The following is a 130,000-nucleotide window of genomic DNA, read 5'->3' on the forward strand; positions in this document are numbered from 1 at the left end:
TGATCAGGTACACACACACACACACACACACACAGGACAACTATGATCAGGTACACACACACACACACACACAAACAGGACAACTACGATCAGGTACACACACACACACAGGACAACTACGATCAGGTACACACACACAAACAGGACAACTACGATCAGGTACACACACACAAACAGGACAACTACGATCAGGTACACACACACAAACAGGACAACTACGATCAGGTACACACACACACACACGACAACTACGATCAGGTACACACACACAAACAGGACAACTACGATCAGGTACACACACAGGACAACTACGATCAGGTACACAAACAGGACAACTAACACCACGTACACACACACACACCGCTCCACACTACACTAGTCCATGATACTATGCTTGTATGTAATACCACAGTGTGAAATGGCATCATTGGGACCAGCCACTAGTGAGGTCATCACTTCTTCTATTGTCAAACATCCCTGTTTTTTATTTATATATAATTACAACTAAATGACCACATGAATACACACTATGAACACGGTTCATCTTTGACGTAGAAGGTGTGGCTGTATGCTAGATGTGTGTCTCAACGTTCCTCTGACTGTCCCCATGTTGTGTCCAGCTGGTCCGCATCGCTAAGGTTCTTGGGACAGATGAGCTGTTCGGCTACCTACACAAGTACCACATTGAGCTGGACACGCGTTTCAAAGACCTCCTGGGACAGTAAGTACCACTAGGGGGCGTAGCACAGGGCTAGCCTGGCCCCTTCCTCTGTTCGTCCTCTCGTCAAGTCTATTGCTCATTTGAAAAGCCAAACAATTTGACAGAGCACTGATATGCCAGAAACAGACTGTTACTCGGGTGGGTCTGCTGTTGAGGACTCCTGGGGTGGTATTCAGTGGCTCTATTGGGATTTGTTTTAGTACAGTGGGTGGGCACTGTTTGTTTACACGGAGCACATACCACTGTGCTAGCCTACCGTGTGGAATGTTTCAGATAGAAATAGATTGTGTAGAAATCCACATCCCAGTGTTCTGTTGTTTCCGTGTTACCCTGAAGGACATGGAATACAAAGTATAGATCCAATCACCTTCACATTTTAGCCTCCCAGTCTCTCCTTTTATTGGATGTTTGTTCCCTTGGGGACGGCGATACTTGTGAAGCGATGTGTCAACATACCCCCCTCGGAACGCAACCGTAGCGTTACATTTTCAAATGTTAAACTAAATAGTGTTTCTTATTGGACCAGATCAAGCAGTACCTCCCTGTTTCTTATTGGATCAGATTAAGCAGTACCTTCCTGTTTCTTATTGGATCAGATCAAGCAGTACCTCCCTGTTTCTTATTGGATCAGATCAAGCAGTACCTTCCTGTTTCTTATTGGACCAGATCAAGCAGTACCTCCCTGTTTCTTATTGGACCAGATCCAGCAGTACCTCCCTGTTTCTTATTGGACCAGTTTAAGCAGTACCTTCCTGTTTCTTATTGGATCAGATTAAGCAGTACCTCCCTGTTTCTTATTGGACCAGATCAAGCAGTACCTCCCTGTTTCTTATTGGACCAGATTAAGCAGTACCTCCCTGTTTCTTATTGGACCAGATCAAGCAGTACCTCCCTGTTTCTTATTGGACCAGATCAAGCAGTACCTCCCTGTTTCTTATTGGACCAGATTAAGCAGTACCTCCCTGTTTCTTATTGGACCAGATTAAGCAGTACCCTCCTGTTTCTTATTGGACCAGATCAAGCAGTACCTCCCTGTTTCTTATTGGACCAGATTAAGCAGTACCTCCCTGTTTCTTATTGGACCAGATTAAGCAGTACCCTCCTGTTTCTTATTGGACCAGATTAAGCAGTACCTTCCTGTTTCTTATTGGACCAGATTAAGCAGTACCTCCCTGTTTCTTATTGGACCAGATTAAGCAGTACCCTCCTGTTTCTTATTGGACCAGATCAAGCAGTACCTCCCTGTTTCTTATTGGACCAGATCAAGCAGTACCTCCCTGTTTCTTATTGGACCAGATCAAGCAGTACCTCCCTGTTTCTTATTGGACCAGATCAAGCAGTACCTCCCTGTTTCTTATTGGACCAGATCAAGCAGTACCTCCCTGTTTTTATTAGACCAGATTAAGCAGTACCTCCCTGTTATTGGACCAGATCAAGCAGTACCTCCCTGTTATTGGACCAGATCAAGCAGTACCTCCCTGTTATTGGACCAGATCAAGCAGTACCTCCCAGTTTCTTATTAGACCTGATTAAGCAGTACCTCCCTGTTTCTTATTGGACCAGATTAAGCAGTACCTCCCTGTTTCTTATTGGACCAGATTAAGCAGTACCTCCCTGTTTCTTATTGGACCAGTTTAAGCAGTACCTCCCTGTTTCTTATTGGATCAGATCAAGCAGTACCTCCCTGTTTCTTATTGGACCAGATCAAGCAGTACCTCCCTGTTTCTTATTGGACCAGATCCAGCAGTACCTCCCTGTTTCTTATTGGACCAGATCAAGCAGTACCTCCCTGTTTCTTATTGGACCAGATCAAGCAGTACCTCCCTGTTTCTTATTGGACCAGATCCAGCAGTACCTCCCTGTTTCTTATTGGACCAGTTTAAGCAGTACCTCCCCCTCTCCTCCCCGCAGGCAGACAAGGAAGCGCTGGGAGCAGTTTGTTCAGACAGAGAACCAGCACCTGGTGACCCCTGAGGCCCTGGACCTGCTGGACAAGCTGCTACGTTACGACCACCAGCAGAGACTGACCGCTGCTGAGGCCATGCAGCATCCATACTTCTGTAAGATACACACCTGTCTGTCTGTCTACCTGAGGCCATGCAGCATCCATACTTCTGTAAGATACACACCTGTCTGTCTACCTGAGGCCATGCAGCATCCATACTTCTGTAGGATACACACCTGTCTGTCTGTCTACCTGAGGCCATGCAGCATCCATACTTCTGTAAGATACACACCTGTCTGTCTGTCTACCTGAGGCCATGCAGCATCCATACTTCTGTAAGATACACACCTGTCTGTCTACCTGAGGCCATGCAGCATCCATACTTCTGTAAGATACACACCTGTCTGTCTGTCTACCTGAGGCCATGCAGCATCCATACTTCTATAAGATACACACCTGTCTGTCTGTCTACCTGAGGCCATGCAGCATCCATACTTCTATAAGATACACACCTGTCTGTCTGTCTACCTGAGGCCATGCAGCATCCATACTTCTATAAGATACACACCTGTCTGTCTAAGTCCAGCAGCATCCATACTTCTGTAAGATACACACCTGTCTGTCTGTCTACCTGAGGCCATGCAGCATCCATACTTCTGTAAGATACACACCTGTCTGTCTGTCTACCTGAGGCCATGCAGCATCCATACTTCTGTAAGATACACACCTGTCTGTCTGTCTACCTGAGGCCATGCAGCATCCATACTTCTGTAAGATACACACCTGTCTGTCTGTCTACCTGAGGCCATGCAGCATCCATACTTCTGTAAGATACACACCTGTCTGTCTACCTGAGGCCATGCAGCATCCATACTTCTATAAGATACACACCTGTCTGTCTGTCTACCTGAGGCCATGCAGCATCCATACTTCTATAAGATACACACCTGTCTGTCTAAGTCCAGCAGCATCCATACTTCTGTAAAGGGGTCTACACAGTCTACTCTAACATTTAAGGCAGAATTTTTGGAACTCGACACAAACAGACCTCTGTCGGCTCGGTTTGAGTAGACTGTGTAGAACCCTTAAGATCAACACACACTGCAGAAGATATGAGCGAGGAGAGGATCTTATTTAAACATTGGCCTTGTCTCTTCCTCATATTTAACTGTGGTACTGCATTTTAAAAGTCCCTTCATCACCGTTCTCTTAATACGGCCTGTTCTGTGGTCTTCATTTAGCCTCCACACCTCTAATAAACAGAGACGTAGATATCAGTCCACCAGGTAATAGGACACTGTCATTGATTTATATAAAGGCTTTTATTAAATAATAAGAGTAAGTTTGTAACAGTGCTGAAGCACAACAGAGCCAGTTACGACTGAAGTATCTGGGATTCAATAGATTGAAGAAAAGGCTAATAGTTTAACACATCAGCCACATGTCATCATCTAAAAGCTACTAGTTTAACATATCAGCCACATCATCAGCTAAAAGCTACTAGTTTAACATATCAGCCACATATCATCAGCTAAAAGCTACTAGTTTAACATATCAGCCACATATCATCAGCTAAAAGCTACTAGTTTAACATATCAGCCATATCATCAGCTAAAAGCTACTAGTTTAACATATCAGCTACTAGTTTAACACATCAGCCACATCAGCTAAAAGCTACTAGTTTAACATATCAGCCACATGTCATCATCTAAAAGCTACTAGTTTAACACACCGGCCACATATCATCGGCTAAAGGCTACTAGTTTAACACACCGGCCACATATCATCGGCTAAAGGCTACTAGTTTAACACACCGGCCACATATCATCGGCTAAAGGCTACTAGTTTAACACACCGGCCACATATCATCGGCTAAAGGCTACTAGTTTAACACACCGGCCACATATCATCGGCTAAAGGCTACTAGTTTAACACACCGGCCACATATCATCGGCTAAAGGCTACTAGTTTAACACACCGGCCACATATCATCGGCTAAAGGCTACTAGTTTAACACACCGGCCACATATCATCAGCTACTAGTTTAACATATCAGCCACATAAAAGCTAAAAGCTACTAGTTTAACACATCGGCCACATATCATCGGCTAAAAGCTACTAGTTTAACACATCGGCCACATATCATCAGCTAAAAGCTACTAGTTTAACACATCAGCCACATATCATCAGCTAAAAGCTACTAGTTTAACACATCAGCCACATATCATCAGCTAAAAGCTACTAGTTTAACACATCAGCCACATATCATCATCTAAAAGCTACTAGTTTAACATATCAGCCACATCATCAGCTAAAAGCTACTAGTTTAACATATCAGCCACATATCATCAGCTAAAAGCTACTAGTTTAACACATCAGCCACATATCATCAGCTAAAAGCTACTAGTTTAACACATCAGCCACATATCATCAGCTAAAAGCTACTAGTTTAACACATCAGCCACATATCATCAGCTAAAAGCTACTAGTTTAACATATCAGCCACATATCATCAGCTAAAAGCTACTAGTTTAACATATCAGCCACATATCATCAGCTAAAAGCTACTAGTTTAACACATCGGCCACATATCATCGGCTAAAAGCTACTAGTTTAACACATCGGCCACATATCATCGGCTAAAAGCTACTAGTTTAACACATCGGCCACATATCATCGGCTAAAGGCTACTAGTTTAACACATCGGCCACATATCATCGGCTAAAGGCTACTAGTTTAACACATCGGCCACATATCATCGGCTAAAGGCTACTAGTTTAACACATCGGCCACATATCATCGGCTAAAGGCTACTAGTTTAACACATCGGCCACATATCATCGGCTAAAGGCTACTAGTTTAACACATCGGCCACATATCATCGGCTAAAGGCTACTAGTTTAACACATCGGCCACATATCATCGGCTAAAGGCTACTAGTTTAACACATCGGCCACATATCATCAGCTAGTTTAAAAGCTACTAGTTTAACACATCAGCCACATATCATCAGCTAAAAGCTACTAGTTTAACACATCGGCCACATATCATCGGCTAAAAGCTACTAGTTTAACACATCGGCCACATATCATCGGCTAAAAGCTACTAGTTTAACACATCGGCCACATATCATCGGCTAAAAGCTACTAGTTTAACACATCGGCCACATATCATCGGCTAAAAGCTACTAGTTTAACACATCGGCCACATATCATCGGCTAAAAGCTACTAGTTTAACACATCGGCCACATATCATCGGCTAAAAGCTACTAGTTTAACACATCGGCCACATATCATCGGCTAAAAGCTACTAGTTTAACACATCGGCCACATATCATCAGCTAAAAGCTAGTTTAAAAGCCACATATCATCAGCTAAAAGCTAGTTTAACACATCAGCCACATATCAAGCTAAAAGCTACTAGTTTAACACATCGGCCACATATCATCGGCTAAAAGCTACTAGTTTAACACATCGGCCACATATCATCGGCTAAAAGCTACTAGTTTAACACATCGGCCACATATCATCGGCTAAAAGCTACTAGTTTAACACATCGGCCACATATCATCGGCTAAAAGCTACTAGTTTAACACATCGGCCACATATCATCGGCTAAAAGCTACTAGTTTAACACATCGGCCACATATCATCGGCTAAAAGCTACTAGTTTAACACATCGGCCACATATCATCGGCTAAAAGCTACTAGTTTAACACATCGGCCACATATCATCGGCTAAAGGCTACTAGTTTAACACATCGGCCACATATCATCGGCTAAAGGCTACTAGTTTAACACATCGGCCACATATCATCGGCTAAAGGCTACTAGTTTAACACATCGGCCACATATCATCGGCTAAAGGCTACTAGTTTAACACATCAGCCACATATCATCAGCTAAAAGCTACTAGTTTAACACATCAGCCACATATCATCAGCTAAAAGCTACTAGTTTAACACATCAGCCACATATCATCAGCTAAAAGCTACTAGTTTAACACATCAGCCAGGCATATCATCAGCTAAAAGCTACTAGTTTAACACATCGGCCACATATCATCGGCTAAAAGCTACTAGTTTAACACATCGGCCACATATCATCGGCTAAAAGCTACTAGTTTAACACATCGGCCACATATCATCGGCTAAAAGCTACTAGTTTAACACATCGGCCACATATCATCGGCTAAAAGCTACTAGTTTAACACATCGGCCACATATCATCGGCTAAAAGCTACTAGTTTAACACATCGGCCACATATCATCGGCTAAAAGCTACTAGTTTAACACATCGGCCACATATCATCGGCTAAAGGCTACTAGTTTAACACATCAGCCACATATCATCAGCTCAAAAGCTACTAGTTTAACACATCAGCCACATATCATCAGCTAAAAGCTACTAGTTTAACACATCAGCCACATATCATCAGCTAAAAGCTACTAGTTTAACACATCAGCCACATATCATCAGCTAAAAGCTACTAGCATCAGCTAAAAGCTACAGTTTATCATCAGCTAAAAGCTACTAGTTTAACACATCAGCCACATATCATCAGCTAAAAGCTACTAGTTTAACATATCAGCCACATGTCATCAGCTAAAAGCTACTAGTTTAACATATCAGCCACATATCATCAGCTAAAAGCTACTAGTTTAACATATCAGCCACATATCATCAGCTAAAAGCTACTAGTTTAACACATCAGCCACATATCATCAGCTAAAAGCTACTAGTTTAACACATCAGCCACATGTCATCAGCTAAAAGCTACTAGTTTAACACATCAGCCACATGTCATCAGCTAAAAGCTACTAGTTTAACACATCAGCCACATGTCATCAGCTAAAAGCTACTAGTTTAACATATCAGCCACATGTCATCAGCTAAAAGCTACTAGTTTAACATATCAGCCACATGTCATCAGCTAAAAGCTACTAGTTTAACATATCAGCCACATGTCATCAGCTAAAAGCTACTAGTTTAACATATCAGCCACATGTCATCAGCTAAAAGCTACTAGTTTAACATATCTGCCACATATCATCAGCTAAAAGCTAAGTCTTTCGCTGTCTCTCTCCATCCCTGTCCATGGACTCAATGCTTGGCAGTGAAGTTCCAGATTTTGCCAATTAAAGGGATACTTTGGGATTTTGTCAGAGGCCATTTATGTACTTCCCCATAGTCAGTTGAACTTGTAGATAATATTTTGATGTTTCTGTGTCCAGTATGAAGGAAGTTAGAGGCAGTTTCGTGAGCCAATGCTAATTAGCGTTAGCACAATGGCTTGATGTCTATGGGTATCTGCTAGCATGCCTGTAGTAGTTAAAGGACATCATTGTAAAAATCCCGAAGTATCCCTTTAAGCCCTTATTCATCTGACTGTAACAGAACTTTATTGTAGAAATCTCACTGTCCCTTTAAACTTTGATCTGTACTGATGAAGAGTGAATCTATCACAATCCCTTTAAACTTTGACCTGTACTGATGAAGAGTGAATTGGAAAGAGATGGTCTCCTGACTACCATGTTCTGTGTCCCTCAGATCCAGTGCTGAATGAACAGACCATCTCCAACACAGACACCAAGGCAATAAGTGGATCCAATGCAACATGATGGACAGAGAGGAGGTAACATACAGACACAGAGTTCTCCCCCAAAGAATGTTGGAGCGGCGCCACCTGGTGGACTGGCAGCGCCACTATGTAATATAAAATACTTCAATATTTATGCGTAGATTGCAAGCAATGTCAGTTACAGGTGTTGAAAACACCTGCTCAGCTGCACCACCTTGATAAATAATCCTGGGGAGAACCCTGACATGTACACATTCTCACACCTGTCCACACACACATACCTGCACTCGCACAGAAACACCCAGATTGTAACAAGCCCAGACTTCCATTCTTTTGATCGTGTCTCTATTCCTTCTTGCCGTCCAGGACAACCTTTGTTACCTCAACTTGTGACCCTTTCGTGGCAGAAACGATCTGCCTCCCAAGTCTACAGCCATACTGGAGCAAGAAGTCAACTTGCAACACACACAACACTCTTGGATTAAACCTAAATCTTTCACAACGTGGGTTCTAGCGTTGCTTGGCCCCAGTCACACACAACGTATCGGATCCAAGCTATGAGGTGTGATATTGCCTCCTAGAACTGCCCCCAAGAAATCCCTGCCCGCTCCTCACCCCACCCAGCTCAACTCCCCTGTTTTCAAATAAGCTGATGTCAGATGTGATACAGAGACTGACTCCAGGTCAGTTTGGCACTGGTGTTGTGCTGTGAGATGTGTGTTGGTCAGTATGGAGCTGCACTGGCCTGGGGTCAGAGCTATAATAGCACTGAGTGGCATGGAGGCTCTTTTCTGCTATGGATAGAACAAATACTATATTAAAGAGAATAAACCATTTTTATTTAAATGTTTTTGTGCCTGTTTTTATTATTTTTATTATATCGATTTCTGATTGATCAGTAGAAACCTAAATACTTACAGAGCAATCGGAGACTTTTCCCACATTTTGTTACGTTAAAGCCTTATTCTAAAATTGATTTCCCTCAATCCTCAAAATCAACAATACCCAAAAGTAAAGACTTAAGATTTTTTTTTAAATGTATTACAAAAGAAAAACTGCCATATTACATTTTCCGTAAGTTTACAGACCTTTTTACTCTACGTTGTTGAAGCACCTTTGGCAGCGATTACAGCCTTGGGTCTTGGGTATGACGCTACAAGCTTGGCACACCTGTATCTCTGCAGATCCTCTCGAGCTCTGTCAGGTTGGATATGGGGAGTATCACTGCACAGCTACTTTCAGGTCTCTCCAGAGATGTTCGACCGGGTTCAAGTCCAGGCTCTGGCAGGGCCACTCAAGGACATTCAGAGACTTGTCCCGAAGCCACTCTTGTGTTGTCTTGGCTGTGTACCTAGGGTTGTTGTCCTGTTGGATGGTGAACCTTTACACCAGTCTGAGGTCCTGAGCGCTCTGCTGCAGGTTTTCATCAAGGATCTCTCTGTACATTGCTCTTTTTATCTTTGCCTCGATCCTGACTAGTCTCCCAGTCCCTGCCGCTGAAAAACATCCCACAGCATGATGCTGCCACCACCATGCTTCACCGTATGCATGGTGCCTGGTTTTTCCCCAATGTGACGCTTGGCATTCTGGCAAAAGAGTTCAATATTGGTTTCATCAGACCAGAGAACCTTGTATCTCGTGGTCAGTCTTTAGGTTCCTTTTGGCAAACTCCAAGCGCACTGTCGTGTGCCTTTTACTGAAGTCTGGCCACTCTATCATAAAGGCCTGATTGGTGAAGTGCTGCAGAGATGGGAGAACCTTCCAGAAGGACAACCATCTCCACAGATGAAATCTAGAGCTCTGTCAGAGTGACCATCGGGTTCTTGGTCACCTCCCTGACCAAGGCCCTTCTCCCCTGATTGCTCAGTTTGGCCGGGCGGCCAGCTCTAGAAAGAGTCTTGATGGTTCCAAACTTCTTCCATTTAAGAATGATTGAGACCACGGTGTTCTTGGGACCTTCAATGCTGCAGACATCTTTTGGTACCTTTCCCCAGATCGTTGCCTCGACACCATCCTGTCTTTGGAGCTCTATGGACAATTGCCTTGACCTCATGTCTTGGTTTTTGCTCTGACATGCACTGCCAACTGTGGGACCTTATATAGACAGGTGTGTCCTTTCATGTCCAATCAAATGAATTTACCTCAGATGGTCTCCAAGTTGTAGAAACATCTCAAGGATGATCATGAGCTCAATTTTGAGTCTCATTGCAAAGGGTCTAAATACTTAAGTAAATAATGTAATTATATTTTTTTATTTTTAATATAAATTAGCAAAAATGTAACTTTTGCTTTGTCATTATGGGTTATTGTCTGTAGTTTGAGGATTTTTTTGAATTGTATTTGATCCATTTTAGAATAAGGCTAACGTAATAGAATGTGGGGGAAATCAAGGGGTCTGTATTCGGAACGAATGATCCAAGTCAAAATATGAACACTTCTCAGATCAGTGTCTAATACATTTCAAAATGTAAATTATAGAAAGTTATAGACGACGTCAGTTTGAATGTGTTGTTTTTAATAAATAATCTGTGAATCCCAGATTATTTCCAGAACATAAAATGTGCAACATTCATGCAATACAAATGATAAAAAGAGTAATGATTAAAATGCAGTCTACAGAAGTCTAACTTAAGCAGGGATGCGTTCAGCAGGTTGTAATACACTGAACACTGCAGATAGAAATGCTATGAATAGAGCTGACACAATTCCACAACGTCGTGCCCTGCTGAACGCAGCCCAGGTAAGTTCTATTCGAAAACCCATCTAAGGCACGCCCACAACACCACCTTTTCTCCTCTACAGCCAATCACACACATTCCTTGTCAAACATAGGAAAGGAGGAAGCTGCTGTGATTAGTCAGCTTTGGCTGCCTGACAGTATGAATTAAGGTTGCCATGGTAGCGTATCTCAGAGGCCTGTCGTTTTATATATATGGGTGTGTTCCTCTGGCCAGATGTTGCTGATGCATTCCAGATCTCACAACGCCTGGATAGGTGTTTAACCGGTCAGATAACCACATGTTATATCGGTCTGGTGCCCGACAGCACAGTCAATGAAGTGGCACTCAACCATTGGTTGAGTCCAGCAATGTCTGAGCAGGGAAAGGCGGCCGATAACGTCCATGGACCTGGCATAGAAGACAAAGGATCCCACGTGAGGCGGAGGCAAGGGAAGCTCAGGCCTTCAGCTCAGTCACATCACATTAATACAGCGCTGATATCAAGGGAGCTTGAAGCCCACCAAGGGAGCTCTCGCTCAACACAAAATAACAATCAGAACTGGGTCTGATTTAACCACACAATAAGATACATGTGTTGTTAAATAGTGGTGGAAACCAATACCAGGGAAGATTTATTTTAAGTGAACATTCAGACCAGTCAGAATAGTTTGTCTTTAGCTGGTTTCTGGAAAATAATTCCTTGGTGTTCTTTACGTGTGTTCTGGAATAGAACTGAGTGCTCCTTGGTGCTCTTTACCTGGGGTCTGGAATAGAACTGAGTGCTCCTTGGTGTTCTTTACCTGTGTTCTGGAATAGAACTGAGTGCTCCTTGGTGTTCTTTACCTGTGTTCTGGAATAGAACTGAGTGCTCCTTGGTGTTCTTTACCTGTGTTCTGGAATAGAACTGAGTGCTCCTTGGTGTTCTTTACGTGTGTTCTGGAATAGAACTGAGTGCTCCTTGGTGTTCTTTACGTGTGTTCTGGAATAGAACTGAGTGCTCCTTGGTGTTCTTTACCTGTGTTCTGGAATAGAACTGAGTGCTCCTTGGTGTTCTTTACGTGTGTTCTGGAATAGAACTGAGTGCTCCTTGGTGTTCTTTACCTGTGTTCTGGAATAGAACTGAGTGCTCCTTGCTGTTCTTTTTATCAAAGCCAAACGCTTAAAACAATCAGCTCCATGAAAAGGAGATACAAAACTAATACCATAGACATTCATTGTTTTTTGTCCTGAAAATAAAAACAGACAAATTAAATAACTTACAAATTCCATGACATGACCCTGTGGTTGTTTCCAGAAGTATAAGAAGCAGAAGCTCAGTTTTACAGACATGGGCTGCAGTGGTATAATGTAGGCTATGTCCCCACTGGGCACAGACGTCAGTTCAACATTAGTTTTCATTTATACTTGGTTGAGTTGTCAACATGAATCCAATGTTAAATTAACTAAAAATGTCACCATGACATTGGATTTAGGTTAAAAGATGGGTGTAAAATAGACTAAATTCCCATTGGTTGATAACTTTCTCATCCAATCAGTTTTCCACATTGATTGAATTTCATCACGTCATTTTTTTTGGTTGAAATGCTGTAATAACGTTGATTCAACCAGTTTTTGCCCAGTGGGTATTTTATATGATACAGACAGACAGGGTTGGGCTCAATTCCATTTCAATTCCTGGTCCTTCTGTAGCTCAGTTGGTAGAGCATGGCGCTTGTAACGCCAGGGTAGTGGGTTCGATCCCCGGGACCACCCATACGTAGAATGTATGCACACATGACTAAGTCGCTTTGGATAAAAGCGTCTGCTAAATGGCATATTATATTATTATAATTCCAGTCAATAGAGAAAGTAAACCCAATTCCAAATGTTCTTTATGGAAGAGAATTGGAATTTGAGTGTACTTCCTGAACTGAGCTCAACCTTGTAGCCAGGTTAGCTGGTGGTTACAGCAGGGGAACATCAACTAGATTCAGCCTCAGGAACATTTTTACATTCTTCAGCAGATGTTCAGAGGTTTGGAAAACATCATTAGAGATTATTTATAGACTGCAAATTGACCACAAGAAGCCACAACACATATTTGACAAAAAAAAAAAACCTTTTTCCATTTGTATACGATCACATGTATCTCTGTTATGTGTTAGGGAATACTATGGAACACGTTTCTAAAATGTCAAATCTCTTGCAGCTGATTTGCTGGTGTTTTTACAGTATTTTTAAATTGGGGGTGTGGCCAAATAAAATCACTGCGGGCCCCTGGGTTCCAATATTGAGGTAACTTGAATGTGAGTAAAGGCAAGGGGATGGGAAATGCAGCAGCAGTAACCTAATGGGCAGGTGAACATGCCTCAAAGACACGCATTGGATATATGTGTCGTTCACTGGAGATGTAGTTATGTGACGTACAGTATCTGGTCCATACAGACGGACATATGATCCAGGGGGTTGAATATGAACCCCAAGGGAGATATCATCCAGGGGGTTGAATATGAACCCCAAGGGAGATATCATCCAGGGGGTGGAATATGAACCCCCAAGGGAGATATCATCCAGGGGGTTGAATATGAACCCCAAGGGAGATATCATCCAGAGGGTTGAATATGAACCCCCAAGGGAGATATCATCCAGAGGGTTGAATATGAACCCCAAGGGAGATATCATCCAGGGGGTTGAATATGAACCCCAAGGGAGATATCATCCAGAGGGTTGAATATGAACCCCCAAGGGAGATATCATCCAGGGGGTGGAATATGAACCCCAAGGGAGATATCATCCAGGGGGTTGAATATGAACCCCAAGGGAGATATCATCCAGGGGGTTGAATATGAACCCCAAGGGAGATATCATCCAGGGGGTGGAATATGAACCCCAAGGGAGATATCATCCAGAGGGTTGAATATGAACCCCAAGGGAGATATCATCCAGGGGTTGAATATGAACCCCAAGGGAGATATCATCCAGGGGTTGAATATGAACCCCAAGGGAGATATCATCCAGGGGTTGAATATGAACCCCAAGGGAGATATCATCCAGGGGTTGAATATGAACCCCCAAGGGAGATATCATCCAGGGGGTTGAATATGAACCCCAAGGGAGATATCATCCAGGGGGTTGAATATGAACCCCAAGGGAGATATCATCCAGGGGGTTGAATATGAACCCCAAGGGAGATATCAAGGGAGATATCCAGGGGTTGAATATGAACCCCAAGGGAGATATCATCCAGGGGTTGAATATGAACCCCAAGGGAGATATCATCCAGGGGTTGAATATGAACCCCCAAGGGAGATATCATCCAGGGGTTGAATATGAACCCCAAGGGAGATATCATCCAGGGGGTGGAATATGAACCCCAAGGGAGATATCATCCAGGGGGTTGAATATGAACCCCAAGGGAGATATCATCCAGGGGGTTGAATATGAACCCCAAGGGAGATATCATCCAGGGGGTGGAATATGAACCCCAAGGGAGATATCATCCAGAGGGTTGAATATGAACCCCAAGGGAGATATCATCCAGGGGGTTGGTAGACATCATCCAGAGGGTTGAATATGAACCCCAAGGGAGATATCATCCAGGGGGTTGGTAGACATCATCCAGGGGGTTGAATATGAACCCCCAAGGGAGATATCATCCAGGGGGTTGAATATGAACCCCCAAGGGAGATATCATCCAGGGGGTGGAATATGAACCCAAGGTAGACATCATCCAGAGGTTGGTAGACATCATCCAGAGGGTTGAATATGAACCCCAAGGGAGATATCATCCAGGGGGTTGGTAGACATCATCCAGGGGGTTGAATATGAACCCCAAGGGAGATATCATCCAGGGGGTTGAATATGAACCCCAAGGGAGATATCATCCAGAGGGTTGAATATGAACCCAAGGTAGACATCATCCAGAGGTTGGTAGACATCATCCAGGGGGTTGGTAGACATCATCCAGGGGGTTGAATATGAACCCCAAGGTAGACATCATCCAGGGGGTTGAATATGAACCCCAGGTAGACATCATCCAGGGGTTGAATATGAGTCCCAAGGTAGACATCATCCAGGGTGTTGAATATGAACCCCAAGGTAGACATCATCCAGAGTTTGAATATGAACCCAAGGTAGACATCATCCAGAGTTTGAATATGAACCCAAGGTAGACATCATCCAGAGTTTGAATATGAACCCCAGGTAGATATCATCCAGGGGGTTGGTAGACATCATCCAGAGGGTTGAATATGAACCCAAGGTAGACATCATCCAGAGTTTGAATATGAACCCCAGGTAGACATCATCCAGGGGGTTGAATATGAACCACAAGATAAACATCATCCAGGGGGTTGGTAGACATCATCCAGGGGGTTGAATATGAACCCCAAGGGAGACATCATCCAGGTATCAGAAGAACCATTCTGTTTCCCTGCAGGACTGCTGTCATCACAACAATCCACTGATCTGTTGGACTGTATGACCATGATATAGGATGCATCCCACATGGCAGCCTGTTCCCTTCATAGTGCACTACTTTGGACCAGGGTCCAATAGGGTAGTGCACTACTGTTGACCAGGGTCCAATAGGGTAGTGCACTACTGTTGACCAGGGTCCATAGGGTAGTGCACTACTGTTGACCAGGGTCCATAGGGTAGTGCACTACTGTTGACCAGGGTCCATAGGGTAGTGCACTACTGTTGACCAGGGCCTATAGGGTAGTGCACTACTGTTGACCAGGGTTCATAGGGTAGTGCACTACTGTTGACCAGGGCCCATAGGGTAGTGCACTACTGTTGACCAGGGTCCATAGGGTAGTGTACTACTGTTGACCTGGGTCCATAGGGTAGTGCACTACTGTTGACCTGGGTCCATAGGGTAGTTTACTACTGTTGACCAGGGTTCAAAAGGGTAGTGCACTACAGTTGACCAGGGTCCATAGGGCTCTATACAGAGAGTAGGGTGCTGTTTAGGCTCCAGCCATAGTGAATATGATCCAAGCGTAGTAGATATGATCTGAGTGTTGATTTGTTCGTTCCACAAACTCTGTCTGTCGGACACTGGCCTTCATTTTCCAGGGCTTTCCAACAGCAGAGTGATGAATGACACTTGGGAGGATTAGGGTCAGTCTACACCAGAGGGGCTCAGTCAAGGATGGGATGGCCAGGCTACACCAGAGGGGGTCAGTCAAGGATGGGATGGCCAGTATAGACCAGAGGGAGTCAGTCAAGGATGGGATGGCCAGTCTAGACCAGAGGGAGTCAGTCAAGGATGGGATGGCCAGTCTAGACCAGAGGGAGTCAGTCAAGGATGGGATGGCCAGTCTAGACCAGAGGGAGTCAGTCAAGGATGGGATGGCCAGTCTAGACCAGAGGGAGTCAGTCAAGGATGGGATGGCCAGTCTAGACCAGAGGAGTTCAGTCAAGGATGGGATGGCCCTAGACCAGAGGAGTCAAGGATGGGATGGCCAGTCTAGACCAGAGGGAGTCAGTCAAGGATGGGATGGCCAGTCTAGACCAGAGGGAGTCAGTCAAGGATGGGATGGCCAGTCTAGACCAGAGGAGTTCAGTCAAGGATGGGATGGCCAGTCTAGACCAGAGGGAGTCAGTCAAGGATGGGATGGCCAGTCTAGACCAGAGGGAGTCAGTCAAGGATGGGATGGCCAGTCTAGACCAGAGGGAGTCAGTCAAGGATGGATGGCCAGTCTAGACCAGAGGGAGTCAGTCAAGGGGAAAACAGACCACGCTGACCAGAGGTAATTAGCAGCAGGTGACCATTCTTAACGCCTCTGACCACCGAACATCATCCGCCATTTTCTATTAATTTTCCGACCATTCTACATGTTGAATCGCCACCTTTGTTGACGCCCAGAAGGTGATCTACCGCGCTCAGCTGAAGGTCGGTCGGTCGGTCGGTCAGGGAAGGAGTTCTCTAAGCTGAGCGTCGCTCAGTTCGTTGACCGTGACGATGTTGTCCAGATTCTGAAGGTATTTCTCCTGGTCCTGCATGAAGTGAGGGATTCTGGTCCGGCGCAGGACAGCGATGTGCCGTAGCCTTTCTACGTCCTCAAACGACACCTGGAGGACCAGAAGAAGAAGGTTAATGTCATCATCATCACATCGGTGGCAAATTTACAGACTCAACCTCTTTCCAACCCCATCTGATATTACAACAGCTTTGTCTGTGCTCTATTATGAGGTATGTATAAACTACAATTTAGCTTTTTTTTTGCTGCAAATGTGTCAACCAAACTATATACCATCGCCGTGGGGGGGAAATAAACATGAACCGATCCTGTACGGGAGGATGACGACTGACCTTGCCTAGCGAGGTCAGCATCTTGAAGTCGATGTTCCTCCGATGTCGTAGAATCCTGAGGATTCCGTCCAGGTACACCTGATCTTTACTGAAACAGCCTGATTCACAACCACACAAACAATCAAGTCAACACAGAGACTACCAATCCTTAAAAAAAATAATTACAAAATAAGTCAAGATTCTTTTGGGTGCATAGATCTACTACTGGTACATGTGCAATGGTTAGTGTAGTCACACACACACACAGACACACACAGACACACACACGCACGCACACACACGCACGCACACACACGACACACACACACACACCCACACACGACACACACACACACACGACACACACACACACACACACCCACACTCTCTCACCAGGCTCCGAGGTGTCCGTCTGTCCCCTCTTGGCTCTGAGGCAGTACTCCCAGCGCACCGCGGGATCCTGGACGAACTGAGCAATGTGGCTGAAGAGCTGGCTGAAGCCCATCCTGGTGGCGTGATACACCGTATAGTAGAGCAGAGCGGCGCGCCACAGGTAGGGCTGTTTCCGTAGCAACACACTGTGCAGGCTGGCCAGGCCTTCTTCCGTGGGATTGGCCGGTTTGAGGCCATACTGCTTCCTGCCTGCGGAAGTAGACCAGGGCTGGAGGTTGTTGTTCACACCCCGAAGGTAGTGGGTTCCTAGGAGGGACAGAGATGGAATAACATGAGGATGTAATAGAGGCGCTGTGTATCTGGTAGGACACGCAAATTATAACTCAGAACTCATTTATAATGCTGTGTGGATGATAAACACACCCCCCATCACACATTTGGGGCGGCAGGGTAGCCTAGTGGTTAGAGTGTTGGACTAATAACAGAAAGGTTGCAAGTTCAAATCCCAGAGCTGACAAGGTACAAATCTGTCGTTCTGCCCCCTGAACAGGCAGTTAACCCACTGTTCCTCGGCCGTCATTGAAAATAAGAATTTGTTAACTTAACTGACTTGCCTAGTTAAATAAAGGTAAAAAAATATATTAAAAAATCCCATCTCCCATCCCAGACCCCCATCTCCCATCCCAGACCCCCCATCTCCCATCCCAGACCCCCCATCTCCCATCCCATACCCCCATCCCATCCCCCATCCCATCCCCCATCTCCCATCCCAGATCTCCCCCCATCTTCCATCCCAGACCCCCATCTCCCATCCCAGACCCCCATCCCATATCCCCCATCTCCCATCCCAGACCCCCATCTCCCATCCCATACCCCCATCTCCCATCCCAGACCCCCATCTCCCATCCCATACCCCCATCATCTTCCATCCCAGACCCCCATCTCCCATCATACCCCCCATCTCCCATCCCAGACCCCCATCTCCCATCCCATACCCCCCATCTCCATCCCAGACCCCCATCTCCCATCCCATACCCCCATCTCCCATCCCATCTCCCATCCCAGACCCCCATCTCCCATCCCATACCCCCCCATCTCCCATCCCCATCTCCCATCCCAGACCCCCATCTCCCATCCCAGACCCCCCATCTCCCATCCCAGACCCCCATCTCCCATCCCATACCCCTCATCTTCCATCCCATACCCCCATCTCCCATCCCAGACCCCCATACCCCCATCTCCCATCCCAGACCCCCATCTCCCATCCCATACCCCCATCTTCCATCCCATACCCCCATCTCCCATCCCATACCCCCCATCTCCCATCCCAAACCCCCATCTCCCAGACCCCCCCCATCCCAGACCCCCCATCTCCCATCCCAGACCCCCCATCTCCCATCCCAGACCCCCCATCTCCCATCCCATACCCCCATCTCCCATCCCAGACCCCCCATCTCCCATCCCAGACCCCCCATCTCCCATCCCAGACCCCCATCTCCCATCCCATACCCCCCATCTCCCATCCCAGACCCCCATCTCCCATCCCATACCCCCATCTCCCATCCCATACCCCCATCTCCCATCCCATACCCCCCATCTCCCATCCCATACCCCCCATCTCCCATCCCAGACCCCCCATCTCCCATCCCAGACCCCCATCTCCCATCCCATACCCCCCATCTCCCATCCCAGACCCCCCATCTCCCATCCCAGACCCCCCATCTCCCATCCCAGACCCCCATCTCCCATCCCAGACCCCCCATCTCCCATCCCATACCCCCCATCTCCCATCCCATACCCACCATCTCCCATCCCAGACCCCCCATCTCCCATCCCAGACCCCCATCTCCCATCCCAGACCCCCATCTCCCATCCCAGACCCCCATCTCCCATCCCAGACCCCCATCTCCCCCATCCCATACCCCCATCTCCCATCCCATCCCATACCCCCATCTCCCATCCCAGACCCCCATCTCCCATCCCAGACCCCCATCTCCCATCCCAGACCCCCATCTCCCATCCCATACCCCCATCTCCCATCCCAGACCCCCATCTCCCATCCCAGACCCCCATCTCCCATCCATACCCCCATCTCCCATCCCAGACCCCCCATCTCCCCATCCCCCATCCCAGACCCCCCCATCTCCCATCCCAGACCCCCATCTCCCATCCCATACCCCCCCCATCTCCCATCCCATCCCCCATCTCCCATCCCAGACCCCCATCTCCCATCCCAGACCCCCATCTCCCATCCCAGACCCCCATCTCCCATCCCATACCCCCATCTCCCATCCCATACCCCCATCTCCCATCCCAGACCCCCATCTCCCATCCCAGACCCCCATCTCCCATCCCTACCCCCATCTCCCATCCCAGACCCCCCCATCTCCCATCCCAGACCCCCATCTCCCATCCCAGACCCCCATCTCCCATCCCAGACCCCCATCTCCCATCCCAGACCCCCATCTCCCATCCCAGACCCCCATCTCCCATCCCAGACCCCCATCTCCCATCCCAGACCCCCATCTCCCATCCCATACCCCCATCTCCCATCCCAGACCCCCATCTCCCATCCCAGACCCCCCCCAGACCCTTCTCCCATCCCAGACCCCCATCTCCCATCCCAGACCCCCATCCCCATCCCATACCCCCATCTCCCATCCCATACCCCCATCTCCCATCCCAGACCCCCTCCCATCCCACCCCCATCTCCCATCCCAGACCCCCATCTCCCATCCCAGACCCCCTATATCCCCCCCATCTCCCATCCCATACCCCCATCTCCCATCCCAGACCCCCCCTCCCATCCCACCCCCATCTCCCATCCCATACCCCCATCTCCCATCCCAGACCCCCCATACCCCCATCTCCCATCCCATACCCCCATCTCCCATCCCAGACCCCCTATACCCCCATCTCCCATCCCATACCCCCATCTCCCATCCCAGACCCCCCCCATACCCCCATCTCCCATCCCAGACCCCCATCTCCCATCCCAGACCCCCATCTCCCATCTCCCATCCCAGACCCCCCATCTCCCATCCCAGACCCCCATCTCCCATCCCAGACCCCCATCTCCCATCCCATCCCCCCCATCTCCCATCCCAGACCCCCCATCTCCCATCCCAGACCCCCATCTCCCATCCCAGACCCCCATCTCCCATCCCAGACCCCCATCTCCCATCCCATACCCCCCATCTCCCATCCCAGACCCCCCATCTCCCATCCCAGACCCCCATCTCCCATCCCAGACCCCCCCCCATCTCCCATCCCAGACCCCCCATCTCCCATCCCAGACCCCCCATCTCCCATCCCAGACCCCCCATCTCTCATCCCAGACCCCCCACAGTAAACACATGCTGTATGGTGCAGTCAGCGTACTGTACCTATCTCATGCCTGAGCATGCCCTCCAGCCAGTGTTGTCGTGCTCCAGACAGGTTGATAGTCAGAGTGGGACGACAGCTCTCCACCATCATCACCGCCTGGGACAGCAGCTCATCAGACAGACACACCACCACCTAGACAAAGTTAACACCATATCATCTTCATCATCATCATCATCATCATCATCATCATCACCGCCTGGGACAGCAGCTCATCAGACAGACACACCACCACCTAGACAAAGTTAACACCATACTCTTTATCATCATCATCATCATCATCATCATCATCATCATCACCACCACCTAGACATTACCACCACCACCTTCATCACTCTTCACACAGACCACCACCACCTAGACAAAGTTACCACCATACTCTTCATCATCACACAGACCACCACCACCTAGACAAAGTTACCACCATACTCTTCATCATCACACAGACACACCACCACCTAGACAAAGTTACCACCATACTCTTCATCATCACACAGACACACCACCACCTAGACAAAGTTACCACCATACTCTTCATCATCACACAGACCACCACCACCTAGACAAAGTTACCACCATACTCTTCATCATCACACAGACACACCACCACCTAGACAAAGTTACCACCATACTCTTCATCATCACACAGACACACCACCACCTAGACAAAGTTACCACCATACTCTTCATCATCAGACACACCACCACCCCCTAGTAGAGGTCGACCGATTAATCGGAATGGCCGATTAATTAGGGCCGATTTCAAGTTTTCATAACAATCGGTAATCTGCATTTTTGGAGCACCGATCGTGGCAGATTACATTGCACCCCACGAGGAGACTGCGTGGCAGGCTGACTACCTGTTATGCGAGTGCAGCAAGGAGCCACGGTAAGGTGCTAGCTAGCATTAAACTTATAAAATACAATCAATCTTAACATAATCACTATTTAACTACACATGGTTGATGATATTACTAGTTTATCTAGCTTGTCCTGCGTTGCATATAATCAACTCGGTGCCTGTTTATTTATCATTGAATCACAGCCAAATGGGTGATTTAAAAAGCGCATTCGCGACCTAAGGACTGTCGTTGCACCAATGTGTACCTAACCATAAACATCAATGCCTTTCTTAAAATCAATACACAAGTATATATTTTTAAACCTGCATATTTAGTTAATATTGCCTGCTAACATGAATTTCTTTAACTAGAGAAATTGTGCCACTTCTCTTGCGTTCAGTGCAAGCAGAGTCGGGGTATATGCAGCAGTTTGGGCCGCCTGGCTCGTTGTGAACTGTGTGAAGACCTTTTCTTCCTAACAAAGACCGTAATTAATTTGCCAGAATTGTACATAATTATGACATAACATTGAAGGTTGTACAATGTAACAGCAATATTTAGACTTCGGGATGCCACCCGTTAGATTAAATACGGAACGGTTCCGTATTTCACTGAAAGAATAAACGTTGTTTTCGAAATGATAGTTTCCGGATTTGACCATATTAATGACTCCTATTTCTGTGTGTTATTATGTTATAATTAAGTAAATGATTTGATATTTGTTAGAGCAGTCTGACTGAGCGGTGGTAGGCAGCAGCAGGCTCGTAAGCATTCATTCAAACAGCACTTTCCTGCATTTGCCAGCAGCTCTTCGCTGTGCTTCAAGCTTTGCGCTGTTTATGACTTCAAGCCTATCAACTCCCGAGATTAGGCTGGCATTACTATAGTACCAATCAGAACATCCAATAGTCAAAGGTTAATGAAATACAAATGGTATATAGAGAAATAGTCCTATAATAACTACAACCTAAAACTTCTTACCTGGGAATATTGAAGACTCATGTTAAAAGGAACCACCAGCTTTCATATGTTCTGAGCAAGGAACTGAAATGTTTTTTACATGACACATATTGCACTTTTAATTTCTTCTCCAACACTTTGTTTTTGTATTATTTAAACCAAATTGAACATGTTTCATTATTTATTTGAGACTAAAATGATTTTATTGATGTACTATATTAACTTAAAATAAGTGTTCATTGTTCCTCTACTCCCTAGACAAGGTTTATCATCATCATCATTACCTTCATCATCATTACATCATCAGACACACCACCACCTAGACAAGGTTATCATCATTACCTTCATCATCACCTTCATCATCATTACCTTCATCATCATCATCAGACACACCACCACCACCTAGACAAGGTTATCATCATCACCTTCATCATCATCATCATCAGACACACCACCACCACCTAGACAAGGTTATCATCATTACCTTCATCATCACCTTCATCATCATTACCTTCATCATCATCATCAGACACACCACCACCACCTAGACAAGGTTTATCATTACCTTCATCATCACTTTCATCATCATCATCAGACACACCACCACCACCTAGACAAGGTTATCATCATTACCTTCATCATCATTACCTTCATCATCATCATCATCATCATCAGACACACCACCACCTAGACAAGGTTATCATCATTACCTTCATCATCACCTTCATCATCATTACCTTCATCATCATCATCAGACACACCACCACCACCTAGACAAGGTTATCATCATTACATTCATCATCATCATCATCATCATCATCATCATCAGACACACCATCACCTAGACAAGGTTATCATCATCATCATCATCATCATCAGACATCATCCACACACCATCCCCTAGACAAGGTTATCATCATTACCTTCATCATCATCATCAGACACACCACCACCACCTAGACAAGGTTTATCATCATTACCTTCATCATCATCATTACCTTCATCATCATCATCATCAGACACACCATCACTAGACAAGGTTATCATCACCTTCATCATCACCTTCATCATCATTACATCATCAGACACACCATCCCCTCAAGGTTATCATCATTCTTCATCATCATCATCAGACACACCACCACCACCTAGACAAGGTTTATCATCATTACCTTCATCATCATCATTACCTTCATCATCATCATCATCATCAGACACACCACCACCACCTAGACAAGGTTTATCATCATTACCTTCATCATCATCATCAGACACACCACCACCACCTAGACAAGGTTCATCATCATCATCATCATCATCATCATCATCAGACACACCACCACCACCTAGACAATCATCATTACCTTCATCATCATTATCATCATTACCTCATCATCATCATCATCATCATCATCATCATCAGACACACCACCACCACCTAGACAAGGTTATCATCATCATCATCATCATCATCATCATCATCATCATCATCATCATCATCATCAGACACACCACCACCACCTAGACAAGGTTTATCATCATCATCATCATCATCATCATCATCATCAGACACACCACCACCACCTAGACAAGGTTTATCATCATCATCATCATCATCATCATCATCATCATCATCATCATCAGACACACCACCACCACATAGACAAGGTTTATCATCATCATCATTACCTTCATCATCATCATCAGACACACCACCACCACCTAGACAAGGTTCATCATCATCATCATCATCATCATCATCATCATCATCATCAGACACACCACCACCACCTAGACAAGGTTTATCATCATCATTACCTTCATCATCATCATCATCATCATCAGACACACCACCACCACATAGACAAGGTTTATCATCATCATCATCATCATCAGACACACCACCACCACCTAGACAAGGTTCATCATCATCATCATCATCATCATCATCATCAGACACACCACCACCACCTAGACAAGGTTTATCATCATCATCATTACCTTCATCATCATCATCATCAGACACACCACCACCACCTAGACAAGGTTTATCATCATCATCATCATCATCAGACACACCACCACCACCTAGACAAGGTTTATCATCATCACCAGAATCATCATCAGACACACCACCACCACCTAGACAAGGTTTATCATCATCACCAGAATCATCATCAGACACACCACCACCACCTAGACAAGGTTTATCATCATCATCATTACCTTCATCATCATTATCATCATCAGACACACCACCACCACCTAGACAAGGTTTATCATCATCACCTTCATCATCATCATTTACCTTCATCATTACATCATCAGACACATCACCACCACCTAGACAAGGTCATCACCTTCATCATCATCATCATCAGACACACCACCACCACCTAGACAAGGTTATCATCATCACCTTCATCATCATCATCAGACACACCACCACCACCTAGACAAGGTTATCATCATTACCTTCATCATCATTACCTCATCAGACACACCACCACCTAGACAAGGTTATCATCATTACCTTCATCATCATTATTACCTTCATCATCAACATCATCATCAGACACACCACCACCTAGACAAGGTTATCATCATTACCTTCATCATCATTACCTTCATCATCATCATCAGACACACCATCACCACCTAGACAAGGTTATCATCATTACCTTCATCATCATTACCTTCATCATCATCATCAGACACACCATCACCACCTAGACAAGGTTATCATCATTACCTTCATCATCATCATCATTGCACAAAGACATCTTGTTAACACACCAACTGTCAACCCTCCAACACACCAACCCTCCAACACACTACACGTAACACACCAACCCTCCAACACACCAACCCTCCAACACACTACCCGTAACACACCAACCCTCCAACACACTACCCGTAACACACCAACCCTCCAACACACCAACCCTCCAACACACCAACCCTCCAACACACTACCCGTAACACACCAACCCTCCAACACCCCCCAACACACAACCCCCAACACACCAACCCTCCAACACACCAACCCTCCAACACACTACCCGTAACACACCAACCCTCCAACACACCAACCCTCCAACACACTACCCATAACACACCAACCCTCCAACACACCAACCCTCCAACACACCAACCCTCCAACACACACCCGTAACACACCAACCCTCCAACACACCAACCCTCCAACACACCAACCCTCCAACACACTACCCATAACACACCAACCCTCCAACACACCAACCCTCCAACACACTACACGTAACATGTGAAACCTCACTCACCTCTCCTACACAGTTCTCCTTCTGCAGGTACTTGCGTGCAGCAGCCCAGACTCGACTCTTTGGTAAAATACTTCCTCCCGTCACTTCCTCAAAGTTCTCATAGTTACCAAACTTCCTCAGAATACACTCCATAATCCCAACAGCCTGTAGAGAGAGAGGAGAGAGGAGAGAGAAACACCCAGAGATAGAGAGAAACAGAGAGAGAGAGAGAGAGAGAGAGAGAGAGAGAGTTTTGTTCACAAACAGACCCCACAGAGCCACAGGACAGCAACACAATTAGACCCAATCAAAACATGAGAGAACAAAAAGATAATTACTTGACACGTTGGAAAGAATTTACCGAAAAAACAGCAAACACACAGGCCCTACACAGAGAGTACACAGTGGCAGAATATCTGACCACTGTGACTGACCCAAACTTAAGGAAAGCTTTGACTATTTACAGACTCAGTGAGCATAGCCTTGCTATTGAGAAAGGCCGCCGTAGGCAGACCTGGCTCTCAAGAGAAGACAGGCTATGTGCTCACTGCCCACAAAATTAGGTGGAAACTGAGCTGCACTTCCTAACCTCCTGCCCAATGTATGACCCATATTAGAGACACATATTTCCCTCAGATTACACAGATTCACAAAGAATTCGAAAACAAATCCAATTTTGATAAACTCCCATATCTATTGGGTGACATACCAGTGTGCATCACAGCAGCAAGATTTGTGACCTGTTGCCACAAGAAATGGTCAACCAGTGAAGAACAAACACCATTGTAAATACAACCCATATTCATGTTGATTTATTTCCCCTTTTGTACTTTAACTATTTGCACATCATTACAACACTGTATAAAGACATAATATGACATTTGAATTGTCTTTATTCTTTTGGAACTTTTGTGATGTAATGTTTACTGTTCATTACTGTTCGTTTGCTTTGGTAATGTAAACATATGTTTGCCATGCCAATAAAGCCCCTTAAATTGAAATTGAGAGACAGACAGAGAGAGAGAGAGAGAGAAACACCCAGAGAGAGAGAGACAGAGAGAGAGAGGAGAGAGAGCGACAGAGACAGAGACAGAGAGAGAGAGAGGAGAGCGAGACAGAGAGACAGAGAGAGAAACACCAGAGAGAGAGACAGAGACAGAGAGACAGAGACAGAGACAGAGACAGAGACAGAGACAGAGACAGAGAGAGAGAGAGAGAGAGAGACAGAGAGACAGAGAGAGAAACACCCAGAGAGAGAGAGAGAGAGAGAGACAGAGACAGAGAGAGAGAGAGAGACAGAGACAGAGACAGAGAGAGAGAGAGAGAGAGAGAGAGAGACAGACAGAGAGAGAGCGAAACATCCAGCGAAAGAGAGTTTATTAAGATACAATATGTCAGGAGGAAGACATTTCAAGTTAATTTGCCACAAAACACACATAATAACTAAAAATGCAGAAATCCCCAGAGTGGGTTATCTTCCTACCATCTAATATCTTTGCCAGACAGAGAGGCCTACCTGTGCGAGGAAGAGGTCAGATAATATCTTTGCCAGACAGAGAGGCCTACCTGTGCGAGGAAGAGGTCAGATAATATCTTTGCCAGACAGAGAGGCCTACCTGTGCGAGGAAGAGGTCAGATAACATCTTTGCCAGACAGAGAGGCCTACCTGTGCGAGGAAGAGGTCAGATAATATCTTTGCCAGACAGAGAGGCCTACCTGTGAGAGGAAGAGGTCAGATAATATCTTTGCCAGACAGAGAGGCCTACCTGTGCGAGGAAGAGGTCAGATAATATCTTTGCCAGACAGAGAGGCCTACCTGTGCGAGGAAGAGGTCAGATAATATCTTTGCCAGACAGAGAGGCCTACCTGTGCGAGGAAGAGGTCAGATCCATCTTTGTATTTCTCCAGCACAGCGCTGGGCTCCAGGGTCGAGTACTCAAACTGGGGGTCGTATTTATAGTCGGACTGGAAGAAGGCCTGCCTCTCCTGGTCTAGGTTAATGGGTCTTAGGGCCACAAGGAGACAGGGGCCTCGCGGTGTGGAGGGCAAGGGCAGCGGGGAGGCCCCTCCAAACCCCCGGGCAATGTGGGGAAGGGAGGTGGCTGGACGCATACGCCCCCTGGTGGCCCGGAGGCCCATTGAGGAGTTGTTGACGGTACAGGTGCTCTCGCTGCGGCGCATCCAGCCTCCGGGGCCCAGGCTGGGGCTGGTGAGGGAGCGTGCTGGGGGCGAGGGGGCAGTGGAGGGACCACCAGCGCTGCGCCAGGGGGGTTGTAGGACCCCACGGTCCAGAGCGGGCTCGGAGCCACGGAGGCGCAAGGGCGTCACGTCCAGGCTGAGAGGCCGGCGGAGAGCGGGTCTGGTCGCCACCTTATTCCGAGACGAGGCCGTTGCCACGGTGACGTCCCGCCGCAGAGAGCCAACCGGTCCATCGTATGGCAAGACTGAGCGAGAGGAGTTGGTAGAGGAGCCAACACTGGCCCTAGGGCTGGGCGTAAGGCTGACATCTGCCACCAACGACTGAGGTTGAGGCTGGGGTCCATTGTGGGAGTTGGATACCCGCTCCCTCTTAGTGACACGGCTTGTCCTGGCGTGGAGCCTAGTGTTGGTGGTGGTGGGAGGATCCGCTGTTCGTTCCTCTGTTCTTTTGGCGGTTTTGGTAGTGTCAGGCCTGGTCTCTTCTGTTCTAGTGGGGGTGCTGTTGGTGGTGGTTTTGGTAGTGTCAGGCCTGGTCTCTTCTGTTCTAGTGGGGGTGCTGTTGGTGGTGGTTTTGGTAGTGTCAGGCCTGGTCTCTTCTGTTCTAGTGGGGGTGCTGTTGGTGGTGGTTTTGGTAGTGTCAGGCCTGGTCTCTTCTGTTCTAGTGGGGGTGCTGTTGGTGGTGGTTTTGGTAGTGTCAGGCCTGGTCTCTTCTGTTCTAGTGGGGGTGCTATTGGTGGTGGTTTTGGGGGCATCCGGTTTGGTGTTTTCTAGTCCGGTACTGTTGGTTATGGGAGGCTCTGGGCTGGTGTTTTCTAGTCTGGTGCTGTTGGTTATGGGAGGCTCTGGGCTGGTGTTTTCTAGTCCGGTGCTGTTGGTTATGGGAGGCTCTGGGCTGGTGTTTTCTAGTCTGGTGCTGTTGGTTATGGGAGGCTCTGGGCTGGTGTTTTCTAGTCCGGTGTTGGTGGTGGTTATGGGAGGCTCTGGGCTGGTGTTTTCTAGTCCGGTGTTGGTGGTGGTTATGGGAGGCTCTGGGCTGGTGTTTTCTAGTCCGGTGTTGGTGGTGGTTATGGGAGGCTCTGGGCTGGTGTTTTCTAGTCCGGTGCTGTCGGTTGTGGTGGTTTTGCGAGGGTCCGGTCTTGGTTCTGGACCCGTCAGGTCTGTGGTGCTGCTGCTCCCTCCGACCCCGTCGACGTCTGTCCGATCCATACAGTCCTCACCCGGGTCCAAAACCATCTCCACTGCAACAGCTCTGCTGCCGCGGGTCCAACCACACCACACTGCAAACACAAGACGGTCAGCTTTAGGGTCTGTCACAAATTACCCATTGATTGGTATGACCTTTTTAATGCAGTCAGTGCTTGTGTCAGGAACAGATGACAACAAGTTGAAAAACATTTGTGCCATTTGCTTTAACTGGATTACATGAATCCATTACTGGCCGAGGAGCCATCTGGACAGGGACACTCACATGTCCAACGGTCTGATTGCTGCAAGTATACCTCCCGATTTGAATCGGCCTGCCCTGCAACATAGACAGGGCTCGGTCAGGGGCGGGGTTTCTGTGCTGCTGAATACGAAACTAGGTGGTCGGGACGGCGGGACGGGCTCCAGTTATCCCATATATGGGACTAGGAATGACTTCAAAACAAAAAAAACTAAAGATCTGAATCATATAGATGTTTTAGCCTACTACATATGTAGCCTGTATTTACACAAGGCGATCGCGAATTCTGCTGTGTATTGTATTGAGGTTTAATTATCCATTCGGACCAGTGTATTGCATACACATTTGCAGGATAGCTCTCCGTTATTGTGACATTGTCGTAATGTAATGGAACAAAGAGTATTTTGTAGAGTACAGCAAAACGTTTTTATGACACCGTGTTATTAGTATAGTCATGCCAATAGCCATAATTGTCAATATTTTGTATTCAATGACAGTAAAGGATGAATCGACAACAAAAAAAATAACGGTTTTCTATCAACATGTGTAGTTTTCTTCTGATCTGATCTTCTGAATCAGATAATAAATCGAGGATGAATGAAACAAGACAATAACCGAAACTCTAATAATCGTATTCATAAATGTTTTTACCTTGCAGCGGGGTTTGGTGATCAGATTTGTAAATGCAGGCTTTTCTTTAATTCATGACGCCCAGCTCTGCCTGTGCTCTCCACAATGAGCCGCGGGAAGGTTTCCGGTGGCGCCCGGTGAAAAATGCTCATTGGATATGAGCAGCTATAGTGGATGGGCCGCCCGGAGAGGCATGCGATGAAGTTCGGACTGTGTTGGAAGATATGACGCGATGGCACAGCTGAGGAACTCGAAAGTGCCATGCGCAGTGCGTGCCGCTATTCTGCGTCCTTACGCACGTGGCATCTCTCGGAGGCAACCGAGCAACGAGGAGCACGTAGGCTACGTTCCCCGAGGTTCACATAAACCCCACATAAATATAACGGTTAGAGTCTTCATAGTGAAATCAATATATTGAGATACACAGAGCCTTCGGAAAGTATTCAGACCCCATGACTTTTTACAGATTTTTTTAACGTATTATAAAATGGATTAAATGACAACAACAACAACAACAACAACAACAACAACATCTCAGCAATCTACATACACACAATAACCACATGACAAACCATACATACACACAATACCGCATGACAAACCATACATACACACAATACCGCATGACAAACCATACATACACACAATACCGCATGACAAACCATACATACACACAATACCGCATGACAAACCATACATACACACAATACCGCATGACAAACCATACATACACACAATACCGCATGACAAACCATACATACACACAATACCGCATGACAAACCATACATACACACAATACCGCATGACAAACCATACATACACACAATACCGCATGACAAACCATACATACACACAATACCGCATGACAAACCATACATACACACAATACCGCATGACAAAACCATACATACACACAATACCGCATGACAAACCATACATACACACAATACCGCATGACAAACCATACATACACACAATACCGCATGACAAACCATACATACACACAATACCGCATGACAAACCATACATACACACAATACCGCATGACAAACCATACATACACACAATACCGCATGACAAACCATACATACACACAATACCGCATGACAAACCATACATACACACAATACCGCATGACAAACCATACATACACACAATACCGCATGACAAACCATACATACACACAATACCGCATGACAAACCATACATACACACAATACCGCATGACAAACCATACATACACACAATACCGCATGACAAACCATACATACACACAATACCGCATGACAAACCATACATACACACAATACCGCATGACAAACCATACATACACACAATACCGCATGACAAACCATACATACACACAATACCGCATGACAAACCAAGAACCGTTAAAAACACATCTTTGCAAATTTATCAAAAAACACAAATACCTTATTTACATAAGTATTCAGACCCTTTGTTATGAGACTTGAAATTGAGCTCAGGTGCATCCTGTTTCCATTGATCATCCATTGGAGTCCAACTGTGGTAAATTCAATTGTTTGGACATGATTTGGAAAGGCACACACCTGTCTATATAAGGTCCCACAGTTGACAGTGCATGTCAGAGCAAAAACCAAGCCATGAGGATGAAGGAATTGTCTGTAGAGCTCCGAGACAGGATTGTGTTGAGGCACAGATCTGGGGAAGGGTACCAAAAAAGGTCTGCAACATTGAAGGTCCCCAAGAACACAGTGGCCTCCAGCATTGTTAAATGGAAGAGGTTTGGAACCACCAAGACTCTTCCTAGAGCTGACCGCCTGGCCAAACTGAGCAATCGGGGGAGAAGGTTGTAGCGTCATACCCAGAGACTCAACTCTGTAATCGCAGCAAAAGTTTCTTCAACAAAGTACTGAGTAAAGGGTCTGAATACTTATGTAAATTTGATATTTCAGTGTTTCTTTTTTTTATAAATGAGAAATTCTAAACCTGTTTCTGCTTTGTCATTATGAGGTATTGTGTGTATATTGATGAGGGGGAAAAAACAAAACAATTTTAATCAATTTTACAATATGGCTGTAACGTAACAAAATGTGGAAAAAGTCAAGGGGTCTGAATACTTTCTGAAATCACTGTAAGGCTCTGGGTATTTCTATGTATCAGTCAATAGACCTTTGGTTAAACGGTCCCCAGAAGCCTTCTAAAGGTCATCAATTAAGCCCCCATGCAGTCTTTTTAATTCAATGTTTAAATAACTTTGTCTAATATATCATTGTGTGTTTATTTCATATATTTTATTTATTTATAATTTATTTTCCAGAGATTTCTTTTGCCATTGAAAAGCTCAATGTGATTGTGTGGCTCCGCCGATACACATGTTAATATGCTGGAGAGTAGGATCCTCCAGGCTCTGGTCAAGAGCCGACCCCTTCAAGGTAGGAGGAGACATATGCAAATAAAAGATGACAGGTCATAATAATCTGATTGTGATGTCATGCTGTGAGCCAATAATTCCATCCCACCTGAACAGAATGAAATTCCAGGCGATTTGTTTTCTTCTCTCTCTCCAAAAAGTTTACACTAAAAAGACATTATCGGAATGTTCACAATTTCAGTGTTATTTCGACCTCATAGAGTGGAAATATAATTTAAAAAATAAATAGGACAATCACATTTTCCACTGTACTGCCCCTTTTAACAGCATAATAATTTAATCAACAAAATGTAAGCTATGTTACTTACTACAATCACTCTGCATAGGATAGAAAGATCCTCAAAATGAGTTTTATTTCAGAGTTATTAAGTTTATAAAATAACATTGGTTCGTGTATGATTTCACATTTTGGTTAATTTAATTTAATGTAACGATTAATCAATATAAGTAGGCTAGTATAGATTAGTAGAATATTTTATACTGTTGATCACTCACTTCTAATTTCCTCAGTTGGCCTAGACCAGGCTGCATGTAACTGGTTTAAACAATTACTTGACAGATAGAGCTCAATGTGTATCTACTGATGATGCTAAATCGGGTTTCCTTGATATTAAGAAAGGTGTCCCACAGGGGTCGATTCTGGGTCCTGTACACTTTACTGTTTGTATCAAAAATATCAACTTGTCTGTAAAACAAACTGTAACCTACAGTTGTATGCCGTTGATACTGTTGTGTATGCTATTGACCCCAACGTTGACCAGGCTCTATCTGAACTACAGTCTGCCTTCATTGTATTAGAGAACAACTCAATTGACCTGAAATTAGTATTGAATGCAGGTAAAAAACAAAGTACATGTTGTTCTCTAGAGCACATAAAAACAACTACGATGATTTCAGCATATGTACTTTGGATGGTTCTTCATATTGATCATGTACCTGCTCACAAATACCTGGGCATCTGGATAGATGGAAAGCTGTCTTTTAAAAAGCACATTGATGAGTTAGCTGAGAAGCTGAGAATTAAAATGGGCTTTTCTTCTATAGAAACAGGTCCTGCCTCTCGCTAAATGGTAGAAAGCAGATCATTCAGTCGACGTTCCTATATCGGTCCGAAACTATGGCGACATCATCTATACTAACGCAGCTGCCACTTCATTAATAGAGCCTTTAGATTCAGTTCATCATAGCACACCGCTCTTCATTACGGGTGGTAATATCAGCACTCGGCACAGCATTCTCTACCGTGAAGTTGGGTTGGCCGTCTCTGATATCACCTAGGTTGATACATTGCTGTGTTTTCATCTAATTTAATTTTCTTCTACAAAAACGGCCACTGTACCTAACATCATTACTAACCTCTAGACACGAGTCACCACACCCAGTCTCAGGGATGGCCAACTCTGGAAATTCCTTTGGTCTCTACGGAGTTTGGTAAATCAGCTTTTGGTTTTCCTGCAACTTATTTGTGGAACAAAGTGTTCTATAAATGTGATGTTTTGGTGTCTCTAGGTCAATTCAGAAAGCAGCCCATCTTGTTGTGTTGGGTATATAGTCCATGTACATTGTATGCTACTTACAGCAGAGCTTTACGAGGGCAGCTGCTGGGGGTCGTTATGACAGAAACTACCAGAGAGACAGGCTTCCTGGTGGTGTAGGACTTTAAACAGCAGAAACTACCAGAGAGACAGGCTTCCTGGTGGTGTAGGACTTTAAACATCAGAAACTACCAGAGAGACAGGCTTCCTGGTGGTGTAGGACTTTAAACATCAGAAACTACCAGAGAGACAGGCTTCCTGGTGGTGTAGGACTTTAAACATCAGAAACTACCAGAGAGACAGGCTTCCTGGTGGTGTAGGACTTTAAACATCAGAAACCACCAGAGAGACAGGCTTCCTGGTGGTGTAGGACTTTAAACATCAGAAACCACCAGAGAGACAGGCTTCCTGGTGGTGTAGGACTTTAAACATCAGAAACCACCAGAGAGACAGGCTTCCTGGTGGTGTAGGACTTTAAGACAGGCTTCCAGGAAACCAGAAACCAGAGAGACAGGCTTCCTGGTGGTGTAGGACTTTAAACATCAGAAACCACCAGAGAGACAGGCTTCCTGGTGGTGTAGTCAGAAACCACCAGAGAGACAGGCTTCCTGGTGGTGTAGGACTTTAAACAGCAGAAACCACCAGAGAGACAGGCTTCCTGGTGGTGTAGGACTTTTACCAGAAACAGGCTTCCAGAAACCACCAGAGAGACAGGCTTCCTGGTGGTGTAGGACTTTAAACATCAGAAACCACCAGAGAGACAGGCTTCCTGGTGGTGTAGGACTTTAAACATCAGAAACTACCAGAGAGACAGGCTTCCTGGTGGTGTAGGACTTTAAACAGCAGAAACCACCAGAGAGACAGGCTTCCTGGTGGTGTAGGACTTTAAACATCAGAAACCACCAGAGAGACAGGCTTCCTGGTGGTGTAGGACTTTAAACAGCAGAAACCACCAGAGAGACAGGCTTCCTGGTGGTGTAGGACTTTAAACATCAGAAACCACCAGAGAGACAGGCTTCCTGGTGGTGTAGGACTTTAAACATCAGAAACCACCAGAGAGACAGGCTTCCTGGTGGTGTAGGACTTTAAACAGCAGAAACCACCAGAGAGACAGGCTTCCTGGTGGTGTAGGACTTTAATCACACACACACACACACACACACACACACACACACACACACACACACACACACACACACACACACACACACACACACACACACACACACACACACACACACACACACACACACACACACACGTCATATGGAGGGAGTAGAGCAGTCAGGGTCTTCATGGTTCAGAGATGGTTGAGATGCTGAAGATTGTATTGTCTGATCTGGTATCTGATGTTCTAGTCTCGTTCTATGTCTGAGTTCTGTTCTCTCATTATATATAAACAGCTATTACATAACAACTCAACCATGAAAAGCCCATCCCTCAATTTCTGTTCCTCTTCTCTGGTCAAAAGTAGGACTCACTTCAGCACTGCTCTTGAAAGTTCAAAATAGTAACAATAGACATGTTAGGTTGTTGGTTAATGTTCAGAGTTATAGACATGTTAGGTTGTTGGTTAATGCTCAGTTATAGCATAGGTTGTTGGTTAACAGAGTTATAGCTGTTAGGTTCTGGTTAACATTCAGAGTTATAGAAGGTTGTTGGTTATCAAAATAGGTTGTTTTGTCAAAATAGGTTGTTGGTTAATGTTCAGAGTTATAGACCTGTTAGGTTGTTGGTTAATGTTCAGAGTTATAGACCTGTTAGGTTGTTGGTTAATGTTCAGAGTTATAGACATGTTAGGTTGTTGGTTAATGTTCAGAGTTATAGACCTGTTAGGTTGTGATTTAAAGTTCACAACTTGGAAATGAGGAAGGGAAAGTGAAAGACAGCACATTTCACCAATCTGGAGTATCTGACAGTTAAATATATATCTACGAGTTTTGTTGGAGTTGAGTTGAACCGTTTATTCTGTTTCTGTGTTCCTGACTGTTGACCTCTGTTGTCTTGGAAACAGAGTTCTCTGTAGTTCCATGAGTTCTAACACATGAACTGTTTCCTGAAAGAAGAAACAACCAACATGCTGAATCTGCTGGTCTCTAGTCTATGGAAATAGTTTATATCTGTCCATGTAACTGGCAGCACGGCTGAAGTACTTGTGAAGAACTCGCACTCACAAAATGTGAAGCTTTTGTAATCAAAGTATGAATACCACAATAAGAATACAATTAACTTCGTTATTAAAATGTTTAAATTATTTAGCTTTATTGCTGAATTATTTTATTTTTTTAATTGACAAAACAATTTCAAAATACACAGTAACTTCGCAGTTTTGTAAATAAATAAGAATGAAATAATATTACTGTATATACAACAAAAATATATATATTTTTTTCTTGACAGATCTGACAGTTATGGCAGTGAGTTTGTGGTGGCGGTGGTTGATGACATCATCGTTGTCCTGGCAGAGACAACGATCTGCTCTTAATCTTGGTCACATGACTCTGGACCCAGGCCTGAGATGGGTCGACACAAAATCGATTCCCTTTCTTTGTTGTAAACCTGCAACCCATAAACAACAGACATATATTTAGGGGTAACTAAACAAAGCAGACACGAAACTCACATGTGGAAGACGACTGTATGGATGTTCCAACATGACTCTGTGTGTATTGTGCCTGAACCTACAGTCCTACTGGCTGAGGAGGAAGACAAGTATCAGACCATTCAATTACATTCAGAATCACTATGTCATTATTAGGGCTGTCAAACCATTACAACATTCTATCCAGAATATTTCAAATGTTTTACCATTCATTTATATATATTAATATAGAACCTCTATGAGGTTGCAACCATGCATCCCTAGCAACAGAGGTTGTAACCATGCAGCCCTAGCAACAGAGGTTGTAACCATGCATCCCTAGCAACAGAGGTTGTAACCATGCAGCCCTAGCAACAGAGGTTGTAACCATGCATCCCTAGCAACAGAGGTTGTAACCATGCAGCCCTAGCAACAGAGGTTGTAACCATGCAGCCCTAGCAACACAGAGGTTGTAACCATGCAGCCCTAGCAACAGAGGTTGTAACCATGCAGCCCTAGCAACAGAGGTTGTAACCATGCAGCCCTAGCAACAGAGGTTGTAACCATGCAGCCCTAGCAACAGAGGTTGTAACCATGCAGCCCTAGCAACAGAGTTTGTAACCATGCAGCCCTAGCAACACAGAGGTTGTAACCATGCAGCCCTAGCAACAGCGGTTGTAACCATGCAGCCCTAGCAACAGAGGTTGTAACCATGCAGCCCTAGCAACACATTTGGACCCGCCCACCAAGGATATAGAACATGTCCCGTAGAAATCTAAATCTCTGTGTGTGCATGGTGGTTAACATACACCAGTGCTTGGCGAGGGCAGCTACTAGAGGTTCTAGAAACTGAAACCACTGCACCAAGAGGGATCCTCCTCTGGGAGAACATCACACAGCAGTCTCTGGCAGTCATTGCTGAAATCCCCATGACAGCTGGAAACAAAGAACGATCACACTCACTGGTCAACACAGGCATCTCATGTGGTGCTTCTTCCTATACACTCATATGTATACTGTACACACAGACTGTAGACACACTGTACACAAACACACACGTACGCTGTGCAGATGTCGTATGCAGGGAGCAGAGCAGTCCCAGGAGGAGTAGAGCAGTCAGGGTCTTCATGGTTCAGAGATGGTTGAGATGCTGAAGATTGTATTGTCTGAGATGTTCTCTGATGTTCTGGTCTCTGATGCTCTGGTCTCTGATGCTCTGGTCTCTGATGCTCTGGTCTCTGATGCTCTGGTCTCTGATGCTCTGGTCTCTGATGCTCTGGTCTCTGATGGTCTGGTCTCTGATGCTCCGGTCTCTGATGCTCCGGTCTCTGATGCTCTGGTCTCTGATGCTCTGGTCTCTGATGCTCTGGTCTCTGATGCCCTGGTCTCTGATGCTCCGGTCTCTGATGCTCCGGTCTCTGATGCTCCGGTCTCTGATGCTCTGGTCTCTGATGTTCTGGTCTCTGATGTTCTGGTCTCTGATGTTCTGATGTTCTGGTCTCTTATGCTCTGGTCTCTGATGCTCTAGTCTGGTTCTGTGTCAGAAGTCTAGCTGATGCTCTGGCTATATGTCTGAGGTCTGATCTGACCTGTCTTTTATACAGAGAGCTGGTCCATCAGACCCATTGACACTTGACGGGGGAATCTCCCCTCTACTCCTTCATTCACTCTGAATATCTTTCTAAGAACCAACATTCTGCCCTTCAGGTTCCTCTTCCTCAATTCTCTGTAACTCTGTTTCCTCCAGGATGTTCAGCAGCGCTGCTATTTTCTGAAATACTCAGAATACATTTACTGGAGAATTGCATATCAAAGGAAGGATATTAAAGTGGACTATATGCTATATGATACATTACATCAAGTAAAAGAACAATTAAGATTAAATTATGTTCTCTACATCATAACCAACTAGTTTGTAAGTAATTCTTGAAATCAACTACGTGTCTTTCAACGTTTAAATGCAGATTTTAGGATGTGTGTATTTTGATTTAAAACCTGTAGCATACTGTTAATCTTTACATCATAGTGAAATTAAATCACAGAATCTTAATTAATCTCAGATTAGTGGGGTGTGGTTTGTGTCTTCCCTCCTTTTGGAAGGTTGGTGGTTCGTTCCCAGGAAGGTTGGTGGTTCGTTCCCAGGAAGGTTGGTGGTTCGTTCCCAGGAAGGTTGGTGGTTCATTCCCAGGAAGGTTGGTGGAAGGAAGGTTGGTGGTTCGTTCCCAGGAAGGTTGGTGGAAGGAAGGTTGGTGGTTCGTTCCCAGGAAGGTTGGTGGTTCGTTCCCAGGAAGGTTGGTGGAAGGAAGGTTGGTGGTTCGTTCCCAGGAAGGTTGGTGGTTCATTCCCAGGAAGGTTGGTGGAAGGAAGGTTGGTGGTTCGTTCCCAGGAAGGTTGGTGGAAGGAAGGTTGGTGGTTCGTTCCCAGGAAGGTTGGTGGTTTGTTTCCAGGAAGGTTGGTGGTTCGTTCCCAGGAAGGTTGGTGGAAGGAAGGTTGGTGGTTCGTTCCCAGGAAGGTTGGTTGGGTTTCCAGGAAGGTTGGTGGTTCGTTCCCAGGAAGGTTGGTGGAAGGAAGGTTGGTGGTTCGTTCCAAGGAAGGTTGGTGGAAGGAAGGTTGGTGGTTCGTTCCCAGGAAGGTTGGTGGTTCGTTCCCAGGAAGGTTGGTGGAAGGAAGGTTGGTGGATTCCTAGGAAGGTTGGTTAAGGAAGGTTGGTGGTTCGTTCCCAGGAAGGTTGGAAGGAAGGTCCCAGGAAGGTTGGTGGAAGGAAGGTTGGTGGTTCGTTCCCAGGAAGGTTGGTGGTTGGTGGTTCATTCCCAGGAAGGTTGGTGGAAGGAAGGTTGGTGGTTCATTCCCAGGAAGGTTGGTGGAAGGAAGTTTGGTGGTTCCTTCCCAGGAAGGTTGGTGGAAGGAAGGCTGGTGTTTCGTTCCAAGGAAGGTTGGTGGAAGGAAGGTTGGTGGTTCGTTCCAAGGAAGGTTGGTGGAAGGACTGGATAAGAGCGTCTGCTAAATGACTTAAATGTAAATGTAAATGTAAGGTTGGTGGTTCGTTCCCAGGAAGGTTGGTGGTTCGTTCCCAGGAAGGTTGGTGGAAGGAAGGTTGGTGGTTCATTCCCAGGAAGGTTGGTGGAAGGAAGGTTGGTGGTTCGTTCCCAGGAAGGTTGGTGGTTCGTTCCCAGGAAGGTTGGTGGAAGGAAGGTTGGTGGTTCTTTCCCAGGAAGGTTGGTGGAAGGAAGGTTGGTGGTTCGTTCCCAGGAAGGTTGGTGGGTCGTTCCCAGGAAGGTTGGTGGAAGGAAGGTTGGTGGTTCATTCCCAGGAAGGTTGGTGGAAGGAAGGTTGGTGGAAGGAAGGTTGGTGGTTCGTTCCCAGGAAGGTTGGTGGAAGGAAGGTTGGTGGTTCGTTCCCAGGAAGGTTGGTGGAAGGAAGGTTGGTGGTTCGTTCCCAGGAAGGTTGGTGGAAGGAAGGTTGGTGGTTCGTTCCCAGGAAGGTTGGTGGAAGGAAGGTTGATGGTTCGTTCCCAGGAAGGTTGGTGGTTCGTTCCCAGGAAGGTTGGTGGTTCGTTCCCAGGAAGGTTGGTGGTTCGTTCCCAGGAAGGTTGGTGGAAGGAAGGTTGGTGGTTCGTTCCCAGGAAGGTTGGTGGTTCGTTCCCAGGAAGGTTGGTGGAAGGAAGGTTGGTGGTTCGTTCCCAGGAAGGTTGGTGGAAGGAAGGTTGGTGGTTCGTTCCCAGGTCGAGTCATAACAAAAGCCCAAAGCCTCTTTGCCCCTTTAATGCTGAGTGCCAAGCAATCTGTGAATTCCATTTTTTGGATGAATGAAATAGTTATAAACACCCATTGATACTTGAGGAATATAACTTATACAGTTGATGTCGGAAGATTACGTACACCGTAGCTAAATAAATGTAAACTCAGTTTTTCACAATTCCTGACATGTAATCCTAGTAAAATTCCCTGTTTTAGGTCAGTTAGGATCACCACTTTTATTTTAAGAATGTGAAATGTCAGAATAATAGTAGAGAATTATATATTTAAGCTTTTATTTCTTTCCTCACATTCCCAGTGGGTCAAAAGTTTACATACACTCAGTTGGTATTTGGTAGCATTGCCTTTAAATTGTTTAATTCGGGTCAAACGTTTAGTATAGCCTTCCACAAGCTTCCCACAATAAGTTGGGTGAATTTTGGGCCATTCCTCCAGACAGAGCTGGTGTAACTGAGTCAGGTTGGTAGGGATCCTTGCTCGCACATGCTCTTTCAGTTCTGTTAACACATTTTCTATCGGACTGAGGTCAGCTTTGTGATGGCCACTCCAATACCTTGCCTTTGTTGTCCTTAAGCCATTGTGCCACAACTTTGGAAGTATGCTTGGGGTCATTGTACATTTGGAAGACCAATTTGTGACCAAGCTTTAACTTCCTGACTGATGTCTTGAGATGTTGCTTCAGTTTATCCACATAATTTTCCTGCCTCATGATGCCATCTATTTTGTGAACAGCACCAGTCCCTCCTGCAGCAAAGCACCCCCACAACATGATGCTGCCACCCCCGTGCTTCATGATTGGGAAGGTGATCTTCGGCTTGCAAGCCTCCCCCTTTTTCCTCCAAACATAATGATGGTCATTATGGCCAAACAGTTTCATCAAACCAGAGGACATTTCTCCAAAAAGTATGATCTTTGTCCCCATGTGCAGTTGCAAAGCGTAGTCTGGCTTTTTTATGGCGGTTTTGGAGCAGTACCTTCTTCCTTGCTGAGTGGCCTTTCAGATTATGTTGATATAGGACTTGTTTTACTCTATATATAGATAGTTATGTACCTGTTTCCTCCAGCATCTTAACAAGGTCCTTTGCTGTTGTTCTGGGATTGATTTGCACTATTCGCACCAAAGTATGTTCATCTCTAGGAGACAGAACGCGTCTCCTTCCTGAGCGGTATGATGGATGCATTGTCCCATGGTGTTTATACTTGCGTACTATTGTTTGTACAGATGAACGTGGTACCTTCAGACGTTTGGAAATTGCTCCCAAGGATGAACCAGACTTGTGGAGGTCTACAATGTTTTTTTCTGAGATCTTGGCTGTTTTATTTTGATTTTCCCATGATGTCAAGCAAAAGAGGCACTGAGTTTGAAGGTAGGCCATGAAACACATCCACAGGTACACCTCCAATTGACTCAAATGATGTCAATTAGCCTATCAGAAGCTTCTAAAGCCATGACATAATATTCTGGAATACTCTAAGCTTTTTAAAGGCACAGTCAACTTAGTGTATGTAAACTTCTGACCCACTAGAATTGTGATACAGTGAATTATAAGTGAAATAATCTGTAAACAATTGTTGAAAAAATTATTTGTGTTATGCACAAAGTAGATGTCCTAACCGACTTGCCAAAACTATAGATTGTTAACAAGAAATTTGTGGAGTGGTTGAAAAACGAGTTTAAATGACTCCAACCTAAGTGTATATAAACTTCTGACTTCAACTGTAAATGCTTCATGAGCTTAGTTGAACTGTGATAGCCCACCAGAACCCAGAATATTTATTTTTATTTGACTCAAATGCTTGTAAACAAAGTAAATTGAACCTTTATTTAACTAGGCAGGTCAGTAAAAGGGATATTCTACAATGACGGACTACACCGGCCCGAACCCGGATGACGCTGGGCCGAACCCGGACGACGCTGGACCGAACCCGGACGACGCTGGACCGAACCCGGACGACGCTGGACCGAACCCGGACGACGCTGGACCGAACCCGGACGACGCTGGGCCGAACCCGGACGACGCTGGACCGAACCCGGACGAACGCTGGACGGCGAACCCGGACGAACGCTGGCCGAACCCGGACGACGCTGGACCGAACCCGGACGACGCTGGACCGAACCCGGACGACGCTGGGCCGAACCCGGACGACGCTGGACCGAACCCGGACGACGCTGGGCCGAACCCGGACGACGCTGGGCCGAACCCGGACGACGCTGGACCGAACCCGGACGACGCTGGACCGAACCCGGACGACGCTGGGCCGAACCCGGACGACGCTGGGCCGAACCCGGACGACGCTGGGCCGAACCCGGACGACGCTGGGCCGAACCCGGACGACGCTGGGCCGAACCCGGACGACGCTGGACCGAACCCGGACGACGCTGGACCAATTGTTTGCTCATTCTATAGAAACAAGTTAACAAACGATACGGGCAGTTTTGGACTGGACTAGACTACTGTAGACTACTGTATCTCTCCCCACACTCACACCAACTTCACTAGACTACTGTAGACTCTGTATCTCTCCCCACACTCACACCAACTTCACTAGACTACTGTAGACTACTGTATCTCTCCCCACACTCACACCAACTTCACTAGACTACTGTAGACTCTGTATCTCTCCCTACACTCACACCAACTTCACTAGACTACTGTATCTCTCCCCACACTCACACCAACTTCACTAGACTACTGTATCTCTCCCCACACTCACACCAACTTCACTAGACTACTGTATCTCTCCCCACACTCACACCAACTTCACTAGACTACTGTATCTCTCCCCACACTCACACCAACTTCACTAGACTACTGTAGACTCTGACTACTGTAGACTCTGTCTCTCCCTACACTCACTAGACTACTGTAGACTCTGTATCTCTCCCTTCACTTCACTAGACTACTGTAGACTCTGTATCTCTCCCTACACTCACACCAACTTCACTAGACTACTGTAGACTCTGTATCTCTCCCTACACTCACACCAACTTCACTAGACTACTGTAGACTCTGTATCTCTCCCCACACTCACACCAACTTCACTAGACTACTGTAGACTCTGTATCTCTCCCCACACTCACACCAACTTCACTAGACTACTGTAGACTCTGTATCTCTCCCCACACTCACACCAACTTCACTAGACTACTGTAGACTACTGTATCTCTCCCTACACTCACACCAACTTCACTAGACTACTGTAGACTCTGTATCTCTCCCCACACTCACACCAACTTCACTAGACTACTGTAGACTCTGTATCTCTCCCTACACTCACACCAACTTCACTAGACTACTGTAGACTCTGTATCTCTCCCCACATTCACACCAACTTCACTAGACTACTGTATCTCTCCCCACATTCACACCAACTTCACTAGACTACTGTAGACTCTGTATCTCTCCCCACACTCACACCAACTTCACTAGACTACTGTATCTCTCCCCACATTCACACCAACTTCACTAGACTACTGTAGACTCTGTAACAATCCCTACACTCACACCAACTTCACTAGACTCTGTATCTCTCCCTACACTCACACCAACTTCACTAGACTACTGTATCTCTCCCCACACTCACACCAACTTCACTAGACTACTGTAGACTCTGTATCTCTCCCCACACTCACACCAACTTCACTAGACTACTGTATCTCTCCCCACACTCACACCAACTTCACTAGACTACTGTATCTCTCCCCACACTCACACCAACTTCTAGACTATAGACTACTGTATCTCTCCCCACACTCACACCAACTTCACTAGACTACTGTATCTCTCCCCACACTCACACCAACTTCACTAGACTACTGTATCTCTCCCCACACTCACACCAACTTCACTAGACTACTGTAGACTCTGTATCTCTCCCTACACTCACACCAACTTCACTAGACTACTGTAGACTCTGTATCTCTCCCCACACTCACACCAACTTCACTAGACTACTGTAGACTACTGTATCTCTCCCTACACTCACACCAACTTCACTAGACTACTGTAGACTCTGTATCTCTCCCCACACTCACACCAACTTCACTAGACTACTGTAGACTCTGTATCTCTCCCTACACTCACACCAACTTCACTAGACTACTGTAGACTCTGTATCTCTCCCCACACTCACACCAACTTCACTAGACTACAGTAGACTACTGTATCTCTCCCCACACTCACACCAACTTCACTAGACTACTGTAGACTCAGTATCTCTCCCCACACTCACACCAACTTCACTAGACTACTGTAGACTCTGTATCTCTCCCCACACTCACACCAACTTCACTAGACTACTGTAGACTCAGTATCTCTCCCCACACTCACACCAACTTCACTAGACTACTGTAGACTCTGTATCTCTCCCCACACTCACACCAACTTCACTAGACTACTGTAGACTCTGTATCTCTCCCCACACTCACACCAACTTCACTAGACTACTGTATCTCTCCCCACACTCACACCAACTTCACTAGACTACTGTAGACTCTGTATCTCTCCCCACACTCACACCAACTTCACTAGACTACTAGAGACTAGACTACTGTAGACTCTGTATCTCTCCCCACATTCACACCAACTTCACTAGACTAGACTGTATCTCTCCCCACATTCACACCAACTTCACTAGACTACTGTAGACTCTGTATCTCTCCCACACTCACACCAACTTCACTAGACTACTGTATCTCTCCCTACACTCACACCAACTTCACTAGACTAGACTCTGTATCTCTCCCTACACTCACACCAACTTCACTAGACTAGACTGTATCTCTCCCTACACTCACACCAACTTCACTAGACTACTGTAGACTCTGTATCTCTCCCTACACTCACACCAACTTCACTAGACTACTGTATCTCTCCCTACACTCACACCAACTTCACTAGACTACTGTAGACTCTGTATCTCTCCCTACACTCACACCAACTTCACTAGACTACTGTAGACTACTGTATCTCTCCCCACACTCACACCAACTTCACTAGACTACTGTACTCTCTCCACACTGACACCAACCAAGAACTGAACTGTGTAATTGATTTTCAAGAAATTCAAAAAAATATATTTTCGTAATTCCATTATGTTCTGTATTCAAAATGACAGAAGACTTCCTGTAGGCCTGATATGTAATCACACTGACTGACCCATCTGTTATGCAATCATACTGACTGACCCATCTGGCTCTACAATCATACTGACTGACCCATCTGGCTCTACAATCATACTGACTGACCCATCTGTTATACAATCATACTGACTGACCCATCTGTCTATACAATCATACTGACTGACCCATCTGTTATACAATCATACTGACTGACCCATCTGTCTCTACAATCATACTGACTGACCCATCTGTCTATACAATCATACTGACTGACCCATCTGTTATACAATCATACTGACTGACCCATCTGTTATACAATCATACTGACTGACCCATCTGGCTATACAATCATACTGACTGACCCATCTGGCTCTACAATCATACTGACTGACCCATCTGTTATACAATCATACTGACTGACCCATCTGGCTCTACAATCATACTGACTGACCCATCTTGCTCTACAATCATACTGACTGACCCATCTGTTATACAATCATATTGACTGACCCATCTGGCTCTACAATCATACTGACTGACCCATCTGTCTATACAATCATACTGACTGACCCATCTGTTATACAATCATATTGACTGACCCATCTGGCTCTACAATCATACTGACTGACCCATCTGTCTATACAATCATACTGACTGACCCATCTGTTATACAATCATACTGACTGACCCATCTGTCTATACAATCATACTGACTGACCCATCTGGCTCTACAATCATACTGACTGACCCATCTGTTATACAATCATACTGACTGACCCATCTTGCTCTACAATCATACTGACTGACCCATCTGTTATACAATCATACTGACTGACCCATCTGGCTCTACAATCATACTGACTGACCCATCTGTTATACAATCATACTGACTGACCCATCTGTTATACAATCATACTGACTGACCCATCTGGCTCTACAATCATACTGACTGACCCATCAGGATATACAATCATACTGACTGACCCATCTGTTATACAATCATACTGACTGACCCATCTGTTATACAATCATACTGACTGACCCATCTGTTATACAATCATACTGACTGACCCATCTGTCTATACAATCATACTGACTAACCCGTCTGTCTATACAATCATACAGACTTACCCATCTGTTATACAATCATACTGACTGACCCATCTGGCTCTACAATCATACTGACTGACCCATCTGGCTATACAATCATACTGACTAACCCGTCTGTCTATACAATCATACAGACTTACCCATCTGTTATACAATCATACTGACTGACCCATCTGTCTATACAATCATACTGACTGACCCATCTGTTATACAATCATACTGACTGACCCATCTGTCTATTTAATTGTACTGACTGACCCATGTCTCTCTATCTATATAATTAATTAGGGTTCAGTAGAAGATAGATATTTAGCTGACACACGCACTGAACCAAGTATCCTGTTTCAGTTCAGATCAGAAAGATTCAAGTAAAGAGAGACGTCTCGTTTTAAAATAACTCTCACTTCCCTGTTCTGTCACCAGAACTTCGTATGATGCAAATGACTGCAGCTTTTCTAAGAAAAAACATTGCAGCGCCCTTCTCTCATTGTCATTCTCAAAATGTTTGTAATAACTTGAAGCCAGAGTTCACAGTACTGCACAGAGTTACTGGTGGAAACAGGGAGGGACTGACAGTAACTGAACTGGCACGCAAATAACAAACATGTTCATTAAGAAACAGAGTATTTTATAATGTGCTTTGACCATTTCTTTGTGTACAACCGTTTCTGAGAGTGTCGTTCCAGTTGTAGTGTTCTGTTGTGTGATGTCATAATAGTGTTCTGTTGTGTGATGTCATAATAGTGTTCTGTTGTGTGATGTCATAATAGTGTTCTGTTGTGTGATGTCATAATAGTGTTCTGTTGTGTGATGTCATAATAGTGTTCTGTTGTGTGATGTCATAATAGTGTTCTGTTGTGTGATGTCATAATAGTGTTCTGTTGTGTGATGTCATAATAGTGTTCTGTTGTGTGATGTCATAATAGTGTTATCTTGTACGCTGCCAGTATGAAGTCTTTAAATGATCTGCAGCATCTGACATGGGAGAAACATAACTATTTCTCTTGTTAAAAAATATATTTATGATAGTAACAACTTGGTTGACTTTCTGTTACAATGTAACATGTTTGCTGAATAACTTTGAGGCTTGATTGTAACGGCTGTCGTGGGAAGAAGGTGAGGACCAATGTGCAGCGTGGTACCTGTTCATCTTTTTAATAAAGTAAACTGAACACTGAATAACAAAACAACAAAGAAACAACCGGAACAGTTCTGTCTGGTTCAGAAACACAAAGACTGAAAACAGAAAATAAACACCCACGAAACACAGGGGGAAACAGGCTACCTAAGTATGATTCTCAATCAGAGACAACTAATGACACCTGCCTCTGATTGAGAACCATACCAGGGCAAAACTCAAAAACCAACAGTGAAACCCAGGTGGAAACAGGCTACCTAAGTATGATTCTCATTCAGAGACAACTAATGACACCTGCCTCTGATTGAGAACCATACCAGGACAAAACTCAAAAACCAACAGTGAAACCCAGGTGGAAACAGGCTACCTAAGTATGATTCTCAATCAGAGACAACTAATGACACCTGCCTCTCATTGAGAACCATACCAGGACAAAACTCAAAAACCAACATAGAAAAACAAACATAGACTGCCCACCCCAACTCAAGCCCTGACCAACTAAAACAAAACAAAGGAACTAAGGTCAGAACGTGACATTTAAAATGATACAATGTATCTGTCTCTCTGTAATGGGTGTCGTGGGGAGAAGGTGAAGACCAAGGTGCAGCGTGGTGGTACGTGTTCATATGATTTATTCTGACTGAACACTGAATACAAAATAACAAAAGAATAGCCGAAACAGTTCTGACAGGTACAACACACTCAACAGAAAATAACCACCCACAACTAACAGTGAGGAAACAGGCTGCCTAAGTATGGTTCTCAATCAGAGACAACGATAGACAGCTCGTTGCCTCTGATTGAGAACCACACCCGGCCAAACACACAGAAATCCCAAACATAGAAAATGAACATAAAATGCCCACCTTAGTCACACCCTGGCCTATCTCTCTCTCCCTCTCTCTCTCTCTCTCTCTCTCTCTCTCTCTCTCTCTCTCTCTCTCTCTCTCTCTCTCTCTCTCTCTCTCTCTCTCTCTCTCTCTCTCTCTCTCTCTCTCTCTCTCCTCTCTCTCATTAATAGCTATATCAGTATAGTAGAATAGACCTAGTTGCAACCCATTAATATCTATATCAGTAGAATAGACCTAGTTACAACCCATTAATATCTATATCAGTATAGTAGAATAGACCTAGTTGCAACCCATTAATATCTATATCAGTAGAATAGACCTAGTTACAACCCATTAATATCTATATCAGTAGAATAGACCTAGTTACAACCCATCAATATCTATATCAGTAGAATAGACCTAGTTACAACCCATTAATATCTATATCAGTAGGATAGACCTAGTTACAACCCATTAATATCTATATCAGTATAGTAGAATAGACCTAGTTACAACCCATCAATATCTATATCAGTAGAATAGACCTAGTTACAACCCATTAATATCTATATCAGTAGAATAGACCTAGTTGCACCCCATTAATATATATATCAGTAGAATAGACCCAGTTACAACCCATTAATATCTATATCAGTAGAATAGACCTAGTTACAACCCATTAATATCTATATCAGTAGAATAGACCTAGTTACAACCCATATATATCCATTAATACATTAATTGGATAATATGAACCACTCTTTCACAGGATGTTTGAAATTTTCACAGGCTTTATAAAATATTAAATAGGTTACATGTCAAATATGTTTACAGTTTTAGAAAAATAAACAATTAGTTTATCCTAGACCTAGTACATTACATTGAGCCTCCTCTATACCAGTCTCAGATAGGATATTAACCTAGTACATTACATTGAGCCTCCTCTATACCAATCTCAGATAGGATATTAACCTAGTACATTACATTGAACCTAATCTATACCAATCTCAGATAGGATATTAACCTAGTACATTACATTGAACCTAATCTATACCAATCTCAGATAGGATATTAACCTAGTACATTACATTGAGCCTCCTCTATACCAATCTCAGATAGGATATTAACCTAGTACATTACACTGAACCTAATCCATACCAATCTCAGATAGGGTATTGACATGCATGACAAGGTTTGTGTCACTAATGGCAACCTATTCCCTTTAAAGTGCACCAACAAGGGTTGGGGTGTTAGAGGGTGATGGTAGTTGATGACATCATCGTCGTCTTGGCAGTAGTCGATCTGCTCTGAATCTTGGTCACATGACTCTGGACCCAGGCTTTAGAAGGGTCAACACAAAATGTCTTCCCTTTCTTTGTGGTGAAACTGCAACAGATACACAACACATTGTCTCCCAGAACATCCAGTCTGTAATATGAACGGCTCCGTCTTGTCTTGTACAGTGTAGCCTGGATGTAGCCTGGTTCCAGGTGTGTTTGTGCTATCATACCAACTCCTTGTCACTCCTGGTCGTGTTTGGCATGACAAGGAGTTGACGTGAAGTCACAAACAGATCTGGGACCAGGCTATAGCCCAGATGTTTACAGTTTACAGTAGACTATGCTTTACTTACATCAGTGCTTTGCGAGGGCAGCTACTGGAGGTTGTTCTGAGAGAAACTACTTGTTGAAGAGGGATCCTCGCGCTGAATTTCATACAGCAGTCAGGTGCTATTTCCAACGCGATGACACCTGTAAACAAACCACAGTTAACATAACGATCTCCAGGTATGTCTCCAACAGCGTGTTACACAGCATTGCTACACACACACACACACACACACACACACACACACACACACACACACACACACACACACACACACACACACACACACACACACACACACACACACACACACACACACACACACAAACACACACCTGCAGACGTCGTGTGGAGGGAGCAGAGCAGTCCCAGGAGGAGTAGAGCAGTCAGGGTCTTCATGGTTCAGAGATGGTTGAGATGCTGAAGATTGTATTGTTTGAGATGTTCTCTGATGTTCTGGTCTCTGATGCTCTGGTCTCTGATGCTCTGGTCTCTGATGCTCTGGTCTCTGATGCTCTGGTCTCTGATGTTCTGGTCTCTGATGCTCTGGTCTCTGATGCTCTGGTCTCTGATGCTCTGGTCTCTGATGCTCTGGTCTCTGATGCTCTGGTCTCTGATGCTCTAGTCTCTGATGCTCTGGTCTCTGATGCTCTGGTCTCTGATGTTCTGGTCTCTGATGCTCTGGTCTCTGATGTTCTGGTCTCTGATGTTCTGGTCTCTGATGCTCTGGTCTCTGATGCTCTGGTCTCTGATGCTCTGGTCTCTTATGCTCTGGTCTCTGATGCTCTGGTCTCTGATGTTCTGGTCTCTTATGCTCTGGTCTCTGATGCTCTAGTCTGGTTCTGTGTCAGAAGTCTAGCTGATGCTCTGGCTATATGTCTGAGGTCTGATCTGACCTGTCTTTTATACAGAGAGCTGGTCCATCAGACCCATTGACACTTGATGGGGAATCTCCCTCTACTCCTTCATTCACTCTGAATATCTTTCTAAGAACGAACATTCTGCCCTTCAGGTTCCTCTTCTTCAATTCTCTGTAACTCTGTTTCCTCCAGGATGTTCAGCAGCGCTGCTATTTTCTGAAATACTCAGAATACATTTACTGGAGAATTGCATATCAAAGGAAGGGTATTAAAGTGGACTATATACTATATGATACATTACATCAAATACAACAACTGTTCAGATTAAATTCAATTCTCTACATCATAACCAACTCGTTTCTAAGTTACACTTAAATTCAACTATGTCTCTTTCGACTTTTAAATGCAGATATAAGGATGTGTCCATGTTGATAAGAACAATACCTGTATTGCTGTTCTCACTCAGGATTCTTTCTAAGATCCTGTCTCCTCAGATCTCTCCTCCTCATCTTTCTTTTCAATGCCTCACTGTTGCAGCAGAATCCCTCAGACATATTACTGCTTATTAAATCCATACACAGACTGTGGGTATTATTTCCAATTCATTCAGATATATAAAAAAGTCATTTTTATTTAGAAGAATTATAAATAACAAAGGCTACAATATTGGTCCCTGTAGGCTGCCCACATTCGGCAAACAAGCAATTTGCTCATCGGCTCCACGATGGTCCTCAAGGCAGGTGGCCCCAAGGTAGGTCGCCCCAAGGCAGGTGAGGAGAAGAACTGTGTGCAAACCATGCCCCAAAATATTCTAATGAGCCCCCGCCTCAACACTATGAAGTAGCTGGCACTGGATGTGGACTAACCCATTGGGTTGGTGTGGGCTTGGTGTGGATTAGCCCGTTGGGTTGGTGTGGATTAGCCCGTTGGGTTGGTGTGGGCTTGGTGTGGATTAGCCCGTTGGGTTGGTGTGGGCTTGGTGTGGATTAGCCCGTTGGGTTGGTGTGGGCTTGGTGTGGATTAGCCCGTTGGGTTGGTGTGGATTAGCCCGTTGGGTTGGTGTGGGCTTGGTGTGAATTAGCCCGTTGGGTTGGTGTGGGCTTGGTGTGGATTAGCCCGTTGGGTTGGTGTGGGCTTGGTGTGGATTAGCCCGTTGGGTTGGTGTGGGCTTGGTGTGGATTAGCCCGTTGGGTTGGTGTGGATTAGCCCGTTGGGTTGGTGTGGGCTTGGTGTGGACGAGCCCGTTGGGTTGGTGTGGGCTTGGTGTGGACTAACCCGTTGGGTTGGTGTGGGCTTGGTGTGGATTAGCCCGTTGGGTTGGTGTGGGTTTGGTGTGGATTAGCCCGTTGGGTTGGTGTGGGCTTGGTGTGGATTAGCCCGTTGGGTTGGTGTGGGCTTGGTGTGGACTAACCCGTTGGGTTGGTGTGGGCTTGGTGTGGATTTGCCCGTTGGGTTGGTGTGGGCTTGGTGTGGGCTTGGTGTGGACGAGCCCGTTGGGCTGGTGTGGGCCTGGTATGGACGAACCCGTAGGGATGGTGTGCTCTTTATGTGGTCTTGGTGTGGACTAACCCATTGGGATGGTGTGGGCTTGGTGTGGACTAGCCCGTTGGGATGGTGTGCTCTTTATGTGGTCTTGGTGTGGACTAACCCGTTGGGATGGTGTGGGCTTGGTGTGGACTAGCCCGTTGGGATGGTGTGCTCTTTATGTGGTCTTGGTGTGGACCAGCCCATTGGGCTGGTGTGGGCTTGGTGTGGACAAGCCCGTGCCCACATGGGGCAAATGGGGTCATGTTTGCTGGGTGGTAACTGTAGTTTGTTTCAATTCATTTATTCATAAATACATTCATTTGTTAATTTATTTATTCCTTCATTCACTTCTCTGAGCAGACATTTAAAAATTATTCTGTATTTTAATGAAAATGTTTGTTATTTGCATGCCAGTTCAGTTACTGTCAGTCCCTACCTGTTTCCACCAGTAACTCTGTGCAGTACTGTGAACTCTGGCTTCAAATTATTACAAACATTTTGAGAATGACAATGAGAGAAGAGAGCTGCAGTGTTTGTTCTTAGAAAAGCCACAGTCATTTGCATCATACGAGGTTCTGGTGACAGAACAGGGAAGTGAGAGTTGTTTTAAAAAGACGTCTCTCTTTACTTGAGTCTTTCTGAACTGAACAAAAACAGGATACTTGGTTCAGTGCACGTGTCAGCTAAATATGCATCTTCACTTGAAACTTATTTACGTCACACCCTGATCTGTTTCACCTGTCCTTGTGATTGTCTCCACCCCCCTCCAGGTGTCGCCCATCTTCCCAATTATCCCCTGGGTATTTATACCTGTGTTCTCTGTTTGTCTGTTGCCAGTTTGTCTTGTTTTGTCAAGCCAACCAGCGGTTTTGTGTCAGCTCAGCTCTTCCCTCGTCCTCCTGGTTTTTAACCCCTGCCTGTCCTGACGCTGTACCCACCTGTCAGACCACTCTGCCTGCCCCTGAGCCTGACCCTGACCCTGACCCTGACCCTGAGCCTGACCCTGACCCTGAGCCTGACCCTGACCCTGACCCTGACCCTGACCCTGACCCTGACCCTGACCCTGAGCCTGACCCTGAGCCTGCCCCTGACCCTGAGCCTGACCCTGACCCTGACCCTGACCCTGACCCTGACCCTGACCCTGAGCCTGACCCTGCCCCTGAGCCTGCCTGCCGTCCTGTACCTTTGCCCCTTTTGCTGCTATAAACATTGTTACTGCGACACAGTCTGCATCTGGGTCTTACCTCGACCCCTGATAATTTAATCATATAGAAAGAGAGCCATCAGTCAGTATGATTGTAGAGCCAGAAGGTTCAGTCAGTATGATTGAAGAGCAAGATGGGTCAGTCAGTATGATTGAAGAGCAAGATGGGTCAGTCAGTATGATTGAAGAACAAGATGGGTCAGTCAGTATGATTTTATAGACAGATGGGTCAGTCAGTATGATTGTATAGACAGATGGGTCAGTCAGTATGATTGTAGAGACAGATGGGTCAGTCAGTATGATTGTAGAGCCAGATGGGTCAGTCAGTATGATTGTAGAGCCAGATGGGTCAGTCAATATGATTGTAGAGCCAGATGGGTCAGTCAATATGATTGTATAACAGATGGGTCAGTCAGTATGATTGTAGAGCAAGATGGGTCAGTCAGTATGATTGTATAGACAGATGGGTCAGTCAGTATGATTATATAGCCAGATGGGTCAGTCAGTATGATTGTATATCCTGATGGGTCAGTCAGTATGATTGTAGAGACAGATGGGTCAGTCAGTATGATTGTATATCCTGATGGGTCAGTCAGTATGATTGTATAGACAGATGGGTCAGTCAGTATGATTGTATAGACAGATGGGTCAGTCAGTATGATTGTATAACAGATGGGTCAGTCAGTATGATTGTAGAGCCAGATGGGTCAGTCAGTATGACTGTATAGACAGATGGGTCAGTCAGTATGATTGTATAACAGATGGGTCAGTCAGTATGATTGTATAGCCAGATGGGTCAGTCAGTATGATTGCATAACAGATGGGTCAGTCAGTGTGATTACATATCAGGCCTACAGGAAGTCTTCTGTCATTTTGAATACAGAACATAATGGAATTACGGAAAGATTTTTCTAGAATTTCTTGAAAATCAATTATACAGTTCAATTCTTGGTTGGTGTCAGTGTGGAGAGAGTACTGTAGTCTAGTGAAGTTGGTGTGAGTGTAGGGAGAGATACAGAGTCTACAGTAGTCTAGTGAAGTTGGTGTGAGTGTGGGGAGAGATACAGGAGTCTACAGTAGTCTAGTGAAGTTGGTGTGAGTGTAGGGAGAGATACAGAGTCTACAGTAGTCTAGTGAAGTTGGTGTGAGTGTAGGGAGAGATACAGAGTCTACAGTAGTCTAGTGAAGTTGGTGTGAGTGTAGGGAGAGATACAGAGTCTACAGTAGTCTAGTGAAGTTGGTGTGAGTGTAGGGAGAGATACTGAGTCTACAGTAGTCTAGTGAAGTTGGTGTGAGTGTGGGGAGAGATACAGTAGTCTAGTGAAGTTGGTGTGAGTGTGGGGAGAGATACAGAGTCTACAGTAGTCTAGTGAAGTTGGTGTGAGTGTGGGGAGAGATACAGAGTCTACAGTAGTCTAGTGAAGTTGGTGTGAGTGTGGGGAGAGATACTGGGGAGAGATACAGTAGTCTAGTGAAGTTGGTGTGAGTGTGGGGAGAGATACAGTAGTCTAGTGAAGTTGGTGTGAGTGTGGGGAGAGATACAGAGTCTACAGTAGTCTAGTGAAGTTGGTGTGAGTGTGGGGAGAGATACTGAGTCTACAGTAGTCTAGTGAAGTTGGTGTGAGTGTGGGGAGAGATACAGTAGTCTAGTGAAGTTGGTGTGAGTGTGGGGAGAGATACTGTAGTCTAGTGAAGTTGGTGTGTGTGTAGGGAGAGATACAGTAGTCTAGTGAAGTTGGTGTGAGTGTGGGGAGAGATACAGTAGTCTAGTGAAGTTGGTGTGAGTGTGGGGAGAGATACAGTAGTCTACAGTAGTCTAGTGAAGTTGGTGTGAGTGTGGGGAGAGATACAGAGTCTACAGTAGTCTAGTGAAGTTGGTGTGAGTGTGGGGAGAGATACAGAGTCTACAGTAGTCTAGTGAAGTTGGTGTGTGTGTAGGGAGAGATACAGTAGTCTAGTGAAGTTGGTGTGTGTGTAGGGAGAGATACAGTAGTCTAGTGAAGTTGGTGTGTGTGTAGGGAGAGATACAGTAGTCTAGTGAAGTTGGTGTGAGTGTAGGGAGAGATACTGAGTCTACAGTAGTCTAGTGAAGTTGGTGTGAGTGTAGGGAGAGATACAGTAGTCTACAGTAGTCTAGTGAAGTTGGTGTGAGTGTAGGGAGAGATACAGAGTCTACAGTAGTCTAGTGAAGTTGGTGTGAGTGTGGGGAGAGATACTGAGTCTACAGTAGTCTAGTGAAGTTGGTGTGAGTGTGGGGAGAGATACAGAGTCTACAGTAGTCTAGTGAAGTTGGTGTGAGTGTGGGGAGAGATACTGAGTCTACAGTAGTCTAGTGAAGTTGGTGTGTGTGTAGGGAGAGATACAGTAGTCTAGTGAAGTTGGTGTGAGTGTAGGGAGAGATACAGAGTCTACAGTAGTCTAGTGAAGTTGGTGTGAGTGTGGGGAGAGATACAGGAGTCTTGTCCGGTCCATAACTGCCCATAGTATAACAAAATATTTCCTGTCCTTGTTTTTGTGAAAAGCCAGGGATGGGTTTGGATAAATGTAACCACTCTCACATTCATAGACAGAGCTACGGATGGAAGGACTGAGCATCCATGATGTCAACATGATAGTTTTAACCAGTTCTCAGGATATACAGTGGCTGTTTACATTTCCTATGTTTTAAATGACAGTAAAATAAGCTTATATTCTGGGTTCTGATGGGGTTATGACAGTTCAACTAAACTCAAGAAGCATTCATAAGTTATATTCTTCAAGAATCAATGCGTGTATATCATTAATTTATTAGTCCAATAATGGATATAGCAACTGTGGAATGTTTTTGTTATGACTCAAATCAAATCAAATCAAATTTTATTTGTCACATACACATGGTTAGCAGATGTTAATGCGAGTGTAGCGAAATGCTTGTGCTTCTAGTTCCAGGTACCAGGGATCAAACCACCAACCTTCCAAACTGAGGGAAGACACAAACCACAACCCCACTACATCTGAGATGAATTGATATAAAAAGACTCTATGATTTAACTTCACTATGATGTAAAGATTAACAGTATACTACAGGTTTTAAATCAAAATACACCGTCCTAAAATCTGCTTTTAAACGTTGAAAGACACATAGTTGATTTCAAGAATGACTTACAAACTAGTTGGCTATGATGTAGAGAACTTCATTTAATCTTAATTGTTCTTGTACTTGATGTAATGTATCATATAGTATATAGTCCACTTTAATATCCTTCCTTTGACATGCAATTCGACAGTAAATGTATTCTGAGTATTTCAGAAAATAGCAGCGCTGCTGAACATCCTGGAGGAAACAGACTTACAGAGAATTGAAGAAGAGGAACCTGAAGGGCAGAATGTTGGTTCTTAGAAAGATATTCAGAGTGAATGAAGGAGTAGAGGGGAGATTCCCTCATCAAGTGTCAATGGGTCTGATGGACCAGCTCTCTGTATAAAAGACAGGTCAGATCAGACCTCAGACATATAGCCAGAGCATCAGCTACACTTCTGACACAGAACCAGACCAGAGCATCAGAGACCAGAGCATAAGAGACCAGAACATCAGAGACCAGAGCATCAGAGACCAGAACATCAGAGACCAGAACATCAGAGACCAGAGCATCAGAGACCAGAACATCAGAGACCAGAACATCAGAGACCAGAACATCAGAGACCAGAGCATCAGAGACCAGAACATCAGAGACCAGAGCATCAGAGACCAGAACATCAGAGAACATCTCAGACAATACAATCTTCAGCATCTCAACCATCTCTGAACCATGAAGACCCTGACTGCTCTACTCCTCCTGGGACTGCTCTGCTCCCTCCACACGACGTCTGCAGGTGTGTGTGTGTGTGTGTGTGTGTGTGTGTGTGTGTGTGTGTGTGTGTGTGTGTGTGTGTGTGTGTGTGTGTGTGTGTGTGTGTGTGTGTGTGTGTGTGTGTGTGTGTGTGTGTGTGTGTGTGTGTAGCAATGCTGTGTAACACGCTGTTGGAGACATACCTGGAGATCGTTATGTTAACTGTGGTTTGTTTACAGGTGTCATCGCGTTGGAAATAGCACCTGACTGCTGTATGAAATTCAGCGCGAGGATCCCTCTTCAACAAGTAGTTTCTCTCAGAACAACCTCCAGTAGCTGCCCTCGCAAAGCACTGATGTAAGTAAAGCATAGTCTACTGTAAACTGTAAACATCTGGGCTATAGCCTGGTCCCAGATCTGTTTGTGACTTCACGTCAACTCCTTGTCATGCCAAACACGACCAGGAGTGACAAGGAGTTGGTATGATAGCACAAACACACCTGGAACCAGGCTACATCCAGGCTACACTGTACAAGACAAGACGGAGCCGTTCATATTACAGACTGGATGTTCTGGGAGACAATGTGTTGTGTATCTGTTGCAGTTTCACCACAAAGAAAGGGAAGACATTTTGTGTTGACCCTTCTGAAGCCTGGGTCCAGAGTCATGTGACTAAGATTGAGAGCAGATCGACTACTGCCAAGACGACGATGTCATCAACTACCATCACCCCCTAACACCCCAACCCTTGTTGGTGCACTTTAAAGGGAATAGGTTGCCATTAGTGACACAAACCTTGTCATGCATGTCAATACCCTATCTGAGATTGGTATAGAGGAGGCTCAATGTAATGTACTAGGTTAATATCCTATCTGAGATTGGTATAGATTAGGTTCAATGTAATGTACTAGGTTAATATCCTATCTGAGATTGGTATGGATTAGGTTCAATGTAATGTACTAGGTTAATATCCTATCTGAGATTGGTATAGAGGAGGCTCAATGTAATGTACTAGGTTAATATCCTATCTGAGATTGGTATAGAGGAGGCTCAATGTAATGTACTAGGTTAATATCCTATCTGAGATTGGTATAGATTAGGTTCAATGTAATGTACTAGGTTAATATCCTATCTGAGATTGGTATAGAGGAGGCTCAATGTAATGTACTAGGTTAATATCCTATCTGAGATTGGTATAGAGGAGGCTCAATGTAATGTACTAGGTTAATATCCTATCTGAGATTGGTATAGATTAGGTTCAGTGTAATGTACTAGGTTAATATCCTATCTGAGATTGGTATGGATTAGGTTCAGTGTAATGTACTAGGTCTAGGATATACTAATTGTTTATTTTTCTATAACTGTAAACATATTTGACATTTAACTATTCAGTAAACTATTTAATATTTTATATTTTGTAAAGCCGTTGAAAATGTCAAACATCCTGTGAGAGTGGTTCATATGATTCAATGAATGTATTATAGGTCTATTAATGGATATATATGGGTTGTAACTAGGTCTATTCTACTATACTGATATATAGATATTAATATATAGATATTAATGGGTTGTAACTAGGTCTATTCTACTATACTGATGTATATATTAATGGGTTCTAACTAGGTCTATTCTACGATAATGATGTATATATTAATGGGTAACATGTTCTCAATCTGCAGCTGTTTAAATAAATCAAGTACTCTGAATAATTCTCTGATATTCATTTCAACATTCTTAATGTGTTGAGAATATACATTAAGTTCCCCAAAAATGAGGAACACCTTAGTAATATTGAGTCTCCCCTTTGTCCCTCAGAACAGCCTCAGTTAGTGAAGGCATGGACTCCACAAAGAGTCTCATGTGTTCCACAGCGATGCTTGACACTTGTGTCAAGATTTTCTTTTATTTATTTAACTAGGCAAGTCAGTGAAGAACAAATTCGTATTTATAATGACAGCCTACCGGGGAACAGTGGGTTAACTGCCTTTTTCAGGGACAGAATGACAGATTGTTACCTTGTCAGCTCGGGGATTCGATCCAGCAACCTTTTGGTTACTAGTCCAACGCTCTAACCACTAGGCTACCTGCCACCTCCAAGATGGCTGGATGTCCTTTGGGTGGTGGACAATTGTTGAGACGCACGGAAAACTGTTGACCGTGAAATGTTCCTAATGATTTGTACACTCAGTGTATGACTCCCTCTGTCACACGCCATTTCAAATCCCTCTCATCGATCGCATCAAAACTGACTGATGCCATCTACTGGAGAAAAACGGAACTAACTTCCTAGACATTTCATTTTTATTATGAACTGCTATAATGCTGTAATAACAGTCTGTTACTATATGAACTGGTATAATGCTGTAATAACAGTCTGTTACTATATGAACTGGTATAATGCTGTAATAACAGTCTGTTACTATATGAACTGGTATAATGCTGTAATAACAGTCTGTTACTATATGAACTGGTATAATGCTGTAGTAACAGTCTGTTACTATATGAACTGGTATAATGCTGTAATAACAGTGTTACTATATGAACTGGTATAATGCTGTAATAACAGTGTTACTATATGAACTGGTATAATGCTGTAATAACAGTCTGTTACTATATGAACTGGTATAATGCTGTAATAACAGTGTTACTATATGAACTGGTATAATGCTGTAATAACAGTGTTACTATATGAACTGGTATAATGCTGTAGTAACAGTCTGTTACTATATGAACTGGTATAATGCTGTAGTAACAGTGTTACTATATGAACTGGTATAATGCTGTAATAACAGTCTGTTACTATATGAACTGGTATAATGCTGTAATAACAGTGTTACTATATGAACTGGTATAATGCTGTAGTAACAGTCTGTTACTATATGAACTGGTATAATGCTGAAGTAACAGTGTTACTATATGAACTGGTATAATGCTGTAATAACAGTGTTACTATATGAACTGGTATAATGCTGTAATAACAGTGTTACTATATGAACTGGTATAATGCTGTAATAACAGTCGTTACTATATGAACTGGTATAATGCTGTAGTAACAGTCTGTTACTATATGAACTGGTATAATGCTGTAATAACAGTCTGTTACTATATGAACTGGTATAATGCTGTAATAACAGTGTTACTATATAAACTGGTATAATGCTGTAATAACAGTGTTACTATATGAACTGGTATAATGCTGTAATAACAGTGTTACTATATGAACTGGTATAATGCTGTAATAACAGTGTTACTATATGAACTGGTATAATGCTGTAGTAACAGTGTTACTATATGAACTAGTATAATGCTGTAATAACAGTGTTACTATATGAACTGGTATAATGCTGTAATAACAGTGTTACTATATGAACTGGTATAATGCTGTAGTAACAGTGTTACTATATGAACTGGTATAATTCTGTAGTAACAGTCTGTTACTATATGAACTGGTATAATGCTGTAATAACAGTGTTACTATATGAACTGGTATAATGCTGTAGTAACAGTCTGTTACTATATGAACTGGTATAATGCTGTAATAACAGTGTTACTATATGAACTGGTATAATGCTGTAATAACAGTGTTACTATATGAACTGGTATAATGCTGTAGTAACAGTCTGTTACTATATGAACTGGTATAATGCTGTAGTAACAGTCTGTTACTATATGAACTGGTATAATGCTGTAATAACAGTCTGTTACTATATGAACTGGTATAATGCTGTAATAACAGTGTTACTATATGAACTGGTATAATGCTGTAGTAACAGTCTGTTACTATATGAACTGGTATAATGCTGTAATAACAGTGTTACTATATGAACTGGTATAATGCTGTAATAACAGTCTGTTACTATATGAACTGGTATAATGCTGTAGTAACAGTCTGTTACTATATAAACTGGTATAATGCTGTAATAACAGTCTGTTACTATATGAACTGGTATAATGCTGTAATAACAGTCTGTTACTATATGAACTGCTATAATGCTGTAATAACAGTGTTACTATATGAACTGGTATAATGCTGTAATAACAGTCTGTTACTATATGAACTGGTATAATGCTGTAATAACAGTCTGTTACTATATGAACTGGTATAATGCTGTAATAACAGTCTGTTACTATATGAACTGGTATAATGCTGTAATAACAGTCTGTTACTATATGAACTGGTATAATGCTGTAATAACAGTGTTACTATATGAACTGGTATAATGCTGTAATAACAGTCTGTTACTATATGAACTGGTATAATGCTGTAATAACAGTCTGTTACTATATGAACTGGTATAATGCTGTAATAACAGTCTGTTACTATATGAACTGGTATAATGCTGTAATAACAGTCTGTTACTATATGAACTGGTGTAATGCTGTAATAACAGTGTTACTATATGAACTGGTATAATGCTGTAATAACAGTCTGTTACTATATGAACTGGTATAATGCTGTAATAACAGTGTTACTATATGAACTGGTATAATGCTGTAGTAACAGTGCTACTATATGAACTGGTATAATGCTGTAATAACAGTCTGTTACTATATTTACTGGTATAATGCTGTAATAACAGTGTTACTATATGAACTGGTATAATGCTGTAGTAACAGTGTTACTATATTATTATATTATTATTATTATTATTATATGAACTGGTATAATGCTGTAATAACAGTCTGTTACTATATGAACTGGTATAATGCTGTAATAACAGTCTGTTACTATATGAACTGGTATAATGCTGTAGTAACAGTCTGTTACTATATGAACTGGTATAATGCTGTAGTAACAGTCTGTTACTATATGAACTGGTATAATGCTGTAATAACAGTGTTACTATATGAACTGGTATAATGCTGTAATAACAGTCTGTTACTATATGAACTGGTATAATGCTGTAATAACAGTCTGTTACTATATGAACTGGTATAATGCTGTAATAACAGTGTTACTATATGAACTGGTATAATGCTGTAATAACAGTCTGTTACTATATGAACTGGTATAATGCTGTAATAACAGTCTGTTACTATATGAACTGGTATAATGCTGTAATAACAGTCTGTTACTATATGAACTGGTATAATGCTGTAATAACAGTGTTACTATATGAACTGGTATAATGCTGTAATAACAGTGTTACTATATGAACTGGTATAATGCTGTAATAACAGTGTTACTATATGAACTGGTATAATGCTGTAATAACAGTGTTACTATATGAACTGGTATAATGCTGTAATAACAGTCTGTTACTATATGAACTGGTATAATGCTGTAATAACAGTGTTACTATATGAACTGGTATAATGCTGTAATAACAGTGTTACTATATGAACTGGTATAATGCTGTAATAACAGTGTTACTATATGAACTGGTATAATGCTGTAATAACAGTCTGTTACTATATGAACTGGTATAATGCTGTAATAACAGTGTTACTATATGAACTGGTATAATGCTGTAATAACAGTGTTACTATATGAACTGGTATAATGCTGTAATAACAGTGTTACTATATGAACTGGTATAATGCTGTAATAACAGTCTGTTACTATATGAACTGGTATAATGCTGTAATAACAGTGTTACTATATGAACTGGTATAATGCTGTAATAACAGTGTTATTATATGAACTGGCATAATGCTGTAATAACAGTCTGTTACTATATGAACTGGTATAATGCTGTAATAACAGTGTTACTATATGAACTGGTATAATGCTGTAATAACAGTGTTACTATATGAACTGGTATAATGCTGTAATAACAGTGTTACTATATGAACTGGTATAATGCTGTAATAACAGTGTTACTATATGAACTGGTATAATGCTGTAGTAACAGTGTTATTATATGAACTGGTATAATGCTGTAATAACAGTCTGTTACTATATGAACTGGTATAATGCTGTAATAACAGTGTTACTATATGAACTGGTATAATGCTGTAATAACAGTGTTACTATATGAACTGGTATAATGCTGTAATAACAGTGTTACTATATGAACTGGTATAATGCTGTAATAACAGTGTTACTATATGAACTGGTATAATGCTGTAATAACAGTGTTACTATATGAACTGGTATAATGCTGTAATAACAGTCTGTTACTATATGAACTGGTATAATGCTGTAATAACAGTCTGTTACTATATGAACTGGTATAATGCTGTAGTAACAGTCTGTTACTATATGAACTGGTATAATGCTGTAGTAACAGTCTGTTACTATATGAACTGGTATAATGCTGTAATAACAGTGTTACTATATGAACTGGTATAATGCTGTAATAACAGTGTTACTATATGAACTGGTATAATGCTGTAATAACAGTGTTACTATATGAACTGGTATAATGCTGTAATAACAGTGTTACTATATGAACTGGTATAATGCTGTAATAACAGTCTGTTACTATATGAACTGGTATAATGCTGTAGTAACAGTCTGTTACTATATGAACTGGTATAATGCTGTAATAACAGTCTGTTACTATATGAACTGGTATAATGCTGTAGTAACAGTCCGTTACTATATGAACTGGTATAATGCTGTAATAACAGTCTGTTACTATATGAACTGGTATAATGCTGTAATAACAGTCTGTTACTATATGAACTGGTATAATGCTGTAGTAACAGTGTTACTATATGAACTGGTATAATGCTGTAGTAACAGTCTGTTACTATATGAACTGGTATAATGCTGTAATAACAGTCTGTTACTATATGAACTGGTATAATGCTGTAATAACAGTGTTACTATATGAACTGGTATAATGCTGTAATAACAGTCTGTTACTATATGAACTGGTATAATGCTGTAATAACAGTGTTACTATATGAACTGGTATAATGCTGTAATAACAGTGTTACTATATGAACTGGTATAATGCTGTAATAACAGTGTTACTATATGAACTGGTATAATGCTGTAATAACAGTCTGTTACTATATGAACTGGTATAATGCTGTAATAACAGTGTTACTATATGAACTGGTATAATGCTGTAATAACAGTGTTACTATATGAACTGGTATAATGCTGTAATAACAGTGTTACTATATGAACTGGTATAATGCTGTAATAACAGTCTGTTACTATATGAACTGGTATAATGCTGTAATAACAGTGTTACTATATGAACTGGTATAATGCTGTAATAACAGTGTTATTATATGAACTGGTATAATGCTGTAATAACAGTCTGTTACTATATGAACTGGTATAATGCTGTAATAACAGTGTTACTATATGAACTGGTATAATGCTGTAATAACAGTGTTACTATATGAACTGGTATAATGCTGTAATAACAGTGTTACTATATGAACTGGTATAATGCTGTAATAACAGTGTTATTATATGAACTGGTATAATGCTGTAATAACAGTCTGTTACTATATGAACTGGTATAATGCTGTAATAACAGTGTTACTATATGAACTGGTATAATGCTGTAATAACAGTGTTACTATATGAACTGGTATAATGCTGTAATAACAGTGTTACTATATGAACTGGTATAATGCTGTAATAACAGTGTTACTATATGAACTGGTATAATGCTGTAGTAACAGTGTTATTATATGAACTGGTATAATGCTGTAATAACAGTCTGTTACTATATGAACTGGTATAATGCTGTAATAACAGTGTTACTATATGAACTGGTATAATGCTGTAATAACAGTGTTACTATATGAACTGGTATAATGCTGTAATAACAGTGTTACTATATGAACTGGTATAATGCTGTAATAACAGTGTTACTATATGAACTGGTATAATGCTGTAATAACAGTGTTACTATATGAACTGGTATAATGCTGTAATAACAGTCTGTTACTATATGAACTGGTATAATGCTGTAGTAACAGTCTGTTACTATATGAACTGGTATAATGCTGTAGTAACAGTCTGTTACTATATGAACTGGTATAATGCTGTAGTAACAGTCTGTTACTATATGAACTGGTATAATGCTGTAATAACAGTGTTACTATATGAACTGGTATAATGCTGTAATAACAGTGTTACTATATGAACTGGTATAATGCTGTAATAACAGTGTTACTATATGAACTGGTATAATGCTGTAATAACAGTGTTACTATATGAACTGGTATAATGCTGTAATAACAGTCTGTTACTATATGAACTGGTATAATGCTGTAGTAACAGTCTGTTACTATATGAACTGGTATAATGCTGTAATAACAGTCTGTTACTATATGAACTGGTATAATGCTGTAGTAACAGTCCGTTACTATATGAACTGGTATAATGCTGTAATAACAGTCTGTTACTATATGAACTGGTATAATGCTGTAATAACAGTCTGTTACTATATGAACTGGTATAATGCTGTAGTAACAGTCCGTTACTATATGAACTGGTATAATGCTGTAATAACAGTCTGTTACTATATGAACTGGTATAATGCTGTAATAACAGTCTGTTACTATATGAACTGGTATAATGCTGTAATAACAGTCTGTTACTATATGAACTGGTATAATGCTGTAATAACAGTCTGTTACTATATGAACTGGTATAATGCTGTAGTAACAGTCTGTTACTATATGAACTGGTATAATGCTGTAATAACAGTCTGTTACTATATGAACTGGTATAATGCTGTAATAACAGTCTGTTACTATATGAACTGGTATAATGCTGTAGTAACAGTGTTACTATATGAACTGGTATAATGCTGTAATAACAGTGTTACTATATGAACTGGTATAATGCTGTAGTAACAGTCTGTTACTATATGAACTGGTATAATGCTGTAGTAACAGTCTGTTACTATATGAACTGGTATAATGCTGTAATAACAGTCTGTTACTATATGAACTGGTATAATGCTGTAATAACAGTCTGTTACTATATGAACTGGTATAATGCTGTAATAACAGTCTGTTACTATATGAACTGGTATAATGCTGTAGTAACAGTGTTACTATATGAACTGGTATAATGCTGTAATAACAGTCTGTTACTATATGAACTGGTATAATGCTGTAATAACAGTGTTACTATATAAACTGGATCAGAACAGTTGTTCTCCAGGACCGAAGAGGAAGAACCCTGGTATAAAAGTCATTAAAAACACAAGGATCATTCACATTGTTTTATTGGTTAGGTCATCCAGCTACCTTACCGTTCAAATAGTTAAAATTATTTGAAATATAAATCTTCAAGGATAAAAGCCAAACTTCAAAAACTAAAACGAAAAAATATTATTTCACGAATGAAAAAAACAAAAACAAACTGAAAAGCTCCTAAACTAAAATGTAAAGCACAAAACGTCAGACAAAACCAAAACAGTCATTCCAATTTGTATCACTACACATATCATCATCATAATAATAATAATAATAATAATAATAAACATATTAATAAATGAATGTGTACAGCATCGATACAAAACATGTGCAGGAATAGATTAGACAGACTGGTGACACACATCATGATGGTTCTCACTCAACTGATCCACTCTCTTCATCTATTTATTTCACTTCTTTTCTCTGGGGTTTCCCAGGGCTTCTCCCAGGGGTGGGGTGTGAGTTAGGGTGGTGGGTGTTGTATTCTGTCGTAAGTAAGGCTTATGATGACGAAGACGAAGACGACGGCAGGTCTAGACACCGAAGGTGTTCTCTCCACTGTACGCCACGTATAAAAACCCGTCCTCGTCCTTCTCCTTCTCGTACAGCTGTCCCATGGTGATGCTGCAACGGGAGGTCACAACAAAACACAGAGAGGAGGAGGAGGAAATGGGAAAAAGTCAACAGACTGCGGCCCAAATGCAAACCTATTCCCTATACACGGCTCACCATAGGGCTCTGGTCAAAATGTAGTGCACTATGTAGGGGAGTAGGGTGCCGTTCGGGACACACCGCCACATACTACTCAAGTGAACGGAGGGGATGGAATGCTATGTGGGGGAGTAGGGTGCCGTTTGGGACACACAGCCACATACTAGTCAAGTGAACGGAGGGGATGGAATGCTATGTGGGGGAGTAGGGTGCCGTTTGGGACACACAGCCACATACTAGTCAAGTGAACGGAGGGGATGGAATGCTATGTGGGGGAGTAGGGTGCCGTTTGGGACACACAGCCACATACTAGTCAAGTGAACGGAGGGGATGGAATGCTATGTAGGGGAGTAGGGTGCCGTTCGGGACACACAGCCACATACTACTCAAGTGAACGGAGGGGATGGAATGCTATGTGGGGGAGTAGGGTGCCGTTTGGGACACACAGCCACATACTACTCAAGTGAACGGAGGGGATGGAGTGCTATGTGGGGGAGTAGGGTGCCGTTTGGGACACACAGCCACATACTAGTCAAGTGAACGGAGGGGATGGAATGTTGCAGTAGGTCTAAACGCTGCTTAGTCCCCGTCAACAGAATGAAGCCATGTATCTGAAACACCAGTAGAGTGACTGGTATCAGCTGCAGGCTGTTTGGTCATGTCTGTTCATTGTTTACTGCGGTTGTGTTGACAGGACACTAATAAATCTTTAGGCAGGGATTCAACTCATAGAGCAGCGCGCTGGACAGCCCACAATGTGGCTTTTTAAAAAGGGCGTTTTACCCAACGTTTTGCTGAGATCGCATTGATGGCTGAATCTGAATATACCTTTAAGGATGCTATAACGTGGATCTAACACCACCCAGATTGAATGTTAGCCTTCATTTACAACGCATTACGAAAGATTTCAGACCCCTTGACTTTTTCTACATTTTGTTACAGTCTTATTCTAATATGGATTAAATAAAATCAGAAAAATACTCATCAATCTACACACAATACCCCATAACGACATCACAATACCCCATAACGACATCACAATACCCCATAACGCCATCACAATACCCCATAACGACATCACAATACCCCACAATACCACCAAGTAAAAACAGGTTTTAAGAAATGTATGAAAACGTATTTACATAAGTATTCAGATCCTTCACTATGAAACTCCAAACTGAGCTCAGGTGCATCCTGTTTCCATTGATCATCCTTGAGATGTTTCTACAACTTGATTGGAGTCCAACTGTGGTAAATTCAATTGATTTTCGATGATTTGGAAAGGCACACACCTGTCTATATAAAAGGTCCCACAGTTGACAGTGCATGTCAGAGCAAAAACCAAGCCATGAGGTCAAAGGAATTGTCCGTAGAGCTCAGAGACAGGATTGTAATCGAGGCACAGATCTGGGGAAGGGTACCAAAAAACGTCTACAGCCTTGACGGTCCCCAAGAACACAGAGGCCTCCTTCATTCTTAAATGGAAGAAGTTTGGAAACACCAAGACACCTAGAGCTGGCTGCCCGGCCAAACTGAGCAATCGGGGGAGAAGGGCCTTGGTCAGGAAGGTGGTCACTCTGACAGAGCTTTAGAGTTCCTCTGTGGAGATGGGAGAACCTTCCAGAAGGACAACCAACTCTGCAGCACTCCACCAATCAGGCCTTTATGGTAGCGTGGCCAGACGGAAGCCACTCCTCAGTAAAAACTGTATTTGGGGAGAAACTTGGGGAGAAACTCCCCAAAAACAGCTGTGCCAAGTTTGTAGCGTCATACCGAAGAAGACTCAATGCTGTAATCGCTGCCAAAGGTGCTTCAACAAGTACTGAGTAAAGGGTCTGAATACTTGTGTAAATAATTATTTTTGATAAATTTGCGAAGATTTCTAACAAACCCTCTTAGCTTTGTCATTATGGGGTATTGTGATGTCATTATGGGGTATTGTGATGTCATTATGGGGTATTGTTTGTAGCTTGATGAAGAAAAAAAAATATTTTTATCAATTTTGGAATAAGGCTGTAAACGTCACAAACTGTAGAAAAAGTCAAGGGGTCTGAATACTTTCCGAATGCACTGGATTTGTGTATAACTCAAGCTAAAGGATATCCTGTGGGAGTAGCAAGCCAGTTCTAACCCAGCAGCCAATAGTATCCGTGGGTTCAGACCAGGACCCAACCCAGCAGCCACAAGTATCCGTGGGTTCAGACCAGGACCCAACCCAGCATCCACTAGTATCCGTGGGTTCAGACCAGGACCCAACCCAGCAGTCACTAGTATCCGTGGGTTCAGACCAGGACCCAACCCAGCATCCACTAGTATCCATGGGTTCAGACCAGGACCCAACCCAGCAGCCACTAGTATCCGTGGGTTCAGACCAGGACCCAACCCAGCATCCACTAGTATCCATGGGTTCAGACCAGGACCCAACCCAGCAGTCACTAGTATCCGTGGGTTCAGACCAGGACCCAACCCAGCAGTCACTAGTATCCGTGGGTTCAGACCAGGACCCAACCCAGCATCCACTAGTATCCATGGGTTCAGACCAGGACCCAACCCAGCAGCCACTAGTATCCGTGGGTTCAGACCAGGACCCAACCCAGCATCCACTAGTATCCATGGGTTCAGACCAGGACCCAACCCAGCATCCACTAGTATCCATGGGTTCAGACCAGGACCCAACCCAGCAGCCACTAGTATCCGTGGGTTCAGACCAGGACCCAACCCAGCAGCCACTAGTATCCGTGGGTTCAGACCAGGACCCAACCCAGCAGCCACTAGTATCCGTGGGTTCAGACCAGGACCCAACCCAGCAGCCACTAGTATCAGTGGGTTCAGACCAGGACCCAACCCAGCATCCACTAGTATCCATGGGTTCAGACCAGGACCCAACCCAGCAGCCACTAGTATCCGTGGGTTCAGACCAGGACCCAACCCAGCAGCCACTAGTATCCGTGGGTTCAGACCAGGACCCAACCAAGCAGCCACTAGTATCCGTGGGTTCAGACCAGGACCCAACCCAGCAGCCACTAGTATCCGTGGGTTCAGACCAGGACCCAACCCAGCAGCCACTAGTATCCGTGGGTTCAGACCAGGACCCAACCCAGCAGCCACTAGTATCCGTGGGTTCAGACCAGGACCCAACCCAGCAGCCACTAGTATCCGTGGGTTCAGACCAGGACCCAACCCAGCAGCCACTAGTATCCGTGGGTTCAGACCAGGACCCAACCCAGCAGCCACTAGTATCCGTGGGTTCAGACCAGGACCCAACCCAGCAGCCACTAGTATCCGTGGGTTCAGACCAGGACCCAACCCAGCATCCACTAGTATCCGTGGGTTCAGACCAGGACCCAACCCAGCATCCACTAGTATCCGTGGGTTCAGACCAGGACCCAACCCAGCATCCACTAGTATCCGTGGGTTCAGACCAGGACCCAACCCAGCAGCCACTAGTATCAGTGGGTTCAGACCAGGACCCAACCCAGCATCCACTAGTATCCGTGGGTTCAGACCAGGACCCAACCCAGCAGCCACTAGTATCCGTGGGTTCAGACCAGGACCCAACCCAGCAGCCACTAGTATCAGTGGGTTCAGACCAGGACCCAACCCAGCATCCACTAGTATCCGTGGGTTCAGACCAGGACCCAACCCAGCAGCCACTAGTATCCGTGGGTTCAGACCAGGACCCAACCCAGCAGCCACTAGTATCAGTGGGTTCAGACCAGGACCCAACCCAGCATCCACTAGTATCCGTGGGTTCAGACCAGGACCCAACCCAGCAGCCACTAGTATCCGTGGGTTCAGACCAGGACCCAACCCAGCAGCCACTAGTATCAGTGGGTTCAGACCAGGACCCAACCCAGCATCCACTAGTATCCGTGGGTTCAGACCAGGACCCAACCCAGCAGCCACTAGTATCAGTGGGTTCAGACCAGGACCCAACCCAGCAGCCACTAGTATCCATGGGTTCAGACCAGGACCCAACCCAGCAGCCACTAGTATCCGTGGGTTCAGACCAGGACCCAACCCAGCAGCCACTAGTATCCGTGGGTTCAGACCAGGACCCAACCCAGCAGCCACTAGTATCCGTGGGTTCAGACCAGGACCCAACCCAGCATCCACTAGTATCCGTGGGTTCAGACCAGGACCCAACCCAGCAGCCACTAGTATCCGTGGGTTCAGACCAGGACCCAACCCAGCAGCCACTAATATCCGTGGGTTCAGACCAGGACCCAACCCAGCAGCCACTAATATCCGTGGGTTCAGACCAGGACCCAACCCAGCAGCCACTAGTATCCGTGGGTTCAGACCAGGACCCAACCCAGCAGCCAATAGTATCCGTGGGTTCAGACCAGGACCCAACCCAGCAGCCAATAGTATCCATGGGTTCAGACAAGGACCTGGATGCTGTGTCTTATTGAGGACGAAACAAAGGTCAAAGGTCAAACCATGAACCCATGAGGAGTGGGCCCTTTAGAGCAGCTGGTGTGTGAGCTTGTCTACATGTATATCTATACCTCATGTCCCTGGTTAACCTGGTTAACCCACCAGCGTGTCTATACCTATACCTCATGTCCCTAGTTAACCTGGTTAACCCACCAGCGTGTCTATATCTATACCTCATGTCCCTGGTTAACCTGGTTAACCCACCAGCGTGTCTATATCTATACCTCATGTCCCTAGTTAACCTGGTTAACCCACCAGCGTGTCTATACCTATACCTCATGTCCCTAGTTAACCTGGTTAACCCACCAGCGTGTCTATATCTATACCTCATGTCCCTGGTTAACCCACCAGCGTGTCTATATCTATACCACATGTCCCTGGTTAACCTGGTTAACCCACCAGCGTGTCTATATCTATACCTCATGTCCCTGGTTAACCTGGTTAACCCACCAGCGTGTCTATACCTATACCTCATGTCCCTAGTTAACCTGGTTAACCCACCAGCGTGTCTATACCTATACCTCATGTCCCTGGTTAACCTGGTTAACCCACCAGCGTGTCTATACCTATACCTCATGTCCCTAGTTAACCTGGTTAACCCACCAGCGTGTCTATACCTATACCTCATGTCCCTGGTTAACCTGGTTAACCCACCAGCGTGTCTATACCTATACCTCATGTCCCTAGTTAACCTGGTTAACCCACCAGCGTGTCTATACCTATACCTCATGTCCCTAGTTAACCTGGTTAACCCACCAGCGTGTCTATACCTATACCTCATGTCCCTGGTTAACCTGGTTAACCCACCAGCGTGTCTATATCTATACCTCATATCCCTGGTTAACCTGGTTAACCCACCAGCGTGTCTATATATATAACTCATGTCCCTGGTTAACCTGGTTAACCCACCAGCGTGTCTATACCTATACCTCATGTCCCTGGTTAACCTGGTTAACCCACCAGCGTGTCTATACCTATACCTCATGTCCCTAGTTAACCTGGTTAACCCACCAGCGTGTCTATATCTATACCTCATGTCCCTGGTTAACCTGGTTAACCCACCAGCGTGTCTATATATATAACTCATGTCCCTGGTTAACCTGGTTAACCCACCAGCGTGTCTATACCTATACCTCATGTCCCTGGTTAACCTGGTTAACCCACCAGCGTGTCTATACCTATACCTCATGTCCCTGGTTAACCTGGTTAACCCACCAGCGTGTCTATATCTATACCACATGTCCCTAGTTAACCTGGTTAACCCACCAGCGTGTCTATATCTATACCACATGTCCCTGGTTAACCTGGTTAACCCACCAGCGTGTCTATATCTATACCACATGTCCCTGGTTAACCTGGTTAACCCACCAGCGTGTCTATATCTATACCTCATGTCCCTGGTTAACCCACCAGCGTGTCTATACCTATACCTCATGTCCCTGGTTAACCTGGTTAACCCACCAGCGTGTCTATACCTATACCTCATGTCCCTAGTTAACCTGGTTAACCCACCAGCGTGTCTATATCTATACCTCATGTCCCTGGTTAACCTGGTTAACCCACCAGCGTGTCTATACCTATACCTCATGTCCCTGGTTAACCTGGTTAACCCAACAGCGTGTCTATACCTATACCTCATGTCCCTAGTTAACCTGGTTAACCCACCAGCGTGTCTATATCTATACCTCATGTCCCTAGTTAACCTGGTTAACCCACGAGCGTGTCTATATCTATACCTCATGTCCCTGGTTAACCTGGTTAACCCAACAGCGTGTCTATATCTATACCTCATGTCCCTAGTTAACCTGGTTAACCCACCAGCGTGTCTATACCTATACCTCATGTCCCTGGTTAAACTGGTTAACCAACCAGCGTGTCTATATCTATACCACATGTCCCTGGTTAACCTGGTTAACCCACCAGCGTGTCTATACCTATACCTCATGTCCCTGGTTAAACTGGTTAACCAACCAGTGTGTCTATATCTATACCACATGTCCCTGGTTAACCTGGTTAACCCACCAGCGTGTCTATACCTATACCTCATGTCCCTAGTTAACCTGGTTAACCCACCAGCGTGTCTATACCTATACCTCATGTCCCTGGTTAACCTGGTTAACCCAACAGCGTGTCTATACCTATACCTCATGTCCCTGGTTAACCTGGTTAACCCACCAGCGTGTCTATATCTATACCTCATATCCCTAGTTAACCTGGTTAACCCACCAGCGTGTCTATACCTATACCTCATATCCCTAGTTAACCTGGTTAACCCACCAGCGTGTCTATACCTATACCTCATGTCCCTAGTTAACCTGGTTAACCCACCAGCGTGTCTATACCTATACCTCATGTCCCTAGTTAACCTGGTTAACCCACCAGCGTGTCTATACCTATACCTCATGTCCCTAGTTAACCTGGTTAACCCAACAGCGTGTCTATATCTATACCTCATGTCCCTAGTTAACCTGGTTAACCTGGTTAACCTGGTTAACCCAACAGCGTGTCTATACCTATACCTCATGTCCCTGGTTAACCTGGTTAACCCACCAGCGTGTCTATATCTATACCTCATATCCCTAGTTAACCTGGTTAACCCAACAGCGTGTCTATATCTATAACTCATGTCCCTAGTTAACCTGGTTAACCCACCAGCGTGTCTATATCTATACCTCATATCCCTAGTTAACCTGGTTAACCCACCAGCGTGTCTATATCTATACCTCATGTCCCTGGTTAACCTGGTTAACCCACCAGCGTGTCTATATTTATAACTCATGTCCCTGGTTAACCTGGTTAACCCACCAGTGTGTCTATATCTATACCTCATGTCCCTAGTTAACCTGGTTAACCCACCAGCGTGTCTATATCTATACCACATGTCCCTGGTTAACCTGGTTAACCCACCAGCGTGTCTATATTTATAACTCATGTCCCTGGTTAACCTGGTTAACCCACCAGTGTGTCTATATTTATAACTCATGTCCCTGGTTAACCTGGTTAACCCAACAGTGTGTCTATATTTATAGCTAATGTCCCTGGTTAACCTGGTTAACCCACCAGCGTGTCTATATTTATAGCTAATGTCCCTGGTTAACCTGGTTAACCCAACAGTGTGTCTATATTTATACCTCATGTCCCTGGTTAACCCACCAGCTTGTCTATATTTATAACTCATGTCCCTAGTTAACCCAACAGTGTGTCTATATTTATAGCTAATGTCCCTGGTTAACCTGGTTAACCCACCAGCTTGTCTATATTTATAACTCATGTCCCTAACCCACCAGTGTGTCTATATTTATAACTCATGTCCCTGGTTAACCTGGTTAACCCACCAGCGTGTCTATATATATATACCTCATGTCCCTGGTTAACCTGGTTAACCCACCAGCGTGTCTATATTTATAACTCATGTCCCTGGTTAACCTGGTTAACCCACCAGCGTGTCTATATCTATAACTCATGTCCCTGGTTAACCTGGTTAACCCACCAGTGTGTCTATATCTATACCTCATGTCCCTAGTTAACCTGGTTAACCCACCAGCGTGTCTATATCTATAACTCATGTCCCTGGTTAACCTGGTTAACCCACCAGGTTGTCTATATCTATACCTCATGTCCCTGGTTAACCCACCAGGTTGTCTACATCTATACCTCATGTCCCTGGTTAACCTGGTTAACCCACCAGGTTGTCTACATCTATACCTCATGTCCCTAGTTAACCCACCAGTGTGTCTATATTTATAACTCATGTCCCTGGTTAACCTGGTTAACCCACCAGCGTGTCTATATATATAACTCATATCCCTGGTTAACCTGGTTAACCCACCAGCGTGTCTATATCTATACCTCATGTCCCTGGTTAACCTGGTTAACCCACCAGGTTGTCTACATCTATACCTCATGTCCCTAGTTAACCTGGTTAACTCACCAGGTTGTCTACATCTATACCTCATGTCCCTGGTTAACCTGGTTAACCCACCAGCGTGTCTATATCTATACCTCATGTCCCTAGTTAACCTGGTTAACCCACCAGCATGTCTATATCTATACCTCATGTCCCTAGTTAACCTGGTTAACCCACCAGCGTGTCTATACCTATACCTCATGTCCCTGGTTAACCTGGTTAACCCACCAGCGTGTCTATACCTATACCTCATATCCCTGGTTAACCTGGTTAACCCACCAGCATGTCTATATCTATACCTCATGTCCCTGGTTAACCTGGTTAACCCACCAGCATGTCTATATCTATACCTCATGTCCCTGGTTAACCTGGTTAACCCACCAGCGTGTCTATATCTATACCTCATGTCCCTGGTTAACCTAGTTAACCCTCCAGCGTGTCTATATCTATACCTCGTGTCCCTAGTTAACCTGGTTAACCCACCAGCGTGTCTATATCTATACCTCATGTCCCTAGTTAACCTGGTTAACCCACCAGCGTGTCTATATCTATACCTCATGTCCCTAGTTAACCTGGTTAACTCACCAGGTTGTCTACATCTATACCTCATGTCCCTAGTTAACCTGGTTAACTCACCAGGTTGTCTACATCTATACCTCATGTCCCTGGTTAACCTGGTTAACTCACCAGGTTGTCTATATCTATACCTCATATCCCTGGTTAACCTGGTTAACCCACCAGCGTGTCTACATCTATACCACATGTCCCTGGTTAACCTGGTTAACCCACCAGCGTGTCTATATCTATACCTCATATCCCTGGTTAACCTGGTTAACCCACCAGCGTGTCTATATCTATACCTCATGTCCCTAGTTAACCTGGTTAACCCACCAGCGTGTCTATATCTATAACTCATATCCCTGGTTAACCTGGTTAACCCACCAGCGTGTCTATATCTATACCTCATGTCCCTAGTTAACCTGGTTAACCCACCAGCGTGTCTATATATATACCACATGTCCCTAGTTAACCTGGTTAACCCACCAGCGTGTCTATATATATACCACATGTCCCTGGTTAACCTGGTTAACCCACCAGCGTGTCTATATCTATAACTCATATCCCTGGTTAACCTGGTTAACCCACCAGCGTGTCTATATCTATACCTCATATCCCTGGTTAACCTGGTTAACTCACCAGGTTGTCTATATCTATACCACATGTCCCTGGTTAACCTGGTTAACCCACCAGCGTGTCTATATCTATACCTCATATCCCTGGTTAACCTGGTTAACCCACCAGCGTGTCTATACCTATACCTCATATCCCTGGTTAACCTGGTTAACCCACCAGCGTGTCTATATTTATACCACATGTCCCTGGTTAACCTGGTTAACCCACCAGCGTGTCTATACCTATACCTCATATCCCTGGTTAACCTGGTTAACCCTCCAGCGTGTCTATATCTATACCACATGTCCCTGGTTAACCTGGTTAACCCACCAGCGTGTCTATATCTATACCTCATGTCCCTAGTTAACCTGGTTAACCTGGTTAACCTGGTTAACCCACCAGCGTGTCTATATCTATACCTCATGTCCCTAGTTAACCTGGTAAAACCTAGCCTCCAGTATATTTATACCTCATGTCCCTAGTTAACCTGGTAAAACCTAGCCTCCAGTATATTTATAACTCATGTCCCTAGTTAACCTGGTAAAACCTAGCCTCCAGTATATTTATACCTCATGTCCCTGGTTAACCTGGTAAAACCTAGCCTCCAGTATATTTATAACTCATGTCCCTAGTTAACCTGGTAAAACCTAGCCTCCAGTATATTTATACCTCATGTCCCTAGTTAACCTGGTAAAACCTAGCCTCCAGTATATTTATACCTCATGTCCCTAGTTAACCTGGTAAAACCTAGCCTCCAGTATATTTATACCTCATATCCCTGGTTAACCTGGTAAAACCTAGCCTCCAGTATATTTATAACTCATGTCCCTAGTTAACCTGGTAAAACCTAGCCTCCAGTATATTTATAACTCATGTCCCTAGTTAACCTGGTAAAACCTAGCCTCCAGTATATTTATACCTCATGTCCCTAGTTAACCTGGTAAAACCTAGCCTCCAGTATATTTATACCTCATGTCCCTAGTTAACCTGGTAAAACCTAGCCTCCAGTATATTTATAACTCATGTCCCTAGTTAACCTGGTAAAACCTAGCCTCCAGTATATTTATAACTCATGTCCCTAGTTAACCTGGTAAAACCTAGCCTCCAGTATATTTATACCTCATGTCCCTAGTTAACCTGGTAAAACCTAGCCTCCAGTATATTTATACCTCATGTCCCTAGTTAACCTGGTAAAACCTAGCCTCCAGTATATTTATACCTCATGTCCCTAGTTAACCTGGTAAAACCTAGCCTCCAGTATATTTATACCTCATGTCCCTAGTTAACCTGGTAAAACCTAGCCTCCAGTATATTTATACCTCATGTCCCTAGTTAACCTGGTAAAACCTAGCCTCCAGTATATTTATACCTCATGTCCCTAGTTAACCTGGTAAAACCTAGCCTCCAGTATATCTATACCTCATGTCCCTAGTTAACCTGGTAAAACCTAGCCTCCAGTATATTTATACCTCATGTCCCTAGTTAACCTGGTAAAACCTAGCCTCCAGTATATTTATACCTCATGTCCCTAGTTAACCTGGTAAAACCTAGCCTCCAGTATATTTATACCTCATGTCCCTAGTTAACCTGGTAAAACCTAGCCTCCAGTATATTTATACCTCATGTCCCTAGTTAACCTGGTAAAACCTAGCCTCCAGTATATTTATACCTCATGTCCCTAGTTAACCTGGTAAAACCTAGCCTCCAGTATATTTATACCTCATGTCCCTAGTTAACCTGGTAAAACCTAGCCTCCAGTATATTTATACCTCATGTCCCTAGTTAACCTGGTAAAACCTAGCCTCCAGTATATTTATACCTCATGTCCCTAGTTAACCTGGTAAAACCTAGCCTCCAGTATATTTATACCTCATGTCCCTAGTTAACCTGGTAAAACCTAGCCTCCAGTATATTTATACCTCATGTCCCTAGTTAACCTGGTAAAACCTAGCCTCCAGTATATTTATACCTCATGTCCCTGGTTAACCTGGTAAAATGTCCCTAGTTAAGCCTAGCCCAGTATATTTATACCTCATGTCCCTAGTTAACCTGGTAAAACCTAGCCTCCAGTATATTTATACCTCATGTCCCTAGTTAACCTGGTAAAACCTAGCCTCCAGTATATTTATACCTCATGTCCCTAGTTAACCTGGTAAAACCTAGCCTCCAGTATATTTATACCTCATGTCCCTAGTTAACCTGGTAAAACCTAGCCTCCAGTATATTTATACCTCATGTCCCTAGTTAACCTGGTAAAACCTAGCCTCCAGTATATTTATACCTCATGTCCCTAGTTAACCTGGTAAAACCTAGCCTCCAGTATTTATACCTCATGTCCCTAGTTAACCTGGTAAAACCTAGCCTCCAGTATATTTATACCTCATGTCCCTAGTTAACCTGGTAAAACCTAGCCTCCAGTATATTTATACCTCATGTCCCTAGTTAACCTGGTAAAACCTAGCCTCCAGTATATTTATACCTCATGTCCCTAGTTAACCTGGTAAAACCTAGCCTCCAGTATATTTATACCTCATGTCCCTAGTTAACCTGGTAAAACCTAGCCTCCAGTATATTTATACCTCATGTCCCTAGTTAACCTGGTAAAACCTAGCCTCCAGTATATTTATACCTCATGTCCCTAGTTAACCTGGTAAAACCTAGCCTCCAGTATATTTAAAACCTCATGTCCCTAGTTAACCTGGTAAAACCTAGCCTCCAGTATATCTATACCTCATGTCCCTAGTTAACCTGGTAAAACCTAGCCTCCAGTATATTTATACCTCATGTCCCTAGTTAACCTGGTAAAACCTAGCCTCCAGTATATTTATACCTCATGTCCCTAGTTAACCTGGTAAAACCTAGCCTCCAGCCTCCATGTCCCTAGTTAACCTATTTATACCTCATGTCCCTAGTTAACCTGGTAAAACCTAGCCTCCAGTATATTTATACCTCATGTCCCTAGTTAACCTGGTAAAACCTAGCCTCCAGTATATTTATACCTCATGTCCCTAGTTAACCTGGTAAAACCTAGCTCCAGTATATTTATACCTCATGTCCCTAGTTAACCTGGTAAAACCTAGCCTCCAGTATATTTATACCTCATGTCCCTAGTTAACCTGGTAAAACCTAGCCTCCAGTATATTTATACCTCATGTCCCTAGTTAACCTGGTAAAACCTAGCCTCCAGTATATTTATACCTCATGTCCCTAGTTAACCTGGTAAAACCTAGCCTCCAGTATATTTATACCTCATGTCCCTAGTTAACCTGGTAAAACCTAGCCTCCAGTATATTTATACCTCATATCCCTGGTTAACCTGGTAAAACCTAGCCTCCAGTATATTTATAACTCATGTCCCTAGTTAACCTGGTAAAACCTAGCCTCCAGTATATTTATACCTCATGTCCCTAGTTAACCTGGTAAAACCTAGCCTCCAGTATATCTATACCTCATGTCCCTAGTTAACCTGGTAAAACCTAGCCTCCAGTATATTTATACCTCATGTCCCTAGTTAACCTGGTCAGTGTCTGACATCAATGGCTAAAAGCAGTCTTTTATCTATTTAACTTGGTGAAATATCGTTTTTCTAAAGGTGCCATTTCAGATGATTCCACTGAGTGCTTAGAGTTCCCGACCTGGACTGAGGCACGGTCTTATCGACGAAGAGGAAGATGGCCTTCTCCGAGGGCAGCTGGATGCGCTTCCTGATGATCCACATGAACTGGGCCACCGTGATGTCAGAGGGGACCAAATACTTCCTCTTGTCGATGTCCACAATCTGAGACCCAGACACCTTCTCCACGATCACCTACAAAACAGACAACACACAGTCAGGTCATATGGGATCTTTGTAAGTGTTCACATGAATTGCCCTCCTGGAACAATAAAGATTTACTGAATTGAAGTGGTGTGGGGGCTGTGCTTTGGCAAAGTGGGTGGGGTTATATCCTTCCTGTTTGGCCCTGTCCGGGGGTGTCCTCGGATGGGGCCACAGTGTCTCCTGACCCCTCCTGTCTCAGCCTCCAGTATTTATGCTGTAGTAGTTTATGTGTCGGGGGGCTAGGGTCAGTTTGTTATATCTAGATACTTCTCTGTCCCATTAGGTGAACCTGTGTGAATCTAAGTGTGCATTCTCTCCTTCTCTCTTTCTTTCTCTCTCTCGGAGGACCTGAGCCCTAGGACCATGCCCCAGGACTACCTGACATGATGACTCCTTGCTGTCCCCATCCACCTGGCCATGCTGCTGCTCCAGTTTCAGGGACTGGCCTGGGCCCTAGGACCATGTCCCAGGACTACCTGACATGGGACTCCTTGCTGTCCCCAGTCCACCTGGCCATGCTCCTGCTCCAGTTTCAACTGTTCTGCCTCCACTACTATTATTCAACCATGCTGGTCATTTATGAACATTTGAACATCTTGAGGCCACGTTCTGTTATAATCTCCACCGGCACAGCCAGAAGAGGACTGGCCACCCCACATATGCTCTCTCTAATTCTCTCTTTCTTTCTCTCTCTCGGAGGACCTGAGCCCTAGGACCGTGGGCCCCAGGACTACCTGGCATGATGGCTCCTTGCTGTCCCCAGTCCACCTGACTGCTGCTGCTCCAGTTTCAACTGTTCTGCCTTATTATTATTCGACCATGCTGGTCATTTATGAACATTTGAACATCTTGGTCATGTTCTGTTATAATCTCTACCCGGCACAGCCAGAAGAGGACTGGCCACCCCACATAGCCCGGTTCCTCTCTAGGTTTCTTCCTAGGTTTTGGCCTTTCTAGGGAGTTTTTCCTAGCCACCGTGCTTTTACACCTGCATTGTTTGCTGTTTGGGGTTTTAGGCTGGGTTTCTGTACAGCACTTTGAGATATCAGCTGATGTACGAAGGGCTATATAAATAAATTTGATTTGATTTGATTTGATTTGAGTTGAAAGATATGACAGTGTTGGGATGTGCATCTTTCACAATCAAGACGATTCGATACACATCTAGATACAGGGACTCCATCACCATAGAGGAACCATGTGTATCTAGATACAGGGACTCCAACACCATAGAGGAACCATATGCATCTAGATACAGGGACTCCATCACCATAGAGGAACCATGTGTATCTAGATACAGGGACTCCAACACCATAGAGGAACCATGTGTATCTAGATACAGGGACTCCATCACCATAGAGGAACCATGTGTATCTAGATACAGGGACTCCAACACCATAGAGGAACCATATGCATCTAGATACAGGGACTCCATCACCATAGAGGAACCATGTGTATCTAGATACAGGGACTCCAACACCATAGAGGAACCATGTGTATATAGATACAGGGACTCCAACACCATAGAGGAACCATGTGTATCTAGATACAGGGACTCCAACACCATAGAGGAACCATATGTATCTAGATACAGGGACTCTAACACCATAGAGGAACCATGTGTATCTAGATACAGGGACTCCATCACCATAGAGGAACCATATGGATTTAGATACAGGGACTCCATCACCATAGAGGAACCATGTGTATCTAGATACAGGGACTCCATCACCATAGAGGAACCATGTGTATCTAGATACAGGGACTCCAACACCATAGAGGAACCATATGGATTTAGATACAGGGACTCCATCACCATAGAGGAACCATGTGTATCTAGATACAGGGACTCCAACACCATAGAGGAACCATATGTATCTAGATACAGGGACTCCAACACCATAGAGGAACCATATGGATTTAGATACAGGGACTCCATCACCATAGAGGAACCATGTGTATCTAGATACAGGGACTCCAACACCATAGAGGAACCATATGTATCTAGATACAGGGACTCTAACACCATAGAGGAACCATGTGTATCTAGATACAGGGACTCCATCACCATAGAGAAACCATATGTATCTAGATACAGGGACCCCAACACCATAGAGGAACCATATGGATTTAGATACAGGGACTCCATCACCATAGAGGAACCATGTGTATCTAGATACAGGGACTCCAACACCATAGAGGAACCATATGGATTTAGATACAGGGACTCCATCACCATAGAGGAACCATGTGTATCTAGATACAGGGACTCCATCACCATAGAGGAACCATATGGATCTAGATACAGGGACTCCAACACCACAGAGGAACCATATGGATTTAGATACAGGGACTCCAACACCACAGAGGAACCATATGGATTTAGATACAGGGACTCCATCACCATAGAGGAACCATATGTATCTAGATACAGGGACTCCATCACCATAGAGGAACCATATGTATCTAGATACAGGGACTCCAACACCATAGAGGAACCATATGTATCTAGCTAGATACAGGGACTCCAACACCACAGAGGAACCATATGTATCTAGATACAGGGACTCCAACACCATAGAGGAACCATGTGTATCTAGATACAGGGACTCCAACACCATAGAGGAACCATATGGATTTAGATACAGGGACTCCATCACCATAGAGGAACCATGTGTATCTAGATACAGGGACTCCATCACCATAGAGGAACCATATGGATCTAGATACAGGGACTCCAACACCACAGAGGAACCATATGTATCTAGATACAGGGACTCCATCACCATAGAGGAACCATATGTATCTAGATACAGGGACTCCATCACCATAGAGGAACCATATGTATCTAGATACAGGGACTCCATCACCATAGAGGAACCATGTGTATACAGGGACTCCATCACCATAGAGGAACCATATGGATCTAGATACAGGGACTCCATCACCATAGAGGAATCATATGGATCTAGATACAGGGACTCCATCACCATAGAGGAACCATGTGTATACAGGGACTCCATCACCATAGAGGAACCATATGGATCTAGATACAGGGACTCCAACACCATAGAGGAACCATATGTATCTAGATACAGGGACTCCATCACCATAGAGGAATCATGCGTTTTAGTTTGAAACGATTCGGTGCGATGCATTAACATGTGTTGCATAAAAACACATTCGTTTTCCATTCTAAATTAAACCCTGCTGCTGATGGAGCTCCTGAGGCTGAGTGGGCAACTAGTGGGCTTCTGAGTACTGAGTGGGCCAGGTGGGCTCAACTAGTGGGCTTCTGAGTGGGCTTCTGAGTGGGCCCAACTAGTGGGCTTCTGAGTGGGCTTCCAGTGGGCTTCAGTGGGCTTAGTGGGCTTCCGAGTGGGCCTGAGTGGGCTCAACTGAGTGGGCTCCTGAGTGGGCCAGAGTGGGCTTCTGAGTGGGCTTCTGAGTGGGCTTCCAGTGGGCCAGTGGGCACCCAGTGGGCTTCTGAGTGGGCTACTGAGTGGGCAGCCAGTGGGCTTAATAAAGCCTACTTCCAGAGTGAGCTCAACTAATAAAGTACCAGCTTCTGAGTGGGCTTCTGGTGGGCTCCTGAGTGGGCTTCTAGTGGGCTTCAGTGGGCTTCAAGTGGTAAAGCCTACAAGGGCACTGTGTCTCAGTGCAAGGCGAATACTATAGTCTCTTATTCCATCCAGGCTGAATCACATCCGGCCGTGATTGGGAATCCCCAGGGCGGTGCACAATTGGCTCAGCGTCGGTCGGTGTAGGCCGTCATTGTAGCCTGATTTGTCTCCCTATTTTAGTCCTGAGATCACCATCAGCCACTAATTAACTTTTCATGTTTTGCTGATACATTTTTCAACAGCGGATAGATAACAATAACCTAGCAAAGGACATAGGTTGTCCCTCAACTAATAAAGCCTACTGTCCAGCCAGGTCCCTCAACTAATAAAGCCTACCATCCAGCCAGGTCACCCAACTAATAAAGCCTACTATCCAGCCAGGTCACCCAACTAATAAAGCCTACTATCCAGCCAGGCCCCTCAACTAATAAAGTCTACTATCCAGCCAGGTCCCTCAACTAATAAAGCCTACTATCCAGCCAGGTCACCCAACTAATAAAGCCTACTATCCAGCCAGGTCCCTCAACTAATAAAGCCTACTATCCAGCCAGGTCCCTCAACTAATAAAGCCTACTGTCCAGCCAGGTCCCTCAACTAATAAAGCCTACTATCCAGCCAGGTCCCTCAACTAATAAAGCCTACTATCCAGCCAGGTCCCTCAACTAATAAAGCCTACTATCCAGCCAGGTCCCTCAACTAATAAAGCCTACTATCCAGCCAGGTCCCTCAACTAATAAAGCCTACTATCCAGCCAGGTCCCTCAACTAATAAAGCCTACTATCCAGCCAGGTCCCTCAACTAATAAAGCCTACTATCCAGCCAGGTCCCTCAACTAATAAAGCCTACTATCCAGCCAGGTCCCTCAACTAATAAAGCCTACTATCCAGCCAGGTCCCTCAACTAATAAAGCCTACTATCCAGCCAGGTCCCTCAACTAATAAAGCCTACTATCCAGCCAGGTCCCTCAACTAATAAAGCCTACTATCCAGCCAGGTCCCTCAACTAATAAAGCCTACTATCCAGCCAGGTCCCTCAACTAATAAAGCCTACTATCCAGCCAGGTCCCTCAACTAATAAAGCCTACTATCCAGCCAGGTCCCTCAACTAATAAAGCCTACTATCCAGCCAGGTCCCTCAACTAATAAAGCCTACTATCCAGCCAGGTCCCTCAACTAATAAAGCCTACTATCCAGCCAGGTCCCTCAACTAATAAAGCCTACTATCCAGCCAGGTCCCTCAACTAATAAAGCCTACTATCCAGCCAGGTCCCTCAACTAATAAAGCCTACTATCCAGCCAGGTCCCTCAACTAATAAAGCCTACTATCCAGCCAGGTCCCTCAACTAATAAAGCCTACTATCCAGCCAGGTCCCTCAACTAATAAAGCCTACTATCCAGCCAGGTCCCTCAACTAATAAAGCCTACTATCCAGCCAGGTCCCTCAACTAATAAAGCCTACTATCCAGCCAGGTCCCTCAACTAATAAAGCCTACTATCCAGCCAGGTCCCTCAACTAATAAAGCCTACTATCCAGCCAGGTCCCTCAACTAATAAAGCCTACTATCCAGCCAGGTCCCTCAACTAATAAAGCCTACTATCCAGCCAGGTCCCTCAACTAATAAAGCCTACTATCCAGCCAGGTCCCTCAACTAATAAAGCCTACTATCCAGCCAGGTCCCTCAACTAATAAAGCCTACTATCCAGCCAGGTCCCTCAACTAATAAAGCCTACTATCCAGCCAGGTCCCTCAACTAATAAAGCCTACTATCCAGCCAGGTCCCTCAACTAATAAAGCCTACTATCCAGCCAGGTCCCTCAACTAATAAAGCCTACTATCCAGCCAGGTCCCTCAACTAATAAAGCCTACTATCCAGCCAGGTCACCCAACTAATAAAGCCTACTATCCAGCCAGGTCCCTCAACTAATAAAGCCTACTATCCAGCCAGGTCCCTCAACTAATAAAGCCTACTATCCAGCCAGGTCCCTCAACTAATAAAGCCTACTATCCAGCCAGGTCCCTCAACTAATAAAGCCTACTATCCAGCCAGGTCCCTCAACTAATAAAGCCTACTATCCAGCCAGGTCCCTCAACTAATAAAGCCTACTATCCAGCCAGGTCCCTCAACTAATAAAGCCTACTATCCAGCCAGGTCCCTCAACTAATAAAGCCTACTATCCAGCCAGGTCCCTCAACTAATAAAGCCTACTATCCAGCCAGGTCCCTCAACTAATAAAGCCTACTATCCAGCCAGGTCCCTCAACTAATAAAGCCTACTATCCAGCCAGGTCCCTCAACTAATAAAGCCTACTATCCAGCCAGGTCCCCAACTAATAAAGCCTACTATCCAGCCAGGTCCCTCAACTAATAAAGCCTACTATCCAGCCAGGTCCCTCAACTAATAAAGCCTACTATCCAGCCAGGTCCCTCAACTAATAAAGCCTACTATCCAGCCAGGTCCCTCAACTAATAAAGCCTACTATCCAGCCAGGTCCCTCAACTAATAAAGCCTACTATCCAGCCAGGTCCCTCAACTAATAAAGCCTACTATCCAGCCAGGTCCCTCAACTAATAAAGCCTACTATCCAGCCAGGTCCCTCAACTAATAAAGCCTACTATCCAGCCAGGTCCCTCAACTAATAAAGCCTACTATCCAGCCAGGTCCCTCAACTAATAAAGCCTACTATCCAGCCAGGTCCCTCAACTAATAAAGCCTACTATCCAGCCAGGTCCCTCAACTAATAAAGCCTACTATCCAGCCAGGTCCCTCAACTAATAAAGCCTACTATCCAGCCAGGTCCCTCAACTAATAAAGCCTACTATCCAGCCAGGTCCCTCAACTAATAAAGCCTACTATCCAGCCAGGTCCCTCAACTAATAAAGCCTACTATCCAGCCAGGTCCCTCAACTAATAAAGCCTACTATCCAGCCAGGTCCCTCAACTAATAAAGCCTACTATCCAGCCAGGTCCCTCAACTAATAAAGCCTACTATCCAGCCAGGTCCCTCAACTAATAAAGCCTACTATCCAGCCAGGTCCCTCAACTAATAAAGCCTACTATCCAGCCAGGTCCCTCAACTAATAAAGCCTACTATCCAGCCAGGTCCCTCAACTAATAAAGCCTACTATCCAGCCAGGTCCCTCAACTAATAAAGCCTACTATCCAGCCAGGTCCCTCAACTAATAAAGCCTACTATCCAGCCAGGTCCCTCAACTAATAAAGCCTACTATCCAGCCAGGTCCCTCAACTAATAAAGCCTACTATCCAGCCAGGTCCCTCAACTAATAAAGCCTACTATCCAGCCAGGTCCCTCAACTAATAAAGCCTACTATCCAGCCAGGTCCCTCAACTAATAAAGCCTACTATCCAGCCAGGTCCCTCAACTAATAAAGCCTACTGTCCAGCCAGGTCCCTCAACTAATAAAGCCTACTATCCAGCCAGGTCCCTCAACTAATAAAGCCTACTATCCAGCCAGGTCCCTCAACTAATAAAGCCTACTATCCAGCCAGGCCCCTCAACTAATAAAGCCTACTATCCAGCCAGGTCACCCGTCATACAAGTCAGTGTTTGACGTCTGTCCATGTCTGAGGATGTCGAGAGATGACGTGGAAACTGGCCTCTAGGGGGCAACAGTGAGCGTTGTTACCTTCAAGAAGGCTTTGGTTTTGCTACAGGTGTTGTGGACGGGACCTTAAAAGACCTTAAGCATCTACCTCTGGAACCAGAGCATGTTCAAATCCAGCGATAAACAACTTTCTATCTTTTTGTTTTCAGCCAATCCTTTTTTTATTTGATTTATTTCACCTTTATTTAACCGGGGAGGCAAGTTGAGAACAAGTTCTCATTTACAATTGCGACCTGGCCAAGATAAAGCAAAGCAGTTCGACAGATACAACGACACAGAGTTACACATGGACTAAAACAAACATACAGTCAATAATAGAGTAGAACAATGTGCCTATATACAATGTGAGCAAATGAGGTGAGATAAGGGAGGTAAAGGCAAAAAAAGGCCATGGTGGCAAAGTAAATACAATATAGCAAGTAAAAAATAAAAAATACATTTAAAAAAATAATCCTAAACCTTAATGCCTAAACTTAACCATAGACCGATAGCGCAGTAACAAAACACTTTGAAATTGGACGTTTCAGAAACACGAATGAATGTCTAATTCTGACATGAGACTGTGAGAGTTTGTTGATAATATTACGGAAGCCATTTTAGCATTTGAATGCTGTAAGTGCCGCGCAGATGTACAAGATCAGGAACAGGCCCCCTGCCTTTGGGTTGGTCAGCGTGTGAAACGGGGCACAGGTTGACCCAGGCTACTGATGTTCGGTATGTAAAATGACTCCTATGTCTTTATTTCCTTTATATAAAATTTGTAAAAAAATTAAAAACACGTTTTCACTTTGTCATTACAGTGTGTAGATGGGTGAGATTTAAAAAATATATTCTTTCCATTTTGAATTCAGGCTGTAACAAGAAACTGTGGAATAAATCAAGGGGTATGAATACTTTCTGAAGGCTCTTGACACGAATGATGAGCTGCATTTTCAGAAGATAGAAATAATATAATATGATGCAAAAAAATAATAATAATAATGTGAACTGGCGATTCCTAATGTTTTCTGACCGATGCTATGCTACATTTGGATCGGTTTGGGGTCCACTTGTGTCACGACTTCCGCAAAAGTCGGTCCCCCTCCTTGTTTCGGGCGGCGGTCGACGTCGCCGGCCTTCTAGCCGCCGCCGATCCACTTTTCATTTTCCATTTGTTTTGTCTTTGTCTTATCACACCTGGCTTCACTCAACCAATCACCTGTTTATTATTTAACCCTCTGTTCCCCCATGTTGTGTTTGTGAGTGATTGTTTATTGTAATTCGGTCCGTCTTTGTGGGCTCGTGATGTTACTTTGTATATTTTTTGTCTTTTTTGAGTAAAGTACGTTTGGTTACTCATATCTGCTGTGCTGCGCCTGCCTCTCTACACCAGCTACACACCTTTAACAACTTGCATCTTACACATTTTGAATTGGGGACCGATGTGCATCGGTGAATCATTACAGCCTGATGAGACACAGGCATTAAAATAAAATTCACTGTTACATTATAATAACTATGTTATAACGATGCGTGAAACACGTTTATAAAGTTATTTTAACAACAAAAACATCCCGCTGTACCTAATATCATTAATAACCATTAGACGTAGGAGTTATAGCATAGCAGGGCTCAGGGCTAAATGGACATTCCTTCGGTCCCTACAGAGTTAGGTCAAATCATTTTCTGTACCTTACCTGAAATAATATGCCTCTCGGGCAATTCAAACTGATTGAGGCGCCTTTTTACTGAAGAATGTGCTTAGTTTCTATTATAGTGTTTTGGTATATATCGGTTTTGCATTTCATATTGATGTGTTTATTTTCCATCTGTAAAAGAGACATTGGTCTCAGCATGACTCCCTGTCAAAACTAAAAAGGTACAACAATACACCCAACACCCAGTGGAAACCCGTCTCACTCACCGGAACCCTATCTGGGTACTTGCTGCGTATTTTGGCCGACTCTATACACCGATGTTCTGTTGAGAAGAAGAGATGGATTGAGAGATGTTGTGAAGGGTGTTACATTTACATTTACATTTACATTTAAGTCATTTAGCAGACGCTCTTATCCAGAGCGACTTACAAATTGGTGCATACACCTTATGACAACCAGTCATCGGTACAGTAATACAGCATGTTTCAAACACTCCTAGCTCCCGGGAGGGTAGGCGTTTTGCTCCAGCTTTTACTCTAAACCAGCTGATTCAGCTAATCAAGAACCTTAAGAGCCACTTAGATTAGTAGAATAGGCTGGTGGGTTGCCCCCCTGACCTACTCAGTTCAGCAAAGAGCAGGGTTGTGTCCCAAAATGCCTCCCCCCTATTCCCTGTGTGGTGCACTACTTTTAACCAAGGCTCTGGTCAAAAGTAGTGCACTATATAGGGAATAGGGTTCCATTTGGAACTCACAGTCTTGGGTGGCTGTGACAGGAGGATCAACATTTGACGAGAGGTCACATGACGTTGCCTGACCGAGATCCACAGGCATCAGCAGCAGCTGTTGGACACCAGATGCACTCTGGGTAATCACTAGCAAAAGCTGCCAATTCACTGGGCTAAATATGTCAATATTTCCCCTAGGCTACTTCTCTATGTGTCAATCTAACACATAAACCATACAGGTGTGGCCTATATCCAAATTATGTAACAAAAGGGAAAAGAAAACTCTGGAATAGACTTTTGTTAAAATATATAAATAATTGTTGCCATGTTATGTAAGAATATTTCAGCCATATATCGTTGTAATGTTATCACAATAATAACCCAATGTTCAGGGGATATGACATGCGCCAGGAGCAAAGAAGGATCGAGACAACATTTTGACAACTGTTTGTTAGAACAGAATAGGCCTAGTTCTATTTGACATTATATATTTACTTTCAACATCACGATCATATCAGTTGTCATGTCAATAGGAACGACAAGTCCGGGAATCGAGGTGATTCAAAATTAAAACGCATAGCACATTTAACCAATAAAACAACCAATCCATTAGCAATATTTGACTGATGTCTTTTAAACAAGACATTAAGTAACGTCGACATACAATTTCGATTAACTTCGTAGTGTTATTTTGTAGCCAAAGGACTCAACAACATCTGAGCGGCTAGGTCACTACAGTCAGCCAATGTTAGTGCAGAAAAGTAGCCAATCATAATCAGTAAATTACATTTAAAAAAAAGAAGAATACAGAGGAGATACATATGTGTTCCTATTTTGACAATTTTGTTATTTGCCTGTTATGAAACAAGTAACCCCCTTTACCCAGGGAATGATCCTCTTTGAACATCCATTTCATGGTGGCTGATTCCGGGAGAGTTTGCTCGATGCGCAGTAAAATCGTAGAGGGTTGCTGAGGAATCAGACAGTGACAAGAAAAAAAAAAGAAATATTGCTATTGCTGTATTCCTAAAACTCAAAACAATGTAAAAATGTTGAGCAAGAACGCCAACAATGTATCAAAACAAGTCTCAGTCGGCCTCGGCGCTTCCCAGGCGATGCCGTCACTATGGGACTGTACCATCTCATCGCAGGGGACGGAGGCTGATTCAGTGGGTGCGGTTCAGAGGACACACATGCTGCGCAGATTATCAGATCTTTACAACGCCTCGGTGTTTAACGTTTGCGCGTTTAACGTCCAATCACCAATCCACACGATAAAGACGTAGCCAACAGTCTGCTGTAACCTAGAGCAGGTCTGTGCAGAGTTTGTATCTCTGGAACATATCTAGGATCTCAGTCTACTTTCGTTCTTTTGTTTTTTAAAGGTACTTGCTGTTCTGGATCATTCCAACTCAACTTTACCCATTTGATTTTACATTTAAAATGGTTAATGTTAGGGTAAGGGCTCTGGTTAAATTTTAGGGTAAGGGCTAGGATTTAGGTTATAGACGTCCCAAAGATCCCGGATAGCATTATAATTTTTAAAAACATTACATTCTGGTCTAGAAGCTGGAGACTCTTACCTCCCTCACTAGCTTTAAGCACCAGCTGTCAGAGCAGATCACTGCACCTGTACATAGCTCATCTGTAAATAGCCCATCCAATCTACCTCATCCCCATTCTGTATTTATTTATTTATTTATTTATTTATTTATTTATCTTGTTCCTTTGCACCCCAGTATCTCTACTTGCACATTTATCTTCTGCACACCCTACCATTCCAGTGTTTAATTGCTATATTGTAATTACTTCACCACCATGGCCTATTTATTGCCCTTACCTCTCTTATCCTACCTCATTTGCACACACTGTATATTGATTTTTCTACTGTATTATTGATTGTATGTTTGTTTATTCCATGTGTAACTGTGTTGTTGTATGTGTCGAACTGCTTTGCTTTGCAAATAAGAACTTGTTCTCAACTAGCCAACCTGGTTAAATAAAGGTGAACTAAAAAATAAAATAGTTTATGACAGATGCCTGAGCTGATGAGCAAGTGATTTGTACTTGAAACCCCATTATATCTCCATAAATCCTCTCTATTTTCTCACCCTTTTCATGGGATAAAGTAAGGCAATGATTCACATAGGAATATCATAGATATGTTGTTTGGGCGGCATCCCACTAGAGAGTTACATACGGAATCATACATAAGACTGATTGAAATAGAATCCCAGTGGACACACTCGTCATTATTCTGGGCCTTCAAAGTAGGCTTCAGTAACAGCACTATGGGACTGTACCATCAGCTGGTCCTTTATTCAGTCACTCTCACCCCCCTCCTTTATTCAGTCACTCTCACCCCCCTCCTTTATTCAGTCACTCTCACCCCCCTCCTTTATTCAGTCACTCTCACTCCCCTCCTTTATTCAGTCACTCTCACCCCCTCCTTTATTAAGTCACTCACCCCCTCCTTTATTCAGTCACTCTCACCCCCTCCTTTATTCAGTCACTCTCACCCCCCTCCTTTATTTAGTCACTCTCACCCCCTCCTTTATTCAGTCACTCTCACCCCCTCCTTTATTCAGTCACTCTCACCCCCTCCTTTATTCAGTCACTCTCACCACCCCTCCTTTATTCAGTCACTCTCACCCCCTCCTTTGTTTAGTCACTCTCACCCCCTCTCCTTTATTCAGTCACTCTCACCAACCCTCCTTTATTCAGTCACTCTCACCCCCTCCTTTATTCAGTCACTCCCACCCCCTCCTTTATTCAGTCACTCCCACCCCCCTCCTTTATTCAGTCACTCTCACCCCCTCCTTTATTCAGTCACTCTCACCCCCTCCTTTATTCAGTCACTCTCACCCCCTCCTTTATTCAGTCACTCTCACCCCCTCCTTTATTTAGTCACTCTCACCACCAGCTCCTTTATTCAGTCACTCACACCCCCTCCTTTATTCAGTCACTCTCACCCCCTCCTTTATTCAGTCACTCTCACCCCCTCCTTTATTCAGTCACTCTCACCCCCCTCCTTTATTCAGTCACTCTCTCATCCCCCTCCTTTATTCAGTCACTCTCACCCCCTCCTTTATTCAGTCACTCTCACCCCCTCCTTTATTCAGTCACTCTCATCCCCCTCCTTTATTCAGCCACTCTCACCCCCTCCTTTATTTAGTCACTCTCACCACCAGCTCCTTTATTCAGTCACTCACACCCCCTCCTTTATTCAGTCACTCTCACCCCCCTCCTTTATTCAGTCACTCTCACCCCCTCCTTTATTCAGTCACTCTCACCCCCTCCTTTATTCAGTCACTCTCACCCCCTCCTTTATTCAGTCACTCTCACCCCCTCCTTTATTCAGTCACTCTCACCCCCTCCTTTATTCAGTCACTCTCACCCCCTCCTTTATTCAGTCACTCTCATCCCCCTCCTTTATTCAGTCACTCTCACCCCCTCCTTTATTCAGTCACTCTCACCCCCCCCCCCCAGCTCCATCAGGCAACAGAGAATCTGTAGCTGGACGGTTTGAAGCAGTTTAATCCGTCCTCTGATTGGAGTGTTATTGCCATGTAAAGGTCATAACCCAGCTCTATTATTTATCCCTAATTGTTTTATTATAAGTATGTGCTAATAGTATTGGTTGTATAACATGTACAGACAGGTATTCAGATATCAGCAGTGCTTTAGTATGTGGTGATACAGAATGAGGATAATACAACACACGACAGTAATCTACTATTATTATTATACAGTAACTTTACAGTGTAGTGTGTGGTTGACCTGCCAGCCTCTGTAACACTCGCTGTCATCAGGTTTTCCAGAAATCCAGGTTGGATTTCCTACTTATACCATCCTGATTCCCAGAATCTCCCAGCTGGGATTTCTGGAAAACTTCAACATTTTTGTGGGGGAAAGTTTCCAGAATTTTTCACTTTGACATAATCCAAACTGTATTCTCGTGAACTAGCCTGATCATGCGATAGCTCGCCATTCTGTTTCATCTCAAGGAAGCCCCGAGATCAGGTTGGTTCTACGAGGTTATCAAAACTGTGTATACACCCACAGGAGGTCGGTGGCACCTTAATTGGGGAGGATTGGCTCGTGGTAATGACTGGAGCGGAATCTATGGAATGGTACCAAATACCATCTAACGCATGGTTTCCATGGTTTCCAGGTGTTTGATGCCGTTCCATTTGCTCCGGTCCGGTCATTATTATGAGCAGCAGTCTCCTGTGATATGTACGTTGTGTTGATGTCAAAATGGCAACCCCATTATCAACCAATCAGGAGTTCTGGAAAACCTGGGAAATTTGCGGAAAGTTACTAGAATTTTACAACCCTGGTTTTGTTGATCTCAAACAGTTTCCCCTTTTACTATCCTCAGCTTTCAGCTGGTTATCAGGGAGGAGGGGTTACCAGCCTTCAGCTGGTTATCAGGGAGGAGGGGTTATCAGCCTTCAGCTGGTTATCAGAGGGAGGAGGGGTTATTAGCCTTCAGCTGGTTATCGGGGAGGAGCTGTTATCAGCGTTCAGCTGGATATCAGGGAGGAGGGGTTATCATCCTTCAGAGGGAGGGGTTACCAGCCTTCAGCTGGTTATCAGGGAGGAGGGGTTATCAGACTTCAGCTGGTTATCAGAGGGAGGGGTTATCAGCCTTCAGCTGGTTATCAGAGGAGGGGTCATCAGCCTTCAGCTGGTTATCAGACGGAGGGGTTATCAGCCTTCAGCTGGTTATCAGGGAGGAGGGGTTATCAGGGTGGAGGGGTCATCAGCTTTCAGCTGGTTATCAGAGGGAGGGGTTATCAGCCTTCAGCTGGTTATCAGAGGGGTTACCAGCCTTCAGCTGGTTATCAGAGAGGAGGGGTTACCAGCCTTCAGCTGGTTGTCAGGGAGGAGGGGTTACCAGCCTTCAGCTGGTTATCAGGGAGGAGGGGTTACCAGCCTTCAGCTGGTTATCAGGGAGGAGGGGTTACCAGCCTTCAGCTGGTTATCAGGGAGGAGGGGTTACCAGCCTTCAGCTGGTTATCAGGGAGGAGGGTTACCAGCCTTCAGCTGGTTATCAGGGAGGAGGGGATACCAGCCTCCAGCTGGTTATCAGGGAGGAGGGGTTACCAGCCTTCAGCTGGTTGTCAGGGAGGAGGGGTTACCAGCCTTCAGCTGGTTGTCAGGGAGGAGAGATCCTCAGACTTCAGCTGGTTATCAGGGAGGAGGGGTTATCAGCCTTCAGCTGGTTCAGGGAGGAGAGATCCTCAGACTTCAGCTGGTTATCAGGGAGGAGGGGTTATCAGCCTTCAGCTGGTTATCAGGGAGGAGAGATCCTCAGACTTCAGCTGGTTATCAGGGAGGAGGGGTTATCAGCCTTCAGCTGGTTCAGGGAGGAGAGATCCTCAGACTTCAGCTGGTTATCAGGGAGGAGGGGTTATCAGCCTTCAGCTGGTTATCAGGGAGGAGAGATCCTCAGACTTCAGCTGGTTATCAGGGAGGAGGGGTTATCAGCCTTCAGCTGGTTCAGGGAGGAGAGATCCTGACTTCAGCTGGTTATCAGGGAGGAGGGGTTACCAGCCTTCAGCTGGTTGTCAGGGAGGAGAGATCCTCAGACTTCAGCTGGTTATCAGGGAGGAGGGGTTATCAGCCTTCAGCTGGTTATCAGAGGAGGGGTTATCAGCCTTCAGCTGGTTGTCAGGGAGGAGAGATCCTCAGACTTCAGCTGGTTATCAGGGAGGAGGGGTTATCAGCCTTCAGCTGGTTATCAGGGAGGAGGGTTATCAGCCTTCAGCTGGTTGTCAGGGAGGAGAGATCCTCAGACTTCAGCTGGTTATCAGGGAGGAGGGGTTATCAGCCTTCAGCTGGTTATCAGGGAGGAGGGGTTACCAGCCTTCAGCTGGTTCAGGGAGGAGGGGTTATCAGCCTTCAGCTGGTTGTCAGGGAGGAGAGATCCTCAGACTTCAGCTGGTTATCAGGGAGGAGGGGTTATCAGCCTTCAGCTGGTTATCAGGGAGGAGGGTTATCAGCCTTCAGCTGGTTCAGGGAGGAGGGGTTATCAGCCTCCAGCTGGTTCAGGGGGGAGGAGGGGTTATCAGGGAGGAGGGGTTACCAGCCTTCAGCTGGTTCAGGGAGGAGGGGTTACCAGCCTCCAGCTGGTTATCAGGGAGGAGGGGTTACCAACAATACAACTAAAAACAAATGTTTGTGTGTCCTCCTCCCATGAATTGTTTTTAATCTGTTTTTTAAAGGGAAGGGAGTTCCATGCAATCACAGCTCTGTATAAAACTGTATAAAGCCTTGAATTAGTTCTGGACTTGGGGACTGTGAAGAGACCCCTGGTGGCATGTCTTTGTGGGTTATGTATGGGTTGTCTCTGCTGGGTGTTATTTGATTATGCAAACAATCTGGAATGTTCATTCCAGTAGTATTTATCATTAAAACAAACAGAAGAGAAGCAGTTCATCTCTTGTCAACCCTCAACCAGGAAAGACTGGGATGCATGTTGTTGATGTTAGTTCTGTACGTGTAGTTAAGGGCAAGGCGTGCTGCTCTGTTTTGAGACAGCTGTTCACTCTTAGAAAATAGGGCTCCAAAACCATTCTTCAAATGTCCACATAGGAGAACCCTTTTTGGTTCTATGTGAAAACAATTTTTTGGTTCCAGGTAGAAATCATTTTATGAAAAGGTTCTTATTGGAACCAAAAGAGTTCTACCTGGAACCAACAAGCGTTCTTCAAAGGGTTCTCCTTTGGTTCTAAATGGTTTTAGGTTCTAGATAGCACCTTTAAGAGGGTAGCTTTGCTAAATTCCTCCTTTGCTCCACCTGACCATATTACCGGACAGTAATCAACATGAGACAAGACCAGAGTCTGAACAACTAGTGCAGTTTATTGATGTTTCAAAAACGCAGAACATCTTTTATAACAGACATACCTCTCCCCATCTTCACAACAACTTTGTCAATTTGATTTGACCATAATAACCGACCATCCACTGTTATACTTAAGCAATAAGGCGCGAGGGGGTGGGGTGGTGGTTTATGGACAATTTACGACGGCTAAGGGCTGTTCTTAAGCACGACGCAATGCGGAGTTCCTGGATACAGCTTTTAGCCGTGGAATATTGGCCATTTACCACAACCCCCCGAGGTGCATTATTGCTATTATAAACTGGTTACCAACGTAATTAGAAGAGTCCAAATACATTTTTTGTCATATCCGTGGTATACCACGGCTGTTAGCCAATCAGCATTCAGGGCTCGAAGCACCCAGTTTATAAGTATGAATTTAGCTTCCTCAACGGTCACACCCTTTATACACAACTCTAGCTGAGGTTTAGGTCTTAGAGAATGTTTTTATTACTAAACACCTGATACTAATGTGTAGCGTGTGGAATCATCTGCATACGTAGTCATTCTAGCTTTGTGTTTAAGACCAGTGGCAAATCATTTGTAAAAATAGAGAAGAGTAACTGGCCCAAGGCAACTACCCTGAGGGACACCGCACTTTACATATCTGATGTTAGAGAAGCTTCCACTGAAGAACACTCTCTGGGTTCTATTGGAGAAATCATTATCCAAGGGTCATCAGACTTCAGCTGGTTGTCAGGGGAGGGGTCATCAGCCTTCAGCTGGTTGTCAGGGGAGAGGGGTCATCAGTCTTCAGCTGGTTGTCAGGGGGGAGGGGTCATCAGCCTTCAGCTGGTTGTCAGGGGGGAGGGGTCATCAGCCTTCAGCTGGTTGTCAGGGGGGAGGGGTCATCAGCCTTCAGTTGGTTGTCAGGGGGGAGGGGTTTCCCCAGGTGGTGTCCGGTGGTGATGCCGTGGGGGCGGGTGCTCTGCTCCTCCCTGACCTCCGGCCGCAGCACGAAGCCCCCGGGGAAGGTCAGGTCAAACATCTCGCTGGGGGCAAAAGTCAGGGGTCGCTCGACCAGCAGGGTCTTCAGCCTGGCCCTCCAGCCATCCAGCATGGCTGTCCGATTCGCGGGGGGGCTGTGTCCCGGACACCAGAACACCTGGGGGGCTAGCACCTGGAACCCACAGAAGTGAAGCACGCCGTTCTGGAAGGATGGAGGGACGTGGAGGAGAGAGGAGAGGAGTCTGGGTCAAATACATGTAGCAAATACTTGAAACTGCGCTTGGTTTAGTTTGCACAATATGCTACAATGGAACCAATGAAATAGACCCCCCAAAAAATGCAAATCCAAAACTAAATGAAACACATTGGAAATACTTGGTATTGGTAATACTTGGTAACCTTGAAGCATAAAAAATATGTTTGTGTGTCACATCTTAACTCTTCCCCCTGGCTGTCTTCCTGCGTTACCTGTAGGGGCCACAGTGTGACGTTAATGTCTCCGTTGAGGCCGTCAGGGCGGTACATAGTCTGCATTGACCCAGTGCTGAACGACAACATGGCTTTCTTGTCCTGTAAAATGATGAAGAGTATGAAGTGTAACTCCCAACAAACACAGAGGCCCTCTTCATTCCACCAAAACACCATTTACCCTTAACCTAGAAGCAATATAGCCTGAACTGAATAAGAGCAGTGGGTCATTTCATAAGGTAGATTGTCCAAACAAAAACTCATCTTTTGACCAATGGGTAAAATACTATATTAATTGTGTAGGTAATGCTCAAACAAAAACCAATGGTCCAAACCTCATGTCTCTGTCATAATCTGTTCAAAATGTGTTTTTTTTTACCCTTGTAGGATGTTGTTTTTACCCATGTAGGATGATGTTTTTACCCTTGTAGGATGTTGTTTTTACCCATGTAGGATGTTGTTTTTACCCTTGTAGGATGTTGTTTTTACCCTTGTAGGATGTTGTTTTTACCCTTGTAGGATGTTGTTTTTACCCTTGTAGGATGTTGTTTTTACCCTTGTAGGATGTTGTTTTTACCCTTGTAGGATGTTGTTTTTACCCTTGTAGGATGTTGTTTTTACCCATGTAGGATGTTGTTTTTACCCTTGTAGGATGTTGTTTTTACCCTTGTAGGATGTTGTTTTTACCCTTGTAGGATGTTGTTTTTACCCTTGTAGGATGTTGTTTTTACCCTTGTAGGATGTTGTTTTTACCCTTGTAGGAGGATGTTGTTTTACCCTTGTAGGATGTTGTTTTACCCTTGTAGGATGATGTTTTACCCTTGTAGGATGATGTTTTACCCTTGTAGGATGTTGTTTTACCCTTGTAGGATGTTGTTTTTACCCTTGTAGGATGTTGTTTTTACCCTTGTAGGATGTTGTTTTTACCCTTGTAGGATGTTGTTTTTACCCTTGTAGGATGTTGTTTTTACCCTTGTAGGATACCCTTGTAGGATGTTGTTTTTACCCTTGTAGGATGTTGTTTTACCCTTGTAGGATGTTGTTTTTACCCTTGTAGGATGTTGTTTTACCCTTGTAGGATGTTGTTTTACCCTTGTAGGATGTTGTTTTACCCTTGTAGGATGTTGTTTTTATGTTTTTTACCCTTGTAGGAGGATGTTGTTTTTACCCTTGTAGGATGTTGTTTTTACCCTTGTAGGATGTTGTTTTACCCTTGTAGGATGTTGTTTTTACCCTTGTAGGGATGTTGTTTTTACCCTTGTAGGATGTTGTTTTTACCCTTGTAGGATGTTGTTTTTACCCTTGTAGGATGTTGTTTTACCCTTGTAGGATGTTGTTTTTACCCTTGTAGGATGTTGTTTTACCCTTGTAGGATGTTGTTTTTACCCTTGTAGGATGTTGTTTTTACCCTTGTAGGATGTTGTTTTTACCCTTGTAGGATGTTGTTTTACCCTTGTAGGATGTTGTTTTACCCTTGTAGGATGATGTTGGACAAAATCAGGGTGATTAAATCAATTGAGGCTAGAGAAAAAAAGTGGTGAAAAATCAGGGAATAGCATTAGGTCAGTTAGACTAGAGGATGTTAGAGAATAGCATTAGGTCAGTTAGACTAGACGATGTTAGAGAATAGCATTAGGTCAGTTAGACTAGAGGATGTTAGAGAATAGCATTAGGTCAGTTAGACTAGAGGATGTTAGAGAATAGCATTAGGTCAGTTAGACTAGAGGATGTTAGAGAATAGCATTAGGTCAGTTAGACTAGAGGATGTTAGAGAATAGCATTAGGTCAGTTAGACTAGAGGATGTTAGAGAATAGCATTAGGTCAGTTTAGACTAGAGGATGTTAGAGAATAGCATTAGGTCAGTTAGACTAGAGGATGTTAGAGAATAGCATTAGGTCAGTTAGACTAGAGGATGTTAGAGAATAGCATTAGGTCAGTTAGACTAGAGGATGTTAGAGAATAGCATTAGGTCAGCTAGACTAGAGGATGTTAGAGAATAGCATTAGGTCAGTTAGACTAGAGGATGTTAGAGAATAGCATTAGGTCAGCTAGACTAGAGGATGTTAGAGAATAGCATTAGGTCAGTTAGACTAGAGGATGTTAGAGAATAGCATTAGGTCAGTTAGACTAGAGGATGTTAGAGAATAGCATTAGGTCAGCTAGACTAGAGGATGTTAGACTAGCTAGGATGTTAGAATAGCATTAGGTCATAGACTAGAGGATTAGGTCAGTTAGACTAGAGGATGTTAGAGAATAGCATTAGGTCAGCTAGACTAGAGGATGTTAGAGAATAGCATTAGGTCAGCTAGACTAGAGGATGTTAGAGAATAGCATTAGGTCAGCTAGACTAGAGGATGTTAGAGAATAGCATTAGGTCAGTTAGACTAGAGGATGTTAGAGAATAGCATTAGGTCAGTTAGACTAGGATGTTAGAGAATAGCATTAGGTCAGTTAGACTAGAGGATGTTAGAGAATAGCATTAGGTCAGTTAGACTAGAGGATGTTAGAGAATAGCATTAGGTCAGTTAGACTAGAGGATGTTAGAGAATAGCATTAGGTCAGCTAGACTAGAGGATGTTAGAGAAGATTATAGACTAGAGCATGTTAGAATAGCATTAGGTCTAGACTAGAGGATGTTAGAGAATAGCATTAGGTCAGCTAGACTAGACGATGTTAGAGAATAGCATTAGGTCAGTTAGACTAGAGGATGTTAGAGAATAGCATTAGGTCAGCTAGACTAGAGGATGTTAGAGAATAGCATTAGGTCAGCTAGACTAGAGGATGTTAGAGAATAGCATTAGGTCAGTTAGACTAGAGGATGTTAGAGAATAGCATTAGGTCAGTTAGACTAGAGGATGTTAGAGAATAGCATTAGGTCAGTTAGACTAGAGGATGTTAGAGAATAGCATTAGGTCAGCTAGACTAGAGGATGTTAGAGAATAGCATTAGGTCAGCTAGACTAGAGGATGTTAGAGAATAGCATTAGGTCATTAGATGTCAGCATTAGGTCACTAGACTAGAGGATGTTAGAGAATAGCATTAGGTCAGCTAGACTAGAGGATGTTAGAGAATAGCATTAGGTCAGCTAGACTAGAGGATGTTAGAGAATAGCATTAGGTCAGCTAGACTAGAGGATGTTAGAGAATAGCATTAGGTCAGCTAGACTAGCACGATGTTAGAGAATAGCATTAGGTCAGCTAGAGGATGTTAGAATAGCATTAGGTCATGTTAGAGAATAGAGGATGTTAGGTCAGCTAGACTAGAGGATGTTAGAGAATAGCATTAGGTCAGTTAGACTAGAGGATGTTAGAGAATAGCATTAGGTCAGTTAGACTAGAGGATGTTAGAGAATAGCATTAGGTCAGCTAGACTAGAGGATGTTAGAGAATAGCATTAGGTCAGCTAGACTAGAGGATGTTAGAGAATAGCATTAGGTCAGCTAGACTAGACGATGTTAGAGAATAGCATTAGGTCAGTTAGACTAGAGGATGTTAGAGAATAGCATTAGGTCAGCTAGACTAGAGGATGTTAGAGAATAGCATTAGGTCAGCTAGACTAGAGGATGTTAGAGAATAGCATTAGGTCAGCTAGACTAGAGGATGTTAGAGAATAGTATTAGATGTCAGTTAGACTAGAGGATGTTAGAGAATAGCATTAGGTCAGCTAGACTAGAGGATGTTAGAGAATAGCATTAGGTCAGTTAGACTAGAGGATGTTAGAGAATAGCATTAGGTCAGTTAGACTAGACGATGTTAGAGAATAGCATTAGGTCAGCTAGACTAGAGGATGTTAGAGAATAGCATTAGGTCAGTTAGACTAGAGGATGTTAGAGAATAGCATTAGGTCAGCTAGACTAGAGGATGTTAGAGAATAGCATTAGGTCAGTTAGACTAGAGGATGTTAGAGAATAGCATTAGGTCAGCTAGACTAGACGATGTTAGAGAATAGCATTAGGTCAGCTAGACTAGACGATGTTAGAGAATAGCATTAGGTCAGCTAGACTAAACGATGTTAGAGAATAGCATTAGGTCAGTTAGACTAGAGGATGTTAGAGAATAGCATTAGGTCAGCTAGACTAGACGATGTTAGAGAATAGCATTAGGTCAGCTAGACTAGAGGATGTTAGAGAATAGCATTAGGTCAGACTAGACTAGGTCAGTTAGACGATGTTAGAGAATAGCATTAGGTCAGCTAGACTAGAGGATGTTAGAGAATAGCATTAGGTCAGCTAGACTAGAGGATGTTAGAGAATAGCATTAGGTCAGCTAGACTAGAGGATGTTAGAGAATAGCATTAGGTCAGCTAGACTAGAGGATGTTAGAGAATAGCATTAGGTCAGCTAGACTAGAGCGATGTTAGAGGAGAGAATAGCATTAGGTCAGACTAGCAGACTAGACTAGAGGATGTTAGAGAATAGCATTAGGTCAGCTAGACTAGACGATGTTAGAGAATAGCATTAGGTCAGTTAGACTAGAGGATGTTAGAGAATAGCATTAGGTCAGCTAGACTAGAGGATGTTAGAGAATAGCATTAGGTCAGTTAGACTAGAGGATGTTAGAGAATAGCATTAGGTCAGCTAGACTAGAGGATGTTAGAGAATAGCATTAGGTCAGCTAGACTAGAGGATGTTAGAGAATAGCATTAGGTCAGCTAGACTAGAGGATGTTAGAGAATAGCATTAGGTCAGCTAGACTAGACGATGTTAGAGAATAGCATTAGGTCAGCTAGACTAGACGATGTTAGAGAATAGCATTAGGTCAGCTAGACTAGACGATGTTAGAGAATAGCATTAGGTCAGCTAGACTAGACGATGTTAGAGAATAGCATTAGGTCAGCTAGACTAGACGATGTTAGAGAATAGCATTAGGTCAGCTAGACTAGAGGATGTTAGAGAATAGCATTAGGTCAGTTAGACTAGAGGATGTTAGAGAATAGCATTAGGTCAGCTAGACTAGACGATGTTAGAGAATAGCATTAGGTCAGCTAGACTAGAGGATGTTAGAGAATAGCATTAGGTCAGCTAGACTAGAGGATGTTAGAGAATAGCATTAGGTCAGTTAGACTAGAGAGCATTAGGTCAGCTAGATGTTAGAGAATAGCATTAGGTCAGCTAGACTAGAGGATGTTAGAGAATAGCATTAGGTCAGTTAGACTAGAGGATGTTAGAGAATAGCATTAGATGTCAGCATTAGACTAGAGGATGTTAGAGAATAGCATTAGGTCAGCTAGACTAGAGGATGTTAGAGAATAGCATTAGGTCAGCTAGACTAGAGGATGTTAGAGAATAGCATTAGGTCAGTTAGACTAGAGGATGTTAGAGAATAGCATTAGGTCAGCTAGACTAGAGGATGTTAGAGAATAGCATTAGGTCAGCTAGACTAGAGGATGTTAGAGAATAGCATTAGGTCAGCTAGACTAGAGGATGTTAGAGAATAGCATTAGGTCAGCTAGACTAGAGGATGTTAGAGAATAGCATTAGGTCAGCTAGACTAGAGGATGTTAGAGAATAGCATTAGGTCAGCTAGACTAGAGGATGTTAGAGAATAGCATTAGGTCAGCTAGACTAGAGGATGTTAGAGAATAGCATTAGGTCAGCTAGACTAGAGGATGTTAGAGAATAGCATTAGGTCAGCTAGACTAGAGGATGTTAGAGAATAGCATTAGGTCAGCTAGACTAGAGGATGTTAGAGAATAGCATTAGGTCAGTTAGACTAGAGGATGTTAGAGAATAGCATTAGGTCAGCTAGACTAGAGGATGTTAGAGAATAGCATTAGGTCAGCTAGACTAGAGGATGTTAGAGAATAGCATTAGGTCAGCTAGACTAGACGATGTTAGAGAATAGCATTAGGTCAGCTAGACTAGAGGATGTTAGAGAATAGCATTAGGTCAGCTAGACTAGAGGATGTTAGAGAATAGCATTAGGTCAGCTAGACTAGAGGATGTTAGAGAATAGCATTAGGTCAGCTAGACTAGAGGATGTTAGAGAATAGCATTAGGTCAGCTAGACTAGAGGATGTTAGAGAATAGCATTAGGTCAGCTAGACTAGAGGATGTTAGAGAATAGCATTAGGTCAGCTAGACTAGAGGATGTTAGAGAATAGCATTAGGTCAGCTAGACTAGAGGATGTTAGAGAATAGCATTAGGTCAGCTAGACTAGACGATGTTAGAGAATAGCATTATGTCAGCTAGACTAGACGATGTTAGAGAATAGCATTAGGTCAGTCAGCTAGACTAGAGGATGTTAGAGAATAGCATTAGGTCAGTAGACAGATGTTAGAGAATAGCATTAGGTCAGCTAGACTAGAGGATGTTAGAGAATAGCATTAGGTCAGCTAGACTAGAAGATGTTAGACATTAGGTCAGTTAGACTAGAGGATGTTAGAGAATAGCATTAGGTCAGCTAGACTAGAGGATGTTAGAGAATAGCATTAGGTCAGAATAGCATTAGACTAGACGATGTTAGAGAATAGCATTAGGTCAGCTAGACTAGACGATGTTAGAGAATAGCATTAGGTCAGCTAGACTAGAGGATGTTAGAGAATAGCATTAGGTCAGCTAGACTAGAGGATGTTAGAGAATAGCATTAGGTCAGCTAGACTAGACGATGTTAGAGAATAGCATTAGGTCAGCTAGACTAGACGATGTTAGAGAATAGCATTAGGTCAGCTAGACTAGAGGATGTTAGAGAATAGCATTAGGTCAGTTAGACTAGACGATGTTAGAGAATAGCATTAGGTCAGCTAGACTAGAGGATGTTAGAGAATAGCATTAGGTCAGCTAGACTAGAGGATGTTAGAGAATAGCATTAGGTCAGCTAGACTAGAGGATGTTAGAGAATAGCATTAGGTCAGTTAGACTAGAGGATGTTAGAGAATAGCATTAGGTCAGCTAGACTAGAGGATGTTAGAGAATAGCATTAGGTCAGCTAGACTAGAGGATGTTAGAGAATAGCATTAGGTCAGCTAGACTAGAGGATGTTAGAGAATAGCATTAGGTCAGCTAGACTAGAGGATGTTAGAGAATAGCATTAGGTCAGCTAGACTAGAGGATGTTAGAGAATAGCATTAGGTCAGCTAGACTAGAGGATGTTAGAGAATAGCATTAGGTCAGCTAGACTAGAGGATGTTAGAGAATAGCATTAGGTCAGCTAGACTAGAGGATGTTAGAGAATAGCATTAGGTCAGTTAGACTAGACGATGTTAGAGAATAGCATTAGGTCAGCTAGACTAGACGATGTTAGAGAATAGCATTGTCAGTCATGTTAGAGAATAGCATGTTAGTCAATAGCGATGTTAGAGGTCAGCTAGACGATGTTAGAGAATAGCATTAGGTCAGCTAGACTAGACGATGTTAGAGAATAGCATTAGGTCAGCTAGACTAGACCATGTTAGAGAATAGCATTAGGTCAGCTAGACTAGACGATGTTCAAAGAACACACGTAGGAACTCTAGACTCAGAGTAGCCAGAGAATAGCATTAGGTCAGCTAGACTAGACGATGTTAGAGAATAGCATTAGGTCAGCTAGACTAGACGATGTTAGAGAATAGCATTAGGTCAGTTAGACTAGAGGATGTTAGAGAATAGCATTAGGTCAGCTAGACTAGACGATGTTAGAGAATAGCATTAGGTCAGCTAGACTTGACGATGTTAGAGAATAGCATTAGGTCAGCTAGACTAGACGATGTTAGAGAATAGCATTAGGTCAGCTAGACTAAACGATGTTAGAGAATAGCATTAGGTCAGCTAGACTAGACGATGTTAGAGAATAGCATTAGGTCAGCTAGACTAGACCATGTTAGAGAATAGCATTAGGTCAGCTAGACTAGAGGATGTTAGAGAATAGCATTAGGTCAGCTAGACTAGACGATGTTAGAGAATAGCATTAGGTCAGCTAGACTAGACCATGTTAGAGAATAGCATTAGGTCAGCTAGACTAGACGATGTTAGAGAATAGCATTAGGCGCACATTCAATCTGTGTAATCTAGAACATCCTACTGTCACGCAGTAACGCAAACTAGCGGTATATTAACTAGAACTAAACGGAATCAGGAAATGAGTGCCCACTGCTATTTAATTGCAGATCCCGACTTCATTCCGCTTTGATTAACCATTCAGAACATGAAGAATCATATTTGTCTTGGTAAAATGTATTTTATAGCATATGGAAGTTACATTTAATCACCAACGCGCGTGTTTACCCACTTTACGCAGAGTGGTGGACCCCCTACATTATGGCTATTTTAAAACTGTGTAGGGTAGTAGGGGGTAACTAGCTGTAATTCACATAAAGACCACAAGATGTCACTAAATTATTTTCGCAACACTTTCTCAGGCTGTCACTGTTCTTGCTGAACAAAATAAATGTCCTCAATGTCATCACACTTTTGAGACAATTCAACAAAACGATTGTGGTAAATTGATCAAATTTTTTTGAAATGTTGAAAAAGTTGTAGATATATTCCAAGTAAGTTAGATCTCTGGTTTATATATATTATATATATATATATATATATATATGAGAACGCCTTAAATAATCCATTTGTTTAGAGAGAAAAATGTAGATCATTTTTTTGTAAAGTAATAAGATGTTGATTGAGCGTGTTGGGGGCTAGTTACCCCTTTATGGTTATGAATGTGGTTCTACCTGTCATTTAGACAATGACTAGCCCAGTTAGCGCTAGTTTATGTTAACTTGCTAGCTAGCAAATTCACTAGCAGTTAATGCTAGCCAGCAAGCTAGTTAGCATAAACTACTAGGAGTTCTAGCTAGCAAACTTACTACAAGATTGTCTGAGGTAAAATACATAAACAAAGATAATGTAACTTAATTTCAGTTGTAAATGTTTCCACTAGTGACTGATAGCTTTACAGTTAATGCACCTTTATAGCTATTTTACACAGCATTTTATGTCATATAGCCAGCTGTCTACGTTTTTAACAGAGAGCTTTTCAATTGGCATCTCTACCCTTGTTTTCAGTCACAAGTGGGGACATGATTAGGTGGGAGCATTGCATTTACATCAAAACCTCCTGAGTCGGGCCAATACATGGCATGAACTCTTCCTGCTCATTGTCAATGGGTATGACACGAACACAGGCTACTGGAACTAAAGACATGAACAGAAGGGTCAAAAGGTCAAACCTTGAATATTCCATTGTTGTACATCTTCTGCAGCGAGAAGGCAAAGCCTTGAGTCAGGACTCTGTCTATCCAGCCCTTCATGATGGCTGGAACGCTGAACCAGTACATAGGGAACTGATGGGGAGAGAGAGAGATAGTTGACACTCCATCTACAACAATACAATGATTGTTAAACTATGATGGGGAGTGTAGGCTTAAATACTTTGGGGAGAAAGGTGGAGAATTTAAACGCAGCAGGGCACAGTCGAAGATGAGACAGAGAGAGAGGTTGGGGAGGGGAGGGAGACAGAAAGAGAGAGAGGGGAAAGAGAGGGAAAGGGGGAAAGAGAGAGAGAAAGAGGGAAAGAGAGAGAGGGGGAGGAAGAGAGGGAAGGGGAGAGAGGGGGAGGAAGAGAGAAGAGAGAGGGAGAGAGAGGGAGGGGGAGAGAGGGAGGGGGGAGAGAGAGGGGGGGGGAGAGAGGGAGGGGGAGAGAGGGAGGGGAGTGAGGGGAGGAGAGGGAGGGGGAGAGGGGGGGGAGGAGGGAGGGGGAGAGAGAGGGAGGGGGAGAGAGAGGGAGGGGGAGAGAGAGGGAGGGGGGAGAGAGAGGGAGGGGGAGAGAGAGGGAGGGGGGAGAGAGGGATTGGGAAGAGTGTGTGACATCTGACCTGGAAGATGACTAGCTCCGCCGCCTCCACTTTCCGATGCTCAGCTATGATGTCATCACTGAGTCGACCCTCCTTCCAGGCATGCATGGTCTCCTCTCCGTACTTGAAGTGCTCCGGGTTCTTCACCTCACCTGGCAAAGAGACAGAACAGCAGTAACGTCAAGCGCGTGTGTAGTTTGTTTGGCACGTGTGTTGGCGTGTGTGAGCATGTGTGTGCGTGTGTGTGTGAGCCTGTGTGTGTGTGTGTGTGCCTGTGTGTGTACCTGTGATATCCTCCATTGGGCGGAGGCTCTGAAGTTCATGGCGTAAAGGTCAGACACAACAACCTTGTAGCCCTGCTGTCCGAGGGCTTCCACGGCAACATCCTTCGCTGCCGAGTTAAAGGACCCCCACTCTGATGGGCGTACACAATCAGCACTGTCTTCTGAGCTGGCACACACACACACACACACACACACACACACACACACACACACACACACACACACACACACACACACACACACACACACACACACACACACACACACACACACACACACACACACACACACACACACACACACACACGTATGATAAGGTGGTGGATGGATCAGTCATAATTGTTTCCCTAAAACAAAACTGCACATCAAGTTACCTTTCATTATGAATGTGTTATCATCTGGTTTTTACTACATCTTTGGAAAAAAGGGTTCTGTGGCTGTCGCCGTAGGAGAGCCCTTTTTGGTTACAGGTAGAACCCTTTTGGAACCCAAAAGAGGTCCACCCGGAACCAAAAAGAGTTCTACCCGGAACCAAAAAGAGTTCTACCCGGAACCAAAAAGAGTTCTACCCTGAACCCAAAATGTTTTTTTTTTCTTCAAAAGGGTTATTCTGTGGGAACAGCTGAAAACCCCTTTTTGGTTCTAGATAGAACCTTCTTTTCTAAGAACATATTACTGTATTATTACTGTGACTGTGTTCCACATGGCACCCCATTCCCTTTATCGTGCACTACTGTTGACCAGGGTTCATAGGGTAGTGCACTACTGTTGACCAGGGTCCAATAGGGTAGTGCACTACTGTTGACCAGGGTCCAATAGGGTAGTGCACTACTGTTGACCAGGGTTCATAGGGTAGTGCACTACTGTTGACCAGGGCCCATAGGGTAGTGCACTACTGTTGACCAGGGTTCATAGGGTAGTGCACTACTGTTGACCAGGGTCCAATAGTGTAGTGCACTACTGTTGACCAGGGTTCATAGGGTAGTGCACTACTGTTGACCAGGGTCCATAGGGTAGTGCACTACTGTTGACCAGGGTTCATAGGGTAGTGCACTACTGTTGACCAGGGTCCAATAGTGTAGTGCACTACTGTTGACCAGGGTTCATAGGGTAGTGCACTACTGTTGACCAGGGTCCAATAGTGTAGTGCACTACTGTTGACCAGGGTTCATAGGGTAGTGCACTACTGTTGACCAGGGTCATAGGGTAGTGCACTACTGTTGACCAGGGTCCACTGTTGACCAGGGGGGTAGTGCACTACTGTTGACCAGGGTTCATAGGGTAGTGCACTACTGTTGACCAGGGTTCATAGGGTAGTGCACTACTGTTGACCAGGGTCAATAGTGTAGTACTACTGTTGACCAGGGTCCATAGGGTAGTGCACTACTGTTGACCAGGGTCCATAGGGTAGTGCACTACTGTTGACCAGGGTCCATAGGGTAGTGCACTACTGTTGACCAGGGTCCATAGGGTAGTGCACACTGTTGACCTAGTGCACTACTGTTGACCAGGGTTCATAGGGTAGTGCACTACTGTTGACCAGGGTCCATAGGGTAGTGCACTACTGTTGACCAGGGTCCATAGGGTAGTGCACTACTGTTGACCAGGGTCCATAGGGTAGTGCACTACTGTTGACCAGGGTCCATAGGGTAGTGCACTACTGTTGACCAGGGCCCATAGGGTAGTGCACTACTGTTGACCAGGGTTCATAGGGTAGTGCACTACTGTTGACCAGGGTCCAATAGGGTAGTGCACTACTGTTGACCAGGGTCCATAGGGTAGTGCACTACTGTTGACCAGGGTCCAATAGTGTAGTGCACTACTGTTGACCAGGGTCAATAGTGTAGTGCACTACTGTTGACCAGGGTTCATAGGGTAGTGCACTACTGTTGACCAGGGTCAGTGCACTAGTGTAGGGTGTACTACTGTTGACCAGGGTCCAATAGTGTAGTGCACTACTGTTGACCAGGGTCCAATAGTGTAGTGCACTACTGTTGACCAGGGTTCATAGGGTAGTGCACTACTGTTGACCAGGGTCCAATAGTGTAGTGCACTACTGTTGACCAGGGTCCATAGGGTAGTGCACTACTGTTGACCAGGGTCCAATAGTGTAGTGCACTACTGTTGACCAGGGTTCATAGGGTAGTGCACTACTGTTGACCAGGGTCCAATAGTGTAGTGCACTACTGTTGACCAGGGTCCAATAGTGTAGTGCACTACTGTTGACCAGGGTCCATAGGGTAGTGCACTACAGTTGACCAGGGTCCATAGGGTAGTGCACTACTGTTGACCCAGGGTGCACTACAATGACCAGGTAGTGCACTACTGTTGACCAGGGTCCACTATAGGGTCCATGTAGTGCACTACTGTTGACCAGGGTCCATAGTGTAGTGCACTACTGTTGACCAGGGTCCATAGTGTAGTGCACTACTGTTGACCAGGGTCCAATAGTGTAGTGCACTACTGTTGACCAGGGTCCATAGGGTAGTGCACTACTGTTGACCAGGGTCCAATAGTGTAGTGCACTACTGTTGACCAGGGTCCATAGGGTAGTGCACTACTGTTGACCAGGGTCCAATAGTGTAGTGCACTACTGTTGACCAGGGTCCATAGGGTAGTGCACTACTGTTGACCAGGGTCCAATAGTGTAGTGCACTACTGTTGACCAGGGTCCATAGGGTAGTGCACTTTATAGGACAGTGTTTCCCAGCCCCAGTCCTCTCAACAGGACACATTGATTTTGTACATTTGCCCAATGACAATGAAATGATCAGTCTATAATTTTAATGGAAGGTTTATTAGAACAGTGAGAGACAGAACAACAAAAACATCCAGAAAAACACATGTCAAAAATGTTATAAATTGATTTGCATTTTAAATGAGGGAAATAAGTATTTGACCCCCTCTGCAAAACATGACTCGGTACTTGGTGGCAAAACCCTTGTTGGCAATCAGAGAGGTCAGGCATTTCTTGTAGTTGGCCATCAGGTTTGCACACATCTCAGGAGGGATTTTGTCCCACTCCTCTTTGCAGATCTTCTCCAAGTCATTAAGGTTTCGAGGCTGACGTTTGGCAACTCGAACCTTCAGCTCCCTCCACAGATTTTCTATGGGATTATGGTCTGGAGACTGGCTAGGCCACTCCAGGACCTTAATGTGCTTCTTCTTGAGCCACTCCTTTGTTGCCTTGGCCGTGTGTTTTGGGTCATTGTCATGCTGGAATACCCATCCACGACCCATTCTCAATGCCCTGGCCGAGGGACGGAGGTTCTCACCCAAGATTTGACGGTACATGGCCCCGTCCATCGTCCCTTTGATGCGGTGAAGTTGTCCTGTCCCCTTAATTAACAGAAAAACACCCTCAAAGCATAATGTTTCCATCTCCATGGCGGAGATCTTTGTGGGCTATACTCGGCCTTGTCTCAGGATGGTAAGTTGGTGGTTGAAGATATCCCTCTAGTGGTGTGGGGGGCTGTGCTTTGGCAAAGTGGGTGGGGTAATATCCTGCCTGTTTGGCCCTGTCTGGGGGTATCATCAGATGGGGCCACAATGTCTCCTGACCCCTCCTGTCTCAGCCTCCAGTATTTATGCTGCAGTAGTTTATGTGTCGGGGGCTAGGGTCAGTTATATATCTGGAGTACTTCTCCTGTCTTATCCGGTGTCCTGTGTGAATTTAAGTATGTTCTCTCTAATTCTCTCTGTCTTTCTCTCTCTCAGAGGACCTAAGCACTAGGACCATGCCCCAGGACTACCTGGCATGATGACTCCTTGCTGGCCGTGCTGCTGCTCCAGTTAACTGTTCTGCCTGCGGCTATGGAACCCTGACCTGTTCACCGGACATGCTACCTGTCCCAGACCTGCTGTTTTCAACTCTCTAGAGACAGCAGGAGTGGTAGAGATACTCTGGATGATCGGCTATGAAAAGCCAACTGACATTTACTCCTGAGGTTGCTGCACCCTCGACAACTACTGTGATTATTATTATTTGACCATGCTGGTCATTTATGAACATTTGAATATCTTGGCCATGTTCTGTTATAATCTCCACCCGGCACAGCCAGAAGAGGACTGGCCACCCCACATAGCCTGGTTCCTCTCTAGGTTTCTTCCTAGGTTTTGGCCTTTCTAGGGAGTTCTAGGGTGAGATCTTGCATGGAGCCCCAGGCTGAGGGAGATTGACAGTTCTTTTGTGTTTAATAATCGCACCAACTGTTGTCACCTTCTCACCAAGCTGCTTGGCGATGGTCTGTAGTCCATTCCAGCCTTGTGTAGGTCTACAGTCTTGTCCCTGACATCCTTGGAGAGCTCTTTGGTCTTGGCCATGGTGGAGAGTTTGGAATCTGATTGATTGATTGCTTCTGTGGACATGTGTCTTTTTTACCTTTTACCTGTATAAAGGTAAAAGACACCTGGGACCCAGAAATCATTCTGATTGACAGATGGTCAAATACATATTTCCCTCATTAAAATGCAAATCAATTTATTCAACATTTTTAACATGCATTTTTCTTGATATTTTTGTTGTTATTCTGTCTCTCGCTGTTCAAATAAACCTACCATTAAAATTACAGACTGGTCATTTCTTTGTCATTGGGCAAACGCGCAAAATCAGCAGGGGATCGAATACTTTTTCCCCTCACTGTAGATAGCCAGGGGCTCACGTCAAGACTATCTGTAAATAAAAAAACTAAGAAAATAGGAGGATGTTTAAAATTATTTATACTTTTTACTTTTGATAATTAAGTATTATTATTATTTTTTTTTTTTAGCAATTACATATACTTTTGAAACTTAAGTATATTTAAAACAAAATACTTTAAACTTTTTCAAGTAGTAATTTAGTGGTGACATTTCAATTTTACATGACTCATTTTCTATTAAGGTATATTTGACTGTTTCCACAACTGACAATACATTCATTGTGTTTGTTAAACTACAACGGAACTATTGTATAAAGCTGTCCAAGTTCAATAATGCTGATCACAATAATCTGCTCTAATGAATAAAAAAACGGAGTGGTTTTGTCATTATAGCGTTTGCATAAATCTTACGCAGTATAGCAACACAAAGTACTAAGGCATCAGCACAAAATCACACCACTTGTTGGCTATTTACTCAAACACTGGACAAATGCATGACAACTTTAAATTCAGCTGAACAAGCCAGCAGGATAATGAGATATAAACCAAAGTACCTGAAAGCAGAGATATTGTAAATGCACTATCTCACCGTTGAGACTTACCCATGACGCGAGTTTATGATCGGTCCTTCCCCAAATCTGGACGTTCCCTCTTCTGCAACTGGAGGGGAAAACCTGCGTCCTTGTCCGGTGCCGCAGCTCTTATCACTATGGAACCGCCCGCTGATATTCGCGTGAGAAACATTGTGTGATTGAAACTGAGATTGAGCGGTTACATAACACCCGAGGCTCGAGTCTCACGTACACAAAGAAGAAAACAACAAAGAAAAAAACGTCCTGTAGCCTCGACAGCCATGGGGCCATGGGGCCGACCAAAGTCTATCCAGGCGTGTTTTAACGTCGGGAAATGTTACAGACAGTTTACCGGTTGAGAGAATGATTGGTTTAATACCTTTGGCTTTAGGAAAAGTGTTTTGTGGTATTTTTTTGTCTGTATTAGGCCATTCATATGGGTACCATGAGTTTATCCGATTTTAGTGCTCTTCATTAGCGATGCGTAAAGAAACATTGGCAAGTCATAAATCACCACCTACTCTGGAACTCTTTGACATGTAAAAGTTGTTCCAACACGGGACTCCCTAAAACACGGTACTTCACCGGAAGTGCATTTCGTAGCATGTTAGGAAAGAATTTCGCAAACCTTAACTCTTTTCCTAACCGTAACCTAATTTTCCGAACATGATACGTTTCTTCTCCAAACCTGCTGTGTAAATTCTTCTAACCTGCTACGATAACAAAAAAAATCTACTTTCGGTTGTAGCTGTATCAAAGTGGCGTGTTTTCAGACCGTCCCGTTCCAACACACAGTACACCTATTGTGCTGCGTGCCGCCTCAGTATTTGCGTTAGGTGCGGTCCCGTGCGGAATGCGCCATGACAGGACGAGTCTCAAAAACAAGAGTTCACTGGTCTGACCAGTCTTCGGGCTGTTTTGAATGTCACTTGCACACTTTTGTCACCCCTCACTGGAACAGACAGACAGACAGACAGACAGGACGTTGGGACAGCTAATATACTGCAATTCTAATTCAACCATAGATCAAGATGAACTTGCTGTCTTTATCTAGCCGCACAATAATGACATAGCCCACATTCTACCAGTAGGACACACACAGGTGTCCCACGAACACCAGAAACTTTGACCTATAGGGGTCAATGTATTATTTTATGTAAACAGCTAATTGCAGGCCAACTTTCTGCACTGTAATCCATTCTACAATGTGTCATAATGGGCTTAGATTCCTGGTCTATAGTAATACCACTATATAGGGAATAGGGCTCTGGTCTATAGTAGTACCACTATATAGGGAATAGGGCTCTGGTCTATAGTAGTACCACTATATAGGGAATAGGGCTCTGGTCTATAGTAGTACCACTATATAGGGAATAGGGCTCTGGTCTATAGTAGTACCACTATATAGGGAATAGGGCTCTGGTCTATAGTAGTACCACTATATAGGGTTCTGGTCTATAGTTGTACCACTATATAGGGAATAGGGCTCTGGTCTATAGTAGTACCACTATATTAGGGAATAGGGCTCTGGTCTGTAGTAGTACCACTATATAGGGAATAGGGCTCTGGTCTATAGTAGTGTACTATATAGGGAATAGGGCTCTGGACTATAGTAGTACCACTATATAGGGAATAGGGCTCTGGTCTATTGTAGTGCCACTATATAGGGAATAGGGCTCTGGTCTATAGTAGTACCACTATATAGGGAATAGGGCTCTGGTCTATAGTAGTGCCACTATATAGGGAATAGGCCTCTGGTCTATAGTAGTGCCACTATATAGGGAATAGGGCTCTGGTCTATAGTAGTACCACTATATAGGGAATAGGGCTCTGGTCTATTGTAGTGCCACTATATAGGGAATAGGGCTCTGGTCTATAGTTGTACCACTATATAGGGAATAGGGCTCTGGTCTATAGTAGTACCACTATATAGGGAATAGGGCTCTGGTCTATTGTAGTGCCACTATATAGGGAATAGGGCTCTGGTCTATAGTAGTACCACTATATAGGGAATAGGGCTCTGGTCTATAGTAGTACCACTATATAGGGAATAGGGCTCTGGTCTATAGTAGTACCACTATATAGGGAATAGGGCTCTGGTCTATAGTAGTACCACTATATAGGGAATAGGGCTCTGGTCTATAGTAGTACCACTATATAGGGTTCTGGTCTATAGTTGTACCACTATATAGGGAATAGGGCTCTGGTCTATAGTAGTACCACTATATAGGGAATAGGGCTCTGGTCTATAGTAGTGTACTATATAGGGAATAGGGCTCTGGACTATAGTAGTACCACTATATAGGGAATAGGGCTCTGGTCTATTGTAGTGCCACTATATAGGGAATAGGGCTCTGGTCTATAGTAGTGCACTATATAGGGAATAGGGCTCTGGTCTATAGTAGTGCCACTATATAGCGAAGAGGGTGCCATTTGGCATTCCCTCCTGCTCTCAATCTTCATGACATGACTCTGGACCCGGGCATCTCATGACAGACAATTGGTTCTTTGTTCAGAATTCCTGGATTTGGGGAATAGTTACCTCAGTACAATAGAACACTAGATTTGGGGCAGAGTTACCTCAGTAAAATAGAACACTAGATTTGGGGCAGAGTTACCTCAGTACAATATAACAATAGACTTGGGCCCTTGTTAGTCCAGAACAATAGATTTGGTGCCTAGTTACCCAAGTATAATAGAACAATAGATTTGGGGCCTAGTTAGTCCAGTACAATAGAACAATAGATTGGGGGCCTAGTTAGTCCAGTACAATACATTTGGGGCCTAGATAGTCCTCTACAATAGAACAATAGATTTGGGGCCTAGTTAGTCCTCTACAATAGAACAATAGATTTGGTGCCTAGTTAGTCCAGTACAATAGAACAATAGATTTGGGGCCTAGGTAGTCCAGTACAATAGAACAATAGATTTGGGGCCTAGTTAGTCCAGAACAATAGATGTGGGGCCTAGTTAGTCCAGTACAATAGGACAATAGATGTGGGGCCTAGTTAGTCCAGTACAATAGATTTGGGGCCTAGTTAGTCCAGTACAATAGAACAATATATTTGAGTCCCAGTTACCCCAGTACAATAGAACAATAGATTTGGGGCCTAGTTACTCCAGTACAATAGAACAATAGATTTGGGGCCTAGTTAATCCAGTACAATAGAACAATATATTTGAGTCCCAGTTACCCCAGTACAATTGAACAATAGATTTGGGGCCTAGTTACTCCAGTACAATAGAACAATAGATTTGGGGCCTAGTTAAACCAGTACAATTTAACAATAGATTTGGGGCCTAGTTAGTCCAGTACAATATAACAATAGATTTGGGGCCTAGTTAATCCAGTACAACAGAACAATAGATTTGCGGCCTAGTTAGTCCAGTACAATAGAACAATACATTTGAGTCCTAGTTACTCCAGTACAATAGAACAATAGATTTGGTACCTAGTTACTCCAGTAAAATAGAACAATAGATTTGGTACCTAGTTACTCCAGTAAAATAGAACAATAGATTTGGTGCCTAGTTACTCCAGTAAAATAGAACAATAGATTTGGTGCCTATTTACTCCAGTAAAAAAGAACAATAGATTTGGTGCCTAGTTACTCCAGTAAAATAGAACAATAGATTTGGTACCTAGTTACTCCAGTAAAATAGAACAATAGATTTGGTGCCTAGTTACTCCAGTAAAATAGAACAATAGATTTGGTGCCTAGTTAGTCCAGTAAAATAGAACAATAGATTTGGTGCCTAGTTACTCCAGTAAAATAGAACAATAGATTTGGTGCCTAGTTACTCCAGTAAAATAGAACAATAGATTTGGGGCCTAGTTAGTCCAGTACAATATAACCTAAATACGTTGTCTCTATGGCATGGAAATGATGATGAGAATATTGGAAACATGATTTCACTGGTTATGCCACAGTGGTATCTATTGTTTTTAGATACTGTATAAGGTTAACAACTTCTATCTGTCTCAGTCTAACAGAACATCCTTGGTGTGCTGAGACATATGGATACTGGGCCACTTGGTGTCAACTCAGGGTATGAGAGGCAGAGAGGTTTGAAACGTCTTTGTGAAAGGTGGCAGGACTTGCAATTACATATCCATCCAGCAGATGGCACCAGTGGCTGGTAGCAGATATATAGGAATTACATGGCGTTCAGAAAGTGTTCATATCCCCTGTCTTCTTCCACAGTCGGTTGTGTTAAGGCCGGAATTCAAATTTGATCAACTTGAGATTTTGTGTCACTGGTCTACACACAATACCCCATAATGTCAAAGTGGAAATATGTTTTTAGAATTTTTTCTTCTGTGATTAATACAAAAAAATAAAAAGATGAAATGTCACTAAATATTCAAGCCCTTTTTATGGCTATTCTAAATAAGTTCAGGAGTAAACAATTGCCTCATCAAGTCACGTAATATAAATTGCATCGATTCACTCTGTGTGAAAAAATGGTGTTTAACATGAGTTTTGAATGACTACCTCATCTCTGTACTCCATACATATTATGTGACAGGGTAGCCTAGTGGTTAGAGCGTTGGACTAGTAACTGAAAGGGTTGCAAGTTCAAAACCCCGAGCTGACAAGGTACAAATCTGTCATTCTAACCCCACTGTTCCTAGACCCTCATTGAAAATAAGAATTTGTTCTTAACTGACTTGCCTAGTTAAATAAATAAAAAAATTACGAGTCCCTCAGTTCAGCAGTTGATTTCAAATACAGATTCACCCACAAAGACCTGGGAGGTTTTCCACCTTTTCCACCTATTGGTAGATGGGTAAAACAAACATACATTGAATATCCCCTTTGACCCTGGTGAAGTTATTAATTACACTTTGGATGATGAATGAAAACACAAAGTCACAACAAAATATACAGGTGTCCTTCCTAACTCATTTGCAATGAGGCCAGTGGTGTCTTTAAAACAGCTACGGAGTTTAATGGCTGTTATAGGAGAACACTGAGGATGGGATCAACAACATTGTAGTTACTCCACAAAACTAACCTAACTGACAGAGTTTAATGGCTGTTATAGGAGAACACTGAGGATGGGATCAACAACATTATAGTTACTCCACAATACTAACCTAACTGACAGAGTTTAATGGCTGTTATAGGAGAAAACTGAGGATGGGATCAACAACATTATAGTTACTCCACAATACGAACCTAACTGACAGAGTTTAATGGCTGTTATAGGAGAACACTGAGGATGGGATCAACAACATTGTAGTTACTCCACAATACGAACCTAACTGACAGAGTTTAATGGCTGTTATAGGAGAACACTGAGGATGGGATCAACAACATTATAGTTACTCCACAATACTAACCTAACTGACAGAGTTTAATGGCTGTTATAGGAGAACACTGAGGATGGGATCAACAACATTGTAGTTACTCCACAATACTAACCTAACTGACAGAGTTTAATGGCTGTTATAGGAGAAAACTGAGGATGGGATCAACAACATTATAGTTACTCCACAATACGAACCTAACTGACAGAGTTTAATGGCTGTTATAGGAGAACACTGAGGATGGGATCAACAACATTGTAGTTACTCCACAATACGAACCTAACTGACAGAGTTTAATGGCTGTGATTAGGAGAACACTGAGGATGGGATCAACAACATTGTAGTTACTCCACAATACGAACCTAACTGACAGAGTTTAATGGCTGTTATAGGAGAAAACTGAGGATGGGATCAACAACATTATAGTTACTCCACAATACTAACCTAACTGACAGAGTTTAATGGCTGTTATAGGAGAACACTGAGGATGGGATCAACAACATTGTAGTTACTCCACAATACGAACCTAACTGACAGAGTTTAATGGCTGTTATAGGAGAACACTGAGGATGGGATCAACAACATTGTAGTTACTCCACAATACGAACCTAACTGACAGAGTTTAATGGCTGTTATAGGAGAAAACTGAGGATGGGATCAACAACATTATAGTTACTCCACAATACGAACCTAACTGACAGAGTTTAATGGCTGTTATAGGAGAAAACTGAGGATGGGATCAACAACATTATAGTTACTCCACAATACTAACCTAACTGACAGAGTTTAATGGCTGTTATAGGAGAACACTGAGGATGGGATCAACAACATTGTAGTTACTCCACAATATGAACCTAACTGACAGAGTTTAATGGCTGTTATAGGAGAACACTGAGGATGGGATCAACAACATTGTAGTTACTCCACAATACGAACCTAACTGACAGAGTTTAATGGCTGTGATTAGGAGAAAACTGAGGATGGGATCAACAACATTGTAGTTACTCCACAATACTAACCTAACTGACAGAGTTTAATGGCTGTTATAGGAGAAAACTGAGGATGGGATCAACAACATTGTAGTTACTCCACAATACGAACCTAACTGACAGAGTTTAATGGCTGTTATAGGAGAACACTGAGGATGGGATCAACAACATTATAGTTACTCCACAATACGAACCTAACTGACAGAGTTTAATGGCTGTTATAGGAGAACACTGAGGATGGGATCAACAACATTGTAGTTACTCCACAATACGAACCTAACTGACAGAGTTTAATGGCTGTGATTAGGAGAACACTGAGGATGGGATCAACAACATTATAGTTACTCCACAATACGAACCTAACTGACAGAGTTGAATGGCTGTTATAGGAGAAAACTGAGGATGGGATCAACAACATTATAGTTACTCCACAATACGAACCTAACTGACAGAGTTTAATGGCTGTTATAGGAGAACACTGAGGATGGGATCAACAACATTGTAGTTACTCCACAATACGAAACTAACTGACAGAATGAAAAGAAGGAAGTCTTGTACAGAATCAAACATTTCCAAACATGTATCCTGTTTGCAACAAGAAACCAAAGTAAAACTGTGAAAGAAAATGTGGCAAAGAAATGACTTGTGTCCTGAATACAAAGTGTTTAATGGCTGTCTCTAACTGTCTTCATCTCCCCATAGACACAACAGTGACAGCTTTATTACAGGCCATACTGTCTCTAACTGTCTTCATCTCCCCATAGAAACAACAGTGACAGACCACATGAGGGGACAGCTTTATTACAGGCCATACTGTCTCTAACTGTCTTCATCTCCCCATAGAAACAACAGTGACAGACCACACGAGGGGACAGCTTTATTACAGGCCATACTGTCTCTAACTGTCTTCATCTCCCCATAGAAACAACAGTGACAGCTTTATTACAGGCCATAGTGTCTCTAACTGTCTTCGTCTCCCCATAGAAACAACAGGGACAGACCACACGAGGGGACAGCTTTATTACAGGCCATACTGTCTCTAACTGTCTTTGTCCCCCCCATAGAAACAACAGTGACAGACCACACGAGGGGACAGCTTTATTACAGGCCATAATGTCTCTAACTGTCTTCGTCTCCTTGGGGTGGGCATTCTATGTTGTTTTGCTATGTTTTCTATGTGTGTGGCCGGGTATGGTTCCCAATCAGAGGCAGCTGTCTATCGTTGTCTCTGATGGAGAACCATACTTAGGTAGCCTGTTCCCACCTGGTGTTTGTGGGTAGTTGTTGTCTCTGATGGAGAACCATACTTAGGCAGCCTTTTCCCACCTGGTGTTTGTGGGTAGTTGTTGTCTCTGATGGAGAACCATACTTAGGCAGCCTTTTTCCCACCTGGTGTTTGTGGGTAGTTGTTGTCTCTGATGGAGAACCATACTTAGGTAGCCTGTTCCCACCTGGTGTTTGTGGGTAGTTGTTGTCTCTGATGGAGAACCATACTTAGGCAGCCTTTTTCCCACCTGGTGTTTGTGGGTAGTTGTTGTCTCTGATGGAGAACCATACTTAGGTAGCCTTTTCCCACCTGGTGTTTGTGGGTAGTTGTTGTCTCTGATGGAGAACCATACTTAGGTAGCCTTTTTCCCACCTGGTGTTTGTGGGTAGTTGTTGTCTCTGATGGAGAACCATACTTAGGCAGCCTTTTCCCACCTGGTGTTTGTGGGTAGTTGTTGTCTCTGATGGAGAACCATACTTAGGTAGCCTTTTCCCACCTGGTGTTTGTGGGTAGTTGTTGTCTCTGATGGAGAACCATACTTAGGTAGCCTTTTCCCACCTGGTGTTTGTGGGTAGTTGTTGTCTCTGATGGAGAACCATACTTAGGTAGCCTTTTTCCCACCTGGTGTTTGTGGGTAGTTGTTGTCTCTGATGGAGAACCATACTTAGGTAGCCTTTTTCCCACCTGGTGTTTGTGGGTAGTTGTTGTCTCTGATGGAGAACCGTACTTAGGCAGCCTTTTTCCCACCTGGTGTTTGTGGGTAGTTGTTGTCTTTGTTGGAGAACCATACTTAGGCAGCCTTTTCCCACCTGGTGTTTGTGGGTAGTTGTTGTCTCTGATGGAGAACCATACTTAGGTAGCCTTTTTCCCACCTGGTGTTTGTGGGTAGTTGTTGTCTCTGATGGAGAACCATACTTAGGCAGCCTTTTCCCACCTGGTGTTTGTGGGTAGTTGTGTCTCTGATGGAGAACCATACTTAGGTAGCCTTTTCCCACCTGGTGTTTGTGGGTAGTTGTTGTCTCTGATGGAGAACCATACTTAGGTAGCCTGTTCCCACCTGGTGTTTGTGGGTAGTTGTTGTCTCTGATGGAGAACCATACTTAGGTAGCCTGTTCCCACCTGGTGTTTGTGGGTAGTTGTTGTCTCTGATGGAGAACCATACTTAGGTAGCCTTTTCCCCACCTGGTGTTTGTGGGTAGTTGTTGTCTCTGATGGAGAACCATACTTAGGCAGCCTTTTTCCCACCTGGTGTTTGTGGGTAGTTGTTGTCTCTGATGGAGAACCATACTTAGGTAGCCTTTTCCCCACCTGGTGTTTGTGGGTAGTTGTTGTCTCTGATGGAGAACCATACTTAGGCAGCCTTTTTCCCACCTGGTGTTTGTGGGTAGTTGTTGTCTCTGATGGAGAACCATACTTAGGCAGCCTTTTTCCCACCTGGTGTTTGTGGGTAGTTGTTGTCTCTGATGGAGAACCATACTTAGGTAGCCTTTTCCCACCTGGTGTTTGTGGGTAGTTGTTGTCTCTGATGGAGAACCATACTTAGGCAGCCTTTTTCCCACCTGGTGTTTGTGGGTAGTTGTTGTCTCTGATGGAGAACCATACTTAGGTAGCCTTTTTCCCACCTGGTGTTTGTGGGTAGTTGTTGTCTCTGATGGAGAACCATACTTAGGCAGCCTTTTCCCACCTGGTGTTTGTGGGTAGTTGTTGTCTCTGATGGAGAACCGTACTTAGGCAGCCTTTTTCCCACCTGGTGTTTGTGGGTAGTTGTTGTCTTTGTTGGAGAACCATACTTAGGTAGCCTGTTCCCACCTGGTGTTTGTGGGTAGTTGTTGTCTCTGATGGAGAACCATACTTAGGCAGCCTTTTCCCCACCTGGTGTTTGTGGGTAGTTGTTGTCTCTGATGGAGAACCATACTTAGGTAGCCTGTTCCCACCTGGTGTTTGTGGGTAGTTGTTGTCTCTGATTGAGAACCATACTTAGGCAGCCTTTTCCCCACCTGGTGTTTGTGGGTAGTTGTTGTCTCTGATGGAGAACCATACTTGGGTAGCCTTTTTCCCACCTGGTGTTTGTGGGTAGTTGTTGTCTCTGATGGAGAACCATACTTAGGTAGCCTGTTCCCACCTGGTGTTTGTGGGTAGTTGTTGTCTCTGATGGAGAACCATACTTAGGTAGCCTTTTTCCCACCTGGTGTTTGTGGGTAGTTGTTGTCTCTGATGGAGAACCATACTTAGGCAGCCTTTTCCCCACCTGGTGTTTGTGGGTAGTTGTTGTCTCTGATGGAGAACCATACTTGGGTAGCCTGTTCCCACCTGGTGTTTGTGGGTAGTTGTTGTCTCTGATGGAGAACCATACTTGGGTAGCCTTTTTCCCACCTGGTGTTTGTGGGTAGTTGTTGTCTCTGATGGAGAACCATACTTGGGTAGCCTTTTTCCCACCTGGTGTTTGTGGGTAGTTGTTGTCTCTGATGGAGAACCATACTTAGGTAGCCTTTTTCCCACCTGGTGTTTGTGGGTAGTTGTTGTCTCTGATGGAGAACCATACTTGGGTAGCCTTTTTCCCACCTGGTGTTTGTGGGTAGTTGTTGTCTCTGATGGAGAACCATACTTAGGTAGCCTTTTTCCCACCTGGTGTTTGTGGGTAGTTGTTGTCTCTGATGGAGAACCATACTTAGGTAGCCTGTTCCCACCTGGTGTTTGTGGGTAGTTGTTGTCTCTGATGGAGAACCATACTTAGGCAGCCTTTTCCCACCTGGTGTTTGTGGGTAGTTGTTGTCTCTGATGGAGAACCATACTTAGGTAGCCTTTTTTCCCACCTGGTGTTTGTGGGTAGTTGTTGTCTCTGATGGAGAACCATACGTAGGCAGCCTTTTTCCCACCTGGTGGAATGGTGGGAATGGGGATCAGAGAGAGACCTAGACACATAGAACCAGACCCAGAGAGTCAGGGGATCAGAGAGAGACCCAGACACACAGAACCAGACCCAGAGAGAGTCAGGGGGTCAGAGAGAGACCTAGACACATAGAACCAGACCCAGAGAGTCAGGGGATCAGAGAGAGACCCAGACACACAGAATCAGACCCAGAGAGAGTCAGGGGGTCAGAGAGAGACCCAGACACATAGAACCAGACCCAGAGTGTCAGGGGATCAGAGAGAGACCCAGACACATAGAACCAGACCCAGAGAGAGTCAGGGGGTCAGAGAGAGACCCAGACACATAGAACCAGACCCAGAGAGAGTCAGGGGGTCAGAGAGAGACCCAGACACATAGAACCAGACCCAGAGAGTCAGGGGATCAGAGAGAGACCCAGACACACAGAACCAGACCCAGAGAGAGTCAGGGGGTCAGAGAGAGACCCAGACACATAGAACCAGACCCAGAGTGTCAGGGGATCAGAGAGAGACCCAGACATATAGAACCAGACCCAGAGAGAGTCAGGGGGTCAGAGAGAGACCCAGACACATAGAACCAGACCCAGTGAGAGTCAGGGGGTCAGAGAGAGACCCAGACACATAGAACCAGACCCAGAGAGAGTCAGGGGGTCAGAGAGAGACCCAGACACATAGAACCAGACCCAGAGAGAGTCAGGGGGTCAGAGAGAGACCCAGACACATAGAACCAGACCCAGAGAGAGTCAGGGGGTCAGAGAGAGACCAAGACACATAGAACCAGACCCAGAGTCAGGGGGTCAGAGAGAGACACATAGAACCAGACCCAGAGAGAGTCAGGGGATCAGAGAGAGACCAAGACACATAGAACCAGACCTAGAGAGTCAGGGGATCAGAGAGAGACCCAGACACATAGAACCAGACCCAGAGAGAGTCAGGGGGTCAGAGAGAGACCCAGACACATAGAACCAGATACACAGAGAGAGTCAGGGGGTCAGAGAGAGACCTAGACACATAGAACCAGACCCAGAGAGTCAGGGGATCAGAGAGAGACCCAGACACACAGAACCAGACCCAGAGAGAGACAGGGGATCAGAGAGAGACCCAGACACATAGAACCAGACCCAGAGAGAGTCAGGGGGTCAGAGAGAGACCCAGACACATAGAACCAGACCCAGAGAGAGTCAGGGGATCAGAGAGAGACCCAGACACATAGAACCAGACCCAGAGAGAGTCAGGGGGTCAGAGAGAGACCTAGACACATAGAACCAGACCCAGAGAGAGTAAGGGGGTCAGAGAGAGACCTAGACACACAGAACCAGACCCAGAGAGAGTCAGGGGGTCAGAGAGAGACCCAGACACATAGAACCAGACCCAGAGAGAGTCAGGGGGTCAGAGAGAGACCAAGACACATAGAACCAGACCCAGAGAGAGTAAGGGGGTCAGAGAGAGACCTAGACACACAGAACCAGACCCAGAGAGAGTCAGGGGGTCAGAGAGAGACCCAGACACATAGAACCAGACCCAGAGAGAGTCAGGGGGTCAGAGAGAGACCAAGACACATAGAACCAGACCCAGAGAGAGTAAGGGGGTCAGAGAGAGACCTAGACACACAGAACCAGACCCAGAGAGAGTCAGGGGGTCAGAGAGAGACCCAGACACATAGAACCAGACCCAGAGAGTCAGGGGATCAGAGAGAGACCCAGACACATAGAACCAGACCTAGAGAGAGTCAGGGGGTCAGAGAGAGACCCTTGTTTTGTCACCCTTCAGGACTGTTTCCATTTTCGTTGTTTCACTTTGTTATTTTTTGTATTTCGTGTTCAGTTCTATTAAATGAACATGGACATTTACCACGCTGTGTTTTGGTCCGATCTTTCCTGTTCCTCAGATGAAGAAGATGGTTACACCCTCTTAGATAACTTTCAGGAGACCACAGTCACTCACAGTGAAGAAGGCATCAATCCAGCAGGTAAAAACATCAACTAAATATTCAGACAAACCGCAAAAGAAGGATCTAGAAGAAAAAGAAACGCACACCTATTTAGACGAGGTGCTGGCTAGCGGAATAGAAACGTGAAAATAAAAGAGAGCCGTACACTCTAGGAGCTCAGATGCAAAAATATAATACCAACGTTTCGCAAAAGAAGCACAACTGAAATTGTTAAAAAAAACAACCAAAAAAAGATCTTCGATGACGACAGGTTTGATGCAGATTGTAAAATTATAAGGAGAAAAAAAAATAATAAAAAGAAAACTTACATCCAACCAAAAGCACAGAGACCCAAATAATGGTGAACTACACCTTCATTACTGTGAGACTTTAAAACTCTATAAACGTAACACTCAGAACCAAACAAATTCACAGTACAACAGCAAGCAGCTGACACTAATTGAAGAAATAATATAAGAAACTTCAGGGCCTCTATATATATATATATATTTTTTTTTTAAAGTATGCTATATACTAAAAACCTGATGACATCCTAAATGAGATGCTCAAATTCACTTGTACAAAATTGCAATTGGCTCTTATTAAAACTGTTTAATTTGATCCTCAGTGTAGGTCCTTTCCCTGACATCTGACATCTGGAATCAGGGACTCATTACCCCAATCTTTAAGAACAGAGACAGATTTGACACTAACAATTACAGAGGCATTTGCGTGAACAGTAACCTGGGGAAGGTTTTCTGTATGTTAGAGTTCTTAACTTCCTTAACAAGCACAATGTCTTGAGTAAAAGCCTAATTGGATTTATACCAAAACATCACATGACTGATCATATTTACACCCTACACACCCTGATAGATAAACATGTCCACCAAAATAATATTCAAATATACGCTTGCTTTATCGACTTCCAAAAAGCAGTTGATTCTATTTGGCACACAGGACTGTTCTACAAAGTTATTGAAAGTGGTGTAGGGGGTAAAACACATGACATAATTAAATCAATGTATACTGGCAGTATGTGCAGCATCAAAATTGGCAAGAAAATAACAGAAGTATTTAACCAAGGGGCGGGGCCTTCGCCAGGGTTGCAATCTGAGCCCTGCACCCTTCAATAGTTACATCAACAAATTGGTTATATTCTTGAAAATTCCTCAGCCCCTGGTGTTAGTCTCCACAATTCAGAGGTTAAATGCCTGCTTTTCGCAGATGACCTATGCCTGCTGTCACCCACAGCACATGGCCTACAGCAGAGCCTGGACCTGCTAGAGCAGTACTGCCAGACCTGCGCCCTGGCAGTAAACCCCCAAAATATGAAAATAATGATTTATAGAGTATAGAGTACTGCACACACTACAATTACTAAAGTTGAAACTGGACACCTTAATGAGGCAGTGAATGAACTGAGAGAGAAAGCACGCAGGGCAATCTACACCCTTAAAAAAACAAATTCAAATTGAAATACCTATTAAACTTTGACTAAAACAAATTGAATGAGTCCTTCAAACAATTGAACTTTATGGCAGCGAGTTGTGGGGTCCACTTTATGGCAGCGAGGTGTGGGATCCACTTTATGGCAGCGAGGTGTGGGATCCACTTTATGGCAGCGAGGTGTGGGATCCACTTTATGGCAGCGAGGTGTGGGGTCCACTTTATGGCAGCGAGGTGTGGGATCCACTTTATGGCAGCGAGGTGTGGGGTCCACTTTATGGCAGCGAGGTGTGGGGTCCACTTTATGGCAGCGAGTTGTGGGGTCCACTTTATGTCAGCGAGGTGTGGGGTCCACTTTATGGCAGCGAGGTGTGGGGTCCACTTTATGTCAGCGAGGTGTGAGGTCCACTTTATGTCAGCGAGTTGTGGGGTCCACTTTATGGCAGCGAGGTGTGGGATCCACTTTATGGCAGCGAGGTGTGGGATCCACTTTATGGCAGCGAGGTGTGGGATCCACTTTATGGCAGCGAGGTGTGGGGTCCACTTTATGGCAGCGAGGTGTGGGATCCACTTTATGGCAGCGAGGTGTGGGGTCCACTTTATGGCAGCGAGGTGTGGGGTCCACTTTATGGCAGCGAGTTGTGGGGTCCACTTTATGTCAGCGAGGTGTGGGGTCCACTTTATGGCAGCGAGGTGTGGGGTCCACTTTATGGCAGCGAGGTGTGGGGTCCACTTTATGTCAGCGAGTTGTGGGGTCCACTTTATGGCAGCGAGGTGTGGGATCCACTTTATGGCAGCGAGGTGTGGGATCCACTTTATGGCAGCGAGGTGTGGGGTCCACTTTATGGCAGCGAGGTGTGGGGTCCACTTTATGGCAGCGAGGTGTGGGGTCCACTTTATGGCAGCGAGTTGTGGGGTCCACTTTATGTCAGCGAGGTGTGGGGTCCACTTTATGGCAGCGAGGTGTGGGGTCCACTTTATGGCAGCGAGGTGTGGGGTCCACTTTATGGCAGCGAGGTGTGGGGTCCACTTTATGGCAGCGAGGTGTGGGATCCACTTTATGGCAGCGAGGTGTGGGGTCCACTTTATGGCAGCGAGGTGTGGGGTCCACTTTATGGCAGCGAGGTGTGGGGTCCACTTTATGGCAGCGAGGTGTGGGGTCCACTTTATGGCAGCGAGGTGTGGGGTCCACTTTATGGCAGCGAGGTGTGGGGTCCACTTTATGGCAGCGAGGTGTGGGGTCCACTTTATGGCAGCGAGGTGTGGGGTCCACTTTATGGCAGCGAGGTGTGGGGTCCACTTTATGGCAGCGAGTTGTGGGGTCCACTTTATGGCAGCGAGGTGTGGGGTCCACTTTATGGCAGCGAGGTGTGGGGTCCACTTTATGGCAGCGAGGTGTGGGATCCACTTTATGGCAGCGAGGTGTGGGGTCCACTTTATGGCAGCGAGGTGTGGGGTCCACTTTATGGCAGCGAGGTGTGGGGTCCACTTTATGGCAGCGAGGTGTGGGGTCCACTTTATGGCAGCGAGGTGTGGGGTCCACTTTATGGCAGCGAGGTGTGGGGTCCACTTTATGGCAGCGAGGTGTGGGGTCCACTTTATGGCAGCGAGGTGTGGGGTCCACTTTATGGCAGCGAGGTGTGGGGTCCACTTTATGGCAGTGAGGTGTGGGGTCCACTTTATGGCAGCGAGTTGTGGGGTCCACTTTATGGCAGTGAGGTGTGAGGTCCACTTTATGGCAGCGAGGTGTGGGGTCCACTTTATGGCAGTGAGGTGTGGGGTCCAATTTATGGCAGCGAGGTGTGGGGTCCACTTTATGGCAGCGAGGTGTGGGGTCCACTTTATGGCAGTGAGGTGTGGGGTCCACTTTATGGCAGCGAGGTGTGGGGTCCACTTTATGGCAGTGAGGTGTGAGGTCCACTTTATGGCA

The 130,000-nt window shown here is 44.1% G+C and overlaps 8 protein-coding genes, 6 long non-coding RNA genes and 1 pseudogene across 27 annotated transcripts; 6 read left to right on the top strand and 9 right to left on the bottom strand.

The window, feature by feature from the left end:
- Window positions 1-291: 291 nt before the first annotated feature.
- On the top strand, window positions 292-9,097 carry LOC118381604 (casein kinase II subunit alpha'-like; the record flags this gene model as incomplete). The annotated part of the gene is made up of 5 exons (XM_052505058.1): window positions 292-318; window positions 621-721; window positions 2,633-2,781; window positions 8,217-8,301; window positions 8,614-9,097. Coding segments are annotated over 4 exons (348 nt in total), but the record flags the coding sequence as incomplete, so codon positions are not given.
- LOC127921356 (uncharacterized) lies at window positions 735-2,617 on the bottom strand. Its single transcript, XR_008108793.1, has 3 exons — window positions 1,995-2,617; window positions 1,575-1,749; window positions 735-1,329 (listed from the first exon to the last, which is right to left on the bottom strand). It is a non-coding gene; the product is annotated as an uncharacterized LOC127921356 (long non-coding RNA).
- On the bottom strand, window positions 2,833-3,647 carry LOC127921355 (uncharacterized). Of its 2 annotated transcripts, none has more exons than XR_008108792.1 (4): window positions 3,506-3,647; window positions 3,139-3,238; window positions 2,975-3,026; window positions 2,833-2,914 (listed from the first exon to the last, which is right to left on the bottom strand). It is a non-coding gene; the product is annotated as an uncharacterized LOC127921355 (long non-coding RNA). The 2 variants fall into 2 exon arrangements; XR_008108791.1 differs by having other exon boundaries at window positions 2,975-3,014; window positions 3,123-3,238.
- A 1,644-nt stretch (window positions 9,098-10,741) lies between the features above and the next one.
- LOC127921357 (uncharacterized) lies at window positions 10,742-13,708 on the bottom strand. 2 transcript variants are annotated; one of them, XR_008108795.1, is made up of 2 exons: window positions 12,069-13,708; window positions 10,742-11,982 (listed from the first exon to the last, which is right to left on the bottom strand). It is a non-coding gene; the product is annotated as an uncharacterized LOC127921357 (long non-coding RNA). The 2 variants fall into 2 exon arrangements; XR_008108794.1 differs by having other exon boundaries at window positions 12,026-13,708.
- Window positions 13,709-13,748: 40 nt separating this feature from the next.
- LOC127921358 (uncharacterized) lies at window positions 13,749-14,816 on the top strand. The gene is made up of 3 exons (XR_008108796.1): window positions 13,749-13,894; window positions 14,453-14,549; window positions 14,683-14,816. It is a non-coding gene; the product is annotated as an uncharacterized LOC127921358 (long non-coding RNA).
- Window positions 14,817-16,846: 2,030 nt separating this feature from the next.
- kiaa0895l lies at window positions 16,847-30,595 on the bottom strand. Of its 7 annotated transcripts, XM_052505051.1 has the most exons (7): window positions 30,399-30,595; window positions 27,971-29,580; window positions 26,126-26,269; window positions 21,024-21,156; window positions 17,638-17,943; window positions 17,266-17,363; window positions 16,847-17,024 (listed from the first exon to the last, which is right to left on the bottom strand). In XM_052505051.1, the coding sequence occupies exons 2-7, from the start codon at window positions 29,534-29,536 to the stop codon at window positions 16,863-16,865; spliced, it is 2,409 nt and encodes an 802-aa protein (XP_052361011.1). In that variant the 5' UTR covers window positions 29,537-29,580; window positions 30,399-30,595; the 3' UTR covers window positions 16,847-16,862. The 7 variants fall into 7 exon arrangements, with proteins under 7 accessions (XP_052361011.1, XP_052361014.1, XP_052361012.1 ...); XM_052505054.1 differs by lacking the exon at window positions 30,399-30,595 and having other exon boundaries at window positions 27,921-28,056; XM_052505052.1 differs by lacking the exons at window positions 27,971-29,580; window positions 30,399-30,595 and adding an exon at window positions 27,871-27,899.
- Window positions 30,596-38,048: 7,453 nt separating this feature from the next.
- Window positions 38,049-42,698, top strand: LOC127921349 (uncharacterized). Its single transcript, XM_052505046.1, has 6 exons — window positions 38,049-38,384; window positions 38,912-39,399; window positions 39,943-40,087; window positions 40,225-40,292; window positions 40,430-42,032; window positions 42,499-42,698. Exons 1-5 carry the CDS (start codon window positions 38,049-38,051, stop codon window positions 40,641-40,643), a joined length of 1,251 nt encoding a protein of 416 aa, XP_052361006.1. The 3' UTR covers window positions 40,644-42,032; window positions 42,499-42,698.
- An 862-nt stretch (window positions 42,699-43,560) lies between these two features.
- LOC127921348 (uncharacterized) lies at window positions 43,561-45,661 on the bottom strand. Of its 3 annotated transcripts, none has more exons than XR_008108788.1 (3): window positions 44,401-45,193; window positions 43,774-44,275; window positions 43,561-43,627 (listed from the first exon to the last, which is right to left on the bottom strand). It is a non-coding gene; the product is annotated as an uncharacterized LOC127921348 (long non-coding RNA). The 3 variants fall into 3 exon arrangements; XR_008108787.1 differs by adding an exon at window positions 45,579-45,661 and having other exon boundaries at window positions 43,563-44,275; window positions 44,401-44,777; XR_008108786.1 differs by having other exon boundaries at window positions 43,563-43,676.
- A 3,384-nt stretch (window positions 45,662-49,045) lies between these two features.
- LOC127921347 (C-C motif chemokine 13-like) lies at window positions 49,046-51,400 on the bottom strand. The gene is made up of 3 exons (XM_052505045.1): window positions 50,809-51,400; window positions 50,499-50,616; window positions 49,046-50,251 (listed from the first exon to the last, which is right to left on the bottom strand). The coding sequence occupies exons 1-3, from the start codon at window positions 50,870-50,872 to the stop codon at window positions 50,116-50,118; spliced, it is 318 nt and encodes a 105-aa protein (XP_052361005.1). The 5' UTR covers window positions 50,873-51,400; the 3' UTR covers window positions 49,046-50,115.
- Window positions 51,401-57,470: 6,070 nt separating this feature from the next.
- LOC127921354 (C-C motif chemokine 13-like) lies at window positions 57,471-59,584 on the top strand. The gene is made up of 3 exons (XM_052505050.1): window positions 57,471-57,916; window positions 58,113-58,230; window positions 58,478-59,584. Exons 1-3 carry the CDS (start codon window positions 57,853-57,855, stop codon window positions 58,608-58,610), a joined length of 315 nt encoding a protein of 104 aa, XP_052361010.1. The 5' UTR covers window positions 57,471-57,852; the 3' UTR covers window positions 58,611-59,584.
- A 7,918-nt stretch (window positions 59,585-67,502) lies between these two features.
- Window positions 67,503-72,154, top strand: LOC127921350 (basic proline-rich protein-like). The gene is made up of 2 exons (XM_052505047.1): window positions 67,503-67,556; window positions 69,824-72,154. Exons 1-2 carry the CDS (start codon window positions 67,503-67,505, stop codon window positions 72,152-72,154), a joined length of 2,385 nt encoding a protein of 794 aa, XP_052361007.1.
- A 3,138-nt stretch (window positions 72,155-75,292) lies between these two features.
- LOC127921352 (uncharacterized) lies at window positions 75,293-77,254 on the bottom strand. The gene is made up of 7 exons (XM_052505048.1): window positions 77,137-77,254; window positions 76,738-76,983; window positions 76,525-76,677; window positions 76,321-76,473; window positions 76,066-76,269; window positions 75,470-75,573; window positions 75,293-75,380 (listed from the first exon to the last, which is right to left on the bottom strand). The coding sequence occupies exons 1-6, from the start codon at window positions 77,223-77,225 to the stop codon at window positions 75,474-75,476; spliced, it is 945 nt and encodes a 314-aa protein (XP_052361008.1). The 5' UTR covers window positions 77,226-77,254; the 3' UTR covers window positions 75,293-75,380; window positions 75,470-75,473.
- Window positions 77,255-80,543: 3,289 nt separating this feature from the next.
- LOC127921353 (gamma-aminobutyric acid receptor-associated protein-like 2) lies at window positions 80,544-91,800 on the bottom strand. Its single transcript, XM_052505049.1, has 3 exons — window positions 91,541-91,800; window positions 90,198-90,253; window positions 80,544-81,035 (listed from the first exon to the last, which is right to left on the bottom strand). Exons 1-3 carry the CDS (start codon window positions 91,572-91,574, stop codon window positions 80,814-80,816), a joined length of 312 nt encoding a protein of 103 aa, XP_052361009.1. The 5' UTR covers window positions 91,575-91,800; the 3' UTR covers window positions 80,544-80,813.
- Window positions 91,801-97,506: 5,706 nt separating this feature from the next.
- Window positions 97,507-114,645, bottom strand: LOC127921345 (NAD(P)H dehydrogenase [quinone] 1-like; annotated as a pseudogene).
- Window positions 102,223-107,433, top strand: LOC127921346 (uncharacterized). 4 transcript variants are annotated; one of them, XR_008108785.1, is made up of 9 exons: window positions 102,223-102,549; window positions 102,737-103,069; window positions 103,391-103,649; window positions 103,798-103,871; window positions 103,909-103,945; window positions 104,743-105,112; window positions 105,446-106,185; window positions 106,634-106,744; window positions 106,893-107,433. It is a non-coding gene; the product is annotated as an uncharacterized LOC127921346 (long non-coding RNA). The 4 variants fall into 4 exon arrangements; XR_008108783.1 differs by adding an exon at window positions 106,523-106,559 and having other exon boundaries at window positions 103,391-103,945; XR_008108782.1 differs by lacking the exon at window positions 106,634-106,744 and adding an exon at window positions 106,523-106,596 and having other exon boundaries at window positions 103,391-103,945.
- Window positions 114,646-130,000: the final 15,355 nt, after the last annotated feature.

This window comes from Oncorhynchus keta, unplaced genomic scaffold, assembly GCF_023373465.1.
Source record: "Oncorhynchus keta strain PuntledgeMale-10-30-2019 unplaced genomic scaffold, Oket_V2 Un_contig_2207_pilon_pilon, whole genome shotgun sequence".
Taxonomy (NCBI): Eukaryota; Metazoa; Chordata; class Actinopteri; order Salmoniformes; family Salmonidae; genus Oncorhynchus; species Oncorhynchus keta.

Excerpts from the sequence above, each read along its gene's own strand:
- kiaa0895l (XM_052505051.1), bottom strand. The coding sequence starts at position 29,536 with ATGGTTTTGGACCCGGGTGAGGACTGTATGGATCGGACAGACGTCGAC. Across the intron at positions 17,364-17,637 it reads GACGGACACCTCGGAGCCTG|GCTGTTTCAGTAAAGATCAG; the intron begins GTGAGAGAGTGT and ends GTTGTGAATCAG. Across the intron at positions 17,025-17,265 it reads TGCTGACCTCGCTAGGCAAG|GTGTCGTTTGAGGACGTAGA; the intron begins GTCAGTCGTCAT and ends CTGGTCCTCCAG.
- LOC127921349 (XM_052505046.1), top strand. The coding sequence starts at position 38,049 with ATGGTTGAGATGCTGAAGATTGTATTGTCTGAGATGTTCTCTGATGTT. Across the intron at positions 39,400-39,942 it reads GGAAGGTTGGTGGAAGGAAG|GTTGGTGGTTCGTTCCCAGG; the intron begins GTTGGTGGTTCG and ends TGTAAATGTAAG. Across the intron at positions 40,293-40,429 it reads GGAAGGTTGGTGGAAGGAAG|GTTGGTGGTTCGTTCCCAGG; the intron begins GTTGGTGGTTCG and ends GTTCCCAGGAAG.
- LOC127921347 (XM_052505045.1), bottom strand. The coding sequence starts at position 50,872 with ATGAAGACCCTGACTGCTCTACTCCTCCTGGGACTGCTCTGCTCCCTC. Across the intron at positions 50,617-50,808 it reads CCTCCACACGACGTCTGCAG|GTGTCATCGCGTTGGAAATA; the intron begins GTGTGTGTTTGT and ends GTTTGTTTACAG. Across the intron at positions 50,252-50,498 it reads TGCCCTCGCAAAGCACTGAT|TTTCACCACAAAGAAAGGGA; the intron begins GTAAGTAAAGCA and ends TATCTGTTGCAG.
- LOC127921354 (XM_052505050.1), top strand. The coding sequence starts at position 57,853 with ATGAAGACCCTGACTGCTCTACTCCTCCTGGGACTGCTCTGCTCCCTC. Across the intron at positions 57,917-58,112 it reads CCTCCACACGACGTCTGCAG|GTGTCATCGCGTTGGAAATA; the intron begins GTGTGTGTGTGT and ends GTTTGTTTACAG. Across the intron at positions 58,231-58,477 it reads TGCCCTCGCAAAGCACTGAT|TTTCACCACAAAGAAAGGGA; the intron begins GTAAGTAAAGCA and ends TATCTGTTGCAG.
- LOC127921350 (XM_052505047.1), top strand. The coding sequence starts at position 67,503 with ATGACGAAGACGAAGACGACGGCAGGTCTAGACACCGAAGGTGTTCTC. Across the intron at positions 67,557-69,823 it reads CCGAAGGTGTTCTCTCCACT|CAAGCCAGTTCTAACCCAGC; the intron begins GTACGCCACGTA and ends CTGTGGGAGTAG.
- LOC127921352 (XM_052505048.1), bottom strand. The coding sequence starts at position 77,225 with ATGAGGTATAGATATAGACACGCTGGTGGGTTAACCAGGTTAACCAGG. Across the intron at positions 76,984-77,136 it reads CACGCTGGTGGGTTAACCAG|GTTAACCAGGGATATGAGTT; the intron begins GTTAACCAGGGA and ends TGGGTTAACCAG. Across the intron at positions 75,574-76,065 it reads CAACCTGGTGAGTTAACCAG|GTTAACCAGGGACATGAGTT; the intron begins GTTAACTAGGGA and ends TGGGTTAACCAG.
- LOC127921353 (XM_052505049.1), bottom strand. The coding sequence starts at position 91,574 with ATGAAATGGATGTTCAAAGAGGATCATTCCCTGG. Across the intron at positions 90,254-91,540 it reads CAAAGAGGATCATTCCCTGG|AACATCGGTGTATAGAGTCG; the intron begins GTAAAGGGGGTT and ends TCTTCTCAACAG. Across the intron at positions 81,036-90,197 it reads AGTACCCAGATAGGGTTCCG|GTGATCGTGGAGAAGGTGTC; the intron begins GTGAGTGAGACG and ends TCTGTTTTGTAG.